Source organism: Paroedura picta, chromosome 2, assembly GCF_049243985.1.
Source record: "Paroedura picta isolate Pp20150507F chromosome 2, Ppicta_v3.0, whole genome shotgun sequence".
In the NCBI taxonomy this organism is placed as follows: Eukaryota; Metazoa; Chordata; class Lepidosauria; order Squamata; family Gekkonidae; genus Paroedura; species Paroedura picta.
Window position 1 is genome coordinate 77,164,857 of NC_135370.1, and position 144,179 is coordinate 77,309,035.

Consider the following 144,179-nt stretch of genomic DNA (forward strand, 5'->3'; position numbering starts at 1 on the left):
AGCAGCTTCCCCTTAAAACACCTGCAATATCAACCAATAGTACCTCCCCAATTAGGAAGGCCGTTTGTAGTTATCGCCCTGCCTCAAAAGGTATCACAGATCTGGGTAAAGTGAAAGTGACGCCTCAAATGATAAAGGGGAGGACGAAGGTGGGGGGCAGCGACAGTTTAGCCTTGGTAGGAATTTAAAAACGCACAAAAACTATGGAAAGCGTGGCTGGAGCTCTTTCCATTTTACTAGTAACACTTTTTAGCAATGTTTATGAGTTAACAGTTAACACATATATAATCCATGTGCAGTATACACTTGACTAGTTTAAGTGTGTTGAGTAATTCTCATCGTAAATTCAAGACATGTACAGTTTAGCAAGTGATTGAACTCTCACATGTATTAGTCCCTGATTTTATTTCTAAAGTGAATATGTGTTGGCCCTAGGGATTCCATTCCCCAGGTGGGACCTGGGGATCCCCTGAGATTATAGTTCATCTCCAGATTTAAAAGATTAGTTCCCCTGAAGAAAATGGCTGCTTTGGAGGGGGGGGAGTCAATAGTATTATGCCCCCTAAAGAGCACTATACTCAACACTAATGAGCTCATGATCCCTGGCCCCAAAGAAACATGTTTTGCCTCAACCAGGGCCAGGTCGTTTTCTGTCCTGACCCCCACCTGGTGGAATGATCTCCTAGAAGATACCGGGGCTGTTGGAACTTCCACTCTTCTGCAAGGCCTGCAAAATGCAGTTCTTCTGCTAGGCATTTGGTCAAGGTCAGTGATATCTGTTGGTCTCCCAGAACCCCCACCCATCCAGATACACTCGATTTACAGGGGTGCAACCATGTCATTAGAGTGATTACATGTGTTGTGAATAAACATGACCTATGTTATGGCTATGTTGACAATACCGCATTAATGATACTGTTATTGTGCTATGATGCATTGTATCACGCAATTTGTGTTCTTCGTAAAACCGCAAAGGAGGCAGTATAAATAAGTATGCAAGTAAATAAATAGCTAGCTCATTTCCAATCCAGCCTAATTGGAAAATACTTGGGTTGTCGGGATGGGGGCAGGACCTCATTATATAATATACTGCACAAGGATTATATATGACCTTAAGGGTGATCACCAGGACCTTACATTTGATTCAGTATTCAACTGGTAATCATTGCAGCAGCTGGAATATGTGCAAGATGTGGGCCCTCCAAGGTGTTCGCATGAGAACCCTAGCTGCTGCGTTGTGGACCGGTTGTAGTTTCTAGATCAGGGGTAAGTTTTTGTGCCCATGTGCAGTAAGTTGCAGAAGTACAGTTCAGAGTTGACCATTGCATGGATCACTGTGGCTAGGTGTTCCAGGACAAAGTAGGGCACTAGTAGTTTGGTTTGGTGCAGATGGAAAAATACCAGCCATGCTGCTTTTGTGACTTATGCCTCCATATAAAGGGAGGAATCTTGGATCATGCCCAAATTTCTGGCAGAATGGGTCACTGGTAGTTGCAGTCCATCCAAGTTGGTTAGTCGCACTTCCTCACTTGGACCCTTTCTACCTAGCCATAGGACCTCTGTCTTCGAAAGGTTCCGCTTCAGACGCCTCAGCTTGAGCCAAATCGTCACAGCTTCCAGAAATCTGGCTAAAGCTTCTGAGAGAGAATCAGGGTGGCCATCCACCAGGAGGAAGAGCTGGGTGTCATCTACATATTGATGTCACCCAAGTTTAAATTTCCACACCAGCTGTATGAGAGTGTGCATAAAGATATCAAAAGAATTGGAGAGGACCGCCCCATGTGGAATTCTGCATGTTAGTTTGCAGTGATTCAGTTGTCTCTCTCCAATTGCCACCCTCTGTCTGTGACCCAAGAGAAAGGAGATCAGCTATTGAAGTGCTGTCCCCTGTATTCCCCCCCCCCTTCAAGGATCGCTGCCTTGTCGTGACAAGGGGGCTTGCGTAGCTCAGTGAAGCTACTATGAGCTATGCCGTGCAGGGCCACCCAAGACAGACAGATCATAGCAGAGAGCTCTGACAAAGGGTGATCCACTGGAGAAGGAAATGCCAAACCACTCCAGGATCTTTGCCATAAAAACTCTATGGACAGTTCCAAAAGGCAAAACTATATGACGCCGGAAGATGAGCCCCTCAAGTCGGAAGGTGTCCAGTATGCTACCAGGGATGAGCTGACGACTAGTACAAGTAGCTCCAGAATGAATGAAGCGACTGGGCCAAAGCCGAAAGGACGCTCAGTTGTGGAAGTAACTGGAGGTGAAAAGACAGTCCGATGCTGTAAAGATTTTTATTCCATAGGAACCTGGAACGTCAGATCCATGAATCAAGGCAAGTTGGATGTGGTTAAACAAGAGATGACAAGACTGAACATCGACATTTTAGGAATCAGTGAACTAAAATGGACAGGAGTGGATGAATTTAATTCAGATGACCATCAGGTATACTACTGTGGACAAGTATCTCGCAGAAGAAATGGAGTAGCCTTCATAATCAATAAGAGAGTAGGAAAAGCAGTCTTGGGATACAATCCCCAAAATGACAGAATTATCTCAGTTCGAATCCAAGGCAAACCGTTCAACATCACAGTAATCCAGGTCTATGCCCCAACCACTGCTGCTGAAGAGGATGAAGTTGACCAGTTCTATGAAGCCCTACAACACCTTCTATATGCAACGCCAAAAAAATAGGCCACTCAGGTATGAACTAAATCATATCCCCAACGAATATACAGTAGAGGTGACAAATAGATTTCAGGAATTAGATGTGATAGAGTGCCTGAAGAACTATGGATGGAGGTTCGCTACATTGTATAAGAGGTAGCAACCAAAACCATCCCAAAGAAAAAGAAATGCAAGAAATCAAAATGGCTGTCTGAGGAAGCTTTACAAATAGCTAAGGAGAGAAGGGAAGTGAAAGGCAAGGGAGAAAGAGAAAGATACACCCAATTGAATGCAGAATTCCAGAGAAAAGCTAGAAGATATAAGAATGCCTTCTTAAATGAACAGTGCAAACAAATAGAAGAAAACAATAGAATGGGGAGGACCAGAGATCTTTTCAAGAAAATTGGAGATATGAAGAGAACGTTTCATGCAAAGATGGGTATGATAAAGGACCAAAATGGTAGGGACCTCAGAGAAGCAGAAGAGATTTTTAAAAGGTGGCAAAATTATACAAAAGAACTATACAAGAGCGAGCTTAACATCCCTGATAACCACGATGGGGTAGTTACTGACCTGGAGCCAGACATCCTGGAATGTGAAGTCAAATGGGCCTTAGGAAGTCTGAGCAACAATAAAGCTAGTGGTGGTGATAGCATTCCAGTTGAACTATTCAAAATCTTAAAAGACGATGCAGTAAAAGTGCTACACACAATATGCCAGCAAATTTGGAAAATTCAACAATGGCCACAGGATTGGAAAAGGTCGGTTTACATTCCAATCCCAAAGAAGGGCAATGCGAAAGAATGTTCAAACTACCGCACCATTGCACTCATTTCTCATGCTAGCAAAGTTATGCTCAAAATCCTACAAGCTAGGCTCCAGCAATATGTGGACCGAGAACTTCCAGAAGTACAGGCAGGATTTCGAAGAGGCAGACGAACTAGAGATCAAATTGCCAACTTACGCTGGATCATGGAGAAAGCTAGGGAGTTCCAGAAGAACATCTACTTCTGCTTCAGTGACTATGCTAAAGCCTTTGATTGTGTGGAGCACAACAAATTGTGGCAAGTTCTTAAAGAGATGGGAATACCAGAGCATCTTATTTGTATCCTGAGAAATCTATATGCAGGTCAAGAAGCAACAGTGAGAACCGGGCATAGAATCACTGATTGGTACAAAATTGAGAAAGGAGTTCAGCAAGGCTGTATACCTTGCCTATTTAACTTGTATGCATAGCATACTAAGCTGGATTTCAAAGATATTACAAAGCAGTGTGAAATAGTTCCATTTGTCATGTATGGGTGTACTTTTCAATTTCCTGGCTTTGGCTTTGTCAGATCTGGGGGAAAGACTTGTAACCAAACTTCAAGTTCCAACACAAACAGCCCTGTAACAATAACAATAAAACTCAGATCTACAGATTAAAAAATAAACTAGACATATGTTTGGTATAAATATTGCTAGATTTCTGAATTAGGTGTCATATTAAGAGCTTTAACTTGTATGCAAAGCACATTATGAGAAAGGCGGGGTTAGATGAGTCACAAATTGGGATCAAGATTGCAGGGAGAAATATCAACAACCTCAGATATGCAGATGATACCACTCTAATGGCAGAAAGTGAAGAGGAACTAAAGAGCCTGTTGATGTGGGTGAAGGAGGAGAGTGCAAAAGTTGGCTTGAAACTCAACATCAAGAAAACGAAGATCATGGCATCCGGCCCTCTCAATTCCTGGCAAATAGATGGGGAAGAAATGGAGATAGTGACAGATTTTATTTTCCTGGGCTCCAAGATCACTGCAGATGGGGACTGCAGCAAAGAAATTAAAAGACGCTTGCTCCTGGGGGAGGAAAGCTATGGCAAATCTAGACGGCATCCTAAAAAGCAGAGACATCACCCTGCTAAAAAAAGTACGTTCAGTCAAGGTTATGGTATTCCCATTTACAATGTATGGCTGTGAAAGTTGGACCATAAGGAAGGCTGAGCGTCAAAGAATTGATGCTTTTGAACTCTGGTGCTGGAGAAGACTCTTGCGAGTCCCTTGGACTGCACGGTGAACAAACCGGTCAGTCCTAGAGGAGATCAGCCCTGCCTGCTCCTTAGAAGGCCAGATCCTGAAGATGAAACTGAAATACTTTGGCCACCTCATGAGAAGGAAGGACTCCCTGGAGAAGAGCCTAATGCTGGGAGCGATTGAGGGCAAAAGAAGAAGGGGACGACAGAGAATGAGGTGGCTGGATGGAGTCATTGAAGTAGTAGGTGCAAACTTAAATGGACTCCGGGGAATGGTAGAGGACAGGAAGGCCTGGAGGATCATTGTCCATGGGGTCGCGATGGGTTGGGCATGACTTCGCACCTAACAACAACAACCACCCCCGTATTCCAGCGTCAGCAAAATGGTGAGTGTTTGTAATTAATCCTGCTGGGTTTTTTTGCTGTACTTTTGTTTGTTTAATGCCCATTCTGGCCTGTTCCAGGGCGTTCTGGAAGCTTTTTGGCCTGATAAGGGTTAATAAATGTGCAGGATTTCCACCTTTTCATTTCTAAAATATTGCTCTCGTGTTTCAGTAATGCATCCCACTAATTTTTTTGGTTCTCTTGTTTGTTTAATGCCCATTCTGGCCCATTGCGGCTTTTCCCCTGTCCCATTGGTTGCACATGTGCTCAGTGTAACTGTGCAGAGTTAGAGTCATACCTGACGTGGAAACAAAGTTCAGGAAGACAATTGATCTCAAACCACAGAGATTGGCAGGCTTATCATGTGATGTCCTTCTTCCTTCTGACTTAGGCTAACTGCAAGTAGCACAACCAGGGACCCTAAGCTGGGTATCATTGTAAACATGGTAACATCAATTGAAATGTTTGTCCTGTGATATGGCGATTTGTCCTGTGATATGGTGATATGACATTATTTAGCAGTGTGTCCTCTAAATGGGCTGTCCTTCCTTTTCTATAAAGTATAAAACCTTTTTCTCAACTCATCTATATTAAGAGAGGGAATTTTCCTTTTTATTTAAATAAGCCAAATAAGGGTAGAATTTCTTCTCTATTGTATAGCTTTAATACTGATTGCTCCTTTGTGCCAGGCAGTTTCAGCTTCTTCCTTATTTAACTACACTTTGGTTAAATCTGAGAATCCAAGTGTCTCTATTTTACTATGAAAGGGACCCTACCATGTTGGTAGACAAATAGCAGAGCACACATTTGACTGCCTTCATTTAAGATGTTCCTTTAAAGATTTTAAAGTCCATTGACAGCTCAGGCAAATGTTAAGCACTTTCTTTTACACCTTTATATTTACCATTAAAATTATGTAGATTATTACAGTAAGTGATGCTTTTCAACCCCAGAACCACTGTGGCATGACAAACTGCACTTGTGGGGGAGGGAGTCTTTTCTCCAAGAGGCTAGTAAAGCAAAACAAAATGGCTGCCAGACCTAAGACACATCCAAGTCATCATCCTTAGTGTCCTCCTGAGGAAACTAAGCTGGACCATAACAGGATGTCCTGGGGATATTTTCAACTTCCCTTTTCCCTCTCCTTGAGCCTCAGGCCCTTTCTTTCCTCTCCACAGTACCACATAGCCCTGTCAGTTAAAGCTGTAACATAATAAAGCTACACTCAAGATGCATCATGGTCAGATGTGCAAAAGCCTTGAGTAAACATGCTAACATTAGCCAGTACAAGGGAGCAGAAGTCTTTAGGATATAATTGATCTTGTGAGTGGGGGAAAACACTGGTATTTTTTATGACTACTACAAAAACTCATAAGGTCCTTAGGCCATCGATTCCACAGGTGAACTACTCTAATTGTGAAAAAATTTTTCCCTGATATCTAAGTAATATTGTTCTCCATGTAGTTTAAAGCCATTACTGCAGATCCTATCCTCTGCTGCCAACAGGAACCTTTCCCTGCCCTCCTCTAATACTTAAAGCCAGCAATCACGTCCCTTCTCAACTTCCTCTTCTCCAGGCTGAACATTTCCAAATCCCTCAAGCCTTTTCTCATAGATCTTGGTCCCTAGGCACTAGATCATTCTCATCACTCTCCTTTAAACCCTCTCAATTTTGACTATGTCCCTTTTGAAGTGAGGTCTCCAGAACAGCACACAATACTCTAGGTGGGGTCTGACCAATGCAGTATACAGTGGGACTATGACATCTTGTGATTTTTTAATTTTAATTTTTTATACTTGGATTTATATCTTGCCTCTCACAACTTTGGTCGCCTCGAGGCGAGTAACAATTAAGACCATAAACAAATAGCCCATAAAACCTCCAGTAAAACAGTAAACAATACATATAGTAACCCACAGATGGTGTAAACAATCTACCCCAGATCAAATCTGCTATGTCCAGCCAAACAAAATCAGCACTAGTTATTATATTACAGGGATGCTCAGCTAGGGTGGGACCCCTGATCAAAACTGCAGTCAATCTCCTCCCTCCCCCCTCCCCAGCCTCAACCAAATGCCTGATGGAAGAGCTTTGTCTTGCAGGCCCTGCAGAACTTAGGTAGCTCCATCAGGGCCCTTACCTCTTCCGGGAGCTCATTCTACCAGGCTGAGGCCAAGGCTAGGCAGATTTCCCGGGGGCCAGGGACAACCAACAGATTCCTACCCGCAGAGCGGAGAGCCCTACGGAGAGCATGAGCAGACAAGCGGTCCCTCAGATAGGTAGGACCCAGGCCGTGTATAGCCTTGAAGGTTAAAACCAGAACCTTGAACTTGATCTGGAAGCAAATTGGTAGCCAGTGCAGTTGTTTCAATACTGGCTGAATGTGAGCCTCCAAGTAGTCCTAGTAAGGACCTTGATTGCTGCATTCTGAACCAGCTAAAGAGACAAGGGTAGGCCTACATAGAGTGAGTTACAGAAGTCCAGTTTGGAAGTGACCATTGCATGGATCACAGTGGCCAGGTGGTCTGAGGACAGGTAGGGCGCTAGTAGCAGATGGAAATATGCTGTACAGGTTACCTTCGTGATCTGAGCCTCTATGGTTCTCATTTGCCCACTTTTCCAGCATATTCTGATCTTGTAGAACTCTATCTTCTGGGATGTTTGCTACTCCTCCCAATTTGGTGTCATCCACAAATTTAATGAGGAATTCCTCTCGTTGATAAAAATGTTGAAAAGTACCAGACCCAGTATTGAGCCCTGTGGCACTCCACTGCTCACCTCCCTCAACTCTGATAAAATACCATTAACAACCACTCTTTGGGTATGGGTTTCTAACCAGTTCCCTATCCACCTAGCCATTTGGAAATCTAGTCTACAGCAGTGGTTCTTAACCACCTTACGGCCGCAATCCCAACTGCCACGGCAATGGTGGGCACACAGGCGCAGAACAATCAAGGCAGCATGGAGACGACCAGTGCTGTGGCGCCACCGCTGGTCGCTGCCACGACCCCCCACAGCTGTCCACCACCTGCCACTACTGCCGCCGCCTCCACGGCAACTAACCTGGTGACCCCGCGGAAGGGGCCAGGCAATCTAACTTGGGGTCAGGACCCCAAGGTTGAGAACCACTGGTCTACAGTCCTCCAGTTTACCCATCAGAAGATCATGGGGAACCTTGTCAAAAGCCTGTAAGTGCATAATCATAGATATCTTAGGGAGGTAGCTCTTAATTGTTGTTGTTGTTGTTGGGTGCGAAGTCGTGTCCAACCCATCACGACCCCATGGACAATGATCCTCCAGGCCTTCCTGTCCTCTACCATTCCCCAGAGTCCATTTAAGTCCACCCCGACTGCTTCAGTGACTCCATCCAGCCACCTCATTCTCTGTCGTCCCCTTCTTCTTTTGCCCTCAATCGCTCACAGCATTGTTCGCCATGCAGTCCAAGGGACTCGCTAGAGTCTTCTCCAGCACCAGAGTTCAAAAGCATCAATTCTTTGACGCTCGGCCTTCCTTATGGTCCCGCTTTCACAGCCATACATCGCAAGTGGGAATACTATAGCCTTGACTAAACGCACTTTTGTTGGCAGGGTGATGTCTCTGCTTTTCAGGATGCTGTCTAGATTTGCCATAGCTTTCCTCCCCAGGAGCAAGCGTCTTTTAATTTCTTTGCTGCAGTCCCCATCTGCAGTGATCTTGGAGCCCAGGAAAATAAAATCTGTCACTATCTCCATTTCTTCCCCATCTATTTGCCAGGAATTGAGAGCACCGGATGCCATGATCTTCGTTTTCTTGATGTTGAGTTTCAAGCCAACTTTTGCACTCTCCTCCTTCATCCGCATCAACAGGCTCTTTAGTTCCTCTTCACTTTCTGCCATTATAGAGTGGTATCATCTGCATATCTGAGGTTGTTGATATTTCTCCCTGCAATCTTGATCCCAATTTGTGACTCAGCTAACCCCGCCTTTCTCATGATGTGCTTCGCATACAAGTTAAAGCTCTTAATATGACACCTAATTCAGAAATTTAGCAATATTTATACCAAACATATGTCTAGTTTATTTTTTAATCTGTAGATCTGAGTTTTATTGTTATTGTTACTGGGCTGTGTTGGAACTTGAAGTTTGGTTACAAGTCTTTCCCCCAGATCTGACAAAGCCAAAGCCAGGAAATTGAAAAGTACACCCATACATGACAAATGGAACTATTTCACACTGCTTTGTAATATCTTTGAAATCCAGTGCTACAGCATGGGCTCGTTGTTTAGATACTTTTAAAGGAGGTCTATCACTAGATAGAATCTCTGTGTTCAAAGTTAGGATGACACTGAGTTACAGGGGGGATGGAGGGAGAGAAACAGCAGGGAAGAAGGTACATGGCTCAGTGGTAGAGTATCTGTGTCCGAGGTTCAGTCCCCAACATCTCCAGTTAAAGGGCCTAGTAATAGGTAACGTGAAAGACCTCTTTTCTGAGATCCTGAAGTGCTTCTGTCAGTCTAAACAGACAATATTGACAATGATGGACCAATGATCTGATTCAGTATAAGACCACTTCATGTGTTTATGTGAAGGTTGTTGCCATGAACTTATTTGTGGGCTAGCCTGAGGCATCTAGCTGTATGTTGTTGGAAAGACTACTCATGCACATGAACTGTGGGCTTAATGCAGTATGCATTTAAATACATTTTTTTTACTGTTGTTTCAGATACTACAGGGCTCAGGCTCAGCTCAAACGGGGGGGAAAAACCCTATGCTGCCATTGGTTGTGATGTTGCTATGTTTCCTTTTAAATAGAACACGTAATCCTTAAGCCCATAAGATTTTAAACATTTCTATTCACTAGGTTGAAATCTCAAGACCATCAGCATCTGAAAGGATGCCCAGAAAGTCCAGAAGTCATTTGTGAAGATGAGTTGGTTTTTATACCCTGCTCTTCTCTACCATAAGGAGTCTCACAGCGATTTACAATCACCTTCCCTTCCTCTCCCCACAACAGGCACATTGTTAGGGTAGATGGGGATGAAAGTTCTGAGAGAACTGTCCAAGGTCGCCCAACAGGCTTCAGAGGGAGGAGTGGGGAATCAAACTCAGTTCTCCAGATTATAGAGTCCACGCTTTTAATTGTTACACCACATTGGCTTTTATTTATATTCATCATGCCTTTCCTAATGAAATTTATTAGGTTAATGACAGCTGCTTGAAATTCCTGTCATAGGCAGCTGCAGGTATTTTAGGATTATGGGTCCCCCCCCCCACATACATGATTTTTCATGTTGCTGCCACATAGATGGTTATGCAGATTGTAGCAGTAGCACACATAAACTCTGTATCTGTATCAAGACAAGCAGGAGTAAGATGACATGCTTGTAAATTATCTGTGCATATGTACCAGCAAACAGAGTCTTGCAGGTTTATATACATACTGAAGTATAATTATGGGACAAGTTTTTTACATTATGAGGTAATGATATGGGGGGCTATTTTATTTTTGGCCACTAGATGGGGACTTAATACGGGCAATAATTATGCTAAGAAATTGGAGGTGGCACTTTCACCACTGTGCCTGCCAATCATTATTCACAGATGTATTTCTGCACAGCTGAGTTGTTAGCCCCATGGGTGTTCAAGGCAAAAGGCATCCAGAAGTGGGTTTCCCCTTGCCTGTCTCTGCTTCCTTGGGGGTCTCCCATCCAAGAATCAGGGCTGACCTTGCTTCCTTTTGGAGATGGGGCTAGAAGCCGTAAGGAGTTTGACAAAGATTTTTTTAAAGACATGTCCTTACAATATTAATTCTGGGCCAGTAGTAGAGCTTTTTGAGGAAGTCTAAAGAGCCTTTTTAGGAGCGTTTTAAGGAAGACTAAAGATGAAGATATTTCAACAGCTATGAGGACAAGATATATACAGGAAAAAGTATGGAGCATTTTCTGTCACCCAGGACAGTGTTTTCCCAAAGCAGAGATTTAACTTCCCTCATGGAAGTATAAACATAAGCTCAATAAACATACCTTATGGAGGCTTGAAAGTTGTTTGCATCTATAAAACTCTCTTACCGGAATACAGAACGAGAATGAGGTGGAGCTAATCAGGCCACCGATCTTTAGAAACTGCCCCAAGTATAAATATAATTATGCTTTCGGATTAAAACCAGACTGGAAGCCTGAGAAGGTCAAGTTGTTATCCAGTGACCTGAAGCAGATGATTTATATGTATAATAGGGGAAAATAATTAGGAGTGAAAAGTCAACTGTGCTCATTTTTATCTTCTGAACCTAATGCAAGCAGCAAAGTCAAATGGGTATCAGTCATGAACAAATCTGACAGCACTCCTCAGAGCAAGTCCCTATGAATTGAGGATGCACTTTTAAATATCCATAGAGCAGGACAGCCACTTTGTTAAACTGGTTTATCAAACACTATTCCTCGGCTCAACTTTAGACTTACCATTGCCTCCATTTCCTTTATTTGCCTGAGAAAGAAAGCAGCAGTTCATGCCAAGACAGGACAGCTCATCTCTAGCCTGTTTTGCCACAGTGCTTCTTTTTCCCTGCACATGGAAATACATGGAAATATTGGAGCACAAAAAGCAATAGTTAATGGGGAGGGCCATCATCATAGCTTTATACAAATAGATGCTGTTTTGCATGTAAGAGATGAAATGTTAGCATTAAATCTTTTTAAGCATAAGAAAAAATATTTATCGTAGTCCTCCATTCCTACATATACTACCTGTCTTGAGGCACATGCACGAATAGAACAGGGATTCAGGTTGTGTAGCCATGTTGGTCTGAAACAGTAGCCAACAACGTTTTATACCACATGTAAGTTTCTGTGTGCATGCTCATTTTTTGGATACAAATGGAATAGGAGTTTGTGTTATAGGACTGTGTTATAGGAGTGCTCAAATCCCCGCCCCGGAGCAGAGAGCTCCATAGGTAGCTTTAAGTTTATCATAATATTTCAGCCTCATCTACCTCCCAGGATTCTTCTGAAGCTACAGTGGGGAGGCAGGGGGCACAGCCACATATGCAACTTTGAAATTCTCTCCCCGTCTTATGATCCAGCAAAAGAATAACCCTCTCCTTCGTTTCATCTGACCACTGTCCCCAATAATCACTTAAAACAGAATTTAGAACAACTTCACAAAGGCAGACCAACAAACAAGGTCACACCCTGTTTGTGTGTAGCAGCAGCAAAATGAAACCCAAGCCCAATGGCACCTTAAAGACTAAAAATTTATTCCAGCATCTGACAGAGCTAGCTCTGATTTATGAAAACTTCACAGGAATAAATTCAGATTTTCCGAATTCTTTTGAAATGCCCCTGGATTCCCCTTTTATCTGATCCAAATAAATTCCTACTGAATTTATAATACTACAGACTATACTACAGATTGATGCATCTTCCATTTATTTTTGGCAACAGCTATGCACATTTCCAGTAAGTGGCTGGTAGAAGCTTGGCTTTAGGAAATATAGGATCCTTGGGAGTTTTACATTTTGTGCTGCTTCCAAATGTGCAAATTGGAATTGCTGGCTCCAGTTGCTAACTTCTTCACAGCCTCTTTGGAGCACTCCAGCAGCACCCAACTCCTTGCCCTACAGAACTGCACAGCAGGAGATTTGCTCAGACCTTGTAGGAAAGAACCAAACAATTCAGTGCTGATTAAATTAGCTCAAGGCAGAGAATGCTCTCTGACTCACAGGTGATTGGGAAGATGGGTCTCAAAGGTTCCCATAGCCACATTAATGGATGGCAGAGGACCAGTAATCCACACTAATTGGATCATGGCTCCATCCCCAGGCTCAAATTAGCTGTCCTAGCAGGAAAGACTTTAGGCTGCTTTAACAGTAATGGGGCTAGATAGAAAACCCACCTTCATACCAATTACCACCAAGCTTTTACATTTGCAAAAGGTGATTAGCGATGAAGCCAAGCAAAGGGGAAAGGACAGAAAAGCATATTTGGTCACTTTGCAGTAAGAAAAGGGATTGATCCCTAGAAAGAGGACCTGTTTAAAGTAGCATATAGTGCTAAATGCAATAGTTCCCTTATAGGAATTGAGTCAACGGAAGGACATCTGATTTCAATAAGGGACTCTCTGGTGAGAGACGCTGAACCTTCCATGTGAGTGTGGTTCTTTTCAAGAGCATTTTGCCCAGTCAAGATCTCTTCCAATACAGGCACTGCCTACTTGAGGGAAAAAGCACTCAGGCACTGTTAAAATCAGAGACAAACACCCTTTTACAGGGATGGAAGTTCTGCATTCACACACAAACATACAGAGCTGCCGCTGTGCAGCCTAATTTGGCCTTGGCTGCAAACCAGGTCAAGAACAACAAATGGGATTATTGGCTAGTAGAACCATGAGTTGGAAGGGGCCATAGAGGCCATCTAGTCCAACCCCCTGCTCAATTCAGGATCAGCCTAAAGCATCCATGCAAGGGAGTGATTTTTCCCCACTGCTAATAAATCATCCTGAATCTGATGTTCAGATATCTAGAAGGATTAAAAGCCAGAGTGCAACATGTTGCAAAAAGCCAACAGTACTATTTAGCTACTGCTAAATCAAAGTGGAATACTAGCCGTGAATCAAACCAACTATGGGTTGTGGTGGATGACATTCTTCAAGCCTGGTATGATTCCACATAACGGTGTCTATACATTCATTTCTGGCTCATGCCAGAAATGTTCAAAACTCAAATATTGTAATGCAGCTCAGGCTGTGTGATAAGCTGAGCTATACTGTAACAATATGAGGTACTTTGGATATACAAGGGCTATACTATGTACTGCATTCAAAATTAAGATTAATAATGCCTTTTTAAAATCTGACATTACAGTAGGCATTAAGGGAATTGATTGTAATAGTATACTAGTCTTTCTTACAGGACTACGGCAAGAATTACTGGAACCACATGGAACACTGAGCACTTACTTTAAAAAAGCATTGTATACCTAGTATTTTCCCTATGTGATTTATGTCTGAAATACACAAATGCAACCTGAAAATGAAATTATTTGAGTGGACTGATCAGGACAAACTGTTGGATGAGTAAGCCTATATAATGAGAGACACTGAAACAGGTCAGAGTGTGAAGAGGTATTTTCAATCTGTCCCAGAATACAAGCAAGCAAGCGCCATACCATCATCATTGGACCTGTTGGTATACAATGAGGATAACTTGCAGTCTTAGCTATTCCAAAAGTAGAACCAACAGCAACAATGATAACGTGAGGTATCAGCTGGGACAATTTAGCCAGGGTAAGACTGCAACTACACAACTGAAAGGGCAGAGGATTGGCACATAAACCATAAGAAATGTCAGGAAAAAATTGGAAGGTTATTTGCTCTGAAACTATAGAAGTAGCATTTTAAAGTAACAGGCTCAAAGAAAAATTAAAAGAATCCTTAAAAGCATATTTAGCCTATGGAACCTATTGCTAGAGAAGGTCACAATGACCAACAGCCTAAATTGCTTTAGAAAATAGAGTAACATTAGACAAAAGCAACCCCAAGATTAATAATGTGGAAAAGACCTAATTTTTTCTACCCCTTTTCACTACTCAAAGGAGTCCCAAAGCAGTTTACAACCCTCTTACCCTTCCTCGCCCCAGAACAGACACCCTGTGAGGTAGAAGCTGAGAGAGCTCTGAGAGACCTGCTGTAAGGACAGCTCTAACAAGACTGTGACTAGCCCAATGTCACCCAGCTGGCTGTATGTGGAGGTGTAGGGAATCAAACCCAGCTCTCCATATTAGAGTCTACTGATTTTACTGCTTGTCTTGAGATTGATATAGTAACCATGTTCAGTTTGGGTGTTCAGTCTGGCCAGTTAGTGGACAAAATGCCAAGAGAGGTGGTCAGGCCTTTGCCTTGCTCTTGCCTTGAAAGTCCTGGAGGGTTGCCGTAAGTCAGCTGTGACTTGATGGCAAAAAAAGCAATTATATTATTCTTTGACAAGGGGTTGGTGAATTCCATAACCTGAGCCATGGCCCAACAAGATATTTTTAGTCCTTTCTATCTATAAAACTATTGACAGCCAACTGTGGAATAGGTCCCTGCCCAAAAAACAAGCTTTCAGCATTTGAAACCTACCAAAGTCATAAAATTCTCTCCACAAGCATATATAGAAATAGATGTAGCTATATTGATAATTGGTAGCTGTTAGGTTACTTACTGTATTAGGTCAGAAAAGAGGAAGGCAGTTGCACATATCTTTCCTCTTTGAAGAATGTGGCCATGGCTCCACAAAGGCAAAGCACAGAAAAAACTCCCCACACTTTTTAGGGTACCAATGGCTGCTATGGGAAAGCTCAGGAACTAGCAGTCCCAAGTGTAGCAGTATTGAAAGAAGCTATTATTGCTGTTGGAGCCTCCTGTGTTGCCAGATTTCATCACTATTGACTGCTTGCCTGCATTAGCCAAGTCCCAGCAGTGCACAACAGTCCTTTAAACACAATTAGTGCAGCTGCTAATGGAAGATAGTACAGTTAAGAAGATATGGCTCCCTTATAAGTTTTCAACCACCAGCTCTTGTCTGGAAGGAGAGGGGGCAAGAAAGGAGGGTCTTTCCCAGCTGCAGAAAAATCGGCCGCTCGCTTTCCTGTGCATCTTGGTGCTAGAAGATGCAAGCTCATTTGCACAGCCAATGTGTCATATCGCTCAAGAATAAATCCCATCCAAAGTCATTTGATTTTTATTAAATCCATTAGCCACAATAAAACAGAAATACAAAGAGAACTTTTTTTTTTTTAGAAAAAGCAAACCCGCAAAGTGAAACTGACTAGGAGGCTGCATAGTGTCCCAGCTTCCAGCTGTTTCAAGGCCACCAACCTGCCCTCAGAAAGGATGCAGCACATGTATGGCAACAGTACCATCTTATCTCTTAAGACGGAATAATCAGTCCGGACTGCAACTTGCAGGAAGGGAACAGCCTGGGTAGGCCTATGAAGCACGGTAGGTACTTGCATATGATGCCAGTACTCCAGTCTTAGTGCCTGGATAGAGGTGTCCAGTCAGCCTCATTTTGACGATACAGCAATCATCACACCATCTATAAAAGGGACAGGGGGTAGGTGCACATGTTTCTTGCTAATCTGAGCCCGATGCAGACTCTGCTGAACTGGGTGGGGTGCTAGCAATCTCCTCCTCCTCAGAATCCTAGAGAACGATAAACAAAACAGATTGTTACAAAGGAGAAACGTGTTCAAGAGGAACTACAAGCCTTAAAGGGTCTACACTAACCAAATCAACTCAGGAAATGGGAGCTAGAAACCACTGGGACCAGATTAATTGAATTCTAGCTAAGAGCTCAATAGGATGTAAACTGCAAAATATGGGAAATCTTGCAATGCTCCGACTGTTTTACTCCACAAGGACTATACCCTATTACTAGGAACAATGTAGCTGAAATCAACATGATCAATCAAGAGAAATTGTGAGTTGTGGGGGCTGTGGTTCAGCGGCAAAGCATCTGCTTGACATGCAGAAGGTCCCAGGTTCAACCTCCAATATCGCCAGTTAAAAGATCTGGCAGTAGAGAATGTGAAAGACCCCTGCTTGAAACCCTGGAGCACTGCTGCCAGTCTTCGTAAACAATACTGGATTTGATGGACCGTTTGATTCCGTCTAAGGCAGCTTCATGTGTTCAAACGAAGGACTCTCTTTAAGAATCTTTGGGAAAGAAACTCTCAAGAAAGATTTTTAGAAAACAATGCCAGAATAGAACAATATCAAACGAAAAAGACAAAAAGAGATACTGGCCTCAGCCTGAACTGTTAAATTTTATTTTGACCTACAGTGAGGGTTGATTTCCATTATTTTCTTTCTTTTATTCTTATATAGTATATATATTTCTGATTTTACCAATAAAAACAAGAGAACTTGGAGAAACAGAATTCATTACTATGATGTACAATTTAAAAGCCAAGATTAAACTCATATGCGTCAGGACTGCCTTCAGTCTAAACATTGATTTTTAACACACCAAGTTTCTAGCCTTCAAAACTGAACAGCACAGCAAGATCATGGGTGTTCAATAATATTTCCACAGGGTCATTAGGCGGGTCTTTCCAGTTGTAAGTGGGAGCCTTCTGCATATTTATAGAATTACTTCCGCAACTCCCTGTCCATCTTTCCTTATCCCAATACTGTCTTCTTGCAATATCATAATTCTCTCGTTAGTCATAATTCTGTGAAGCCCCAGATAATGTAAGTATTCAGCACGCTGGCACATGAAGAAATGGTTTGTCTCCAATGTGCACAGCAACTAAAGAAGAAGGGGAAAGTGCCTTGTAGAACACAAGGCATCCAGAGATTATGCCATTCAGAGATTGCAGAAGGACTATCACATACTTATATGAAACTTATATTCCATGTCAGGGTAACTCCTCTAGAGCAAAGAAAAGAGCTCAAACAATTCTGATCACAATGGAACACACATACACACTTCTCTCCCTTGATTCACAGCCACCAGAACACCCACCTCCTTCTTGTCCTCGCCTGAGGAGCTCTCATCACTAGATACAAATTCCTTGCTTTTGAAGCTTTCACTTAGTTGCTTGGGAATGCTCTTGCTGGCAGAAGATTTTACCGGTGTAGTTTTCTTTTCTGGTTTGCCTTTCCCTGGCTTTTCAGGCTTCTTTTTCTTCTTGGTTTTCTCCCTGGAAATGAGCAAGTACACATGATGCTGAAATGCCAGAGCAGCCAAAAACAATAATGAGGGACACCATGGAGAGGAAAAGTGGTTCCCCATCCCCTCTCTGAAAGAAAGTAGTTTGATGCTTTTCCTTCCCATTTGTGAAAGCTCATTACCCTAGGAAGACCCTAGTACTCACTTTTTGAAGCTATCGGACTTGCCCCCCTCACTGTAGTCCTTCATGGCCTTCTCGTAGTCCCTCTTGGCTTCTTCAGCTTTGCGCTCCCATTCCTACAAACAGTAATGTTCACTCACCATTCAATGTAGCCTACAAAAGATTAACATGAGAGCCATTCCATCTAACACTAGAGCCGGAACCATTTGTATCCAGTTCTCCAGGCATCTATATTTATTTATTTTTTATTTATTCATATTTTTATATGGAGCTTTGGAAAACTCAAGATACACCAAAACAAAATTATTTAGCCCTTATATGCATTGTGAAAAGATTTACATGGATCTGTTATATTTGTTTGTGAGAGGGCAGATTTGGTGGCACACTTAATGTTCACTGGTAGGGCTATTAATCCTTGTGATTGGTGTTGTGTGGCGTTCTAGCGGGGGTTTAAATAAGAGTTTTATGTTAGACCGTTTATGCACTGGAGGTTTCATGCCTGGCTGCAGGCTGGAGTTTTAGTCGTGGCAGGTGGCCCCTCCTCTTCCTGCACCCACATGGGGGAGCATTTGGCCTGGTGCACCTCATCCACCCCCTATCTGTGCTCCTGATAGAGGGGTGAGGCAGTGAAGTTCCCAGTGCATAAACGGTCTTAGTGTTGTTACCCGCCACAAGTCATTTCCAAGAGTGGTGGGATAAAAGGAAGGCAGACTATTAGGGCACACTCATAGAAAAGCCTCTTAGTTTAGTGGGGGGGGGGGAGGGAAGGCAGGCAGACTATCGGGGCATACTCATAGAAAAGCCTCTAGTGAAAACTGTATTGGGACAGGCTAAAGATTCACCTGGTCCAGCATCCTGTTTCCCACAGGGGCCAGCCTGATACTTCCACCCGCTTGGCATTGAATCAATAGCACATGCTACTTGGATAGACTGCTACTGAACCAGAGGATGCCATTTAGCCAACATTGATGAATCTGCATAATTTTAATAGTCACTTAAACTTGACATCATTACATCTCCTGGTGCTGAATTCCACAAGTTATTTGCAGCTAAACTATGTAAAGCACTTTCTCTCTCTGCCATAAATTGGCTGCTACTCAGTTCTACTAGATGACTTCACTAGTGTATATAGAGAAGAAAGGTTTCCCTCAACTTCCTCTTCAAATGTACATTAATACTTTATTGTCCTTTCTCTAAACGAATAGCCTCAAATGCTTTAGCTTTTCTTCTCTCCTTTTGCATTCCTCTTCTATCTGACCCCAGTCCTTAGTAAAACATTTCCTATTCTGCAAGTTTATATAAGTGCACAGAATTTATGCACCAAATCTGGTATTATGGTACAAACGACCCAACACCTTCATCAAAGCACTTCTCAGAAAATATATCTGACCATCAGTTCTACTGCACAGGTGACCACCACCACCTTTCCCCTCACCTACCTCCTTCTTCTCCTTTGACATCCCTTTCCACAGTTCTCCAGCCTTCTTGGATACGTCAGTGACACTCATGCCTGGACATTCTGATCTGATCTTCTCACGGTTGGCGTTAAGCCACAACATGTATGCAGACAGAGGTCTCTTTGGAGCATTGGGGTCTTTCCCTTTCTTGCCCTATTGAGAAGGGGAAGAGAAAAAATTATAAAGGAGCCACTTTTCAATAAAAATTAGATTTATCACCAATATCCCATTGTACTACACAGATTGTTATATGTTGGCCTTGTTTCTAGCATCAGTTCCTCACACTGTTTTGGACTCTACTTTTGGGCCTGTCCCAAATTCTCAGCTGCTTTAAGAGAGGGATGAGGAAGGAAGTTCAGAAGCCTTTCTGGGTACATGGGAGATTGCCACATGGTCTTTTATCCCCAATTCTTAGTGGAAAGGGGGAAGCAATAGAGGGAGGACATGGATGAGCAAATAGAGATGCATGAGTGCAGGTACACACAGCTGTGGCAGGTACAGCCCACTGGCCAACTCAGAACTGGTGCTTAGCTTTCAAAGGAGGGATGTTCTACCCCGATGCCACAGCATCTCTTATTATAATTCTTCACCATCTTGAAGGTTCCGAGGTAGTAGAATACTCCATGCCTCACAACGGGATGCTGCAAAAGTTAATCCATTTTCCAAAAATACAACTTTGCCAAGTTTTACTGGAATAACTCCAGCTCTAATTTCTAACCATTAGTTTTGATTATGGAGCATCTCTCTTCAAAGCAAGAACTGATATAACCTAAAGTCAACAGTTTTTTTTTTAAGTCTATGGAGATCATGCTCTTGCTATACATTATAGGCTCCCAAGGACCAATGAAATCTTAAGTATATGAAGACAGCTGATGATTTGCATGTAAAATATCACTACATTCTATGAGACACATGTGAATGCACTCAGGCTGATAAGGGTGAAATTTTGGACAGTACATCTTATCAGGGGGGATTCAAGAGAGAGATATTTCTATGCATTTTACAAGTGTGGGAGCATCTTCCTTTATATTTTCTACCACCTTATAGTTCACCTTACCTAATTATATGAGTGTATTTAAATATTAGACCACTGAGGAAGAGGGGTTGAAATGCATCGGATTTTTTTGTATCAGGTCATTTATCCACGTGTCAATATGTTCTGAACTAGTGTGAGACTAATGTCGATGTTTTTAAATTTTTAACAGTGCACATGAATGTAATGAATATCTGCCTTTTAATATTTAGCATATTCTTCTGCAGCTCAAATGCTAAGGTTCCTAACCTCATTTAATAAACATACATAACAGCATATTATATTGCCTTCTCGCGGCTACTCCCATTCCTGAGGGCAAGCTCAAGAATTCACTCTTGTGCCCAGAATTGTTAACATGATTGTTAACATTACCCTCATCGAAAGCCACCAAGGCACTTAACTGATTAAAAACACACCTTTAAAAATTATTAAAAACATATTATTAAACTTATAAATTGAACACAGAAAAAAGTCACTAAACTACAAGGAAAAGAAAGAGGGGTTAGGGAGAGAACATTAAACAAAACAAAAAAGTATTCCCCCACTGGTTGATGATGGCAACAGAAGGGGAAAGAGGAGGGAGTTCCAGTTTTAGTGGTATAGCTGAAAAGGGCCTCTTCCCAGGTAGTCAGCCACCTAATCACAGGAAGTGGGGGCACTTGGAGCTGGCTTCAAAGGATGACTGCAGTGGTCAGCTAGGTTTCAAAGGGAGCAGTCAGTCCCTTCCACTATGCTGGTCAACAGCAGCAGCTTGAATGGTGACTGGAAACAGACTGGGAGACAGCATAGAAAGCCAAGGTTGGAGTGATATGGACCCTATGACCCACTCTAGTCAATCACCTGGCTGCAGCATTCTGCACCAATTGAAGTGCACCACGTAGGGTACACTGCACTAATCTATTCAACAAGAATCCTTTTCCTAATCAGAACCAGACAAGCTCCACAGCCTGGCTGTTCTCACCTCAGACGGTTTTTTGCGGGGCTTGCGTTCTTTGACAATTTTGGCTTTTTTGGCAGGTTTCTTCTTCTCATCACTATCTCCTTCATTGCTAGATGAGCTGGCTGAGGCATTGCTGTCAAACCTGTCATAAAGAAAGGTCACACAGAAAAGCTACATTCAAAGTTTGACATGCCCATTAACCAAGTGGTATAAGTAGGAGCATCTGATATGTTCCCTGCATCTGCTCTACAGCTGCCACCAATTCCAAGGTGAATCTTTATACCATAGAATCTTTAATTGAAAACAAAAATCCTGAATGGGTTAACTCATAGGCAGGCCAGAAGGAGTGAAATAACATTACTTCACTAGCATCAGGTAAACAGTCATTATTGTTCAATCGTTTTCAGATTGAAATGTTGCATAAACACACAGAGCAGTGTACGCTGTGATGAACTATTATCAAAATGACAACTTCCAGTATCTCATATGACCATTCAAGCCAGAAACCAGACCACCCCCTCAAACAGGCAAACAATCATATCTATCCTAGGAAGAATAAGTCCACTGTCATTCTTCTCTCCATCCCGCCTCCCCAGCCAGTTATTCTCCAGGTGTTTAAATTTTAAAAAATCTGGGGGTGAAAAGATGCAGTATTTTCCTAACAAAAGTGTGTGGATCCTACCAGTTCAATCCATCAGTGCCAGTGCATTCACCCAATACCTTGTGCTGGAAAAGTGTGGGTACTAAGGGAACAACATGATAGCATCCCACCCTGCATCACTACACAATACTGACCTAATGCAAATGTGTTTTACAGATGAAGACAGCTTACAGATGAAGACAGTTCTTTTCCCATAATCATTTTGTTAGCTGGTGTTCCGAGTTCAGAGTCTCACACTCTTAATTCTCCCAGGATACCTGCCATCAAGGTCAACTCCCTATTATTGTATTTATTCACTATAAAACAAATATACTGGATGCATGGACTTCCCTATTGAGTAGTTTCACAATCACATGATTTGCCTCCTTCCACACTCTATGACCAGTTTCAGATACATTTAAAGCCTCCAGATAATCTGGTCAAAATAAGCAAAAGTAACTGTAAAATTGCTCTTTCCAATGGCATCCCCCAGAACTACCACAAAAACAACCTGACCATTGGAATGAGTGGCACTACTGCATCCATACACAGCCGCCACTATGTTCCCACTCAACAGCAAACTTTTAGAAAAGAATAAGCACCTTAAAGACTATTAAAATTTATGGTAGGGTATGAGCTTCCATGAGTCACTGCTTCCTTGCTCTCTTCTACTGCTACAGACAGAGTAACCCATCTTGATCTAGCAAGATTTTAGGCATCCCAGATCAAACGTCCTACTTACTCTTCTGCCACATCCTCTTCCTCCTCCACAGGATTGAAGGATTCATCTGGAAAAAGAAAATCTTGGTTTCTTAGAATAATGAAAAATACCAGAAACAGAAATGGGAAGTGACCTGCTCACCACTGTAGCCAAGACCAGCTTCTATATCCCCAAGATGGTGGGAAACGGCTCACCTGTCTCTTCTCCAGAATCCTCACTGCTATCATTTGCATTCTCCTCACGGATCTTGCCTTCCTCCTTCATACGCTCCAAGTAGGCATCATGAGAGTCCTCATCAGAGCCAGCATACTCATCATAGTTCTTATTCATGCCCTAGAAACACATACAAGGGATGCCATGGGAGCTGGTGCAAGACTTCTGTTCCACAAGCAGACAATATTTTTCATACCCATAGCATGCCAATATTCTAAAGTTACAACTCCCAGCATGCCCCTGGGCACACATTCTACACAGGGATGTTTCTTCATGTATGTGCATACACACACACACCGAGCATCGATTTTCCAAAATTGTAGCATATCACATGCTGCCTTCATAGTCTACTGGAACAAACCTTGACCCCCCCCCCCCCAAAATGGGGAAGAAACCATGCTTGGTGACTTAAAAGTGGATTAAGGAAAGCCACTCCTTGAGCAAAGCAGGCTACTGCCTCTTCTCGGTGGTTCATGCAAGGTTATACTATGGTGATAAGGAATGTTCACCACCACAGCCATGCAGAGGAGGAGACCTGAACCAAGAGGAGGAGGGAACAATCGCACAGACCTTTTTCTTCTACAAGGAGAGAACAGAAATTGAGAAGGGAGAAAGCTCTGGAGAGAAAGAGAAACCCCATCCCACCCAAGTAGATCAAGAACAGGAATGGACAGCAGCTGCCTCTCCCTGTCCTCTGTTTTGCCCAACCCCCTGAAACAGATACCTCCTTGAGTCCTCGGTTCTTGATGTTCAACTTCTTGGCATTCACAAAGTCAAATAATTTTCCATATTCTTCTCTGCAAGAAAGTAAATGATACCAACATTTGCCAGTCTATGGCAAGCTCACTGGCAGTCTTCAAGAAAAGGTTGGATACACACTTTTCTTGGATGCTTTAGGATGCTTAGGGCTGATCCTGCGTTAAGCAGGGGGTTGGACTAGACGGCCTGTATGGCCCCTTCCAACTCTATGATTCGATGATTCTCCAGAGACCCAGTGACCAGGAGTTGGAAACTGACAGGTCTAGACAACACACAAGGATCTAATGGCTTTACTGCTCTCAGTAAAGACAGATTGCTTGCTCCCAATCCCACAGAAAGGATGTGATATTTTAAGAAGATCAGAACAAGACTTGTATTATATGAAAAATCTAGACATTATGGGTCACAAGTAGCAGACAGGCAGTAAAGAGATGTCTTTTGGAATGAAAGAGACTTAACAGTGGCAAGCAGTTCTTCCTTCTTCACCCATATACGCAATCCAATAAAGTGATTGATAGGAAGAGGCTAGTGTTTACAATTACTTTCATGATTCTGTTGGATTATTCACTTACCTTTCTATGCTGCTGAAAGTGTACTGTGTCCCCTGCTTTGTTTCTATTTCAAAATCAAAGGAGCGTGTAGTAGTGGTCCCACGGGCAAAGTTTACAAAAGAGATCTCATCAAAACGGATGTGAACAGGTGGTTTGTGTACATAGATGAAGCCGCGCTCCAAAGGATACAGGAGCCCTGAACTGGCCTTGTAAGAACAAGTAATGCACTGTGCTCCAGAATGCCTGTACAGGAAAAGAGTGATCATGATAACATCTGGTGTGGACACAAAACAACAATTCTCAATGAAAAATAAATTTTAGACCTTCTCCCTCCTTTCATGTGCTTCCCCCATGCAGATGACAAAAGCAGAAGCCTTTATTAGCTTTTTAAAATTTTTGTTGTTGTTGCATGCAGGGATTCCTCACCCCTGGAAGTTCCCAGGCACTGTGATCTTGCGGTTGACGAGAGCTTTCATTACACGACTAACCATCTCGTACAGTGACCCCGACATATTCTTGGTGAGCCGTCCCTCAAAACGCTTCTCTACTTCATCCCTACGGCAAAGGAAATACAAGACATAGCCAGACTCCACAATGCTAAATATTGCGTCCTTATATGACAAAGATACATAATACAGTGATGGGAACTCACTCATTCATGTTGAGGGTCAAGGAGATGTCCTCATCTTTGGAGAAGAGGAGGATAAGAAAGTGATAGCGAGTTTGCCCTTGCTTTATAGGAGGGTCTAAGCTGATCTGGAAGGAAGCAGAGATCTATAGTTAGCTGATTATATCTACAAAGGTTATTTTCACAGGGCCCAGCCCAGTCACATTATGCAAGTCACAAATGTAAATTCTGATCTTATTTCAGCTTAGTTAACAGCCAGGGGGGACTTGTCTGTGTGTAGCCTGTACCAGACCACTCTGCTTCCTCTCTAACTGGACTTGATGTTTTCTCCTTATCTGACAAGATTATATGAAGAAAGCTGTGAGATCCATCACCCTGACAATACTGAGACAGCAGTTAGAATAATAGAATCAAAGAAACAGATTTGGAAGGCACCTCCAGAGTCAACCCCTGTACACAATGCAAGAAACTCACAATGACACGGTTCAGTTTCCTATATGCCTGTAATGCTTGAATAGAAGGGCTGCAGGAAAATAATAGGAATGGGCCAGGGGGAACCGGGAGGGGGGGGAATGTGTTGAGAACTGCTTCAGCATTCTTCCCCTGCTCTCCTCAGCCACCAAGAATGCTGTATGACATGGTTAAGTCACTATTTCTTTTTTTCAATTTAAATTACATACAACAAAAGCAACTGGCCTTTTTCATAAAGCAAATGGAAAAGGAAGAGGGCCTATGAATGGAATATACTGAGAAAGGGAATGATAGCTATTAACCCTAACAGGAAACTAATTGTCTAAAATTCCACTTCTCACCACAAAGAACATCTGCCGCTGGTCTTTGTGGGGAAGCAGGAAGAGCCGCAGAACTGTGGTATAGGGGATCTTGTAGTCAAATGTCTTGCCATGAAGATGAAGGAAGGTGGGATAGATACGGATATCATAGCGTCCACGGGGCGTCAAGCACTGCAGTTCTCGGAAGATGCAGATGGCATCTCCAGTGGCTTGGATAACATCTGCCTTTGATAGCACATTTTGAGCAAATGCCTAGGGATGGATTGGAATGAGAGATATTATGAGCAAATATCTTTTTTCCTCTCTATCATGTCACTTGTACTCAAGCTGTGCTCACCTCAACAGGGTCCACACCATCCTCCTGAGTAGGTGGCACATAAAAGCGCACCTCCATAAGTGACACCTCAGCATCATCATTCTGATGGAACTCCAATGTCACCTCATTCTTGCCAGTTGTGCACTGTGACACATTGCTCAGTGGGATTTCAAACACTGGTTGCTCTCCAATATCAAAGGAAAGAAGCTGCCCTGCAAAAGAGTAACAGGATTTTTCAAGAAAAAAAATACTCTCACAATTTACTTAATTCTTCCACAAGGTGCATAGAACACTCTTCTCTTAGCTGTGCCCTCCAGACATCAGTTCCACATACTGGCATCCCACAAAATACCAAACATTCAATATTCACTTACCTCCAAACTTTACTGTTCCCCAATTCCACCCTTTCACACACAAATCTTTTTCAGCCAGTTCCAGATGATAGTGGGTCTTGAAGAAATCTGACAGCTTGTCAAATTCCTACAGGGGAGGAGGACTTAATGAAGGAACATGCAGCTAATGTATTTGTGAACCAATAGCACCCAGAACAAGTAAGAAGTAAGTCCCACAAGACAAAGCTAAGAAAAGAATGGCATTATGTTGAGTACAGGAGGTGACTTACTAGATGCTACCTGACACTGACTTAGAAATCTACTTCACAGGATTCTGAAATTAATGAAAGCCAAGAAAGTGCAAGGCCAGAAGAAAAAATCTGTTGTACATGAGAAAACTGGATATGAACCCGTGAAATAGTCACTTCACTGAATAGAGCAAATTTCAAAAAAAGGTATCACCAACAAATTAAGCCACATCAACCAGAAGCTGCTACCACCACCCTTACCAAGTCTAGAAGTCCAACAGACAACTCTTATTATTATTATCCTTTAATTTATAGTTTAATTTATTATAGTTGCTATCCTAAGAATCCACTTTAAGCCCACTAAAAATAAATAAAAACCAAGTGATACCAAAACAGATCTTACCGTCTCTCTGAACCCATCATACTTGTAGACATGGCCATTCTTAGTAAGCAGCTTGAGCCCATGGCCCAAAGCCACTCGTCGCCAGATGCCCTCAGACAACTCTGAGGCCTGAATGTTGTCCACTTTGCCCGTTTTGCTGTTTTTGAAAATCACACCTTGGCGGCTCAGTCGCAGACGACCATCATTCTAATCCCAAAAGAGACAGAGATTGCTAGCAACAAAGCAACAGTCACCCCAGTACTTAGAATCTAGCAATTCTCTTTTTATATCTACATATGCTAATTGCACTCCAGAATCTCTTCCTACACACCTTATCTTACACTACCAGGCTGATACTGCAACACAGGAGCTAGTTTTCCTTCATCGTATCCCCCAGGCCTATCATCTTCACTCTTCCAGCTCCAACATTCTCGACCATCACCAATGCCTCCAACTCCATTAAATAACTCTGCCCTCTTTCCATCCTGCCCCCTATGCCTGCAACTTCCACACAGAGAACCAGTGTAATTGTAGGGAGGAGGTGCCTGTCTTCAAATCCACATTTTTACAAAGAGCCATTGGATTAACCCTTTATTCCTTGCCCCCCTACTCTAAGTCTAAATCTGTGTAACTGAACGTAATACAAGGTTGTCTTGATCCCATCCACTGCGCTGAATTTAAGATTGTGAACTCATGGCAGAGGCACATCATAATTTAGGGTGTTTTATTATATATGACCACAGCAATCTTCAAATACATCTTAAATTTAGCAGAGTTCACCTTCCAAACTAATTAAATGAAAGTAAATACACTCAAGACAACAGAGATCCCAGATAAAATGACAGGAACAAATATGCTAATGTTCGGGGGGGGCATAGTTAGAAGGACAGAATTTGCTACTGGGACATCATATCATATCTTTAAGAGTGGGTTGCTGTTAAATAAAAGGCTAATGCCTATGTGGGCGGAGAGTGGGCAGGCCCTCACCAGGACAGACAAGAGTTCTAGCCAGTTGGGTGAGAACCGATTGGGCCCTCACCAGGACAGTCCAGAAAACAACGGGGAAGCGGCACCACGGCATGAGTACAGAAGGCTTTCCCCCTGGGCCCAGAAGCACACCTGGGGCCTCAATGAGGCCGCGGCCGCGCTTCTAGGTCCGGGGGAGGGGGGAAGACCTCCTTCCCCCCCCCTGGGCCCAGGCGGATCCGAGTGGGCCCGGGGGGGGGGCTGCGCCATGGCCGGGGAGAAGGGGGGGTAGCAGGCCTCCCCCCCGGGCCCAAAAGTACAATGGGCTTAAAATCTAGTCATAGCATAATTCTGTATTACAGAAACACACAATTCCATAATACAAGCCATTCAGCAGAACCTCCAAATGTGGAATAAAATTAAGCAAAGATTGTGTGCCTCGAACAGATAGTTCATCACATGCATATAGGGTTTTTTTAACAGAAAGAATCTCAAGTTAACACACAAGTAGGTTACAAATTGCTTCAGTGACGTGACCAATAATGAATATTGAGGAGTTTTGCATATTTATTGAGCCTGCACTATTAGGGGTTTTAAAGTCTTTAAGGGCAGCAGCAGCAGAGAAGAAAACTACTATTATTTGTATTATCTTTTTAAAAGCGAGGACACAAGAACAGAATGACAGTTCAAAGATCTGTCAAACAAATTCTATATTACACTCACAAAATGGAAAATTTGTATTTCTACCAGGCCAAACTCTCTTCAAGCATACACCACGCACACATATACACACACTTCCCATCCATCCTTGTAAATAACCACTCCACCACTTACCATAGATCCCTTCACCTCTTGGTATATTTCATTGAATTCTAGTGTGTCTGCCATAGTGACCGCTCCCTCCTACCCCCGCCCTCTATGGCAGGGGCTGGAGCCACTCCAATAAACCACCTTCTACTCCGGGAGAAGCTCGTCCTAAGACAAGCAGGCTCTTTAGTCCCTTCTTAAAACTGACGGGATAGAAAGACGACCACGAGTAGCCCCCGGGGCTAGGCGGGAAGCACCTGGGGAGCAAACACAGAAATAATTATCCAGAAAGAGGCTTCAGAAAGCAAGCAGGCGGTGTTCCCCCGCAGCAACCCCAGCTTCGTAATGGCGACAGGAAAATCCTCTCCCCCTCCCATGAACCAGCCAGAGCATCACTCTGAACTGCGGCGCTGCCCGCGGGAGAGAGGCCGACAGATCGCCCGCACGGCCGGGAAGGACTTGGCGCCCTCCATGCTGAAGAAGCCCTCCCGTCCCTGAGCCCCATCAGCCGCTCTGCTCTTACCAGGACAGTTTCCCGCCTGCGCCACACGAGCCTCCGCCGACCCCCTTCCCCACTCTAGCGGAAACGAAACCTCACTTCCGCCTTCCGGAACCACGCTAAAAACCTCGGCTATCGAGTGGTGCTTCCCTAGAGCGTCCCCCCGGGGCGGCCTGGCCGTCGGAGTCGGCTGTTCTGGCGGGAGAGAACGGCGCTGGTGTCCTCCTGTGGCGGATCCGAGTGGGCTCGGCTATCATCACCTGGCATGATAGTCTCCGCGGTTCCAGCATACACTTTAATGATTCAGGGCTCACTAATATAATTTGATGCATCCTGTTAAATCTTTCAGGTGCAATTAGACGGCTTTTTAAAAATCGCTGCTGCGGACTAACACAACTACCCGTCTAGATTTATCACATTTTAGAAAGGAGTGCATGATGAGAATAGATATTTGAGTATTGATATTCATATAAAGGATTTTAGAGCTGCCACGTATTCTGTCGGGAAATTGCGCCGTCGCAGTTGTCCTTTGTAATATTTATTTATTTTCAAAATGCAGACAGAATATTCATGCAAATAACAGAAAGATTTTTTGCTAGCAGTAAAAATATTTAAAAGGTTTTTCTCTCAGTGTGATTAATTGGGGGCTAGGCAAAAGACCCCTAATTAGGCCATTTGGCAATCAGAAAGGTTCCCATACACAGAACAAATTGCAAAGGTAAGTCAATGAAAACTGGGGTCTCCATTCCCCCTGCCCAAGCTCTTATCTTAACCATAGGGCAACATACAGGAGGTAGCAATTAATGCAGGCACTTATATATTTTATCCCATTGTTCCTCCACGTTCAGGGTAGTTTGCATTACCTAGAGTTGTCAGCTGTGGCTTGGAAATTCCTGGATACTTGGGGGAGGGCCTGGAGAAAGGTGGAGTTTGGGGAAGAAAAGGAACTAAGTGGAGTCCATCCTGCTATTTTCTTTAGGAAACTGTAGCCTGGATATCAGTGGGGACCTGTGATGCTCACTGGGGGTTCCCATATCCCCCCCTAGACCCCACTTGGGATGCTCCTGAGTCCAGGAGCATCCACTGCCAAGGCCGGCACAGCTCCTTAGTGCCATGCTAGCACCAGACCCAGCATATTTCCTGGCCTACTGCACCACCACTGGGCCAAACATGGTTCCTGGTCTGCCATGTCACTGAGCCTGAGATAAGTGCAGAGATTGCTTTTTAATATATATATATATATTTGTGGAGGTTTAAGTATCCACCAATGGCCCTAATAGTATATATAGATTCTAGAATTCCAGGCTCCAGCTGGAGGTTAGCAACAAATGTTGCAGTGCTGTGCAGAAGATGCTTTTCCCCTAACAATCATGGATGTCTTTCTACCATTACTACTCCTACAATGATCCTAGGCTGTGACTCCCATCCCTCATCATGTGATATGATTTTGCCATGTTGAGCATGATTTCCCTTGCAAGAGAAGAAATGATCATGCGAGCATTATGCCAGCACATCGACATCACTTCTGACAAAAAACAGGTGTGACATCATGATGAGGATGCACTGTAGGATTTGCAAAAATGCTGTGGTTTTAGTGGTACATCAGCCTGACAGCAGACATCAGCCCGACAACTTACTTATAGGCAAAGTGTGAGAGTAAATTAACATACAGCATAATGGCAATGGTTAACAGATTCCAGAGATAAATAGGAAAAAAAACAGCTTGGATTTGTTTGTATTCACTTGAGATTGAATTGCACGCTGTACAATTGTACCTTTTTCATAGCTCACGGATTGTAACAGGCTTAGGTGGAGTAACTGCATGGACTGAGTCAGTGTAAGGAAGCTCTACCATTCTACATGTCATTGCTATTTCAAACCTGCATCATTTCTCAGTTGTCTACTGCTGCTGAAACACTTTGTTTTTAACTTTAGTTTATACCTGATTGCCAGTTCCTATCTGTCCATCCATTTATCCCTATTGAGTCAATCTCTGCCTGAGTCTTTCTCAGAATCAATGCCCTTGGAGAATGCTGGCTACTCCCAGAGTACACCAGTTGTTAATTTGTAATAATGGGGAAGCAAACTGCTTTATTAGCAGTGTCCTCAAATGGACTGTTCTAATCATACAATTGGTTAATACCAGCTGAAACTGAAGTTGTTGACCAGATGTTGTACTATGACAGTTTAGTAAAATTCCATTGCATCAGGCTTACTGTACATGAACCAATGTACCCTTATAAGTTTGTATGTAACTTTCTTTGAGGGAAATTTATAAGCTAAAGGCTCACCCTATGTCTTAATAATCTGGTCTGAATAAACTTCCTAATCTTTATTCTATTCAAATTATCTTTTTCCACAAAAGAAAACCTCGGGGGGCAAGAGAAAGTGGTGGGTTTTCCGACATCCCAGGGACCAATCTGAAGTAACAGGGAGAATTGCAAGTCTGTTCCTTTATACACTGAATTGCCTTCTGTGTTCCACCAAGAGAGCCAGCTTGGTGTAGTGGTTAAGAACAGAAGCCTCTAGTCTGGAGAACTGAGTTTGATACCCCACAACTCATTCATATGCATTCAGCTGAGTGACCTTGGCCCTGTCACAGTTCTCTCAGAGCTCTCTCAGCCTCAACTACCTCACAGAGTGTGTTCTGGGGAGAGGAAGGGTAGGCAATTGAAAGCCATTTTGCGGGGTGCAAAAAAACCCGCTCTTCTCCTTATATTGAAAAAGAAAATCCTTTAAAAGATAATGAATAGAAAATAGTCATGTTGCTGTCAGTTGATCCACCTAAGACCTGCTGCATTCTGATCCACCACTGATGACAGATGCTTTAGCCAGTCACATGGTTGGCAGTTAGAGTCAGCATTCCCTGCAACCCTTGAAATCTTGCAGAAGACTACGTGGACCATTTATCCTGAAAACAGATCTTCTGGGTCATACCTGAGGAGCCTTGCTGTTTCAGATATACTTGCTAACTCTGGCATTGGCAAGCAAGAAAGGTCTCATCCATTGGACATTTCCCATGTGAATAAAGAACAGCCCACAAGGTCTGTTTGATAGCACAAGAAGCCTCTTGATGAGTAGTCCCTGCTAATGCCTCTGATCTTCCTTAGGTGAACATCTACTTCCTAAATGCTTCAGCAGGAGTTTCTGTTTAATTCTAGCTCTACCAGATTTTGCCCTTTAAGATGGTCAGTGCTGTATACTCTGCACTCTTGTACATCACTGCCTGGAGAAATGGCCCTTATCTAGCTGAAAGAGTTAAATATACTTATGTAGATGAATTTGTATCACATGCCTGGAGACAGATGGTCCACAGGGAGCCTTCATTGTGCTCTGGTTTGCATTATCACTTGTTTGAGGTTATTAGGGAGCTATTGGGGTCATCATGCCATGATTATTTCCTGCTTTCAGGTTTGCCTCCAGAGAAATTCAGCCTTCTTCCCCCCCTTCCTAATCCCCTCCCCCACCATTCCTGATAATGTAAAGACCTCACACTGAGGAAGCAGCATCTGTAAGGCAGAAACACCACTCAGAGAAAATGCAGCAATTGTGGATTCATTATTTAATGTGCTTAGATCTCTTCCATCCACATACTTGCTAGAATCCAATTTGTAATTGATGCACTGGAAAGCCCCACCTTCCCCTGATGGCATCACCATAGTTGAGAGTGCGGCTGAGGGAGAGATCTTATTAAAGGGGTCCCCACTGTTCAAGATTGCTCAGAGTAGCAGCAGAGAAGAGCAGGAAGGCGCCAGTAAGAGAACTTAAAAGGGCAGCTTCTGTATTGTGTATTGGTACGCATGCTGCTGTGCCTGTTCCTAGCATGATCACAACTCCTTGACATTCTCATCTGGACTCCAGAACATCTTGGATTTGTTCTTCTAAGCCCATGCTTTCCTCCAGCATGAACTGCGTGGCAGACTTCTTCACCTACGAAACCACCAAATCAGTGGTGGTGAAAAGTTGGACCATCGGCGTGATTAATCGGGCTGTCCAGTTGCTCATCATTTCCTACTTCATTGGGTGAGAGAAGGCAGGTGAATGGGGGAAGTATATTCCATCTTGGGGCAGGAGGAAATGGGAAGGCCAGGTAAGGGTTTAAATCCCACAAGTCACCTTGTTGTGTAGTAGTGGCTAGGCAAATGAGTTGTGATCTGGGATAACCCTGGGTCAAATCTCACCTTTGCCACAAAACTCAGTAGGTGGCTCTTTCTCCACCCGAGAACTGCAATGGAGGATAATAACTGGTTTCTTGGCAGGGCTGGTGTTAAGGTTATAACTCAGTGAGAGTTATATGTGGAATGCTTTGATTGTTAAAGATTTTGTAGAAATACTAAATGTTTTTAAAATAAAAATGAATTTAAGTTTCTGAGGTGGGACATTTTGAATTCTTAAGCAGAGCTGTTAATAGAGGAGGTAGGATTAGGTGGTGGGAAAGAATGGCCAAGGATAGCCTGATTGTTTGAAGAATCTACCTTATTACTGAAAGGTATGAGAAGCCAGACAAGAATGGCTAACTGAGGGGAAATCAGTTCAGAGGTTTACCCTGGCTGGTCCTGAGAAGCAGGGATGCTTATATTGGAAATGGTCTCTGTAATGATTCCACTGGTAATGGTTGCTAGCTCCCAAAAAGGACCCTGTAGCTACATGGTGCAGGTGGTGATTCAAGGTCTTATGGAACTGCAGTCTTGCTGACTATTTTAGGTAACAGTTAGAAAGAACTTCCCTTCTTTCATAGGTCGGCTGTGGGGGGGGGGGAGTTTGGGGGGGCAGCTCAGTAGAGAGTTTAATGCTATAATAGCCAATTTTTGCTCACCATTAGCCCAGGGGAGGTCTCTTTAGCAGGCAAATGAGAGCTGTCATTCCTGTGGCAACAAAGAGTCTGGTGGTACCTGAAAGCATTATTGTAGCATGGACTAGAGTTCACTTCATCAGATGTATGGAATGAAACCTCAGTTTGCAGAATTATATACACACAGGGATAAGGGGAAATTGTGAACAGATCATGGAAGAGGTAAGATCTGTGACATTTTTCTTAAAAATGGGAAAGTTTACAGGATAAGCACAAAGACTTCACAACTTTTGTAACTGGTGATAAGTATGTAGAATATGTTAAGTTGAGCCATTTAACACCTTTAGTGGCTAAGAAAAGTGTTGCTTCTATTTAAGCTGTGGCCAATACAATTAAGCCTATTAATAAATTCTAATTGAACAATTTCATGCAGGAGTCTCTTTTTGTTGAAGAACTGTGGCTTTCAGGTCAGCAGAGAGTCCCAGTAAATGGAAATATTCTCCCACAGGCTTCTGAAAATTGTTTGTTGTTTTGCTGCAACAAACTAACATAGGTACTTTATGACACTTGTTCTAGTTGTGCATGTACTGTGCGGGTTAGTTATTATGTCATTTAGGACTCTATGTAACTGACTGCCTCTGGTCCAACAAGATAATTTAAGAGTATAGTTATATAAGTGAAATTATTGACACATGTGGTCACATCGTCTTGCAAAGGAAAGTATGAATTTGGAGGGATAATTTGAAACCTTTTGCAAAATGAGCTTGGATTCTAAAATTGCCTCTGCTGGATAACTATAACCACATGGACATCTAATAATCTTTATCATCCAGACATGTGGCAAGGCAATTTTTGTCACAACTCCATTCCAAATTTCTAATACTTCATGGCGATACAGTAAAATTTGCTTCACCACATGTCCCAGTGCTACAGGCTGTCCTCTGAAGCCTACCTTATGCATGACTGTATCGGGTGGATATTGCTGCAAATGTGGGCAAGAGAGGCAGTTCTGCATGCTTAAGCATGTGGGGATGGAAACACTGATGGCTGTTTCCGCTTGGAAATCACCATGGCAGCAGATGACTGCACAGGGGACACCGGGGGAATTGGTCAGATATACGAGGGAAGCCATGACTGTGCAAAGGCAGTTTGGGAAGGATTTGTTTACCAATCCACTTATTGTAGATCAGTCCATTGATAGCTGCAGGATTGCTCCTGAATCTTCAGGGTTATAGTGGGGAGAGAAACTTTTCTTCAGAGGGAGGGAAATCCTCATGTGTGAATTACTGGATGGGTCACTACACTGTGATGAGACACACAAGAGCATGTTGACTAGGTATCAGCGAGCTCACCTGCGGGGTGGGATGTTTGGGAGAATAGTCATGACTGGTGAGATCACATGCATGGAGACAATATCTGTGGATAAGTCAACTTCAGGGCTAGTTGTTGTGAGGTAACGTGTGAAAGCTAACAGCTATTCGTAAGAGGAAAGAGCAGTTAGGAAGGTCACAACAATAAGGAAGCATCTTTTGGGATGCTAGTGTAACATCACTAGACAGTCTCTATCTGGAAAGTATAATCCTGCTTTAGAATACTGTGGTTCCTGAGTGGGGTGCTTTTAAAAAGTTCTTTTGGTCTGGTAAACCAAAGAGATTGTGCAGAGGCAATACCCTTGTATTGGAAGAGTGTGAGATAGCACAACTGTGTGGTCCAGTGGATATTATGTGGGACTTGGAAAAGTTTTATATTTGTAAAATAACAACAAAACAAATCCTTGTCAGAGGAGAATAAATGTATTCATCACAATGCCAGTTTTTGCCAAGAAACTCAATATTTATTACATTGCGCTTGCTGAGGAAAAGCATTAAGCTTTTCCCAACAACAACACTATAACAGTGTAGTCCAATGACTACAAACATGGTTCCAGGTTCAAGTTTGACCTCTACCATGGATTTTATATATGGCTCCAGCTACATTGCCCTTTTCAAGCCGGAATTTCTAATCTGTAAAATGAGATGTCAAGGTTGCTATGAGCATAACCACAGCCAAGATGAGGGGAAATTGACCATTCTGTTTGCATAAATAACACTGGGCAGGTCCTTGAGTTGAGCAAGGCTTTCCCCTCTGAACACTTATGATTAAAATGGGGCAACATTAAGTTCTCACAGTTTTTGTTGCTGTGAGAAGAGGATGTCGTGGTAGCAGTGGTATAATAAATAACTCTGTATCAAGGGATGGTGAATATGGAGCGGAGACTGCGTGAGAACTGCAACCGTGTTGGAACTGTGTGAGATTGTTTGCTGGACCTGGCACAGACTTGCTTCCTGGGCTTCAGGCCAGAGGAATATGGATGGAGGGACTGATGGCAGGAAATGGCTGGTGCCCTGGCATCACCCTCATTACCCTCCCCCAGCTCTGCCTGAGCGCTTGGACTGAGTTCTCCCTTTGCTTTGATATAGTTAACCAGAGCTCCATTAGCATGGATAGCCACTTGCCAGCCATTCTCTCTCCCACCCCCTCCCTTTACCCTTCTGCCTACAGAGTCCCTGCTGGAAACTAGCTTGTGAGCTCTGCCCTCCTAAGGGTCCAAGAGAAGTGATTTATTTTGTGCAGTCATGAATCCAAATAGCCCAACACTGTGATACAATTTCACTTCTAATGAGTTGATTTCATGAGTTTCAGCATCACAGCTAACTTTAGATAGTTTGGGACCGTCATGCTGATCCACAGGATAGATGGAATTCTTGGGGCCTTTCCACACATAGCAAAAAAATAGTGTTATGCTATTGGTGTTATGCGGAATGGCATAACGCTAAATATTATCTCTCCTCCAGCCATTCCTCACCTTCTTGCCATCTCGCTGTAGTCTGCCACCTTTTTGTGCTTCTTACCCTCCACAAGCACTGCTGGAAATGGCGGAAGATTGCAACGTGGTTTATCTGCGACTCTTCTGCCTGTCAATCAAGCCAGGCAGCCAGTCCCTCTTCTCCTTTTTTTAAAGGTCCCAGAATGCCCACCAATTTTTTAAAAATAGTTCTCAGTTTAAATACCTATGCATCTAATCATCATAGATGCATAGTGCTTTTTATAAAGCCACTCCTTATGGCAGTGGTCCCTAACCATTTTCAGGCCAGGGACCAGGGAGGGGAGAGGGAGGCCTGGGGACCAGGGGGGAAGAGGGAGAGTGGTTGCGGGGGGAGGCACGGGCACAAACGCGCAGGTGTGGTAGCTTTGCACCTGCGCGTTTGCGCCTGCTGGCGAGTGCTGCTCTCCCTCTCCCCCCCCCTGCCCTGCGCCTCCCTCTCTCCTAGGCTTGAGTGATTCGGCTGCTGAAGCAGCCAATTGCTCCCCGCCGCAGCTTGGTACTGAGTGCTCCACAGCCGGGGGTTGGGGAACACTGCCTTATGGAATCATGAGTCCTGTATCTTTAAAAAAAATTAATCTCATTACTGTGTTGGGGTGGGGTGGACTTTAGAGAGGCATCCTTTATGTGACAACTTTGGGGGGGGGGGGATTTTGGCTTTGCCTGCACACTTGTATGCCTATTCGTTGTTCTAGGCAGTTCACTTAAAAAAATCCCATTCCTGGGAGAAGGGAGAGGGAGGCAGGTGCACGTTTGGAACACTGGAGGCGGAGATAGTACTTCCTTGCCTCCATACATTTCTTTGACATATAGTGTGCTGCTTGTCTACTGGAGGAAAGCACCTTTTAGGCTGGTGAATCCACTTTTTGGGATTCACTAACTTGCACTTTAAAATGGCGGATTTAGTGTGAAGTTTGCTGGCCAGATGTGGGAGGTTGGTGACATTATGTGGAGTGCCCAGAATATAGCATCTTGGGGGGGCAAGTATCATGCTAATGTTATGGTGTACAGAATCGCCCTTGAGTTCTACCTGGAAACCTTTGGTCAGTAAATAAATATATAATTAAATATAAATGAATGTTTTGTCCTCAAACACAGCACCCAAATAACTTACTGGTGCTTCCTGGTTATTTTGGAGTAACTGGATGGTAATCGGAGTGTCTTGGGATACTGGTAAATGGGTACAGAAAAATCTGGAAATATTTGGGAATATACGGAAACACTTGGAGGCAGCATTATAAGGCTTCCAGGACTGTTTTTTTTTTTTTTTTGGTTTTACATTATATCTGTGTCACTGTCTTGGTTTGGTGGAGGTCAAGTTGCCTTGGTCAAGTGGGTGTGCCTTAGATTCTCTAGTTTGAGACTGATTGTATTGCACTTGCCACATTAGGGGCATCAGTTCTCTGCTACGATTCTCTGGTTTGACATTGGTCCTGTTGGGTTGTTGGTTCTGTTTGCATTGGAAGGCTTCTCACCAGTTGTTCCTTGTTCTTGTGCATTTGACTATTGGCTTATTTGCTGCAGAGAAAACATGCACGCACACACACACACAGACACACACACACACAGACACACCATAGGATGCCTGGGGGTGCCTTGTCCAAGGACCTGTAGAACTGAACCCCGTAATCCAATCTACTTGAAACTTGTGGGCAAGCCAGACTAGGTTTCCTGCAATGTTGGTCTAATTTGTTTGAAAAAGAGCTATTCCATCCCCGTACTCCCCCCAAAGATTCCACTCCAGGTAATAACAGACCCAAATTCCCCCCAAAGAATCCAACCCAAATCCCAATACTGTTGGGGACCCAAATTCCTCACAATACTGGTAATTATAGCCTTCCTGATTCCAAATTCAAGAAATGCTAAGTTTTTTCAAGTGCATATCCCCTCTTGAGACCTCTCAAGTGGAAGGGAGAAAATGTCCCTGCTTCTGCATCATTTTGTGAGCTCTGGGCTAAATGTTAGGCTTTGTTTTTAAACCAATCTCCCCCCCCCCCCCCGCGCCCCCAAACAGATAGTTGAAGGCAATATGAAAGGGGAGTTGTGATTCATATGTTTTCAAATCGATAAAAAGATTCCAAAGGGATTTGCAGTGTTCCTTGTTCTTGATATATCAGTTTAGTGGCCCTACTCCCCCACCTTGTTTGACACGTCTAACTACTCTTATAGTTTGGCTTAGGACCTTTTCACAAAGAAGTTCAGTTATACGTATCATTTTGCTTTCTGAGCCAGAAAATTGGAGAGCATTCCTTGTTTACTGGAAGAGAAAATACATTAGCAGTACAAATCCAAGTTACTGTGCAGAATGGATACTCCCTTGACCACAAGAATAGAGTGCAGTTTGTCATTTGGTAATATAGAACCACTTTGGAATTCTGTTGCATTCTATATGAAATAGAACAGTGGTGGCCCACTGGTCTACTTTACAAGGCTTGGAATAGAATATTTTTGATACCTGAAAATAAGCAAAATACCTTATGCATTGACCTGAATGGCCCAAGCTAGCCTGATCTCATTATGTCTTGGAAGCTAAGCAGGGTTGGCCCTGGTTAGTACTTGGATGGGAGACCATCAAGGAAATCCAGGTAGAGGCAGGCCACTGCAAGCTTGCAGGCCATCTCCTGCCAGTTTGCAATTTGACACAAGCCAGGTTGCAACTTAATGGGACTCTCCACCAATACATCTTATGAGAGCAATATCTGTTGATGCGCATTTGCAGGCTGTACACCTCTCTTCATTGGCTCTGCAGAGCTTGAAAACGTGCAGGTTGAAATGGGGGAGGGGGAAATGCCACTGTGGTGACATAACTCCACAGTGCTCAAGCAATCTCTCCAGTCTCTAAGAAAACACCCCATACCATATGAATTTGTGGAAATTGCTAGAGTGCTGCAGCTATGCATGATGCTGTCTCCAGTTACACAACAGGATAGCCATGATGCTGGCTTTACCAGGCCTAAAGGTCATCCATTTATTACAGTGGAGTGAGACCATTGAGAAGCCTGCCCACAAAATGAGCAAGAAGTATCAAAGTAGTCCAGAAAGTCCCTAGAAAGATCTGTTCTGGTCCATCATCCCAAATACCCGCAACACACATGGAGCACATCTAGACATGTCCTAAAGAGTTCATTCACACATTAAGCTGTCCTAGATCTGATAAAAACTCTGAGACCATGTGCTTAACATTCTGAAAAGAAAGGGGGACCATGTGTTCATTTCAATAATCAAGGCTGTGGCTCCATGGAAGAACGTCTGCTTTGTATGCAGAAGGTCCCAGTTTCAATATGCATCTTCTTCGGTTAGAAGGATCCGATTAAAAGTGATGTGAAAGACACTGGAGGTCTGCTGCCAGTCTGAGGCGGTTGAGAGCGGACATGATTTTGCAGTCTTTAAGTATTTGAAAGATTGTCACTTAGAGGAGGGTAGGAAAAAGGTTCCTGTTGGCAGCAGATGACAGGAGCCACAGAAATGGGTTTAAACTACATGGAAAACTATGTTGGCTAGATATCAAGAAAAGATTTTGCACATTCAAAGTAGTTCTGCAATGAAATCAACTGCCCAAGGAGGTGGTGAGCTCCCACTTACTGGCAGTCTTCAAGCAGTGGCTGGACAGATATTATCCTGGATGCTTTAGGCTGATCCTGCACTGAGTAGGGGGTTGGACTAGATGGCCTGTATGGCCCCTTCCAACTCTATGATTCTGAGGAGACAATCCTGAGTGTGCTAGACCAATGAAGTATGTCAGATGAATGTATGTTCTTTTGTGTCAGTAGAGCTACCATACTCTCTCCTGCAGGTCCTTACCCTGACATACTAATTATATAAATTCAGATTCCGAACATAGAATTTTACAACTGTAACTGCTGTCAGAGGACAGAAAGACTCCTATGCTTGCTCGTTATGGCCCCTGTCTCAGGCCATTATCATGAACTCACTACAAAATAAACATAGAAGAGGGTGCCATTCATTGTTTCTGAGAAAATCAAGGCTAATGTACATTCCAACTCTTTAAGAAAATTAATTATCTATCTGTATCTACCTATAAATGATGAACAAAGGTGCCTTGAAATGACAAGGTGAAAGGGGAAAAACCTTTTCATGTTCACTTTTTTTTTCAACAGAATAAATGACCAGAATAAATGCGTAGTATAACAAGGCAGCTTTTGGCCTCTAAAGCAGTAAAACAAACCCTAGATCATAATCCACCCCAAGAAAGGGTATAAAATGGGGCGAAGGGAGAGAAAATATCTGGGTCTCCCACAGTTCATGATCTTCATGCCCACAAGCCCCTCCCACACAGCCCTCGTGAAGAATCTGCAGGATGGGAGAATAATAGTTTTTTGGTTTGCCTGTCTGCCAAAATGGAACAGTTCAGGTGCTGAGGAAACAAAACCTGGTTGCACAGAAGCTTCTCAGGGGGAAGTCTTCTGGGTTCTGTTCAACCCTTATTATGCATTGGACAGCTGTACTTCAGAGGTCCAAAGCGAGAAGCCACAGCTCCTTCCATTAACCAAACAGAGGACACAGCTGGGCCACCCAGGAGAAGCAGCTGCTTCACTGCACTGTGACAGTGCTCAGTCTTGTTAACATATGTTACGTGCCAAGTGAATTTGGACAAAACTGTAATTTGATTTGATCCATTAGTGGCTTCCATCCTTGAATAGCAGCATCTGATCCCCCATAAGGGTTTTTCCTCCTCTTGTTAGGTTCAGAGGGAATCTTTGACTATAAAGCTGGTGGCGTTGGCTGTGCTTGTGCGTTCTTCCTAAGCATCTACCTGAACCAGGGAAGTGATGTGTCATAGTGTAGAATGGGTATTCAAACAGAATGAGATCCAGCAGAGGGAGTGAAGCTCTGACACTGTAAATTGGGTGCAAATATTCAAGAGGAAAGATAATTGGCAGTTGAAACAGTTTGCCAAAGGATGTGATTGATTGGGGACTAGATGTCTGTTATGCTAAGAATAATTGGAGAGATGACATACATAAACCTGTGGTATTCAGGAAATAATGATGAGAAAGGCCCTTTAATCTATGATGATTCACTGAAACTCACAGGAGACATTTACCCTAGACGTTGCACTCTTGCGCACATGCTAATAATTGGGAGCAGGCTTAATTGAAATCAGTGGGACTTCCGTCAGAATAAATGTGCTCAGGACTGAAGTGACCCTTTCATATTTGGCAAACGAGGGATGCATGCTTGGTGAAATTGGTGGTGCCAGAGCCTTCTGTTACAGAGGAATGCTTTTTTTATCTGCAATAAGCCAAGAGGAAACTGGGCAGAAGGGGGCAGCACACAACAAGAAGTGAAACAGGAATGGCCTCGCTTTGATCTGGAGAAAAAGTTGCTACCTGTCTGCCAAGGATGCCCTGATAGATAACCCTGCGGGGAAGCAGTTTTGGCTATAGCAAGGCCTAGTAGAGATTCTTCTGTCTCGGCTCTTGCTTGCATCAGCAGTAGATGTGTCTGGTGTAGCACGGTGACTAAGTTATTGACCTACAACTTGGATTGTCTTTAGTGTGTATCCATCCTTGCCACTCACAGGGTTGCCATTCTCCAGGCGGGCCAAACAAATGCCAAAAGTTCCTTGTGCACTCGGCTACCTAACTCAGTAATGTTAGACATACAGTGTGTTTTCAACAAGAATATTATAACTGACAATGCAATTACTACATAGTCCAGTATGGACCAACTGCGTGGATCTCTCAAGCAAATGAAAATGTATACAACAGGTCATACAGTAATAAACAATCAAGAGGAAAATAGCTGAATGTTTATACAGTGACCAAAGCCAGCCAAATACAACACAAAGTGTCTTTCTCATCTTATCATAACAAAATAGTGTTCAAGGAGAATTCACACCCAACATGCGTTTTGCTCCACATCAGCATGGACTCTTTGGCATTATAGTCTGCTGAGGTCCTTCCCCTCCCCAAAAATATCCAGGTATTTCCCAGGTATTTCCCAGAGTTGGCAAGCCCAATGCCTTTGCAAAGGGTTCAACGGCTGGTCTCAGCTGTCTTGTCCACTCATACACTCAGCCATACCATAGATCAGGGGTAGTCAACCTGTGGTCCTCCAGATGTCCATGGACTATAATTCCCATGAGCCCCTGCCAGCAAACGCTGGGAATTGTAGTCCATGAACATCTGGAGGACCACAGGTTTGACTACCCCTGCCATAAATGAAATCAGGGACACATGAGTGGGGGGGGGGACCTGGGAAGAAGAGCACATGGTCAGGCAGACAAAGGTGGAGCCTATGCAATTCAAACTCAGGTATGCTACAAGCAGAATGTAGGAACCAAAGTATGTAAAGTAAAGTACAAATGCATGTAAAGTAGGTGGTTCCAAATGACAAACAAGGTAAAACAGATCAGATACCATGTATGTAGCCATCTAGAAGGCACTGGTTCCATTTTATAGAACACCAAGGTGTGAAGAATAGCCTAAAGATAGTCAAGAGTAATAATAAAATGCCTCTGAACATATGCAGTCTTTTCTCCTTCCCAAGGACAACTGCAGTCTGTCCTCCCTACACACACCTAGCCTTAAAAACAGGGCTTACAGGTACACTCACCAAGCATGTCTTCCACACAAATGAAAGCCCAGCACTTTCCTTGCCACTGACTCTACAACCATGGCCAGCGACCTGCTAACCTTCAGCTTGGGTTTGGAGATCTCCTGGAAGTGTAACTGGCCTGCAGACTATGGCCATCAGCTCCCCAGGCAGAAAGAGCTGCTTTAGAAGGTCCCACTAAGATCTCTCCCCATCCCTTCCTTCCTCGTATGGCATCCGCAAAAATCCAGAATATCCCTCATCACAAGAGTCAGGATGTCAGCTCTAGCTTGGGAAATCCCTGGGGGCTTGGGGACAGAGCCTGAGGTGGGCGGAGTCTGGGAAGGAGAGGGAGCTCAGTGGGTATCTTATTCCCTAGCTGCCTCCCAAGCTGTCATTTTTTCCAGGGAAACTGATCTGAAAATCAGATGTAATTTTGGGAAAACTCCAAGTCCCGCCTGGAGGATGTAACCCTGCCAGCAACTCATGAAAGAACCTGATAAGTGTTCTCCTCTATACAGCAATCCTGTAATCTCTTTTCATTTCACCTTCATCTCGGCAGCACTGTGTTAAAGGGGTCTTTTTGTTCTCTCACCTCCCCTTCCAGTTACAGGTATGCCCTCCTTGCCTCTTCTGCTCTAGATAATTTTGTGCTGAGGCATGGAGTATAAGTCACTAATCCGTTTTCAGTACCAAGGCTCAGTTCCGTCCTCACTGAATAAGCACAGTGTTCTGGTGCCCAACACCCTTAGAGATCAGGGGCAGGTGGTCTCAGAGCATAAGCATTGGCAGGGGTTTCAAGAACATGGACAGATTCTATAATACCTTCCCTCCACTAATTTTTCTGTCCCCCTCTGTTTCCAGACACTTCACAAAACCAAGGCGAGTTTAAATGCACATCTGTTTTACCAGCAGAGTAGAAGGCAGTTTGGATGCTCTGCCTACGCATTGTTGTTTGACTGCACTAGGGGGTGGATTATTATAAATATAAAGAAAGTCCTTCCCTTGCCCAAATTCCTTGATCCCCTACTCCTACAGAGCTCTGTTGCAGCTCCAGCTGGCTTTTCCAATCTGAGTGAGCTGGGTGAAGGAAGTGGCCAATAGTAAAAACAGCTCATTGACATTTAACATTTAGACTTTGGAGAGGAAATTTAACAGACTGGAAAGATCAGCAAATTCATTTGAAGAATGTATTTTAATGCCAGGGGGAGTTTGTTTGTTTTGCATGCTTCTTGAGAATAATATAATCATGGGATCATACACATCTATTAAACATCATAGCTCAGAGATATTTCCATCACTTTAGGATGTAGTTTATTTATGAGGACTGCTCTGGGTTTCAGCTGTCACAGGCGATTATACTACAGGTGATTAAATGAAATGGTTTGGCCACCGAGAAAGCTGTGATTTAGCTATGACCAAAATGGCTTCTCACGGGCAAAGAACCCTCCAGTCTTACTAAGCCCATGAGGACTGTTGCTGTTTTCCAAAGGGTAACACACTCCGCCCAATGCTGGCTGCCAAGGCATGGGGCCAGTCACAAAATAGCTGCCATGGGGGTGGATCAAAGTACCGAATTTTGAAAGGTCCCAAGCCAAACATCCTCCTACCAGAGGCAGCTGCTCCTGAATGGGCATGCCTTGCAGAGGTAAAGGTAAAGAGCTTCCTGGGATCTTCTGATGGACCCCCTGCATGGAGGAGGTGGAAGAACACTAAGGCTAGCTCTCAGCTTTTGCAACGAGGTGTGGTTTGGTTTCTGTTTCCAAAGAAAGGGGAGGGTTTGTGTCCTGTGTAGCCACAGACAGAGGCTGCCAGGCTCAGAAGCATTCTCACTGGCAATGGAGCATTCCTGTGATAGTCTCTCCCACATTTCCCTTGCCTTTCCTCACCACCACCACAAAAGGACTTTCCTTGAAATGGGAAAAGCAAGCCAGCTGTCACGTCCTCTGAATCTTTCTTTCTTTCTTTCTTTCTTTCTTTCTTTCTTTCTTTCTTTCTTTCTTTCTTTCTTTCTTTCTTTCTTTCTTTCTTTCTTTCTTTCTTTCTTTCTTTCTTTCTTTCTTTCTTTCTTTCTTTCTTGTGCACCTTCCTCTCCACGCTGCACACAAACACCGATCAGCCCAGTGCACATGACAGACCCATGCATTCAATGACTATGGGAGGCAGGCATGAGCCTGTTGGTCCTGCTTCCATGAGATTGTCTGTTCATCTGCTGGGTACAGCTTTGTGGAGGATGTGGCTGAGCATATGCCTCTCCCCATGTTCATCAATGCTACCTTCAGAAGATCTCTGTTCCCAGGTAGGGAGAGTTCTTGTGGGGGCTTCCTTTGCAGATGATCAAGTGATCACATGGAGGAGGGGCCCTCCCCCTCCCCACACATTTAGACAAGACGTGTCGCTGTCATTTGTGGCCAGCTTTTGACTGCAGTCTTCCAAAAAGATCATAACCAAAGTATGTTTGCAGCAAATGGAGAGAATACAGTGAAAATAGATTATTAGAGGTTGACATGCATGTTTTTGCAAACCCAGTCTGGGTTGGAATGTAAACCCGAGCAGAACGTCTGTGTAGAAATAGCCCTAATTTTTTTTCTGGATTTAGAGAGTCTAATATTACCGAGTGAAGGGGCAAACTATGCCGTGGCAAAAAGCACTAGCATTCTGTAGCAGCAGACGCCATGTGATGGGTTCGCAGCCAATAATGAGGAATGAATGGATGAAAAGAAAGTCACTCTTGAGAATCTAATGACTCGTTCAATGAGGGTTTTTATACCCAGCCAGAAATAGTGCCCGTAGCCTGGATATCTGTTGCAATTCCAGGGAAATTTCAGGCCACCCTTAGAAGTGGCAATCCCAATATCAAATTGGGAAAATAGCTGAATCCCTCTTTCTGCATGCACCATGGTGCTGATCCGACACAGGTCCCTGTATGTACAGGATTAAGTACCTAGCATAGAACTTGCGAAATATGCTTGATTGCAAGGGTTAAGAGTGTTTAGTTAGACCCTTATGAGGAACCAAAAATGCTGAAGACTGAAGCTGTGCTCAGTTACTATAAAATACTGAGTTTGGTTTATGTAATTCCAGAATTATTTTTATGTCTCTTCCCATTTTGTGTGAGGGTTATCTCCTGCCTAGCCCCAGAAGAGGTGCTAATAGGTCTCTGTTTCCCAGGTGGGTGTTCCTGCATGAGAAGGCCTATCAGATGAGGGACACCTCCATTGAGTCATCTGTGGTAACAAAAGTGAAGGGCTTCGGCAAGTACAGCAACCATGTCATGGACACAGCTGATTATGTCACACCTCCACAGGTATTCCTCATTAAGTTCTTAGGGACGGGTTTTGTGAAGGAATTAATGTCTTATAAGCCTGCATAATAGATCACTGGCTTTGTTTCAAGATGCAAACAATATAATATGGCTAACAATAACCTGGGGCTCTGTGCTTGGCACTGCATACTAGATATGTCCTGTTGAACTGATACCACATTTGTAAACATATGTATTTGGACGAAAGTCTTAATGAGTTATATATACTTTCAAGTTAGAATGCTTGGGAATACTGTTTAAAGCCATGAATGGGCCAAGGAATTCCTTCATGCACAGGAATTAGTAATTCCAGATGAAGACATGTACCAACATTAAAAGATCATAGCCTATTCAATGGTACCAGTGCATGCACCTCAGATGCAAACACCTATTTTGATGCCCTTGTACATCCACTTTGACTTAGAGCCAGACATTCATAGGTTCTAGAATTTCTACCTGCAGATCATGATTTCCCTGGCAGCTGAAAATGCCCACTGAAGTCATGTTCTTGGAAATCCTTAGAAAGGATTTGGGGAAATATTTTTGGCTACTGTAAAGAGACGAAATCACTCAGTTTGCTGAGCTGCAAGGATTACAACTGATCTCCAGGTGACAGGAGCTTTGGAAGGTGAACTCTAAGGCATTATACCCCATTGATGTTGCTACCTTCCCTAAACTCAGTCTTCCGCAGGTATTTCAAGGAGCTTGCAACCCTAGAAATCACACTCCATAGTGGGTAGCAGTAGAAAAGAGCAGGAGTCAATTTGTGGCAGAATATAAGCTTTTGTGAGTCACTGCTTGAGAAATCCATGACATTTCTATCCTATTTTTCTCTGAGGAGCTCTGAGCAGGGTATGGTCCCATTCCCCTTTTATCCTCGTAACAGTCTGTGTGAAAGGTTAGGCAAAGAGAAAATGATTAGCCCACGGTCCCCCAGGGAGTGTCATGGTTCAGTGGGGACTTGAACCTGGTGTCCTGGCCCTTATCTGTAGCACGTAGGCACTACTGACTGGGTAGCTGCATATTGCTGGATGGGGTCAGGTAACACTCTCGTTGTTCTTTTTGTGTGTGTCTTACAATTTTGTCAGGTTCCCCAAATTGTATGGCACTTCAACAACTAAATGACAATGTGAAACATGACTGCTGGTGCTGCAGTGCAAATGTGTATGTTTTTATGTGCCTGTCTTGGGCACCTCGTGTGCTCTCACATCCAGAGTTCTTTTGAAATTGGGGGAGTGGTTACTCTATTGCTCTCTAAGCGCATAGTTATCCTTGTGAACACTCATATAGCAAATAAAAAGGAGTCAAGCATAGCTGAAGGCTTCTCTCCCCAATAGGAATGCCACACCATTTCAGGGGGGGAGGGGAATTAAAGCACATTTTTCTTTGGACATCGCATGCTTCCCCACTCCAACTCTAGGGGAAAAGATCCTGGCTTTCCTATTGTCCTGCTGCTGCTTCAAGAACAAATGATTTCCCCTCTGAAGCAAGGTTCCCCTCTGCTCCTTCATTAGGCTTATAACACACAGTTATAAAGGCAGTGAAGCAGGCTGAGCTAGCGCCACCATAACTGTGATGGTGAAGATATCCCATACAATCTGATGCTGTAATAATGCTTGCACTGTAAACCACAGGAACGCTGGAGTGCAGCTTTAAACCAGCCTTTCTGCATGGCCATCCATCAATTCAGAAACCAAAGACAAGCACAGACTAAGCACACTGAAAGGGCCTGTTATGTTTTTCACACACCCGCAGCCTGCCTCTCATGCACTTAGAACTGCCTTTCTGTTTTTCCACATGTGCTGAAAAGTGTTTTGTGTGTGAATTTAGTCCAAGATCAAGGATATTCCTCAAGCTGAGAAAATCGAAACACAGGGAGATGAAATGACTGCTCAGTATTACACGGGAACAGAAAATTGAATCTAAACCCCACTGAGTCCTAATTCTGCTAGAAAGACTTGTGCTGCCTACAATATATTAAAGAGAGGCCATGCATAGCCTTGACTCATGTTTATACAGGCCATGTATAACTGACACATCAGTACCATAACCTTTAATAGATTCCTTTTGCACAGGGAATTCTCAGAATGGTAATTCTTTGAGGAGGAATTAGGACAGCACTTATACTGTGGAACAGTGGTCCCCAACCCCTGGTCCGGAGACTGGTACCGGTCCGTGGATCAGTCAGTACTGGGCTGCGGCTCCTCCTCGTCCTCCTCCCCGGCTGCTGCCTCGGGGGCTGCCCTGCCACTCTGCCACCGGCTCACCTTTGGTGCTCTCCGGCAGCCGCCATGGCTGAGGCTCCCCCTCGGCGTGGCACTGCGCAGCTGCTGCTGGCAGTGCCCCCAGCAGGCATCGGGAAGTCAGGGATGCTGGCGGGAAAACAAGCTGAGCAGGGGCTCAGGCAGTGGCAGCGATGTCCCTCGACAAAAGACTGCCCCCCTCCCCGGGCCTCAGTAAAATTGTCAAGCAAGTAAATAAAAAGTCAAGCAATGACCAGTCCCCGGTGATAAAAAGGTTGGGGACCACTGCTTTAGAAAGAGACCGATCTTGGAATTCTTTAGAAGTCATGACAGTTTAGAGGTATAAAATTGCTACGCATTTGCTTTGTGGGTATGCTATTAGAATTCCAAGAATCTTGGTTTTTTTCCTTTTCTAAAAAAGTGAAGATTAAGTTTTCATGATGGGCAACCTATGTTTGAAGAGATAGTAGCAGTATTTTTATCTTTTTTTAAAGTCCCACCTCTCCTCTCTGTATTAAAAAGGAAACATGCAAAAGTATAATCACAACAAAATCAGCTATAAGCTGTTGAACAAGATGACAAAAGCAGCATTCAGACACATCAGATTAAAACAGAATAAGATCTTAATTAATCTGAAACACAGCCTAAACATACAACCTAAAAAAATAATGGTGACAAGAACTGGATAAGTGCAAGTACACCAACAAGAGGGTCCAAGAGAAAGTAAATAAAAAGTCTTCAGTGACAAAGACAAGAAATGTGGTAAGAAGCAAGAGTCCATGTGAAGGAAGTTCCAAAGTCCGGACACCACCTCTATTTAAAAACTGTTTTCTAGTGTGAAAGGTCCTGAACATTAAAATTAAAAATTATATTACCTTTCAGTGTCATTATTTTTAGGCATGCATTTCATATTTGGCTATGGAATGCTAGAATAATTCCATCTGCTGTGGTGCTCATCCTATGACTGATTGTTTAAAACATTTATATTCAACTTTACTTGTGGTTCAAGTTGGCTTGCAATAACAATCAAAACATTTTCAGTTAAAACCAAAATAAAATAGCAAACTTCAAAACTCTCCCCCTTCCCTCCTTAAAACTGCCTGCTGTCAAATCCTCAAATGTCTTGGCAAACGAACAGGCTCCTGGAGATGTCTGGGGTGGTGGCATCCGTCACCTCTTCAGGGAGCCCCATTCCACAGAGCCACAATGGAAAAGGACTAGGCTGAGGTCAGTGCCAAACAGGCCACACTAAGCAGTGGGACAGCCAACAGCTTTGTTTGTTTGTTTATTCGTTTTATTACCCTTCCTAAAAGGTTGGGGCAGTTTACATCATGATAAAACAATACAGTTACATAGTCATCAGTTTGACACAAAAGTCTAAGTGCATTAATATTTACAATAGATTTAAGGTAGATGTAAACAATTTCCTAGAATCTTACCCCTCATGGCCCAGGAGTGTCCTATACTCTTCAACATGTGGGGGAGGGGAGGAAGTGTTAAACCAGATGTTTTGGTAGTGGTTATGGCATTGCATGGTGTTTCTGTTTGCCTTTCTACATGTGTACATTAATGCATGGGGAGTCCAGGTTTGGACCTCAACCATAGGCTCAACAGAACAACTCTGTCTTGAATGCCCTGTGGAACTGTTTTAGGTCCCTCAGGACCATGATCTCATCTTGGAGAATGTTCCACCAAGCTGGTGCCAGGGCCAAAAAGGTCCTGGCTCTGGTTGAGGCCAATTTCACTTCTCTGGGGCCAGGGACCTTTAGCAGATTGTGTATGCTGGAACATAAGCTTCTCTGAGGGACACAGGGAAGAAGGTGGCCCCACAGATACAAAGCTCCCAGACTGTTTAGGGCCTTGAAGATTAGTATCAATACCTTGAACCTGATTTGGTCTTCAACTTGGAGCCAAAGCAATTGGGAAAGAACTGATCAAATGTGTTCTTTCCACTTGGTTCTGGTGTGGTTTGGGACTAGTTGAAGCTTCCGGATCAGGTACAAGGGTAGCCCTGCGTAGAGTGAGTTGCAGTAGTCTGATTTGGAGGTGACCATTACATGGATCACAGTGGACAGGTCAATTGCTGATAGATAGGGTACTAATTGCTGGGATTAGTGTAGGTGGTAAAACACCTGGTGGGCAGTATTCATGGCCTGGGCCTCCATGCATAAAGAAGAACTTTATGAAGATGAAGAAGAAGAGTTGGTTCTTAGATGCCGCTTTTCTCTACCTGAAGGAGGCTCAAAGTGCCTTACAGTTGCCTTCCCTTTCCTCTCCCCACAACAGACACCCTATGAGACTGAGAGAGCCCTGATATGCTTGCTGGATGTCATGTGCATATGATGACACCGGACCCCAACGCTCCAGACAATCTCATTCAGTGGCCTCATATATAGACAGAAAACAGTCAAACCACTGACGGGGTACATCCATAATGCAACTCTGTATTGAAGCTGGTAAATAAGAATGGAGTGGTCAGCTGCATCAAAGGCTGCTGAGAGGTCCAACAGTATCAACAGGGGAGACTGTCCTCTGCCCAACTTTAAATGAAGATCATCCACAAGGGCAACCCAAATCAACTGTGTGGATTCGCAGGACAATTGTAAGAACATTTTCCTGGAAGTAAGCTCGTTTCAATAGACCTGAATAGGAGTCTGAATAGACCTGTTAGGATTGTAGTTCCTGACTAACGAACAGAAGTTCAAAGCCCTTGTGCAGCCAGCTCATGGTACTGAACATACTATTCATTTCAAATGCAGATTTGGCACAAAAGCAGCACAGCAGTAGTTTACATCTATGCAATCTTGCTGGGCGATTTTCAAATCAGGCTGATGTGTTTTTACAAACAGCTAAGCAAGTTCATCACATTCTCCATTCTCCAGGACGCATATAATCATATCTGTTTGCAAAACATTTTAATGTATTTTTCACTGTATCCCAAATATGGATATTATACACTTCTGTTGTACCATAAGAAAGACAGATCTAAAAATATACAGCTAACTACCTAATGTATATCCCTATCTATTAAAGTCTTGTTTAAGCAGACTTTTTTGGGTACAAATATCAAATAAATCCTAGTTTAATTGCTTGTAAGTATAACTGTCACTACTTGCCACTTTAAAATACTCACAATGGGGGGGGGCAGTCCTCCCTAATCCCAATTTGGAAGCCGGAGCAGTCTATCCAATAGGCAGGTCCAGGGGATTCTTTAGGGGTGCCAGCGGTGGAGGGGCATCATCTTTCTCTGTTGCCCCTACTGGCTGCAAATGAGGAGAGGATGGACTATTTGGGCACCCAATGGGTAACCAGAATGCTGGAGTTGGCCCTGCTTGTGTGTATTTTAACAGACCTTGCTGCTAAAAATACATATGTGCACAGTTATGCATGCAGAAAGAATATATATTTTATCCGTAGGGCCTAGTTCAAACATGCAAGTACAGGACTTGATTTCTCTATTCGTAACAGTGGCAGTTGAATATGTAAATCCATATCATATTTCATATGACATGGCAAGAAAGTTCACACCTGCAAGTCATCACCTAATATTGAATAGACTTGTATGAACTAGGACCTGGGAATGCATAATATTCGAACAGTGCATTCCTACAGTTTGATTTTATTTATTTAAAAAACTTATGTTCTGCACTCAGCTAAAAGCCCAGCTACTTGTAGTTTACAAAGCAAGCAAGCAGCAATTAGGAAAGAATCAAGGTATGGAGGCGGTATTATTTTAATGGAATATGCAGCTATAAGAATGCACATGAACAGTTCAGAGGGAGACATGAAGAGCCTACCATGTGAATCAAAGGCAGCAAATATATAGTGGCATCAGCAGAAATACAGATGCAAGTTATTGGACTCTTAAGTCAGACAGTTATCTGAATATGAATTCAGGTTTATTGTCCCTTCAGCATCAAATTCGGGACAGGTTAATGATCCCAGGCACTTTCTGTTCTAAATATGCAATGTAGTTCTTAGGACTGCAATAACCCTTTCCTCCTTCCCCATTACAACTGTGAGAGAATTCTAATGCTTCTCTCACATGGTCTACCTGAGCTAGAAATTCCTCAAATAACTGCAGGTTCATTAGGAATCCAAAACATGCAGAAGGGAAAAGTTACGTAACTGTAAAAACATTGTGAGCAAGGCATTAGCTATTAACAGCCATTGATCTTGCTTTTCTCTGTCCTTCCTCTAAGGATTCAAGGAAGCGTGCATAATTCCTCCCTTTCCCGTTTTATCCTTGCCTGACCCTGTGGCATGGGTTAGGCTGTGAGAGAGAGACTGCCCCAAGGCTACCCAATAAGCTTTGTGGCAGAAGGTGGATTTGAATCTGGTCATCCTGGGTCCATTCCACACACTTTGGATAATGCACTTCCAATGCATTTTAGAAGTGAATTTTCCTGTTTTACACAGGAAGATCCACATTAGCCAATGTGCACTAACCAATGTGTGCAGAATGGGCCTAGTCTTATTTCACAAATGATGACAACACAAGGAAATGAAAATGTAAGTTGCCACCTGCACAGTGATATTTTTGGCTTCCCAGAGTATTTCACAATAATTGACCAGGGCCAAAGAGTAGAGGGTTGTTTGGTAACATTTTGATTTCCAACCCTATGCGAGTGGACAATCAGGGTCTCAACAACAAATGCATGTTAATATTTCTTAATGAGTAGATATTTCCTGGGATGGGAAATTTACTTGTGGAGTCTGAGATGTGCACAGCATATGCGTGTGCATGAGAACCCCAAGTTGTAACGGGAATTGGCAACCCATACAGACAGGGGCAGAAAATGTTTCTAGTTGGAGTTTGTTGGAATTGAAAGTGGAGCTGGGATGTATCCTGCTTTCTGGGGAGATACTAGTTGTTGAAGGTGTGTCTGTTTGTTTCCTCAATGCTCTTCTTGTATATTTGTCAAGAAACCAAATATTAAAAACATACCACTAGTCAGTTCTCTCACTGAAAGGGTACTATACCTTGGGAGCACAGCTCCTGGAACATCTCACAACTCAGAGAAGTACATAACTACACTAACCTGCCCTCAATCTCTTCTAGGGGCACATTTGCCCTGCTCAGACATGCACATCTCTCCGACTCACACACCCACATTCTGCATGTGATAACCTGGGCAATTCAATGTCCTCAAAATTGGATGATCTTTTTAACAGAAGAGGAGCAAAAGGGATTCTGTGGGAAATTTGTGGTCCAAGAATAGGGTATGGTTTTTCTTGAAGATTTTACCTTCAAGTACTGAAATTCATGTAATGTCAAGCCCAGAAGTGTAGGGGAATTAATCTGCTTTTATTCAGTAAATCAGCTATAAGCTTCACCAAAACCATTGCTACTATAAAAGCATGTATCAGTTACCTTTCAGGAAAAACACTGAACAATCATGTTGTTGTGAGCCATGTTGAGGCCCCTGGGGAAGAAAATATACATATATACATGCATGCATGCATAAATGATGGAAATGCATTGTGGAAACTTTCATTGTGGAACTGATGGGGAAATTGTAGCCCAGAGATGGAGGAGTTTCCTCAGAGTCATCTGCGGTCTGGACCAAGCGTACCTGAGAGACTGCCTCTCTGCCTATGCCCCACAAAGAGCTATACACTCAGCCAACTCCAACCAGCAAGTGATCACTGACTCCAAGGCCTCAACTAGGTTGTTCTCTGTCCTAGCTCCCACCTGATAGAATGAACTCCCAGAGGAGATCTGGGCCATGTCAGAGCTAGCACAGTTTCACAAGGCCTGCAAAATGGGGCTCTTCCCCCAAGCATTCAGTTGAAAGTGGCAACATCTATTGGATCCCCAGAACCCCCTCCCATTCTGGTATACTCACTAGTGTCATTGTAAGCAATCCCGATCTAACTTCTCTGTGGGGTCATGATCAAAAAGTTAGAGTTACAGATTGTTATTGTTGTCGGTGTTGAGGATGTAATTACCAAAATCATATTGTTAGTCACACAGTTTCATGTTCTCTGTAAACCACCCGGAACCACATGGGAAGGTGGTATATAAATGTAATAAATAAATAAATCTTAAGCAATAAGGGATGAATCAGAATGATTCCTAGGAAAGAACAGAAATCTGTTCTTAATATATCTCCTGGCCCCAAATGGTGCTAGTACTTTCCAGAATTTGACTTTCAGGAACTGTAGCCTAGAAATGGCCCAGACATTTGGGAAAACACTCATTTAATGAAAGTTGTGGTTAGGCTCATTATTGTTTCCAGACTCTGCTTTTCAGAACAAAAGGGATGTTTTATGCTTTGCTGATTTTGATTCTGCTTCACACACAATGCATGTTTGCTCCTACATGGAAATATGAGGAACCATAAGCAATCCAGTTCCTGGAACATGTGTCCATAGGATACATACAATTGAAAACATGTATTTATCGCAACATTAGAGTTTAGAGTTTATGTGTAAATGTTAACATTATATGTATTCTTAAAAACATGTGTGAAAATGGCCCCAGTTTGCTTTAGGTATAGCCAGGTATACCTTAAAGGTCCCACAAAAGCACTACATGTGGCCTATATTGACCTAGCAGCAGCTTTTGACTCACTGGACAAGGAAAGGCTCTGGGTGAAACTCCTGAACCTTGGGGTTGAGGCACCCCTAGTATATATGATAAGACACCACCATAAGAGTCAAGGCAGGCACTTCTGGCTCACTGACAAATGAAATACCAGTCCAAAAAGGGGGTGAAACAAGGGTTTGTGTTGGCACATTTGTTTAATTTGTACATCAATGACTTAGCAACCAAGTTGGAGAGACCTGAATTTTCCCCCTCATCAGTTGATCAAACACAAGTGTCAATTCTGCTTTATGCAGACGACATGGTGCTGATCTCCTTGACCAGAGTTGGTCTGAAGAGATGACTTGATAAACTTGGATTATGCTCTAAGGAGGATGGGTTAAATATAAACTATGAGAAAACCAAGGTGATGTTTAGGAAGTGACCCCCCCCCAAAAAAACAACCTGGAGTATCCTGGGCACACCAATTGAACAATCTAGTACCTATAAATATTTTGGCATAACATTCAGTGAGACGTTCTTACTGTTATTAACGGAATAAGATAAAGCCTACTCCAAGTACCTTAGCATAACTCGATCGCGATACTCTGTCCCTGATGACCTAGTAAGAACTGATGGATCAGGAAATGACCTAAGGGACTCGATCTATCATACAGACACAGTAATTGATATTGGGGCAATTGCTCCATCTAAAGTAGCAGCCTTCTTCAAAATATTTAAAAGGGACCACCTCAGATCTGCTTATCTAGTCAGTATACCAACTCTAACCTTAAGGATGGCATTCACCTGTCTGAGGTTCCAAGCAATGCTGATAGTAGTCCGCATGGGCAGATTTCTTTACTTTCCTGTTTTAGACTGGCTTTGTATTTGTGGCAATATGGTAACCGAGGACCCCATACATTATGTCCTGAACTGCCCTCACAATGATGACGTGAGAAACAAATTTATTTGGAAACAACTGCCTTGGAGCATTGCAAAAACTGAAAACCTGACCTTTCTGTTGTCAGACAAAGATCCTTATCTCTCCACTAGAGAGGCACTTTTTGCGCTGGCTGCTAGGAAAACTAGGGCCAATTTATGCAAACAGTACTTCTAATGTCCAATGGTCTTCTCTTAAAATGCTAATCTTATTTCTGTCTTGTATTGATAACACTATTTTAGATTTGATCATTTTATGCATATTGTTACGTACCATTTGTTTGGTTATATCATTTCTGCACAATACTGTTTTCATATGATTGTGATGGCCAATGGCCAATAAAATAAAAATTTAACTACTATTACTATAAAGGTATACCAGCAAATGTTAGAAGTGGCTTCCACTTTCAGCTTCTGGTACTTTTCAGGAACATCTGCAGAGGCTCTTACACAAGGAAAATGTAGGGCGAACTGGCTGTTTAACTTACAAGGAAATCTCCCAGTTAACCTCTACTCTAGAGGTTGCTGATAGCCAGGAGAAAGCAAAGCCATGCCTCAGCAATTCTGCCACTGCCTCATGGGCCACATGTCTCAAACCCATCATCAGCAATGCCTCTTGGTGCTATTGGTATAGGGAGGGAAAGATACAGGTTACCCACATCTCCCCCCCCCCACAGGAGCATTAAGGGTGTTTTATTTGGAACAAACAAAAGAATGAATGAAAGTGGTTAATGGAACAAAATAAGATGCTTATTTTGATTTTTAAAAATGGTGGGAAATAGTATATGGAACTGTAGATCATTCTTAGTTTGAGTCTTAAAATAGCTCTTATTTTCAAAATTTGAATCCAGGTTTATAAATATCACAGCCCTGATAGCCTGGGGCAAGTAAGAACTGTCTCTGGAGATCAGCAGAGGAGATTTTGTAAGGTTCTTCTCCCCCCCCCCCCCCAGTATTCATTCTATAATACCATCAATGTGCCATCAATGACTAACACACTGGGTAGGCGAGCACAATAGTTTTTTTTAATGGTGTCCAGTGACTTTTCTGGACTAGATTGCTACATCCAACGGCCCTCCTGTGTTTTCTGATTCTTTCTGTTTCACTCTGTGCCTTTTCTTTTTTTGAGTGTCCCTCATTCAACAACTTGACCTTTTTTCTCCTTTTCCATCTTTCCTATATCCTTCTTCTGGCCCTCAGGGAACATCTGTCTTTGTCATCATCACCAAACTCATTGTCACGGAAAACCAGGTACAAGGGATCTGCCCTGAGGTAAGGAGGAGAGGCAACAAGAGGGGAAGAAGTGGAATGAACTAGAGATTTAGGTTTTCCTGCCTCACATAGATTCTCATGGTTTAAGCCATGTGTCCTTAACTTTTTGGAACCTGCAGGCATTTTTGCTTTGGAATTCTGACACAAGTTAGCGGGCACAATTCCAGAATGGAACTCTCAGAAGCCTGAGCTAACAATGGCTGCCACAGGAGGCAGAGCCAATCACAAAATGTCAGGGAGTAAAGTTATGCAGAATTCTTCTAGTAACTCTTCAACATTTTAGGCAGAAGCTCTGCTTAACATGATTCTTTTTAAAATGACACATTGTTTTAAAATATTTTATCGCTTGCAAACAGTTTACCTTGTGAAGATCTCTGTGTTGTGGGGGCAGCTGCTGCTGAAAACAATGTTGTTCTTTGTTTTAATCTGCTTGGCCAATCAGATCTCCAGTGGCCAATCAGAAGCTCTGTTGGCCAAAAGCCCCATCTATCCCAACCCACTTTCTAAACCCACTTAATGGGCACCAGGATAGCTATCAGCAAGCTATCAGGAATCACGCCGAGGACTCCTGGTTTACATATGCTCAGCGTTTTAGGGTTGAGACGTAGCATGATCTATGCTGGGATTCCTTCCAAGTGTTTATTAAAGATCAATTTCAGATTTGGATGAGGGCCTATTGGGAAGGGGGTGAGTAATATTTAACCCTTTCACCTTCATGTAGTTTTGCCTATTGAAGCCATTCAGTGTTCGTGACCGTGGCAAGGGGATAATATGAGTACAACTGTTTGTGTGTATGCTTTCTTCTCCTTTTAGCACTGGCAGAAAGGTTAGTTTCAATAAGGAGAGGATAGAAGGATTAAACCCAGGCTCCACTCTGCATATGACCATGGTCAAATCAGAGCTCCATGTGGATGAAATATAGCTTCAGGAAACACAGGGGATACATAATGCTCAGACATGCTGTTCCTCAGGAGACAGAGCATCTTGGAGCAAATAGGGTCTGGGTTATGGGATCTGGTTCATGGAAATAGCATAAAGGCCTTTATGCTAATTTTATTATTATGTCCCTGGCTTGTTTTTGAATGGCCTTTTAGTTTTTTTATATTGATAATTTCATAATGATTTTTTCTGCTTGCAAGCTACCTTAAGCGGGACTCTGGATAAATTTATCAGCATCTGCGGTTAATTCTCTCTTCCTTCTTCTTCTCTTCTCTATTCCAGAATGAGAAGAGTTACGTGTGTGAATCGGACAATGAATGCAAGAGGCCTGTCCCCACTACAGGAGGAGGTAAGCAAATAAAGTCACTTCAGGAAGAAAGACTGACTAGGGAGGGAAGGTTTTTCTCATAATCACCACTGTGCAAGGCTAATTTCCATAATCATTTATTCACAGCTGGCAGAATTGCCTCATAAGAAATAGCCTGAAGACATACTGACATGGAACTGTTATTAAAGCCCAGCAGCTCTCAGCCTGATCAACATTTGGGTTGGATGCTGCCTGGGAGATCCTGAACAGGTTTAGTGAGAAGTGAGGGTGGCAGACCCCTGTTTGTCACTGTATATGGGTATAAAATGGGAGGGGTGATTTTATTCACTCAGAAAGCCCTTTCCCCACTTCTGGTTTCCCTAGACAGGTTGTAGAACTACAAGTAATCCCCATCTGGAGATAACTAGCAATTTTGGATATCATGGACGTAGAGGGAGCCACTGCAAGTGAAGAAGCCAGAGTCTTCTGCCCATCCATCCACCCCTAGTTTTCTTTATATCATTCTGCACTTCTTTCCTACTTTGCACCTGTACTCGAATTGGAGAGGTGAATAAAATTTATGACCCCACCATTTCAAATTGAAAATTCCAATTTCATTTCTTCCTTGTGCAAATTGAATCAATTAGTTTTTTATTCTCAGGCCACTTTCTTATTCCTCTCACTGATTTTTTTTTCTGTCAGATGTCTATGATTTTAATGTTATTTGCATCAATTACACATAAATGGTATATAACATATAAATGGCATTAAAAACCTTTGCAAAGGAACAAAATGAATGAAGAACACAATCATGAAAATTGGTTAAATGAAAAGACTCACGGTGACAATTTATGCAATTCAAAAAGAAATGGGAAATTACTTCTTTATATTCCTGTAGTTTCAACTCACAGCTAGTTAGTCCCTGAGCTTCTTGAAAGAAGTAGTTAAGCAGAAATATAATAAATACTTATAGGAAATAAGGAGGATCAGGCCTTTGCTTGTGGATATATTTCCTTTAGTTCTAATATGGCTGTTCTCAAAACATCCAAAGGATTATCATCAGAGACTTTGGTTTATGCAGACTATACTCAGCTGTTTTTGAAAACCTTCAAACATACAGTACATTAAGAAAATCTGTCTGTTTGGGCTCATTTTGTGTGATGTTCTACTGCTAGTTATATGGTAGGATGAGCGACTGGGACATTGAGGGTGTTTCCGCACAAGGACCAATGTTGCCAATTGGTTCCACAAAGTGGAAATGCTATTTTAAAAAGTGCAATCTCGGCGTTATCCATACCTGCTTTTTTAGTGGAATCCAGTAGCTTTACATTCGTTTCCCACAGATTTCCAGTCTCGCAAAAATCGCTAGAAAGGAAGAGATTTTTTCTGTGCTTGGTCCCGCCCCTGGCCGTCAATCAAACAAACAGCAAATGGGCGGTTGTTATCATGCTCCGGGAAAGCCCCTTTCCCTTTAAGCACAGGGTTTAAAAAAAAAAGAAAAAAACACGTTGCAACAAATATGCCTTGATTCCTCCTAACGTAGAGACCCACCTAGCTGGCGTGTGAGCTGGCAAGTAATCGTTACCAAGCTCCCCGAGTGAAAAAAAATCCCCCCCCCCCGCACATGCAGAAAATAAAGGGAACTTGCAAATGGGGCTATGTTGTGCTTGGGGAGCTTTAAAGCACTTCTGTGGAGGGATTGTAGCCAGAGAAGCTTCGCTGGGTGAATGAGGCCTCGCTGGTTCGTTGCTTTCTTCTTGCTCCAAGGAAAAAAAATGGTGATCGCTTCGCCAGAAGTTCAGAGGAGAGAGCCAGGGGGAGGGACTTTGTTGGAACCGCAACAATGGGAATGCACAGGTCTTTTTTGCTAGTGTTGCAGATTGTTTGCAAGAGTGTAGCGCTATTCGGAGGGTGAATCCATTTTTCCCAATTTTCCTATAAGCGCTACAACTAAGCCCTTTTCGCGGAACTGTTGCAGGAGTGTTGCAGATTGTGTGCGACGTCTTGTGGAACTGCAAATTAGTAGCGTTTACAATTTGCAAGCCTTCTGCTACATTAAAGTTGTGCAGAATGGACCTCAATCTTTGCCCTAGCTAATAGAAGTCCTTGGGAAATTTGAAAGCCAGCTTCGTGTAGTTGTTAAAAGTGGCAGCCTCTAATCTGGATTAATTCCCCATTCCTTTAAATGCAGCCATCTGGGAGACCTTGGGCCAGTCACAGTCCTGTTAGAACTGTTCTCACAGAGCAGTCTCAGCCCCACCTACCTCACTGGGTGTCTGTTGTAGGGGGAAGAAGGGAAGGCGATTGTAAGCCTTTCTGAAGCTTCTTTGGTTTGTGAAATGCAGTGTATAAAAAACAACTCTTTGGGCCATGCACTCTGTCTCACCTCACATCCGTATCTAATTCAAGGCGTTGATGTACTTGTGTGATCTCAGAAATAGCTGTTTATACATTCTTCATAGCTGTTTATACATAGCTGTATATACATTCTTCAAAGTTCAGCAGCTAAAAATCTTTATTTACCAGGTATACAGCTTGCCAGATTTAATCAAGGTAGTTTTGTATAGAAATGTTATCCTTGGAAATAACATATGTGATAGTGGGAAGTACAAGTATCCCCTCCCCACACACACGTGCCCCTTCAACTGAGGTGCGATAAAGTTAGGTGATAGTTTTAAAAGTTTATTTTTCAGGGCTTTAAAACTATATAACCTGTTCTGTCTTGCTGGAGTAAGCTGAGATAAAAAAAATCAGGTGTGGGTCAGTGCTGGACCTTGATATGACTCCTATCTTTATTTTGAATTCAGCATCTGGCCTTGTAGTATTGTTATAACTCCACCATTTCAAATTGGCTCCTTACGCATGTTGTTGTTATGTGCGAAGTCGTGTCCGACCCATCGCGACCCCATGGACAATGATCCTCCAGGCCTTCCTGTCCTCTACCATTCCCCGGAGTCCATTTAAGTTTGCACCTACTGCTTCACTGACTCCATCCAGCCACCTCATTCTCTGTCGTCCCCTTCTTCTTTTGCCCTCGATCGCTCCCAGCATTAGGCTCTTCTCCAGGGAGTCCTTCCTTCTCATGAGGTGGCCAAAGTATTTGAGTTTCATCTTCAGGATCTGGCCTTCTAAAGAGCAGTCAGGGCTGATCTCCTCTAGGACTGACCGGTTTGTTCGCCTTGCAGTCCAAGGGACTCGCAAGAGTCTTCTCCAGCACCAGAGTTCAAAAGCCTCAATTCTTTGACGCTCGGCCTTCCTTATGGTCCAACTTTCGCAGCCATACATTGCAACTGGGAAGACCATAGCCTTGACTAAACGCACTTTTGTTGGCAGGGTGATGTCTCTGCTTTTTAGGATGCTGTCTAGATTTGCCATAGCTTTCCTCCCCAGGAGCAAGCGTCTTTTAATTTCTTTGCTGCAGTCCCCATCTGCAGTGATCTTGGAGCCCAGGAAAATAAAATCTGTCACTATCTCCATTTCTTCCCCTTCTATTTGCCAGGAATTGAGAGGGCCGGATGCCATGATCTTTGTTTTCTTGATGTTGAGTTTCAAGCCAACTTTGGCACTCTCCTCCTTCACCCGCATCAACAGGCTCTTTAGTTCCTCTTCACTTTCTGCCATTAGAGTGGTATCATCTGCATATCTGAGGTTGTTGATATTTCTCCCTGAAATCTTGATCCCAATTTGTGACTCCTCTAATCCCGCATTTCTCATGATGTGCTCTGCATACAAGTTAAATAGGCAAGGCGACAGTATACAGCCTTGCCGAACTCCTTTCTCAATTTTGAACCAGTCAGTGATTCCATGTTCAGTTCTCACTGTTGCTTCTTGACCTGCATATAAATTTCTCAAGAGACAAATAAGATGCTCTGGTATTCCCATCTCTTTAAGAACTTGCCACAATTTGTTGTGCTCCACACAATCAAAGGCTTTAGCATAGTCAATGAAGCAGAAGTAGACGTTCTTCTGGTACTCCCTAGCTTTCTCCATGATCCAGCGTATGTTGGCAATTTGATCTCTAGTTCCTCTGCCTCTTCGAAATCCTGCCTGTACTTCTGGAAGTTCTCGGTCCACATATTGCTGGAGCCTAGCTTGTAGGATTTTGAGCATAACTTTGCTAGCATGAGAAATTAGTGCAATGGTGCGGTAGTTTGAACATTCTTTGGCATTGCCCTTCTTTGGGATTGGAATGTAAACTGACCTTTTCCAATCCTGTGGCCATTGTTGAGTTTTCCAAATTTGCTGGCATATTGAGTGTAGCACTTTTACTGCATCGTCCTTTAAGATTTTGAATAGTTCAACTGGAATGCTGTCACTACCACTAGCTTTATTGTTGCTCAGACTTCCTAAGGCCCATTTGACTTCACATTCCAGGATGTCTGGCTCCAGGTCAGTAACTACCCCATTGTGGTCATCAGGGATGTTAAGCTCGCTCTTGTATAGTTCTTCTGTATAATTTTGCCACCTTTGTTTAATCTCTTCTGCTTCTGTGAGGTCCCTACCATTTTGGTCCCTTATCATACCCATCTTTGCATGAAACGTTCTCTTCATATCTCCAATTTTCTTGAAAAGATCTCTGGTCCTCCCCATTCTATTGTTTTCTTCTATTTGTTTGCACTGTTCATTTAAGAAGGCATTCTTATCTCTTCTAGCTTTTCTCTGGAATTCTGCATTCAATTGGGTGTATCTTTCTCTTTCTCCCTTGCCTTTCACTTCCCTTCTCTCCTTAGCTATTTGTAAAGCTTCCTCAGACAGCCATTTTGATTTCTTGCATTTCTTTTTCTTTGGGATGGTTTTAGTTGCTACCTCTTGTACAATGTTGCGAACCTCCGTCCATAGTTCTTCAGGCACTCTGTCTATCAGATCTAATTCCTTAAATCTATTTGTCACCTCCACTGTGTATTCGTCGGGGATATGATTTAGTTCATACCTGAGTGGCCTAGTGCTTTTCCCTACTTTCTTCAATTTAAGCCTAAATTTTGCAACAAGAAGCTCATGATCTGAACCACAATCAGCTCCTGGTCTTGTTTTTATTGACTGGATAGAACTTTTCCATCTTTGGCTGCAGAGCACATAGTCAATCTGATTTCTGTGTTGACCGTCTGGTGATGTCCATGTGTAGAGTCGTCTCTTGGGTTGCTGGAAAAGAGTGTTTGCTATGACCATTGTATTCTCTTGACAAAATTCTACCAGCCTGTGTCCTGCTTCATTTTGTACTCCAAGGCCAAACTTGCCTGTTATCCCGGTTATCTTTTGGCTTCCTACTTTAGCATTCCAATCCCCCATGATGATAAGCACATCATTTTTGGGCGTTGCTTCTAGAAGGTGTTGTAGGGCTTCATAGAACTGATCAACTTCATCCTCTTCAGCAGCAGTGGTTGGGGCGTAGACCTGGATCACTGTGATGTTGAATGGTTTGCCTTGGATTCGAACTGAGATCATTCTGTCATTTTGGGGATTGTATCCCAAGACTGCTTTTCCTACTCTCTTATTGATTATGAAGGCTACTCCATTTCTTCTGTGAGATTCTTGTCCACAGTAGTGTACCTGATGGTCATCTGAATTAAATTCACCCATTCCTGTCCATTTTAGTTCACTGATTCCTAAAATGTCGATGTTCAGTCTTCTCATTTCTTGTTTAACCACGTCCAGCTTGCCTTGCCTTACGCATAATATGGTGGAAATAGTGACCTGACTCAGAGGATTTTATGTGGGGATATATTATAAAGATTTTAAAGAATTCTGCAAATAATGAAAACTATGTAATGCATAAGTAATATATTGATGAGCTTCCTCAGAACAGCAAATTTAAACATGGCTGACCCCCCCCCCCAAAAAAAAATACCCAACAAAACTTGAAGATCTCAAAAATAGTTGTGTGTCTGGTTAAAATTTGGGGTGAACAAATTCACTCTGCAGTCTGCACCAAAAGTCTGTCTGGAGCACATTATAAAAGTGGGGAGATGCAAATAGTTTTTATTTTTAGATTCCATAATAGAATTTGAGAGGAGAAATGGCTTTGTGTCAATCAGTGCTTTTGCTTTACATTTTCTTTACATGATGGTATGTTTTTTTTCCTGCAGGGATCCTGACAGGCTTATGCGTTAATTACAATACCACCATCCGAACCTGTCAGATTCAGGGTTGGTGTCCAGCAGAAGTAGATACCAAACAAGTGTAAGTACTCAGAGAGCCCAGTATTTTCTTGTACTTTCTTGTGCTTTCAAAGTAGGGAAATATTGCCCACACTGTAAGCCTTCAGTTAGAGTTGGAAAGCTGGTCAACTGAAATGTCAAATAATGGTAACTTGACCATAGACAAATTTTCCTTGAAACGAGCTTATCTTTTAATTTTATTTTGGTGTAATCTAACAACAAAAGGAGTACAACAAAACAAAATCAGAGTCCAGTAGCACCTTTAAGACGAACAAGGATTTATTCAAGGTGTGAGCTTTCGAGTGAAAGCACTCTTCGTCAGACTATGAACTGACCATTATGACAGTGGGAATATATCAATATGTCATGATGGTCAGTTCATAGTCTGAGGAAGAGTGCTTGCACTCAAAAGTTCACACCTTGAATAAATCTTTGTTGATCTTAAAGGTGCTACTGGACTCTGATTTTGTTTTGTTGTGCTGCTTCAAACACGGCTATCCACTTGAAACAAAAGGAGGAAAAATGAGTGTTCCATTAACCAACTGTCTATTTGCTAAATCCAATTCCTTTCCTTCTGTTCTCATGGTGATGTTGCACTAAGCTATGGAAACCAAACAGCATAGCCCAGCTGGCTGAAGCTTCCCAAATCTTAGAACTACAGAAATATCTGTATGTTTCTTCTAATGGAAGCTCTCTGAGTGGAATTTTGGGAGGGCTTCAGAGATGTCCTCTTGTATCTCTCTTCTAATGTCATTTTTAATTAGTACCCCAGTCCACAGAACTGTGCATGGACATCTCCATAAGGTCAATCATGGAGAAATTATCCAAGATGTGCTGGGAGGGGAAATAAAGAAAATAAAGAAGGGAAAGATTCAAAATATTTGAGAAAATTTGGACTGGAGACCTTATTTTGTTCTGAGCTACACTTATAACAAGAGCCTCTTGTGGCGCAGAGTGGTAAGGCAGCCGTCTGAAAGCTTTGCCCATGAGGCTGGGAGTTCGATCCCAGCAGCCGGCTCAAGGTCGACTCAGCCTTCCATCCTTCCGAGGTCGGTAAAATGAGTACCCAGCTTGCTGGGGGGTAAACGGTAATGACTGGGGAAGGCACTGGCAAACCACCCCGTATTGAGTCTGCCATGAAAACGCTGGAGGGCGTCACCCCAAGGGTCAGACATGACTCAGTGCTTGCACAGGGGATACCTTTACCTTTACCTTTACACTTATAACGGATGATCTGTTCCAAGAGGCTGATTTCAATTATCTTTCTCCCTTCAGACCTGTCATGCTGGAAGCAGAGAATTTCACTCTCTTCATTAAGAACAGTGTCCGCTTCCCACTCTTCAATTTTGAGAAGTGAGTAATGACTCTAACCCATAAACCAGAGTTCACATTGCATTCTGGAATTTGACTTTCAGTAAATCTTTGGTAAATGAGGACTGAAAATAACAGAAACTTTCTCCAATAAAGAATTTTTCCATGATTAGTACATCAATTCCTTGGGGCTGGCAGAAGCCTCTTAACAGAGACAGGTAAATGGTGTTACAAACTGTAACTGTGCTCCAACATACACGTAAGATGGGTCATAAGGTCAGTATATAATACAGGATGTAACAGAGCTTGTGTGTTTGACTGCAGAAAGAGATCCAGTCCCCATGGCCCACACTATAGCAATCTTCAGACTTCATATTTGCATATTCATGGGATTTGGAAACACAATTTGCAAAACCAACACCATGAATTCAGACTGCATACTGGCAAGTCTATTGTTTTCACACACAGGTCTGCCAACAGGGAAAGACAGGAGAGGAAGGACAAATTCCAGGGGTCTATGAGTATATGGTTCTCTGAGACTTCAGCTTTCATTTATGTTGTTTTTTAAAGTTAGTCTCTAACTTTTTTCCATTGCAGAGATATGCATTTTCCCTTGTATTTCTACAACAAAAGGCTTTAGAGACTTTTATTTAATTATAGTAAAAGGCCTCATGACCTTTGGGCCTCAGAACTCAAGGGCCAAAGGATGGTCCTGCCTTGGGCCTCAAAATTTAAGGGCCAAAGAAATGCTCCTCCCTGTGTCATCCTGCTATCTGAGTGGCCAGCCAACCACTGGCCAGCCACCCAGTCAGGCTGCGTCTCCTGCCCCTAACCGTCATGTCCAACATCTTCCCTGGTGAGTGAGCTGCTAGGGTTGCATGGGGGCCTTTCAGGTTGGGTTGGTCTAATCTAGTCTCCTCTCTCCCCCATGTGGATTAGAGCAGGGGGACATTTCAGTGTCTGTGGTCTAATTCACACAAGAAGGGAAATGATGCAGAACTGGGAGGAATTGGTTGCCATGCAATCTTCCCCTAAGAAGACTCTCCAGTCTGATTTTCCCTTCACATAGCTGAAGACATGGCTCTTGAAAGCTCATCTGTAACCATCTGTAACCACTATGCCACAATTCCCAAAGGTCAGTCATCTCCCACACTCAACGGACATTCCAAACCACACCTTCTTGACACCCATTTCTCCACTCCCATTCCCTCATTTGCCACCACACCAACACACACACACAAAATACACACATTCAACCCTTACAGACTGGACAACCCCTCCCCATTGTATTCCTTGTTACAACGGGCTTTGCCCCTAGTCTATATACATAAAGAGTGATTCATACTTCTGGCAACATACTGAAGGTTCCAAAGATTCCTATTGGTGGAATCTCCCCTCCCCCAGGGCCCATTGCTGCTCTTGTTCAGGATTCTGCACCTCCCTCCTCCCTTCAGGCCTGTTGTGAAGGGAGCCTCTAATAGCCCCTGACTGGGGGGAGGGAGGTGTTTATGAGAGCAATGCAGGGGAGTCTGAGGATGTGTGTGTGCATTCATTTGGAGAGGGGAAAGATTTCCCCTTCTGCCTAACAGTTGGCTGACAGGGAGGCCACAGAAAAGCCGCTTCTCACTGAAAATACTGTTGTGGCTGGCCTCGCTGCTGGAGGGAAGATGCAGACAAGCCATGCGTGCTTCTTCTCCACCACTCTCTGGACATTCGAGGACTACCGTGCAAGGTTGTTGTGCAGATGAAACTGGATGCTGTTGTGGAGGTTCTTTTGCCTCCTGTTTCATCTGCACAACCTGGGTGGTAAGCCTTAAATGTTTCTTCTGCACGACAACCTTGTCCACCCTCTAAAGCAGCCATTTCTGCCTGGGGAGTTAATCTTTATAGTCTGGAGATTAGCTGTAATTCCAGAAGCTGTCCAGGCCCCACCAGGAGGTTGGCTACCCCTGGGTTGAAAATATTCCTGGAAATTTGGAAGAGGGCCTTAAAATGGTACGATGCCTCAGAATCCAAACTCCAAAGTAGCCATTTTTGCCTGCAAAGGTGATCATTATCTAGAGATTCTTTATCTAAATAAAGAATACCCACAGCCTGAAACTGTAAACAGTGAACAAGTTAATGTCTAGTGAGTCATAGTAACTGAAGTTGCTTTTCTCAAGCTTGGCCTGGTAAATAAAAATCAGTATTTGCCAGGAAGGTCCTATGAAATCAAAGGTATAATTGGCCCAGAATTTCAAATTCTGGCCGGGACGCAACTTAAGATCACCTCTCAGGACAGAAATTTGGGGGTGACTATTGATGCCTCACTAACACTCGAGGCACAGGTCAAGCAGGTAGCTGGCCAGGCATTTTTCCATCTTCGCCAGGCTTGGCTACTAGCGCCCTATCTGTCCCCCGAACCCTTGGCCACAGTGATCCATGCTAAACCAAAAAAGGAACAAAACCCAACCTTTACAGGTAGGAATTCAAAATTTGAGCTGAACAATAAAAATAATGTAAAACTTGTTAATTATTTATTATAATGCACAATTAAAAACAGAATAAAAACTTCTTAAAAACTATACCGAACTAACAGCACATAGAACCAAGGATCAAACGTGTTTCGACCCTTCCGGGTCTTCCTCAGTGGTCAAGATTATGATAGTACACTCTATATATAAATATACCTATATAGAACTCTCTATAATGTGTAGCTGAATGGTTCAGTGGGATCTGTAATGTGTAAATTTTATCCTTTTTGGAGACCAATTCCTATGTTATGTCCCTAAAATCACCACTCTGCTATCATTAAGTTCTGTACTCAGAGTGTAATCTCATGTGCGTCAGAAAAATCCATGCGACGGTCACCTCCAGATTAGATTTCTGTAACTCGCTCTACACTGGCCTGCCTTTGGGCTTGACCCGGAAACTGCAACTGGTCCAAAATGCAGCTGCTAGGGTCCTCACAGCTACACCTTGGAGGGCCCATATCCAGCCAGTACTGAGGCATCTGCACTGGTTACCAGTTATATTCCGGATCAGGTTCAAGATTTTGGTTTTGACCTTCAAGGCCATCCGTGGTCTGGGCCCAGCGTATATGAGGGACCGCCTATTGCCCTTATACCCCCTGCAGGGCTTTACGCTCTGTGGGGGCTAACCTATTGGTCATTCCTGGCCCCAAGGAAGCTAGGGCCAGGGCCTTTTCAGTCCTGGCCCCAACCTGGTGGAGTGAGCTCCCGGAAGAGCTGCGGGCCCTGCGGGAACTTTCAACGTTCCGCAGGGCCTGCAAGATGGAGCTCTTCCACCAGGCTTTTGGTTGAGGCCGGGCAGCAAGAGAGATCGCCCCCCCCCCCACAAATGTGGCGGTTGCGTGTGCCATCAGCCGCCCCTTTTTTTTCTTCCTTTTAGTGGGGTTATGGAAATTGGGTTAGTTGCATGAACTGGCCGCCATTCTTGTCTTGCCTTGTTGTGATTTGTGTTTTATTGTTCTTGTTACTGTTTTTAGGGGATTGATTTTATGTGACCCGCCTTGAGCCTCCAGGAGGAGGCGGGATATAAATTAAAGGATAATAATAATAATAATAATAATAATAATAATAATAATAATAATAATAATAATAATAATAATAATAATAATAATAATAATATGAAGTTAGCTTTACAGGAAAGTAGACAGTGAAACTTTGGGGGGAACTAGGTGATCGACTTTTATTAGGCAATGACTTGGCCTTGCAGACAACAACAGGAATTGCAGTTGCCAGCAGTAAGCCTCAGGCTTCAGAAGGGCAGACATCACCAGCCCACCAACAGACTGTGCTAGCCAAGGGGTATCTGTGGCCATGTGTATTCCTTTTGAAGAGGTGCATGTGAGGGGGAAGAGCTTTCCCTTCAACATAAATTGCCTGGAGATGAGCTGTACTTCCAGGGGATCCTCAGACCCCACCTGGAGGCTGGCATCCCTAAATATCAATGCGGTACAATGCTGTGCTCCTTTCTCCAGAACCAGACACAGAGGGTGGCTGTGGGGGTAGAGTTATCACATCCCTATCAGCTCCCATGCAGGATGCCACAGGTACTTTCCTCCGCATTGTTTAACAACTTTATGCACCCTCTTGCCCAACTGGTCCAGACCTATGGGCTGTCACCAATACATGGATGACACCCAGCTCTATCTCCTCCTGGTCAGCCACCTGGACTCTCCCCTGGACACATTTGCCAGATATTTGGAAGCAGTTTCCTGAAACTCAACCCCTCCAAGACAGAGGTCCTGTGGATGGGCAGAAAAGAGGTTGGACAGGGAGCGCACCTACCCATTTGGGCTGGCGTGCAGCTTAATATCACTCCCTCAGCCAGAAATCTTGGTGTGATTCTGGATGCCTCCCTTTCAGTGGAGGACAAGATCACAGGTGTAGCCCACATGACATTTTTCCATCTTCGCCAGGCAAGGCTACTAACACCCTTACTGCCCTCAGACTGCCTAGCTACGGTGGTCCATGCAGCAGTCACCTCCAGATTAGACTTCTGTAACTCTTGAATTCTGTCTCTATCTTCTGGACTATTTGCCAGTCCTCGCAATTTGGTGTCATCTGCAAACTTGATGAGTAGTCCTTCCACCCCCTCATCTAGATCATTAATAAATATGTTAAAAAGTACCAGACCGAGCACTGAGCCCTGAGGTACCCCGCTACTCACCTCCCTCCAGTCTGATGAAACACTATTGACAACAGCTCTTTGAGTGCAGTTCTCTAACCAATTCCCTATCCACCTATCTGAAAATCCAGATTGCAGTCCTTCAATTTATCCATCAGAACATCATGGGGGACCTTATCAAAAGGTTTACTAAAATCCAAATAAACAACACCAACCGCATTTCCACGATCCAGCAAACCTGTCACTTGGTCAAAAAAGGAAACCAGGTTGGTCTGACAGGACCTGTTGGAGACAAATCCATGCTTGACTTCCTTGGATCACCAAATTGTCCTCCAGATGTTTGCAGATTGCTTCCTTTAATATCTGCTCCATTATCTTCTCCACAACAGAGGTCAGACTCACTGGTCTGTAGTTTACGTTTGCTCTCTTCCAGTCCTCCGGGACATCTCCAGTCCTTAAAGAGGTCCCGAAGATGATGGACAAGGGTTCTGCAAGTTCTCTGGAAAGTTCTTTGAGCACTCTCGGGTGCATTTCATCCGGCCCAGGGGATTTGAACTCATCCAGTGCAGCTAAATTCCTCTCAACAACCTCTCTGTCCATGTCAACCTGCCACCCAGACACTATCTCTTGGCTACTGCCATCTCTAGATGCGCCTAAACCCTTTGACCTGTGGGAAAAAACAGATGTAAAATAGGCGCTGAGGCTTTCTGCTTTCTCCGCATCCTCCGTTACAGTTTGTCCATCTGCACCCAACAGTGGGCCTATTGCCTCCTTTACTTTACATTTGCTCCTCACATAACTGAAAAATCTTTTCTTGTTACAGTGGGCTTTCCTGGCCAATCTTAGCTCAATTTCAGCTTTGGCCTTTCTGATGATTGATCTACAGTGCCTAGTAACATGTAGGTACTCTTCTTTAGAGCTCTGTCCATTTCCTGAACATTTCCCTTTTCTTTCTTAGTTCCTCTTGAAGTTCTCTGTTCATCCAAATAGGCTTCTTAGAGCTCCTGCAGTGTTTTCGTCTTTCTGGGATAGTCATTGATTGAGCATGCAATAGCTCTTGTTTGAGTAGCGCCCACCCTTTCACATGCTCCCTTCCCTTCCAGCATTCTCGTCTATGGTATGACACTCATCATGTCTCTGAGTTTATTAAAGTTTGCCCTACGAAAATCCAACATCCACGTCTGGCTACAAGCTTCCTTGGCTCCCCATCTCAAAAGGAATTCTATGAGGACATGGTCACTTCCCCCTAGGGTCCCCACCTCCTTCACCTCATCCACCAACTCTTGCCTGTTGGTCAGTATTAAGTCCAGTATGGCTGAATCTCTTGTGAACCTCTCATCTACCATTTGATAAATGAAACTGTCAGCCAGGCAGGTCAGAAAGATGCATGACTGAGGATGCTTCGCAGAGTTTGTTTCCCAGCACACATCTGGGAAATTGAAGTCACCCATGATGACAAGGTCCTGCCGCTTGGATATTTTCTCAAGCTGCTCACAAAGTGCAGCATCCACATCCTCTCATTGGTCAGGCGGTCGGTAGCAGACACCAACCACCACACTGTTTGTTTTCCCCTCGCTTATTTTCACCCAGATGCTTTCCACTGTAGATATACTCTCCTTCACTAGAATTTCCTGACAGGTAAGCCCTTTCCTCACATACAGTGCCACTCCTCCACCTCTTCCATCTATTCTGTTTTTCTGAACAGTTCATATCCATCCATTATTACATTCCAGTCATGAGAATCATTCCACCAAGTTTCTGTGATGCCCACTAGATCATATCTTTCCATCAGCATGAGAAGTTCCAGCATGAGAAGTGATGATTGTGCTTAGGGGAGGAATGGGATTATGCAGGTTCTTGTGTTTTATGTTGTTTGGGGGGGGGGGGTATTGGTTTTATTGGAGAGCTTATTCTGTTTTATATGACCCGCCACGAGTCCATGGAGAGTGGCAGGATATAAAGTGAAATAATAAATAATACATAAATACAGGGTCACCCCTCCAAAGTTTTTGCCTGGAGAGCTGATCTTTATAGTCTGGGGGTGAGCAACAATTCCAGGAGATCTCCAGGCCCCAGATGGAAGCTAGCTGTCCCTGGACTGGAAATATTCCTTGAAGTTTGGAAACGGGGCCTCAAAAGTGTGTAATGCCTCCGCAGCAACCCAACCAGCCACATAGAGGAGGTAAGGTTGCCAGACTGGTGTAGATTCATGTTCTGGAATTCCACACTACCTAGGTGTGCATAAACCTAACTAGGGTCAAGACTGCCGTGCACAGAGAGACCTCCTCTTAGGGTTGCCAGCTTCCAAGTGAGGCATTAAACCCACATCAAACCATGAGTTATTGCCCATTGCATTACAAAGTGCAACAGGCTTTACTACTAGTTTTCTTAATGAAAGTTGAGAATTTTAAAAACTTGGTGCACATATTTGTGATAACATTACATCACCATAATGATATTCTAGTGCAAATTAAAAATTTAAAGCCTCCTTTGGAAAGGGGGGGGGTTGAATGATCCAAGCAAAGACAATCCTATGGGAAATGGTTGCTGTGTGGGTGACAGATTCAATGAGTAGCCGTGTTGGTCTGAAGTAGCACAATAAAATACGAGTCCAGTAGCACCTTTATGACCAACAAAGACCCTCCCCCCTCACGCCTTGAATAAATCTTTGTTGGTTTTAAAGGTGCTACTGGACTCTTATTTTATTGTGTGGGTGACAGACATCTGAATCTTCCCATCCACAGAACAGCTATCCAGGCTTTACAACATTTTTTTCCAAATGTTTTCCAAAATTTCAGAGCACATCAGATTTGTGAAAGTTTCGACAAAAGCTAGTGAAACCCCAGGAGGTACGCACACATGCATGGCAATACTTTCAGGAAATAGCAAAAACAATTTGCTTCTCGACACCACTGAAACTGAGGAAGATAACCCTTGAGGTAGCCATCAGAGGCTAGAAGGATGAGGTGTTTGTGAGATGCTGTTAAGCCCATCAATCACCATGAGACATAACCTCCCCACATACACACATCCTTATTTTCAAGTTTTGGTTCCATTTCTTCTCATCTTTACCCTGGCCTGGGAAGTGAAAACAGCAGTGAAAACAGCAAAACTCTGTTACTATTATGAGCAGTCAGGTTAATATTTCCCAACTATCTACCAAACTAGTTAAAGGGTGAATTTCCCTCCTCCCATGTATGGTGATATATATTCAATCTGTTGTTTGTGTGTATGTGTGTGCAAAATGCCATCAAGTCACAGCCAATTGATGGCAACCTCAGCAAGGGACATTCAAGGCCAGTGAGAAGCAGTTTGCCAGTGCCTTCTGCTGCAGAGTCTTCCTTGGTGGTCTTCCTTCCCAGTACCAACTCTATTTAGCTTCCAAAAGCTGGCAAAATTGGGCTATAGCATGCTGGCTTCCCTCCCATTAGCCTGTATTAGTGGTTACAAATGTGGAATAATGAACAGTGTAGCTTAAGTATGACTGTAGTTTGCGTTTGTGTTTTAAATGGATCTTGCCTTAAATTTAGTTAAAAGTATATGAAGCTTGAGATTAGTAATTAAAATTACTCACCCAAGTACTTAGAAGTGATTTGATTACATGAATTCAAGCAGTTGTATTTTATTTGTTATTGTATTGGTGGAACATCTGATGCTTGGCTTTTTGTAAAAGCGAACATTTTTTGTACTGCAGGCATTAAGTTTCTTGTTTATATAGCAAACAACTTGATCTTTTAAAAAGATATGTCCGTAAAATCAGTCTCAGTGATCCCAGTGCTTCTGATTCATCAGCACTATATAAGCAGCAGCCTATATTGCTCTTGGTTTTGTACTAGAAGATAAAGGTACAGGGGTAAACTGAGACAAATTTCTTAAGATTTACTTACTAAAGATGGCACAACTGTTTGTGAATGATAGCCTTCTCACACACATGTAAGGTACGTCTCCTAAAATCTGTTCTTCAATAATACAGTCCCTTTCTTCTTACTTAATGAAAAGTTATTGTTTTATTCATCATATCTGGAAGCTAAGACATTTGTTATGATATTATGTTTGAATCAGGGTTATGGGGGGGGGGAACTAGATGGAATCTTTGTTTGGGGGCCCTTGGTGGCTTTCAGCAGCTCTGCCCACACACCATGTTATTCCCTGCCATAGAAGCTCAGCTTCTTGCATTCACTGGGGATGTGGAAAGTGCCAGTGCACATCACGAAGAGCCAGAGCCAGAAGCCAAAGTTTCCCTAAATAGCGCGAAGCAATCCATATAAGCTCTAAATTCCCACTGGACATTTGGGAGGGTAGCTGGTCGATATCCTGTCCCCAGGCCCATTCAAACCACACAATAAAACCAAGTTTAGGAGGTCAAAGAGCAGCCCATGGACCTCCTAGCAAACTGCACCTGACACTGTTTTACACCATGACAGCTGTGGGCCCAGCATCCTTTCTGCTAGATGAAGAAGTGGGATGTGAAACTGAGTTGATTGTGCTGAACTCAGGACTACCCTTCCCATTCTTTCCCTTGGGCTTATGTCTCATCTCAGTATGGCTTCCTGTGCCTTGTTACTAGGGGAAACCTCCTACCCAATCTCACAACTGAGGACATTCGGAATTGCCGCTTTGACCCAGAAAAGCAACCCTTCTGCCCTATTCTGCGCCTAGGGGACATCGTAAAATTTGCCAAACAAGACTTTGCCAAGTTGGCTGCAACGGTAAGGATTTTGGCTGCCAAACTGTGAAATCAGCATGAGAGCTCTTGAGGCCACTATAAGCAAGAATAAACTGTGTGTGGCTATGAAAATAATTACACTGATCTTATTAACAACTGCCAGGTAGTATTCTGTTACTTGTGTGTTTGATGAGAATGATGGAAGAATCTCAACATTCAATAAATATAACATGTTTCATTCACCATCAGACCTTCATCAGATTTCCATTGCATGACAAAACATTTAACAAAATTTATCTTAATACAGAGACCTCATATCTCCACAACCTAAAATTACAATTTTTCATGGGATGAACTCGCCATCAAGTTCTCCTACAACACTCCTATATTCTGGCTACAAACAACTTCTCAAATTCCTGGGAAACAATTTACACACTCCTGAGGTTCTAAGGAATATCCCCATTGCTTTACAGCAGTGGTTCTCAACCTACCTGATGGCACAACTCCCTTTGGGTCGCTGAGGCCACCACCATGGTAGTGGCGGCGCGGTGGCGGCAGCCTCGGTGACCCAAAGGGGTTTGTAGGGTTGCATGCTCCAGCCACTTTGGCGATCACAGAAGCCTGAGGTGGCCATGGAGGAGAGGGGTGGCGCTGGCATGCCAGCCAGCACCCGCATGCAGGCGCAGAGTTCTGCATCTGTGCATGGGTACTGGCTGGCGCATTGCTGGCACCGGCGCCCCTTCTCTCCGTGCCACTGCCTGCCTTGGGCTTCTGTAATCACCGAAGCGGCCGGAGCACGCAACCCTACAGCCCCCTTTGGGTCACTGAGGCCACTGCCACGCCACCAGCAGCCTCGGCAACCCCCCTGAAAGGGTCAATCAACCCCCCAAGGGGTTATGACCCCCACATTGAGAACCACTGTTTTACAGGTGTTTGGGGAGGTTTCCCTTTTTCTTTTTTTGGCCTATACTTTAGTTGCCATGGCTGTGTATACAATCAAACACTTAAAAGCAAACAATTGGTAATTAATCTGCATTGAGTTTTGTCTGTTTCAAAGGACCAGGTGCATATGAAGTTTTATGCCCTTGCTTAGTGGCAAGAGACTGCCTGCTCTGTAAAGATGCCTGTCCTGATGTTTTGCTTCTCTGTCCAGGGGGGGATAATAGGGATCAAGATTGGATGGGTATGTGACTTGGACCATTCTTGGGATCACTGTGTCCCCAAATATTCTTTTACCCGACTTGACAGCGTCTCTGAAAAGAACAGCGTCTCCACTGGATACAATTTCAGGCAAGTCCAGAGCATCAGTCCTAAATTATTCACATACACACCCCAGAAATTTCTCCCTTCCACTGTGATATTCTGTGAAATTGCTTTCCTCCCCACATTACCTCACTCTGACTTGCACATATAATGTCTCTCCTATCGTGTCTCTCACAGTACTTGCAGAGCATTGCCTTCTACGCAGACTGCCCAGAGGCATATTAGATGCACAGCTCTCCTTCTAGGCAATTTGTCGTGCATGTGGGCACATCTGATATTTTCCCATACGCTAACACCCAAATACAGAGAGCGATGACAGTAAGGATCTTTGAGAGCTGTTTATTTAGTGCTCCCCAAGCTTCTGGCACATGAAGTATATTGTGTCTGGATTAGAAGTGGAATTGTACCTCGTATTTACTCACTGTGAAAGCAAACCTTCTGGGGCGAAGGACAGGAATGATCTTCCCTCCAACAAGTCCCTTCCCAGGAATCTACAATCTCAACCAGCCTGCTGATTGGAACTAGTGAACCTAGAGCAGTGATTCATGCAGAGAGGCAACAGCCTTCTTTGTTGTGTTGTGTGATTGGGGTGGCTCAGACACCCATCCCTAGCAGAGGCTGATTGAAAGAAGGTAAGGCCAAAGAAGCAAATAATGCAGAGGTGCAGTATCTTCCTCTGAAGAATGGGTATTCTGGATTCACAGTAGTCCTTAGCTATTGAGCGTAACTCTCAGGACACACTAGCAGGTTTCTCACAGCATGACTGTGCCTTAGCCAGAGGTGGTATCAGTGTTTCTGAGGCTTCAGGCAAAAGTCCAGAATGGATGGAGAGATGGGATGGTTGCTTCCCAATTCCTTAAGAGGAGGCACACACATGTAAAGAGTTGCCAGCAGCTTCTTTCTTCCTCTGTGCATGGGGGGTGGGGGCAGGGGCTTTCCTAGTCCAGGGCAGCCATCCCAGATGTCACATGGCTAAGACTGCTTCTGGTTCTAACACAGATTGAAAGACTGGTGCCTTGTAGCTACAAGCTGCTATGCCACAAGACACCTGCTTACAATGCACTCACAGTTTGCAATCCACTCTCCTCTTCCTGTATTTATTTACTACATTCACATTCTGCTTTTCTCACTGACCCTCAAGGAGGAGTCTAGGATGATAATGCAATAAAAGCAATGAAATATATAAAATGAAATACATGACTACATTGTTACAATTGCATTGTTAACACCCCTAATACACACTGTTGTAAAACCTTATGTTTACATGCCATGTATGTGCACATTGAAACATATTTTTCTTGTCCAAATAAACAAGGCATGTGCGTTTTATGTGCATACCTTCCCTTCCCCCCAGGTATGCCAAGTATTACAAGCATGAAAACGGAACAGAGTACCGTACACTGATGAAGGCATATGGCATTCGCTTTGATGTTCTGGTTTATGGGAATGTAAGTATGGCAGGACAGTCATGCGAGCAAGAGAGAACAAGGATCGTGTGGATTTGATCTGGTGGAAGTGTTACTGGATTGTAGCTGTATGAGGCCTACAACAAATGACATCCTTCAAAAGCCATCCAATCCCATTTACAGCCCAGAGTTGTTGAACTATCATACTCAGAGATCATTCCACCCCTTGCAATGATCCTGACTTTATTTGATACAACTATTGCCATTTTAAGCCAGTTATAGGATAAAAACAAACAAACATAATCCTGATTGGCTGTAGGTTCTCTATGCCTTAGACCTTCTTACTGGAAATTTGTTACAAATAGACTCTATCTTGGTTGTTCTCTCTGATCCCATTTGTGGGAAGGAAGCAACTGTTATAGTTGCTACAATGGGGAGCCATCTAGGAAATACATTCACATGAATGGCAAGATAAATCATTTTGTAAGGAAAGGATGGAGAGTTGGTTTACTTCTTGAATATCTTGTGCATCCCTGTGGAAGACTCAATCCCATCAAAGAGAAAATCTTTATACATTCTAATTCTGCCTTTTGCTCCCTTAGGCTGGGAAGTTCAACATCATCCCAACTCTCATCAATACTGTGGCAGCCTTCACATCTGTTGGGGTGGTAAGTATTTTGATTCACCCAAGGCTTGGGTTGTACCTTCTTCTTTCACAGTTTATTCCACATAAACCAGTACAGTTTGGAAGAGAATCACCTACTATATATTCCAGCATCCAGGCAGTTTGTTTAGTTGTCAGAATGTAGCACAATTTGTCCTGATAAGGATACAAGAGGTTCACTAGGGGAAAATCTAGTATTAAAGTCCATCAGATGTATTCTTTACCGGGAACTGCACTAAAAGTCCAAGAGTTTTTCCAAATGAAAAATTCACAATGACACCCCCTCTGACAGAACTGTGGAGGTTTAAAAATTTTCATATGGAGGTGGATCCCATGGAGTGTTTTCCACAGATAGGATTTCTGCCTATAGATCATGATTTTCTTGCCTCCCTCTTCCTACTGTAGCCCAAAATGCCACCTGAAATGTTACTACTGGTGGGGAGGGAACCCTGAGGCTACAGTGAGAATGAGAGGTGAAAATGTTATACTCTGAAAGTGGACATTTTCTGCTTGCACAGAAAACACTCATGGACTGATTCTGGCTGTCTCATATGTGTGCATAAGTTGAATGTTAATTTAGCTATAGAATGTTTAAATATAACATCAACCTATTGATTTAAATCAAACATCTAATAGACAAGTCTGGTAAATCTGAGAATGCTTAAATCCAGAAACTGGATCCATGAACAGATAAGATTAATCTTTCTACAAACCAAAAGAAAAATGTCAGAAAAGTCTGAAACCTAAAAATGTAAAAAATTAAGATTAAGACCCACCAAGATTTAAAAGTGCCTGTAGCTTTAATAAATGGGTGCCCTTAGAAGCTATTGCTAAGCAACCACAACAGGCTTGGTTTCTGTCAGTAAGGGCTTGGGGAGGGGAATGGTCTCTGCCAGGGCTGTTTTGGCTTTTGAGGAAGGACTCATTGAGACCATGCCTGAAAGAATGCACCAGGTAACTTGATACCATACAACCTGCATAATTCTTCTACATCTGGCTGCTTGCTAAGGTTCAACAGTAGCTAGCCCATGAAAGCCAGTGTGGTATATGGGAGTTTAAATCATGATTCTGGTGTGGAAATTCACTGGGTGAACTTGGGCCAGTTACACGTTTTCTGCTAACTCAAGAGATTGACCATTAAGAACACCGGGGTGTCTTCCAGAGAGCTGATGACCTCCCACCCACACCTGGGCTGGCCAAGCCTCTGACAGAAGGACTGAGCCTGACCGACCCAAGACAGGAGAGGCAGCACCCAGATAGTTTGAGATGAAGCAGGGGAGACAGAGCCTAGCCTGCTGTGTGAGAGGTGAGATGGGGAGGTGATGGTGCTTGGTTCAGCCCATTATATGTAAACCGCCCAGAGTCATATGGAAGGGCGGTATAAAAATCTAAAATAAATATATAAATAAATTTGAATGAGGCAGACACTGGCTGTTAGCTGAGCCAAGCCCCACAGAAGGTAAAGCAGATGGAAGATCATGGCCCAAGCCCCGAATGATGTGAACTGAGGCAGAGAGTGGCACATGGCCCAGTTGAGCCATGTGCAAGGGTAGGCAGGCAATTGCACCTGGCCCAGTTGAGCTCTGCACAGAAGAAGAGAAGAAGAAGAAGAGTTGGTTCTTATATGCCGCCTTTCCCTACCCGAAGGAGGCTCAAAGCGGTTTACAGTCGCCTTCCCATTCCTCTCCCCACAACAGACACCCTGTGGGGTGGGTGAGGCTGAGAGAGCCCTGATATCACTGCCCGGTCAGAACAGCTTTATCAGTGCTGTGGCGAGCCCAAGGTCACCCAGCTGGTTGCATGTGGGGGAGCGCAGAATCGAACCTGGCATGCCAGATTAGAAGTCCGCACTCCTAACCACTACACCAAACTGGCTCTCAGAACAGAACAAGGCAATGCAGACAGTGGTGCTCCACCCAGACCTGTCAAGCCCCAGGTTGGTAGATGGGAAGAAATAAGGAGGGTAATGCAGGGTTTGCAGGAGAAAGGAAACAGGAAATTACATTTGAAAAGCAACAGAGGAAAATATGAGGTGATCTCTGAAAGTCCTTATAGGTTTCCCACTGTGCGCCAGGTCTGGCAGTCAAAATCAGGCTAGTGGGCCATATGTTTCCCAGGCACTTACTGGTCCTTTTTCTATGGATAGCTTTAGCTTGTGTCCCTTTAATGTTAGCAGGATTCTGGACGTTTTGAAAGCCATCACCTTTAATTTAGATCGCTGTCCCTTTGGGCTCTTGAAGATCTTTAATGCTTTATTATGTGAAACCCAGGGGTTTCCCATGAGTCACTTGAGTATTAACTGCACATATGTACCTATTATGTATGTGCCTGCTGAGGTCTCTCCAAGGCCTCTGAAAGAGGTTGTAATTTGTCCACTGTTTGAAAACTCCAAGGGGTTCTGGCCAATATCAGACCTGCCCCCAATTCCTAATTCCATGAGACATCCCTAAAGGATAAAATGATTGATGGTTTCAAAAACTCCTGAAAGATCCTAAAGATTCAGTGAGATCTCATTCTCAGACTATATTCTTCCACAATGTGTGTGTGTGTGTGTGTGTGTGTGTGTGTTTGTGTGTACTTGAGCTGTACCATAGTTTTTTCTTGGCAAAATTGTTTTACAAGGTAGGTTGCCAGGTATATCCTTAACCCTCCCCATTTACCCAAGCTTGGAACCGGCATGCTCAGGCATGCGCTATACAAAGATGTACTGAATAGCAACATGGAATGTTCGAAGACTGACTCAAGGAAAATTGGAAATTGTCAAAAGAGAAATGGTCAGGTTGTACATTGACCTCCTTGGAATCAGTGAATTACATTGGACAGATCATTGTTTCTTTCAATAGGAGAATATTACCATCTACTGTTCAGGACATAACTCTGTAAGAAGGAACTGCATGGCTTTCATTGCAAACAAACAAACAAAAATTCTCAGGCAGTGGAAAGTTTTTTGATGATCAATGATCAAATCATGAGAATTCAAATTTGTGCCAAGCCAATAAATATCACAGCTATCCAAGTATTTGTTATTGTTGTTAGGTGCGAAGTCGTGTCCGACCCATCGCGACCCCATGGACAATGATCCTCCAGGCCTTCCTGTCCTCTACCATTCCCCGGTGTCCATTTAAGTTTGCACCTACTGCTTCAGTGACTCCATCCAGCCACCTCATTCTCTGTCGTCCCCTTCTTCTTTTGCCCTTGATCACTCTCAGCATTAGGCTCTTCTCCAGGGAGTCCTTCCTTCTCATGAGGTGGCCAAAGTATTTGAGTTTCATCTTCAGGATCTGACCTTCTAAGGAGCAGTCAGGGCTGATCTCCTCTAAGACTGACCGGCTTGTTCACCTTGCAGTCCAAGGGACGCGCAAGAGTCTTCTCCAGCACCAGAGTTCAAAAGCATCAATTCTTTGACGCTCGGCCTTCCTTGTGGTCCAACTTTCATAGCCCTACATTGCCACTGGGAATACTATAGCCTTGACTAAATGCACTTTTGTTGGCAGGGTGATGTCTCTGCTTTTTAGGATGCTGCTTAGATTTGCCATAGCTTCCCTCCCCAGGAGCAAGCGTCTTTTAATTTCTTTGCTGCATTCCCCATCTGCAGTGATCTTGGAGCCCAGGAAAATAAAATATGTCACTATCTCCATTTCTTCCCCATCTATTTGCCAGGAATTGAGAGGGCCGGATGCCATGATCTTTGTTTTCTTGATGTTGAGTTTCAAGCCAACTTTTGCACTCTCCTCCTTCACCCGCATCAACAGGCTCTTTGGTTCCTCTTCACTTTCTGCCATTAGAGTGATATCATCTGCATATCTGAGGTTGTTGATATTTCTCCCTGCAATCTTGATCCCAATTTGTGACTCCTCTAATCCCGCCTTTCTCATGATGTGCTCCGCATACAAGTTAAATAGGCAAGGTGACAGTATACAGCCTTGCCAAACTCCTTTTTCAATTTTGAACCAATCAATGATTCCATGTTCAGTTCTCACTGTTGCTTCTTGACCTGAATATAAGTTTCTCAAGAGACAAATAAGATGCTGTGGTATTCCCATCTCTTTAAGAACTTGCCACAATTTGTTGTGCTCCACACAATCAAAGGCTTTAGCATAGTCAATGAAGCAGAAGTAGATGTTCTTCTGGAACTCCCTAGCTTTCTCCACGATCCAGCGAATGTTGGCAATTTGATCTCTAATTCCTCTGCCTCTTCAAAATCCTGCATGTACTTCTGGAATTTCTTGGTCCACATATTGCTGGAGCCTAGCTTGTAGGATTTTGAACATAACTTTGCTAGCATAACTTTGCTATCCAAGTATACACTCCAACAACTGGTGGAACAGGGGCAGAAATTGGGGACTTCTATATCACCGTTCAAGACACTTAAAACAAGGACCCAAGAAGGATGTCATTGACATAATGGGTGACTTTAATGCAGAAGTTGGCAAACAAGCAGAGAGAGAATGTATGCCAATAAAGGTTTTCTGAGCTGAGAGAGACATTACTGGCAACTTTGGACTTGGAGAAAGGAATGATGCAGGTGATCACCTGGCACAATTCTGTCATGAAAACTGGTTTTGCATCATGAACACTTGGTTCAAACAGCATAAACATTATCTATACAATTGGATATCACAAAATGGACTACACAAGAACCAAACTGACTATACCTTATGGTCCAAAACTCTACAACATCAAGAGAACAACATAGTTAAGGAAGTTTGATGTAAATAAAATTCCAGTTACATATGCAGTGAAGGTAAAAAAAAATTATTTCAGCTATTGAATGCAACAGAGAAGATGCCTGATGAACTGTGGTGGGAAATTCAATCAACTCTTGTTGAAACAGCAGTTAAACACATATCACACAAGAAGTCAGAAAAAGGTCAAAATGGCTCTCAGATGAAACTGTAAGAATAGCTGAATATAGAACAGCAGCAAAAACTGCAGGCAAAAGGGAGGAAGCAAGAAAATTAAATGCAGATTTTCAAAGGGCAGCAAAAATCAACAGTAAAGCTTACTGGAATCAGAAAAACAATTAGCTAGAAGAAGATTACAAAAAAAAACACAAGAAATGCTTTCACACAAGTAAAGAGGTTCCAAATGTGATTTGCTGCTCTCAAAATCATTATCAAAGATAAGCAAGGGAAGGAACTGACTGACCAACAGACCATCAAGAACAGGTGGCAGGAATACACAGAAGAACTGTATGCATGAAGAACAGAAGTTTGCTCTCTTCAAAGTGAAAAAGAAATAGAAATAGAGATTGAACTGGCCATTTTTGAGGAGGAAGTTGAACAAGCTTTGCGTCACATAGCAAACCTGCGCTGGATTTTGGAAAAGTCAAGGGAATATCAGAAGGATGTCTCCATCTGTTTTATTGACTACAAGAAAGCTTTTGATTGTATGAATCACAAAAAATTATGGAAATCCCTGAAAAATTTGGGGGTGCCAGTACATTTGATCAAACTGATGCAGTCACTCTACGCAAACCAATCAGCCACTGTAAATACATCATTTGGTGACACTGACTTGTTCAAAATAGTGGTAAAGGAGAGCACCAAGATTGTATTCTTTCCTCCTTCCTGTTTAACTTCTATGATGAGATCATTATGAGAGACATTGAACTCAAAGAGTCAAACACTGGAATCAGGTCTGGGGGAATCTTCAGTATGTTAATGACACTACCCTCCTGTCAGAAACTAAGGAAGGCCTAGAACAGCTGATTACAGAAGTCAATGAAGTAAGTAAGAAATTTGGCCTTTTCTTAAACACTAACAAGACAAAAATAATGACCACTACAAAAGACAGGCATGTCACAATAACAATTAGAATCATAGAGTAATAGAGTTGGAAGGGATCTCGTGGGTCATCTAGTCCAACCCCTTGCACTATGCAGGATACTCACAACCCTATCACTCATTCACTGTAACCTGCCACCCCTTTGCCTTCACAGAATCAGCCTCTCTGTCAGGTGGCTATCCAGCCTCTTTTAAAAATTTCCAAAGATGGAGAACCCACCACCTCCTGAGAAAGCCTGTTCCACTGAGAAACCGCTCTAACTGTCAAGAACTTCTACTGGATGTTGAGACAGAATTTCTTTTGAATTAATTTTATCCCATTGGTTCTGGTTTGTCCTTCCAGGGCAAGAGAGAACAACTCTGCTCCATCCTCGATATGGCAGCCTTGATAGTAAAGAAATCAAATGCATTCAATAATTCATTGTTCTTGGATCACAAGTAGATGTGAGTGGTGATTGCAGTATGGAAATAAAACATTGAATTGCTCTAGGTTGCTCAGCAATAATGAGCTTGAACTCAACATGGAAATGCAAGGACTTAAGCCTGACTACCAAATGTAAATTAGTTAGGTCTCAAATATTTCCAGTAGCTTCTTATGGCTGTGAAAGTTGGAAGATGAAAAAAATCAGACAACAGAAGATCTATTGATTTGAACTCTGCTATTGGAGAAGGCTTCTGCAGATTACATAGATAGTAAAAGTCACAAACAAGGAAATACTACAGGGCATGAAGTCTGATATATCATTGGTAGACAAAATCACAAAACTCCAGCTCACTTACTTTGGCCATATCATGTGATCCAACTCAATGGAGAAAGCAATTATGCTAGGATTGGTCAGTGGAAAAAGAAAACCAGGCCAACAAAGAGCACGGTGGTTGGATGTGATCAAAATGGATACAGACCAGAACATTGCACAGCTGAGAGGTGGTGCAGGATTGGGGATCATGGCGACAGCTATACCATGGGATTGCCAAGATTCAGATTCGACTGAATGGTTGACAGCAAATACACAGTCATACAATATACATCTATATATCTCCACAGTGACTATGTTTTACCAGTGCTGTTTGAGTATAGGAGACTTTAGTTCAAATTTCTACTCAACCCATTTGTGTTATCTGCTATTTCTCAGCTTGAATATTTCACAGTGTTGTTTTGAAGACAAAATGGGAGTGGGTTGTGTAGCCTTCCTGGAGCACCTTGGAGGAGCAACATATAATATGTACAATTTTTGTGATAATGGGAGGAGATTCAAAAAGCACGCTGTCCAGCCATTTCTAGAGTCTTTTGTTTTTATAATTTCCCGGTTGTGTTATCCTGCCTCTCATCTCTTGTGGGGAACAGGTCCTTTTAGCCTTACAAAGAACTCTTCCCAAATTAAAAAGAAAATCCTGTAATTTGTCATAGGATGCAGCCCAGGCATCCATTTTCAGTGCTAGGACTGAGGCCTGAAATATTTGCGGGGAAATGCTGTGTATCTGCATAATATATTTTTTCACCAGTGAGCAGCCTCATCTTAACCTCTTCCCCTCACCCAGGGAATGCACAGCAGAGCAGTGCTGTCCATTGAGACATCTGGTCAGCCACTGTTGGAAGCAATAAACTGGGCATGACCAAGTACCCGGGCTAAGGTGACCTCATTACTGAAATTTTTACTGGTGCTCTGCTCAGTGCCACACACCATACCCCCTTACTTTCACCATTGTCTCTCTGTTAACTCAGGACTCTTCCCTGCTGGTAAGTTTGCTAGGTGAACTTGAGCCAGTCTTTCTCTCTCAGCCTAACCTACCTCACAGGATTATCGTGATTATAAAATGGAGGGAGGGTAATTACGTATGCTGCTCTAAACACAGGAGCAGTGCACTGCCAAGAAGATGTAGTTGGGGAAAATGATATTTGAATGAGCAGATGCCAGTTTACCAAATCTGAATTTCTGCAGAAGATTCATTGTAAAGGTAAAGGTAAAGGTATCCCCTGTGCAAGCACCGAGTCATGTCTGACCCTTGGGGTGACGCCCTCTAGCGTTTTCATGGCAGACTCAATACGGGGTGGTTTGCCAGTGCCTTCCCCAGTCATTACCGTTTACCCCTCAGCAAGCTGGGTACTCATTTTACCGACCTCGGAAGGATGGAAGGCTGAGTCAACCTTGAGCCGGCTGCTGGGATTGAACTCCCAGCCTTATGGGCAAAGCTTTCAGACGGCTGCCTTACCACTCTGCGCCACAAGAGGCTCTTAAGATTCATTGAGCTGGAGCTATAAAGATCATTATGTATTTTATTCTCAATTGAGAAGATATATTCTACCCACATTCTTAGAAGAGGCCAGGAGTCACTGGCTGACGACAGGACAGGAGAAGACTAAAGGCAAAGGTAGAAAAGCACTGCTGTATACATTTATATAAGTATTTATCACATATGCATCATCACATTAATTTGAGAATGCCGACTGGTGTTATATCAGCTGTTATGCCAAGTGTTTCCCCACCCACCCACCCCCTGCTACACCATTTTTCTTCTCATCATCTGAAGAAGTTGGATCTCTCAGTTGCTCTCTTTTCTCTTCAGGGGACAGTCCTATGTGATATCATTCTCCTTAACTTCCTCAAGGGAGCAGATCAGTACAAAGCCAAAAAATTTGAAGAGGTGAGTTTGTGTGCATGCAGTACATAGCAACACTAATTGTCCTACCTCTGAGGGCGAGAGGAACTTGCAAGTTATGTAGTATGTGTCTCCCTTCTGTGAAAGCATTCGCATCTGTTCCCCTCCCAGTATGCCCAACCTCTCCAATCCCCATGGCAGACAGTGTTATATACCTTTCCTTTCAACTTTTACCCACTTTTTTGGGGGGGGTTTATTTTGTTTTTGTTTTGTTTGGGTCGAATTCTGACCATGGATCTGGTTCTGCTTGCCATATTTCAGCTTAGATTCAGTAATGTGAAATCTGCTTGCCATCATCAGCAGATACATTATTTCAAATATTTATATCCGACCTTTCCTAGGGATTCAAGGCAGCTAACTTGAAATCAAACTGCAAACATACAATAAAATCACAGGGAACAGAATATCCAACTTTTAAACCACTAGCACACGACTTGACTCAAATATACAATTTTTCAGTCTCACTGATGTCTTTGTAGAATCATAGAGCCCTATACGTGAAATCCTCCAGAAATAAAAAGGCCTCATGTACCTGCCTAGACAATGGGGAGCCTTCTGGATTTCTTCAAGCAAGCTGTTCCCCAAGGCTTTTCCAACAACCAAAAAAGGTTTTGCACTGCAGGGAGGAAAACAATTATATATGTGTTCATGAATTAGTTAGCCCCAGTTAGAAAGCTTTAGTGTCCAGGAATGGTATCCCTATATAGCTCTCCTATGGTTTCCAAACATATCCTTGAAGCATGTGTTCTCTTAAAGTGTTCACACTTTACTTCCCCATATAGCTGAATTTCTTTTCCTTCCACAACTACTCCTATTGCAAACTGTAGACAGATCTGGCCAGAGCAGCCATGTTCCTCTTAGGCAGGGCTGGTTTTGCCAGTTGCAAGGTCAAACCAACCTCCACAAAAGCCTTTCCATGGTTTTTAGACATAGACAGAACACCTGAAAGGACTGTCCTTTAAATGAAAATATTTATTGTAAGTTGCAACAAACTTTGAAGATGTTGTTGGCAGAATTTGAATATGCAAAGGAGGTCCAAAGCACCAGCTGCTGAATTGAAAAGAGAAACAACTATGTAAAGAGAGAGGATAGTCCTAATAATCTAACTGACTGCAGTTGCTTTCTGGAGTATAAACAGAAAAAAAGTATACACAGACCTTTTCTGCACCCAGAATTTGCTCCAACTCACCACTTCTCCAGTGGTGGGACAAATTCCTGGCAATGTTGTTGCCAGGCTGGGGCTACCCCAGCCTTGGCCCATCTCAAGCCCTCATTTGCCCCCATTTATTTATTTTTTGCCTCAGACAGCAATAGGGCCTTTGTCGGGCCTGGGCCATCAAGAACAAGAGAGTTGGGCCATCCTGGCCCGGCTCCTCCCTGTCTGCAACTGTGAGTACAGTGTCCAGAAAGGACAGCATAGCAAGGCAGAGCTATCAGGGGCATTTTTGATGTGAAACACACTTCTGGTGCACCACCTCAAATCAGTTTGACCATAGTTCTGCCTCAGGGAGTGCACCGACAGAGGCAGAAGAGACTGAGGCAGCCGAGGCAGTGCCATCACCAGCAGGCCAGGCAACAGCCACAACACCCCCAGGGTCCCAGCCAGTGGCATGCCAGAGCCGGAGACCAAGGCAGTGGTCACGCTGCCCCTGGGGGTCCAGCAAGTGGCTGTGCCACAACGGGTGGTGATGGCAGAGGCCCGAGGGAAATGGGAAGGGGGGAAGGGAGTCTCTTTCTCTGTTTGTGTGCATGAGAGGGAGGGGGGAGGAACCAAGGAGGAAGTTGGAAAACCAACAGGTATGGGGGGAGGGAGAAGGGAAGGAGCCCCAGAGCAGGTATGTGTTCCACATACCCGCAGAAAGTCAGACTGTTTTAAAGGAACGTGGTATTCCATCTCAATGCAATACTGCATTCATAAACAAAAAGGAGGGACTCTGGGGTACAGCCCAGTCTTGGCACCTTCTCCCTCTACCTTTTTATATTTTCTGCTTCAGTGTAGCAAAGCAATCTAGCAGTTAGGCAAACAACACAGCAGAACCCTTACATTCCTAGCAAAAAAGGTGTTTACTAAAATATAGTTTCTCCTATACCAATAACTTTTAAAACCAATACGTCTCAGGTATATCAACACACTTGGATGTATTCATGCACAATTAAGACATAAAACCCAGTTTGTAAAGGAACTAACAAGAAAGACATTTCCACGAGTGAGACTTCAGCCAGTTCTTCCTTGCCCTAGATTCCCAACATCAGATGTTTCCCCTTCTTTAACCGTTTAAAAGTACTTCCAGGAAGTAGGCATAAACAAAGAATTAACCAAGAGCTGGGAATGTGCAATTTCTCTTGGCAAAGTTACAAATGACAAAGAAAGAAAATATTTAGAAGGGAGGAACAGACTTGTTCATTATATAATCAGAGTTATCCATTTGTTCTGGAAACTAATTTCTTAGGCTGTCTTTTGGAATACCAAGGCACCAAAATTGTGGGCTCTCACAGAAAATGCAATTTGCATATAAAGATTTCTGTGGAAAACAAGGCCCTCCTTTTAGATGCAACTTAGGTCGAGCATGTTGGCTTACCTCATAGGGAGGTTCTTGAAACAGTTCAGAATAACTTTGTCTATAACACATTCTAAAGCTAGTTTATGGCCATACTGACTCCCCAAAGAATTTCAGATGCCCCACATAGCTGAAAGTTTGTTTTTGAATATACCACAGAATACCTATTTGGTCATCTTTATTCCTTAAATTACTTCAGAAAATACTATATATTTGTGTAACTGGTGTTCTTGTTGAGTTTTCTTGGCTTCAGCATGTAAATTGAACAGAAGGCAAAGCACAGGGGAAGGAAAATTCTTTGGAGCATCAGCTTCCAAAAATCTACATACTTTTGTCTAAGCATAATGCAAACATTAGCTCAGAGTGGTCTAATTCTATAGGATTCCACCACTCAGTTAAGACACTATGTACTTTTTCCCCTCTTTTGCCCAGGTAACTGACACGGTGTTGCATCCTGGAAGCTCCAGCAACCCTATGTACCGGAGCAGCCAGACTTTGGGAGGCCGCTGTGAGGAGAAGCAGTCAACTGATTCAGGGGCCTACTCAATTGGGCTCTAGTAAATAAGGAGCCTTGAAGAGGACATAGATTCATTCCCTACTTTGCTCTGTTATCACAGGCCCTACTCCCCCAACCCACCCTTACCCTTCAGCATGGACCCTCTTATCACCCCTTACTGTTGAGGGAAACCGTTGGGGTTTTGTTTTCCTTCTCTATTTTGCCTTTTCATCAGAAATGCATCATGTTTCACTTCTCCAGGGGAAGCTCACATCAAGACAGAAAACCAAATTTCCCCTTCTAACTTAGGAAAATGTCAAAAATGTTTTAAAAATTGTTCTCTGGAAGAAAATGTCTGAACTCCTCCAGAACCAAACAGTACATCCTATGTATTAATAAGGGAAAGACACGTGTAACAACTAATAAAATGGGGAAATGTATGGACTGAAAACAGACCTGGAAAGGGGATGGTCAGAATCTGGACTATACAAGATGTGCCTAGAATGTCCCTCTAAGAGTGTTCCACAGTGAGTTAGCTACAGAACAGGTCTTCAGTTGCCTGGACAATCCTGGATTACTAGTTGAAGCAAATAAAGGGGAGACTTTTTCTTCCATTGTTCACTCTATATGGCAGTCGTGATGGTGGTAACCCCACGGCAGTGAATGTTTTAGCTAATGCTGGCGTAGTTCCATGCAGCAGAGTGATGGATCTTCTATCCCCCCGCCACCAGACAGGATGAACAAAGTTTCTTCTGCACAGGCATCATTTGGCAACAGCACTCTAGCTGTCTCAATGAAAGCGAAAGGCTGTTGTTGGGCTGGGTCCTTGAGCGCTCAAATGCCTGTCAAATTGGCAGACCTCACGCAAATTTGGTTTCTGAAGAAAAAATAAGAGCATGCATAAACTATTGGACTACAAAATATAGAACTATTTTAAAGACCAGGATCCATTGGATCACGAAGTTCAGAAGAATGCCATGATCTCTTTTTATTCCCCAACACATGCCACAAACCTCCATTTGAGAAGGGGCATGGCCCATCCTCTTTGCAGAGCAAAAAAGGAGGCAGACCTCTGTAGGAAGCCACAAAAGGTACTGCAGACCAGAGGCCACACAAAAGGGAAATGGCGTGGGGGGGGGGGGGGGAATCTAAGGCAGCTTCATGAGTTCACTTTTCCATCATGCTGTGCCTGAGGTCCTAAGCCCAGGAACAACGTTTCAGGGAGGAGGGATGTTCTGTGGGCTGCTTCAGAAGTGAGATTGAGAACTGGTGATACAATTTTCAGACAATAGTGTTGAACATTGTACAGAGTGTAATGCTGCAGGTTTTAGCTTCCTTTGAATGACAGAGCATGGGTCTCTTGCTAATGCGTGCTTTAATATATATGGAGAGCCTACAGAAAGCAAACAGACACCTGAAGCAGGCAACAGAATGCTCTGTTTTGTCTCCCTGACCTGTCTACTTTGCAGGTAGCAAAAATATCCACCCATCAACTGCCATTAAATAATTGTCCATGGATTATGTCTATAGCACGCAATCGGCTTGATGATCACTAAGCTATTATAGCGCCATTAATTTTTGATCTAAAGACTTTGGAAGGAGGACAGTATGGATTCTGAAATGCACACTCTCTAATAGATTGTCATCACTGGGCACATACATATTTGTTTTGGGGTTGAACATGTAACCTCACAGAGATAGTTCGCAGTTATGCATCATTTACCTACATCAACATCCGTGTAATTAATGATATATTTCCCTTTTGAATTATTTGTAAACATTTTCTTGAATGTACTCTGTGAAAGTGTGTGTGTCTCCTGCCCGTCAGATTTATAACTGCAATCATGAAATGGTCATCATGAAAAATAAAACAGAAACATTAATAAGCAGTTGCTTTAATGGACAGTGGCGGGACTCTTCACTTTCCTCTTCCTCCCAAATAGGAACCAATTAAGTTGTAAACAATTCAGGAATGCCACAGCCATTGTGAGTGGATATAAAGTACGGTAATTAGTTAATCCAAAATGCAGGCACTGCTTTAAAAGGGGGACCAGGAATGTTTAAAGAGCTTTTTCTTTATTAGGGCTGGGCACAAACCTGCTCACAAACTGAAGATCAGGATGAATTTGGGCCAGTTCATGGTTTTGGAACAAGTTTGTGGCAAGTCAGCTAGCCTGAACTTTCCACAAAGGGGGGGGGGCACTTCTACTGGCTCACAAATCATCCAGTTTGGTGTAGTGGTTAGGAGTGCGAACTTCTAATCTGGCATGCCGGGTTCGATTCTGCACTCCCCCACATACAGCCAGCCGGGCGATCTTGGGCTTCGCCACAGCACTGATAAAACTGTTCTGACCGGGCAGTGATATCAGGGCTCTCTCAGCCTCACCCACCTCACAGGGTGGGGAAAGGGAAGGCAACTGTAAGCTGTTTTGAGCCTCCTTCGGGTAGAGAAAAGCAGCATATAAGAACCAACTTTTCTTCTTCTTCTTCTGATGGCTAAAAGCTCCTGATGGTTCATGGTTTGTGAATTCAGCCTATCACAAACAATGAGCAAAACTGCATTTTCCCAGGTTCCAGTTCTTATAGAACTTACCTTCCGCTGTTTCTGTCAGTCATAGCTAGGGTTGTCGGTCCCCAGGCAGGACCTGAGGATCCCACAGTTTTACAGCTCACCTCCAGGTGACAGAGATCAGTTCCCCTGTTTGGAGGGTGGACTTAATAGCATTATACTCCCTCCCCGCACCAAATCCCACCTGTTCCCAGAGTCTTCAGGTATTTCCTAACCCAGAGCTGGCACCCACAGTTAACTGACTTAAGGCTTTCTTGATTTTACATAAGCAGCATTCCCCATCATACATCCACCAAAGTCAACAGCAACTCTGTGAATGAACTAGTCCTCTTTTAAACTGAGCATATTTTTCAAAGTCTTTCTTGTGCTTTGTAAATTGCTGTGTGAGATTTGCTGGGGTGAAAGGGAGTATTGCTGTTTACCAAGTGTTAATGCTTCCCTGGCTTCCTTTTGTGTTATGAGTTATAGTGTAAGCCTTTCATTTCTCTCCTTTGCCTCTAAGTGAGTTACAACACAATCTTGAGCAGAGTTGCGCCTCTCTAAACCCATTGACCTCACTGGACCTCTAAGGGTGCAACTCTGCTTAAGACTGCATTATTAGGGGGGTCAGTTATTGGGAACACAAAAAAATGGTTCTTGTGTTGCTCAGGTTAAGTGCATGCAAATTAATAGTCACATCTATTAATGTGTGTGCACATCATTGTGACTGCATACTTAAAGGTGATTTCCAACAAACACTCTTATTTGTTAGTTTTCCACCGAGTTCTGTCTAAACAAGCCTCTGTGCCCACCCTGCCCATTCCACCTGCCTTCCCTGAGGTATTAAATGCCTCATTGACCCTACTTTGTTTTTGAAATGTCATTTACAAGCCACTGCCTACCATTGTAAAGCTGCCTGTCTTCCTTTGTAATGCTAATTCCTGCTGCTCTATCCTCCCTGTTACTGCAGCCTGTTTTTCCCCCTGTGCCAAAGGGCACCCTCTTGCTCCTTTACATTGGGCATGCTTTCTTAAGTTGCCAAATGTAAACTTTGCTTTTCTTGCAGAGTTGACACCTGCCTTGTTTGTACTGTAAGCAAGAATTTTAATATCTTTCAAAACTAGACCCTTTTCTTGTCTCTGCCTGAAATTTGGCAGGGAGACTTCACTGGGCGGAACTTTCAGAGATGTTACTGGAAGTTGCACTGTGTTTTTCTCTTGAAATCCATGGAAAACAAAAATGAACAAGTTGGGCATTAACAATAGGAAATTAAAATAAGATGTTTAAAAGTACAAATGAAAAACTGAGAAGCCCTAATGTTATGCAATGTCCAGTGAAACTTATTCTCCCTCTGCAAGATAACATGGAATTACAGCCTTAAGCAGCATCCAGGCATCATTTAACCAGAAAGTATGTGAGCCTGGCAAGTTGAGCTCAGAGGCTATACATGGCAATTACAGGTGTCAGTTTCCTTTTAAAAACACAAAGTGTTCCAGCTGCAGAACAGGAAAACAAATGTTTGGAAAATGGCTAAAGGCTGACAGCAATAAATTGGTGCTGGTGTGGACTTGGACCATTGCAGGACAGGAAAATGTACCACATTCCTTCCAGATAACACACCAATGTTCTTGGGCTACATTATTTCCAAGCAGAGTGCAAGAAGAGAGGCTTGGTGAAGAACGTATTTACTTATCCACTTCATTTATACCCCACCACCACCTTTCTCTCCAACGGGGAAGCAAAGCTGTTTACGTCACTTCTCCGTTTTATCCTGACAAAAGCCCTATGAGGTGCATTAGGGCAAATGCTGAGGACAGGGAAACATGGAAAGAGGACAGTTGCAAGACAACGCGTGGATGTTCCAAGCAAAACCCGTTCCATTTTGGCAGCCAAGACTCAGTGGGGAGGCAGCCGGGATTAGTATTCTGGGACTTTTTGAAGGGGGTGGGGAAAGAATAACTCCAACTCATCCATGCAGCTACATTTATATCTCATAAATAGAATTAGATTTGTTGTCTGATTGAATTGTTTTTCATATTTTGTAATTCATCTTGACAAACAAAGGAAACATTATTTTAAATTATAAATGATTTGGATGAGGGATTAGAGGGGGTACTTATTTGCAGGCAATACTAAACTGGGAGGGGTAGCAAACACAACCAAAGACAGTATCAGAATACAGGATGAATACAGAATACAGGCTTGAGAAGTGGGCTAAACTGAATAAAGTTAAATTCAATAGGGATAAATGTAAAGTTCTGTATTTAGGTAGGAAAAACCAAATCCGCCAATATAAGATGGATTTGCCTTGGCAGTAGTATGTGCGAAAAGGATCTAGGAATCCTAGCAGACCAAACATTGAACATGAGTCAGTATCGTGACTCAGTGGCTAAAAAGGGATTTTGGGCTGTATCATGTCCAGATCATGGGAGGTGATGGTACCACTTTCCTCTGCTCTGGTTCAGCCTCACTTGGAGTACTGTGTTCAGTTTTGGGCACCCCAGTTGAAGAGGGATGTGGAGAAACAGGAGAGTGTCCAGAGGAGGGCAACAAAGCTGGTGAGGGGTTTGGAGACCAAAGCGTATGAGGAAAGGTTGGGGGAGCTTGGTCTGTTTAGCCTGGAGAGAAGACGGCTGAGAGGGGATCTGATAACCGTCTTCAAGTATCCCCTTCAAGAACCATTTTGGTGTAGTGGTTAGGAGTGCGGATTTCTAATCTGGCACGCCAGGTTCGATTCTCCGTTCCCCCACATGCAACCAGCTGGGTGACCTTGGGCTCGCCACGGCACTGATAAAATTGTTCTGACCAAGCAGTGATATCAGTGTTCTCTCAGCCTCACCCACCCCACAGGGTGTCTGTTGTGGGGAGAAGAAAGGAAAGGCGACTGTAAGCCGCTTTGAGCCTCCTTTAGGTAGGGAAAAGCGGCATATAAGAACCAACTCTTCTTCTTAAAGGCTGCCATATAGAGGATGGAGCAGAGCTGTTCTCTCTTGCCCCAGAGGGACAGACAAGAACCAATGGGATGAAATGAATGCAAAAGCAATTCTGTCTAAGCATCCGGAAGAAGTTCCTGACAGATCGGTTTCTCAGTGGAACGGGCTTCCTCGGGAGGTGGTGGGTTCTCCATCTTTGGAAATTTTTAAACAGAGGCTGCCTAGCCATCTGATGGACAGGCTGATTCGGTGAAGATTCAAGGGGGTGGCAGGTTACAGTGGATGAGTGATAGCGTTGTGAGTGTCCTGCATAATACAGGGGGTTGGACTAGATGACCTAGGAGGTCCCTTCCAACTCTGATTCTATTGCAATACCTCTCTAGGCCATTTATACAAATTCTATTACACAGGCATGTACACATACACAAAAATCATATAGTTTTGGATTTAGCCCAAAACTATTTGAGCTGAATCCATGTCACACTAATAACCCTTCATTTTCCAGATTTGGCTGAATCTGAAAAGTTTCAGCAGAGGGGGGTTGGGCACATGCTTCCCCATCTTCCAGGCTGAGCCAAAGGCCCCCCTTTGCCTCCCACCCACCTGGAGTTAAAAGCAACAAAAGACCCATCAACTAACCCCAAGAGGGCTCACCTGACTGGACTCCAACCACCACCAAGAGGTCAACCATGTGAGAGGAGCCTCAGCCAGCAAAGGTTTGTATGGCTGGGGCCCCTCCCCTTCCTATCCCTTCCATGTATAGCATTGGCCATTTTGGAGGGGAGTCGGCTTGTCCAAATAAAGAAATACCCACCTCAGGTAAACGTAAATTTGATTTAAAAAAAAAAAATTAAATCCTCCCCTCCACACACACACTAGCAGTATAACTCCTCCAATGCTCTGCCACAACCCCATTTGGGAATAATAATAGAGTAACAGATTCCAAACTAAAATACTGCTTAAAAAAATCTGTGTATATGTGGAAATTCATCTGTGGAGGACCTGCCCCACTATGTTTTGGCTTGTCCCCTGTACTCTGAACCCAGGGGCAAATTCCTTGCCAAGTTACTACCAAACTCACACCCCACTCCTGATTTTGATAAAGTCGCCTATCTGTTATCAGATGTCGACCCCTATATTTCATATAGGGTGGCACTTTTCGCTCTGGCCGCTAGGAAGTTCCAAGCCAAAGCTTTTTTACAGGTGTCCCCACCTTGATACACTGTGTTTCTTTTAAATTGTAACTCAGTAGCCCTCATCTACAATTTTATGTATGCAGTATTGGAGAAATATTGTTTTATCCGTATTTGTACCATACTGTTTTTAATTGTGTTTTGTAATGGCCTTTGGCTAAACACAATAAATGTTATCGTATCGTATGCTTAAAAAAATCAGCTCCATAATTAAAACCCTGGCAGAACAAACATTTTGGCCTGGTACCCAAAAGGCAGCCATACAGGTGGCCAGGCAAGCCACAAGGCAAAGGGCGTTCCATACATAAGGTGCCATACTGAAGCAACCCTTTCTCTGCTTGCCACCCACTTCACTTGTGAAGGCAGAGGCACAGAGAGCACAGCTTAGCTGGCAGGATGGATAGTATGAGGGAAGGCGACTGCCTTCAAGTACACTGGCTAGACTTGCCAGCTTTGTGTTAGGAGATACCTGGAGATTTAGGAAGTAGAGCCTGAAGAAGTGAGGTTTGTGGACAGGGCAGACTTCACTGGGGTATAATACCATAGAGTCCACCTTCCAAAGTGGCCATGCTCTCCAGATTAACTGTGGCCTGGAGATCAGTTGTAATACCAGGAGATCTCCAGGCACTACCTGGAGATTGGCAACCCTAGCCCCAAGCCATTTAAATACTCCAAATTGTGTCCTAAACAGATAACAGCATGGGTGTGATACAGTCCCTGGATCCTGCCCTTGCCAATATCCTGGCTAGCTGCATTTTGTACAAGCTGAAGTTTCCTGGCCCTTTTCAAAGGCAGCTCCTTGTAAAGCACATTACAGTACTCAAGCCTGGATCACTGCGACCAGATCGTGCTTTCATTGCAATGGTTGCAGCTGCCATACCAGGCAAAGCTGATTAAAGGCACTACATACCACTGAGGAAATCTGAGCCTCCAACTATAGGCCAGGACCCAGCAGCATCCCCAAGCTACTAACCTATTCCTTCAGTGGGAAAGCAACCCCACCTCCAGGAGAAAATGACTCATCAGTCCTCAAGTAGCCATCCATGGCATCAGTGTGAAATGCCGAAGTCCCAATCTAAATCAGGCCCCACATACCTGTGAATTAAATTGTGTGTAAGGAGCTCCCAGAACACATGTGTCAGCAATTTATGTGGGGGGACACAGAGTCTGTAATGTCTGATATTGCCTTGAGAATACTGAGACCCAGCATCGGGTACCTGTCACAGTAGCTATCTATTTCTCTTTGATCTCCTCTTCCTTTGGATGACTTCCAAGTGCTGTCATGCCACCCACTTTCATGTAGGGTGGAATTCACACCATCAGGTTGTGTGCATGTGATCATCACATATAAGTGATAGTGTTCTAGAACTCTGTATTCCAGTTGGGGCAATTTTCATTAACAAAACCAAAACTTATCTCCAAAGGGATTAAAATAACACAATTGTATTACAAAATAGTTTTTATTATTCCAAATGTTTTCCCTTCAAGCTCTGCCACACACTTTGGTTTTTAGAAACCAAAATTAACACACCTTTTGAAAAAAAAAATCAAAAGCCAATGTAAGATGTTTTCTTCAATTAAAAAACGTTGAGACAAAAATATTAAGACCTTTATTTCAAGAACATTGCTTCTTTCTGACCCATTAAAAATTCTAATAGGAAAATCTGAACTAGCTTTTGCTCTGCTATTTCTATACAGTTCACAGATACAGCTCTATTAAAGAGCAAAATTAAGGTACTGATAATACACCTCAAAAGTCCACATTGGGGGAATATAATATGGGTTTAATTCTAGAAAAATAATGCTATACAAAAAGGGAGCAATAGAAATTCTATTTTTGACCTACTGAGTCTGTTGTCCAACAGGGAGTTATGTGTGCTTAAGCACATTCCTTCCAGTTGTGGCCTGGGTTGTGGGGAGCGAGGCTTGGAAAATGAGGAGTTTTCTTCCGCCTGGCTCTTCTATTCCCATTCAGGTCTTCTCAAAGTTCCCTTTTGTTAATATAATTTCCTGAAATCTGTATTCTAAAGAGCTCAGATGGAAGATTCCAGGCCTGACTTCCCTGCAGTCAAGGCTGGAGAGCCTGAATTGTGCGGCGTAGCCTCTTCCTTCTGCCGTCGCTTGCACTCCAAATACACCACCAAAGGGCTGACAAAAGCCAGAAGCATTAACACTATGAAACCAATATTCACCTGAAAGAAAAGAAGCAGACAAAATAAAACCAGGTCTGCAGCTTCTACCTACTTTCCCTTATACAGGGCTCTATTAGCTGTTACTATTAAAAGACTCTGGAGTTTCAACCAGAAACTTCAGGATCTGAGACAATGGCAAAGCCTGTTGTGGGAAGTCAATATGTCTTGGGCCTTAGAACCTTCTTTGATCGCAGAAAGGAGCAGGGCAGTGAAACAATATGCAATGTGAAAGCTTTGGGACTGGTAGAAACATGGATTCGACCTTTGCCCTGATCAACAAAGCAGTCCTTGCTTTCTGCTTGCTATGTTCCAGATGCCGGGTTCTAGCTCCTGTCACTGGCCTCAGGAACTCTGAGGGGCTTTTCGCACACCTTCAAAATCGCACAATGGTTGCCAATTGAAAACGCTACTGATTTGCCGTTATGCACAACGTCGTTGACAATCTGCCACACACCTGAAACCAATCTGCAAAAAGCGCTTCCTTGTAGCGCTTTCAGGGAAATCCCCAAAAGTGGATTCACCCTCCGGAAAGCGATACACTCCTGCAACCAATCTGCAACACTAGCGAAAAAGACCTGTGCGTTAACATTGTTGTGGTTTCTACAAAGTCCCTCCCCCTGGTTCTCTCCTCTGATCTTCCGGCGAAGCGATCGCCATTTTTTTTTCTCCGAGCGAGCGGGGATAAACGCACCAGCGAGCCTCTGTTTAGAGGCTTCCCCGGCTTCAGTCCCTCCCCTTCAGTCACTAAGCACAAACAAGAGAAGCCCGTTTGCTGATGTATTTTCCCTTTATTTTTTACACATTCATTCAGCCGAAAATCGGGCCCGTGAGAGGGGGGGGGTTTCACTCGGAGGGAGCGTGGCAACGAATAAATGACAGCTCAAACACACCAGGCAGCTGGATGGGTCTCTCCATTGCAACGAATCAGCACAGATTCGTTGCAATGGGTCTGGTTTTTTTTTTAAAAAAAACTTTCTAAAAGGGAAAGGGGCTGTTTGGGAGCATGCTAATGGCTGCCCATTGGCTGCTTGACGGCCTGGGGCGGGACGAGCTTGGCAAGAGCGCTTCCTTTCTAGCGATTTTTGCCAAGACCGGAAGCCTGTGGGAAATGCTACAAAACGCAACTGGATTCCACTACAAATGCAGGTATGCATAACGACGAATTCCACTATTTTAAATGGCGATTTTTCATTCAGCAACCAATTTGCTACAAAGATCCCGGTGCGAAAAGCCCCTGAAGCTTAGTCTGAGGATCTGGTATGGCCATTTGCCAACAGAGTTAACCCAGTGGAGCTGGGGACCATTAGTCTGCTGGGAGCTGGGGATCATTAGTAAGTGGTTATATATTACCTTCAGTGTGTACTATTCTTTGCAGATTTAATTCGACTTATTGTCTCAAGATCTGCCTGGAAGGCTGACCACGACTGACATCCATTAATAGACAAAATAAGACTTGAGAGATTGTGAATTGCCCATGGGAGTGCCTGCATGGAATTGGCTCTATTTTTATGCCAAAAATCCTAAAAATTAAGTTGATATGGCTGTGGAGACTTGCCCCCCCCCCTGACAATTCATGCAGCACCAACACCACAGTTCATGTTGGCCCTATTTTCTGGTCATGCAGACTAAAAAGGGAGAGTAGTGTTCTTGTCAGAGTCAGTGGAATGGGACTTCTCCCGCTGAGCCTTGTGTGGCAAGATGACACAGGAAGGTCTTTACTAAGGCCATCACAAGACATGGGCTTGGATCCACCAGAGTGTTTCTACAGCAGAAGGATTTCCACCCACAAAGTATACCTTTCTTGATTCCCTCCTCCCACTGCAGCCCAAAAAGCCCCCTTAAAGATTTCTTTTCCCCAAGAGCAGCACTGAAGGTGGCCACTGGGGGCTGCAGCAGGAGAGGGGAAGCAAGAAAGTCATAGTCAAAAAAACCTTCTGTCTACAGTGGACCAAGACACTGCCTCTCCAAGAGCACTTCCCTCATACAACATGACTCTGAGCACACCATTCAGTGCCTTACAGTGAAGCAAAATCCATGGGGTTCAGAAACTCACATAAAAGGAATCTCCTCTCAAAGGGCCTTTGATGAGGGTGAAGCAGGGGTACTGCAGAAGAGCCACCAAAGCTGAGAGTCCCATCACAAGACCATAGAGCTTCCCAAAATGTTCCAGAGGAAAGCTGCCAAGGAAAAGAAAAAAAGGTGAAAGTGAAATGACTTCTCTAAATTACCTCTTCCCCATGTTGAGACCTGCCACTGTTCTGCCCCTTCTCTACCTCCCATTCTGCCCTTTTTCCTTCTGAATTCTTTTCCTCAAGAGGAGAAAGGAGAGCAGATGCTGCTGTGACAAACTGCACCTTTAAAAGGTTACAAGGACTGTGTAAACAGATAAAGGACTGGGGAAGGTTAATTCTTCAGAGCCAGAAAGTGTTGAGTGTCCAGCTGTTCTAAGAGATCTGATTGGTTAGCATCAGCTGAGCAGAGAGCTATTTCTGAACAGTCATAGCTGATAAGCGTTTCGTACTTACACTTTTGGAATTCAGCCCTGATTGAGAGCAGTTTAACACAGACAGGAGAACTGGGGGAAAGCTGGGTGAAGGAAAGGAAAGAAAGAAAAGATCTAGAGAGAGAAGAAAATACCCTACCCAGTCAAACAGGGAGTTAGCTCTGAAGAGTGCAGAAATCTCAGGTCTGATGTGGTTAGAAACTATGGAAACCTTAAGAGTCAGTTAAAAACTTAATATAAGTACTTGTATCTCAAGAGAAGGGGTTCAGGTACTGCAAGGAGTATGCCAGCCTTCTGGGAACCAAAAGGGTCAGGGAACACTAAAAAAGGTGTGCTGGAGTGTTTGGAAAACCCTGGAACAAAAGCCTCTCAAGCAGAAAGATAACTCTGAACATGTTAAGAAACTCTGACTAGCCTGAAATATAACTGATTTTACCAGAGTTATCTCTATTCAGTAACCTCAGGAATTTTATCTCTGATTTCCCCTTTATGTTGGATAAAATATTTGGAATACCAAAACTTCAAGTGCTATTTAAGTCACATAAGTTAAAGGGGGCTCCCATTCCTTCCCTCAGGTTCCTGGCCTAAGCAAGCAGCCAAAATATTACACTGTGACAGGGTGGGAAAAACAAAATTCTTCAGGAAAAGAGAAAAGAAATCACTAAGGCCACACAGTCACAGGAGGGAATGAAAAATGGAGGGGAAATCTTGCCTTTGAGGAAGGGAATTGGAAAGGGGCTGTCATAGCTGCATGTTTAGCAGGGTCAAGAAACAGGGCAGAACATTGTTTTGCAGCATCTGCATCAATATTTCATGGCAACCACACTTCAACATCAACAGAGGCCGCAGATTTGGGGGCATTCAACAGATTCAATTCAGTAAACTATTTCAGGAAAAAAGCAGTATTTTAATGCAACTGAACCAGGAAAGAGATGCTCATCTACCCTCTCATATACCACAAGAATGAAAGGGCCAAATTTTGCACTCATAGAAGATTGATCTGCTTTCTATAGTTTGTTTGACTGAGTATAGCAGTCACTTCTCCCCAGTGCTGTCAGCTTAAAATAACTGCAAAAGGACAAAATTCAGGGCATTACAGCACCTTTAAAATGTAGCTGGAGAGCCCCCTCATGTAGGCAGCATATTCCAGCCCCTCCACATGGCGTCACCCACATTCAGAGTCTGCCCAGCTGCTGGCTCGCTATTTCCTCCATTTTAACTAGCGACTCAGGGAATCACCAAAAGTGGATTTCACCACCCTAAAAAGTGCTAGCGACCAAAGAGCAACCAGCCTTCAACAAGCCAAAAGAAAGTATGGAGGGTGAAACGCGCTATAGTCTGCACGGCTTTGTCCTGCCCTAGCACCCACCTCCCTTTCTCGTGCTCCTGTGCGCAGGACTAATTTTTTCTTTTTAAAAATGGCACCACACGCAGATCAATGCGTAGGCAGACATACTTGTAGGCAAGTCTATAGAATCAAACAAGCATCTCACATTCAAGGCCGTTACAGAAGCATGACTTCTCAAATGTAATGGCACCCCAAAAATTGAAAAGATAAACATGTGACTTCTCGAAGTGACTTCTTGCCAAAACTTGAAAATGCATTATTTTTGGAGTGTGTTTAAAAGACACATGCATATATGATACATTATAGCAATGAATAATTCATTTTAAAAAATCCGGTTTTAAACACCATCCGGATTTGCTGGGATGTGATTGGTCGCTTAGAGTGATTGACAGGCTGATGAGAGGACTGTAAAAGACACATTGCTCTCTCTTCTGCCTTTTCAAGCCACAGCTGAAGAGGGGAAGACGTGCGATATAGCAGCTATAAAAGGCACGACAGCATTGAGGTGAGGAGGGGACAGAAGCTGCAATATATGATTGCGCAATTGGAATCATAATATGTGTCACTATTTTGGTGGAAATTACCTCATTCTCCTGTCTTTCATAGTTAGCTCCAACATATTATTTTATTTTACAAAATTTATATCCCAACTTTCTTCCTTTGCAGGAGTTTAGCAGCTAACAAATTAAAACATTAAAACATGTCTAATAAAAGCTATTAAAACCACCCCCCTCAAATAAACCCCCCACAGATCAATTAAAACCAAAGGCAAAATACAAAGGAATTAGAACAATTAAGACATTGGCCATGAAGGAGGGATTACTGAGGGAATACCTAACAAATTCTTGAGAAATTTATATGCAGGTCAAGAAGGAACAGTGAGAACTGAACATGGAATCACTGACTGGTTCAAAATTGAGAAAGGAGTTCGGCAAGGCTGTATACTATCGCCTTGCCTATTTAACTTGTATGCAGAGCACATCATGAGAAATGCGGGATTAGAGGAGTCACAAATTGGGATCAAGATTGCAGGGAGAAATATCAACAACCTCAGATATGCAGATGATACCACTCTAATGGCAGAAAGTGAAGAGGAACTAAAGAGCCTGTTGATGCGGGTGAAGGAGGAGAGTGCAAAAGTTGGCTTGAAACTCAACATCAAGAAAACAAAGATCATGGCATCCGGCCCTCTCAATTCCTGGCAAATAGAAGGGGAAGAAATGGAGATAGTGACAGATTTTATTTTCCTGGGCTCCAAGATCACTGCAGATGGGGACTGCAGCAAAGAAATTAAAAGACGCTTGCTCCTGGGGAGGAAAGCTATGGCAAATCTAGACAGCATCCTAAAAAGCAGAGACATCACCCTGCCAACAAAAGTGCGTTTAGTCAAGGCTATGGTCTTCCCAGTTGCAATGTATGGCTGCGAAAGTTGGACCATAAGGAAGGCCGAGCGTCAAAGAATTGAGGCTTTTGAACTCTGGTGCTGGAGAAGACTCTTGCGAGTCCCTTGGACTGCAAGGCGAACAAACCAGTCAGTCCTGGAGGAGATCAGCCCTGACTGCTCTTTAGAAGGCCAGATCCTGAAGATGAAACTCAAATATTTTGGCCACCTCATGAGAAGGAAGGACTCCCTGGAGAAGAGCCTAATGCTGGGAGAGATCGAGGGCAAAAGAAGAAGGGGACGACAGAGAATGAGGTGGATGGATGGAGTCACTGAAGCAGTAGGTGCAAACTTAAATGGACTCCGGGGAATGGTAGAGGACAGGAAGGCCTGGAGGATCATTGTCCATGGGGTCGCGATGGGTCGGACACGACTTCGCACATAACAACAATAACAACCTAACAAAACAAAAAAGTCTTCAGTCTAGCAGAAGGCAAGAAATACGGAAATTTGCATTTGGGCCAGGAAGTGTCCTCTGGATTCTGAGAAAACATTGTTGCACTTACCAGTAAATGATATTCATTAAGTGTTTTTCTGTGCAAGCACACATGGAAACTGCCCATGCATGAGCCATCTAAAGACAGCAGGAGTGCTATCAGTTCTAAAGTGTTTCCCAATTCTGGGATCAAATCATTTTTGTTGGAAATAACTGTGAGTCAAGAACTGCCATCACTTATGGCACATGGGAATTAGATCCCAATTTGGGGGTATTGGTTTCACCCCCTAGAGATACGTTCGTGTGGCCTCCATATACACCTTGAATAGATTGTCAATTATGATAATTTTTTTCCTATGGAAATCAGTTGCCTTCACAATACTTGTAAACAAGACAGCACGAAATCCATGTTTCCCTTATTGATAAATGTTGCTGACAAACAGCATACAGAGCATGCCAACACATTCCTTTCCAAGAGCAATCCAACAGATGGCAGTAAACACCAACTTAATCTACTGTTGGCCATGCCTTGGAAACATGGGCAAGTCCATGTACATTTCATTTTTTCTGTATTCAAGGATATCAACCAGATGGGTTTGGGTTGATAATTCTCCTAGACATGATGATTCTCCAGTAGTTACTTTAGAAACTAGAGGAATACCTGTCTACAAGGTCAACATACGTTCACTCACGTTGTTTGCTTTTATAAAGAAAATGGAACAGCACCATGGTTACGATATATACCATCAGAATATTGCCAAAATATTCTGGCCTATATGGAAGGCAAATAACACTACCAGAGTATATTGTATCAGTGGTTTTAGACTAACCACTCAAGGGAATGGAAAGATTCAGGAAATATTCAGTATTCAGTATTATTTATTTGTATTTAGCCATTGGCCATTACAAGATATAAAAGACAAGTTTATAAGAAATAAAGGAGAATAAAACCCCAGAAGACATAAAATCTAAAACCATAATACTGTAAAACAACATAAAGGTAAAGGTAAAGGTATCCCCTGTGCAAGTAATGGGTCATGTCTGACCCTTGGGGTGATGGCCTCTAGCGTTTTCATGGCAAACTCAATACAGGGTGGTTTTCCAGTGCCTTCCCGAGTCATTACCGTTTACCCCCCAGCAAGCTGGGTACTCATTTTACCGATCTCGGAAGGATGGAAGGCTAAGTCAACCTTGAGCCGGCTGCTGGGGTTGAACTCCCAGACTCATGGGCAAAGCTTTCAGACTGCATGTCTGCTGCCTTACCACTCTGGGCCACAAGAGGCTCTGTAAAACAACATAAAAGAGTACAAAATACAAAGGTGTTAAGAGCCTGCCTTAAGAATGGCAGCACTGGCCCTTATTTTTCTTGCAGCCAAAACAAATAGTGAGGTTTTATATGTAACACTGTCAACACAGTCAGATAAGAAGAAAATTGGTGGTTAGAAATGCATAAAATCTCATCAAGGAATTTGGCCCTGGGATGAGCATAAAGCAAGCAATCAAATAAGTTGTGGGGTAGATACTCCAGGGCTTGTGCCCCACAGATACAAAAACATTGATTTTTTTTAGCATACAGCTATAATGGCCGGCCAAGACTTCTGTGGGCATCAATTCAAAGCAAAGTGATGTGAAAGCTGCTCTACGATTATTGTTGGGAATCTTACAAAGATAAGAGGATCTATGATGGTCATGTTTAAACAATTTGAACCAGGATGATGACTTTGTTTGCAGGATTTGAGGTGTTTAAGAGGTCGTCAGGGATGGAGTACCATGTGAAAAGGCTATTAATAAGGCTATGCTGTGCCAAATCCTTAGATAGCATGATATTAAATAATTGATTGCTAAATTTGAGTTAGCTGACTTATAGTTTTTCAACCATTTTAAGATTGCAAAATGAATTTGGGCAGTAAGAGAAGGCAGTTCCTGCTCTTATCAGAGCAGCTGGAGTTCCCCTAAGTAAAACTAGGATTCACCTCAAGAATACGTTTTGAACAATTTCTAGCCTAGATATGATGTTCTCCTTCCATCCCTAGATTCAGGAAATATATTTCAATACACATAGGGAGGGATTAACACAGAAAGCAGGTAAAAGAGTGAAAACACATGGGACACATGGGAGTCAGAAGGACTTATAGACAGAATAATGCAAAATAGGACACAATTGGGTATGTCTTTATTGTTCTGGAAACCAGACATGTATTAGATTTTTGCAGAGACGCCATATAAAGCAATGCCCCCACACTTTAAAGGAGGATGTATCTTCATAGATCTTGTTCCACCACTGATAAAACTCCAAACTTTAAATAGCTCACAACCCTTAAACCTGGGAAGTTTCATGTACAGACTCACCCAGGAGAGAAGAAATACTACCCCATTGATAGAATGAAATAGAGGATTACATGCTTTTGCCAGGGCTTATTTTCCTACTAGGCTGGGAATTAGTGAGTTAGAAAAAGAAATAATAAATATATCAAAAGAATTAGAAAAGTGGTTCAGTTATATGGTTGATATTATGATAAAGCCTCATTATTTTAAGCGGTATTACAAAACTGGAGAGTGCTGGATGCCCTAGTAGCACAGCAAGGAGGAGCATGTGCAGCGATACGAGGAAAAAGTTGTTTCTATGTAAATAATGCAGGGAAACATAAGCAATGTCATAGAAGAGATTGAGAAGAATGTCAAAGTTTGTAATTATATTGGACAAGAGAAAGGTTGGGAGTCCTTTGGATATGACTTATATTGAGGGAGGATGAAGAAGACTCTTACAAGTTGGCATAACAATGATTGCATTCTTAATCACGCTTTGCTATTTTAGTCAATGTACTCCAAATTTAACATAAACATATGTTTATGTCTTGGTTTCAAAAGAAAAGGCCTGATGCACACCATTTTTATGAAGCTTTGCAAACGCATGCTAAGGTCAAAAATGGCTCTTGTGCCATTGCATAGACATAACACTGAAGGCCAAGCTAGCAAAGCTAACACCATCCTTATCTTAACACCGCCCGTGGCGCCACGGGCGCCACGGACTAAATAAAGCTCTAAGACGTTCTGAGGTGGGATGTGTCCGGGATGAGGAAGGGTCCAGATTGGACCCTTCCTCTGCACAGACAATCGGAGGGACCAATCGGCAGGCGCAAAGCGCCTGCCGATTGGTCCCTCCGATTCCCAGCCCCATGCAACTGCGAGCCGCGCGAAGCGCGGATCGCAGTTGTTCCTAGCACCTCCGACGCGTCAGGCTGCCCGATCGCCTTCCCCGGGGCCTGGTGAGGTTTTCCTCAGATCGGAGGGGGGGGGAGGAAAAAAGCTCCCCAAGCACCGGGGACGGCGATCTGCGGCTCGCAGAGCCGTGGATCGCCTTCCCCGGTGCTTGGGGAGCTTTTTCCGAGAGGGGGGGGGGAAGAAAATAGCTCCCCAGGCACCGGGGATGGCGATCCGCGGCTCGCAGAGCCGTGGATCGCCTTCCCCGGTGCTTGGGGAGCTTTTTCCGAGAGGGGGGGGGAGGAAAAAAGCTCCCCAGCCACCGGGGACGGCGATCCTGTGTCTGTCCCTGTCACATGAATTTGACTATCTGCAAAGGGAGAAGCCCTTGGCTTTTAAATACTGTGATTCAGAAGTGGCAGCCGTGTTGCAAAAAAAACACACCCAAAAAATGACCCAGAGCATAACCTATTTAGGGAGAATGTCACACTTCAAGTTACTCGCAGAGCCGTCGATCGCCTTCCCCGGTGCTTGGGGAGCTTTTTCCGAGAGGGGGGGGGAGGAAAAAAGCTCCCCAGGCACCGTGGAAGGCGATCCGTGGCTCGCAGAGCCGTCGATCGCCTTCCCCGGTGCTTGGGGAGCTTTTTCCGAGAGGGGGGGGAGGAAAAAAGCTCCCCAGCCACCGGGGACAGCGATCCGCGGCTCGCAGAGCCGTCAATCGCCTTCCCCGGTGCTTGGGGAGCTTTTTCCGAGAGGGGGGGGGAGGAAAAAAGCTCCCCAGCCACCGGGGACGGCGATCCTGTGTCTGTCCCTGTCACATGAATTTGACTATCTGCAAAGGGAGAAGCTCTTGGCTTTTAAATACTGTGATTCAGAAGTGGCAGCCGTGTTGCAAAAAAAACACACCCAAAAAATGACCCAGAGCATAACCTATTTAGGGAGAATGTCACACTTCAAGTTACTCGCAGAGCCGTCGATCGCCTTCCCCGGTGCTTGGGGAGCTTTTTCCGAGAGGGGGGGGGAGGAAAAAAGCTCCCCAGGCACCGTGGAAGGCGATCCGTGGCTCGCAGAGCCGTCGATCGCCTTCCCCGGTGCTTGGGGAGCTTTTTCCGAGAGGGGGGGGAGGAAAAAAGCTCCCCAGCCACCGGGGACAGCGATCCGCGGCTCGCAGAGCCGTCAATCGCCTTCCCCGGTGCTTGGGGAGCTTTTTCCGAGAGGGGGGGGGGAGGAAAAAAGCTCCCCAGGCACCGTGGAAGGCGATCCGTGGCTCGCAGAGCCGTCGATCGCCTTCCCCGGTGCTTGGGGAGCTTTTTCCGAGAGGGGGGGGAGGAAAAAAGCTCCCCAGGCACCGTGGAAGGCGATCCGTGGCTCGCAGAGCCGTCGATCGCCTTCCCCGGTGCTTGGGGAGCTTTTTCCGAGAGGGGGGGGGAGGAAAAAAGCTCCCCAGGCACCGTGGAAGGCGATCCGTGGCTCGCAGAGCCGTCGATCGCCTTCCCCGGTGCTTGGGGAGCTTTTTCCGAGAGGGGGGGGAGGAAAAAAGCTCCCCAGGCACCGGGGACAGCGATCCGCGGCTCGCAGAGCCGTCGATCGCCTTCCCCGGTGCTTGGGGAGCTTTTTCCGAGAGGGGGGGGGAGGAAAAAAGCTCCCCAGGCACCGTGGAAGGCGATCCGTGGCTCGCAGAGCCGTCAATCGCCTTCCCCGGTGCTTGGGGAGCTTTTTCCGAGAGGGGGGGGAGGAAAAAAGCTCCCCAGGCACCGGGGACAGCGATCCGCGGCTCGCAGAGCCGTCGATCGCCTTCCCCGGTGCTTGGGGAGCTTTTTCCGAGAGGGGGGGAGGAAAAAAGCTCCCCAGGCACCGGGGACAGCGATCCGCGGCTCGCAGAGCCGTCGATCGCCTTCCCCGGTGCTTGGGGAGCTTTTTCCGAGAGGGGGGGGAGGAAAAAAGCTCCCCAGGCACCGGGGACAGCGATCCGCGGCTCGCAGAGCCGTCGATCGCCTTCCCCGGTGCTTGGGGAGCTTTTTCCGAGAGGGGGGGGGAGGAAAAAAGCTCCCCAGGCACCGGGGAAGCCGATCCGTGGATCGCCTTCCCCGGTGCTTGGGGAGCTTTTTTCCTCCCCCCCCCTCTCGGAAAAAGCTCCCCAAGCAACGGGGAAGCATTTTTATGGAAACCAAAATGTCTTTTCTTGAACTTTCTAAAAGACTCTTTAGCTTTCCAATTTTTAACCTACAGTTCCAAAGCAGGGTTGCCAAAAGATTGGGAAAAAGAGAGTCCAGTTTTCTCTTCTGCCTTTAACAGCACCTTGATCTGAAGAAATCAGCAGGTGATGCTTCAGATGGCAAAGGAAGAAACTTAAAACTGTATTGCCCATAAATGTCTAAACCTCAAGTTGCTGTTACACAGAAGCAGGATAAGGATCTATTTGCATGCAGTGAAGGAGTCACCTGCCGATTAAAATCAACAGAGAGGTGGTGTGCTTAACCTTGGGGCTAGGTCAGTCTTACTGAGGCTGTAATCTAAGAACCTGAGATTAAGCTCCACTGAATAAAATGGGATTTGCTTCCAAGTAGAACTTAAACTATGCATCTTTGGCAACCCAGCCTCTCTTTACCTGCATTATAGTATGACTGCACAGGATTGCTTCTCTCTAAGACGGGCAACTCTTCGTTTTTTAAAAAAATTACAAACCAATTAGGATATAAATAGAAAATGAGCTGAAATCAACCACTGTCACCAATAATCAGGCTGCATTCCACAACCCGCCTAGGCTGTGTGCAGAACTCCTTCCCCAAAGACAGGAGGGAAGGGCCCTCAGTCCTTGCTGGAATTGTGCATTTGAACTTCAGCCGGACAGAATGCCATTCCCAGGATGAGCTAAGAAAATGGCAGGAGTTTGCAGTAAACTACTTTGTCACTGGCTGTGACATCTTTATGTAGTGGCTGCTGGAGGCGAAGAGCAGTGAGCGGGTGTTTCCATCTGGGAGAGCTTGCTGTCTGGCATGCAGCACCCAGGGCAGGCTGGTCCTGAGGCATGCAAGTGGCTGGCTCAATTGTTTGGACAAGCCCTTTGGCTCACCTGTCTGTTGTTTGGCTGCTGCCATTGCCTTCAGCAGTGCCAGGCAGATCATTCTGCCCTTGGTACAACATATGAGGTGACCTCTTTCAAAGCTGTTTGATGGGGCAGGGCCATTGCCTTTGTCGCCCCCCCCCCAAGGCTATGGCCCTAATGCCTGCACACTTGCAGTCTAGCACAGTCCCTGCTTTCAGAGCTGTTAACAAGGGCAAGACATTTGCCTCAGGCACACAAAATTGAAGGGCACAAAAAAAGTATATCATGCCTAAATAAACGTTGTGTTATTAATATTGTTATTTATGCATTTGCCTCTTTAGCGAAATAACTATATTTTCATTGTAGAGGGTGCAATTTATATTCTTTATATTATTCTGGGCACAAAATTAACAAGATATGGCTCTGCCTGCTTCTGTCATCAGATATTTACTGAGCAGAGCCCGGTAGATCCTTCAGAACATAGATTTTCTGAAGGTTTCCTTCCATTTCTTTCAACAATCATGTTGGTTAATGCACAACAGTGTGCGTCTTTCATATGCAAAAGTGGCAATCACTTTTCAAATACTGACTAGAAGATGTCCCTCAATACAAACTAACCCAAGCATCAGCCACAGCATCCTAGCTTAATGATGACTATGCGGTCTCTGATTTTTTTTCCAGGTCCTTAGGACAAAGCAATGAGAGTTGAATTGGCTTAGGGTTCATAGGGTTGATAGAACCGCAGTAAACTCAGAGAAGCCAACAAATCAGTCTATATCATGCCCACAACATAGGGTTGCACCAGTTTTGTTTGACATCTATACATTCGTTAATGATGCAGCTGCACACTCCTTAGCAGCTATGATTTCCATGTAGCCTCCAAGTTGACTGGTAGTAAACAGCTGTGTAACACATCTCGGAGCTGCCAGATCAAACAATGACACATTAACAGCCTCATCCTATGCCTTTGGAGTCAGAAGTAATTCTCAATGAGTTCAGTGGGATCCATTTGCCAGTAAGCACTCATAGGATTCCTGCCTGTATAACTTTTCTTTCATTTACCATTAATGATTGCTTCACATTTTTATAGGCAGCAAGTGCCTGATAATTCTCAAGAGGATTAGACTGAAAGCTTTATGACAGAGACTTAAATTGACACCACCCATTTTCAAGCCCAACATTTTACCCACTGAAACAAATTGCCCTTTATCCCTTTATTATGCTTGGGGAGCTTTTTCCGAGAGGGGGGGGGGAGGAAAAAAGCTCCCCAAGCACCGGGGAAGGCGATACGCAGCTCGCAGAGCCTGCTAGCGCCCATTGTATTTCGGATACAATGGGCTTTTTTACTAGTATAACAATAAAAGAGCAGAATATTTAATCATACATTCCAAGAGTAACATGTATTATCACAGCAAGTTATTTTGGTCAATGTAAAGACAGGGAAGTGCTAAAAACTACTGGGACAAGAAGTCTTTGACCAAGCAAAAGGTCTGGTGATGTAATTTTTGTATGCCAAAGGAGTATGTTAGAAAGTTAATTTTGCAGAACTAACACCTTAAAAAGCTTGAATGTCTGATAAAGATGGGTATGTGTGACACATGAAGGGTGTGCATGACCCACGAGAGATTACCATATGCCTACTTCCCTATGCCTGCATGCTGAGATAGGTCTGTGTGACGTCATGGGGGACAGCCAAGCATGTCTAAAAGTTGTTTCTATCTGGTTATTTAAAAAATCATATAACTTTACTTGGTCTTCAGAATCCAGGCTTTTGAGGCTTGGCTTCCCTTCTTTCTTTTTTTTGCACAAAGTTCTATCTGCCTGTTGTGTTCTTCATTAGGTGTTGGCATACTTGGGCAAAGATGACCATTTAGGTAACCATTTAGACCATTTAGTCTGAAGCCAGCTTCAAATTTTTTTAAACATCCTATGCAGCTACATCATGAGCAGTACATCCCGCCTCTTCATTTCTGACCTTCCCTTTCTCTATTCCCCATGTCTAATTCCCTCACCACTTTTAATTAAGCAACCCATTACTCACGCGACAGCTAAAAAGGCAGCATTGCCTCCATAGAGAAAGGAGCGGCTCAAAACCTGCAGAATGAAGGTGGCATATTGCACAGGCAGCACTGGAATGGAGGCACAAATGGAGAAAGCCATACACTGCAGCACAGTGATGGCCAGCGAGAGCACACAGGAGCGCAGGTCTGCGAGAGAGTCCAGCACCCCTGAGATGAAGACACAAACACAGCCAATGAAAGACCAAGGCACCCAGGGGAGGGATGAAAACCACCCACAACCCACAAAGGACATACCATGAGAACTTCCTTCTTGTTTCTGTCCACGCTTGTGACGATCAAGGATAAGCCCATTCCAGGGAGCACAAAGGACTCCACAGAGCTGAGTGAAGGCAAAGGCATTCGTGTAGCTGCTCACTGTGAACCAAAAGAGAACATGACAATGAAATCCTGCCAAAAAGGCCTCCCTAGTCAGAACAAACATCTGCCAAAATATCCATACTTGCAACCCACATTCGGTTTTAAAACAAGATTGTTGTTGTTGTCATGTGTGAAGTCGTGTCCGACCCATCGCGACCCCATGGACAATGATCCTCCAGGCCTTCCTGTCCTCTACCATTCCCCGGAGTCCATTTAAGTTTGCACCTACTGCTTCAGTGACTCCATCCAGCCACCTCATTCTCTGTCGTCCCCTTCTTTTGCCCTCGATAGCTCCCAGCATTAAGCTCTTCTCCAGGGAGTCCTTCCTTCTCATGAGGTGGCCAAAGTATTTGAGTTTCATCTTCAGGATCTGGCCTTCTAAAGAGCAGTCAGGGCTGATCTCCTCTAGGACTGACCGGTTTGTTCGCCTTGCAGTCCAAGGGACTCGCAAGAGTCTTCTCCAGCACCAGAGTTCAAAAGCCTCAATTCTTTGACGCTCGGCCTTCCTTATGGTCCAACTTTCGCAGCCATACATTGCAACTGGGAAGACCATAGCCTTGACTAAACGCACTTTTGTTGGCAGGGTGATGTCTCTACTTTTTAGGATGCTGTCTAGATTTGCCATAGCTTTCCTCCCCATGAGCAAGCGTCTTTTAATTTCTTTGCTGCAGTCCCCATCTGCAGTGATCTTGGAGCCCAGGAAAATAAAATCTGTCACTATCTCCATTTCTTCCCCATCTATTTGCCAGGAATTGAGAGGGCCGGATGCCATGATCTTTGTTTTCTTGATGTTGAGTTTCAAGCCAACTTTTGCACTCTCCTCCTTCACCCGCATCAACAGGCTCTTTAGTTCAAAACAAGATTAGGAGAGCTCAAAGTTATGGGCCTGAGATATTTCTGTATTCTTCCCAGACACTCCTAGTCCAGTGCCCCAACCTTTTCCCTCATCAACCATATTTACATGTACAATCCTTTTTATGCTAGGTTGTCTTAAACCTACTAGTCTCTGTGTCTACACTGGATTCTACTAGATCATAGAATTTAAAAGGGGCCAAAAGACCATTTAAACAATTCGTTTAAACATCTCCAAGGACATCCCTGGACAACCAATTCCACTACTAAATTACCCTTAGTGAAAAGTTGTTCCTAATATCCCACTAATATATCCCAACCTATGATTTAAACCATATTACAAGTCCCATCCTCCACCAGCAGATGAAAAAGCTACCTACTCTTCTCTAAATGGCAGGCCTTCAAAGATAAACAGCCATAAGCATATCCCACCCAACTGTTCCCCCCCATTCTATCAGTACCAAGTGCAGTGTCTTGACCAGCCAACAGCTCCAGCATGGGGTTTAGGGTACCAATGAAAAGATAATGACGTAGCTGCATCACAGACAGCCAAACCAGATGCCAGAAAAATAACTTGGAGCAGACACAGCTCCAGAAGGAAATAACAGCTGGCTTCTTGCTGTTTGAAGCAGCCTCAGGATCCCCTAGAGAAAAGAGAGGACAGTGAGGGTTACAGATGAATTGATCATTCTTTTATTAACTGTATCAGCATAGATGTCACACACAAAAATAACTAAAAAAAAACCTTTCAGGCAGCAGAAATGATTTCATATGTATCATTATGAAAAGTAACAAAGTAAAAGTAAACAGTCGAGAGTGTCTTACTGCTAAGAATTTTGACTATTATGTTTCTTTAAGGATACTCATTTTGCACTAGGGATCCTTTACCATTACATACATAAATACACTTCCATATGTATAAAGGCAAAGTCTGGATTTTGTAATGAAACAGAAGTCAGGTAGCTGTTCCATAAGCAATGGGAAAGCTGAATGGATGAAGAGGATATAGTAGGGGAGGAACACAAAGGAGGGGCAGAAACCAGACAGGAAAGTTTTCAGGTCACGGCAATACTGAAGGTCTTTTCTTTTCTTTCTTTTCTTTTCTTTTTTTTGCGGGGGGGGGGGGAAGCTTGCAAAGATTGCCTGAAATGTTGAAGTAAAGGAGGAAAGTGTCATAGTTTCAAAGCTGAGGAAATAGTCAAGGAGGTATGGAGCTAAGGCTCCATAAGGTTTTCATATAGGGTGGCTGTGCACATAATACCCCCATTGAATGCTGGTTCATAAGATATACCGTCATGAACATCCCCTTTTGTGTACATTTCCCTAAACATATTTCTAAATGCTTCCGCCTACATGCACCATCTCCATGCATGTGTGAAAGGGCAACTGTTAATGCCAGGGGCAGAAAGAAGGAAAGTCCTGCTTACCAGTCAAACCTTCAAGTCATCATCAGGACTAATAATAAGCACTCCTACAGGCCACTGAAAGAGAGAAACTGCAAGGACAAAGCCCCTACCAGCCCAATCTTCTACCTTGGGCAAAGGGCTTCTTTACAAATTTATTCCAGAGACAAAGAAAGATTAGAGAATGTGGCAAGATGCCATGGGGAAAAGGGAGGGTGGAGCCTCGGGGCTGCCATCTAGTTACGTTATTTCTGAAGATAAAAGCTTAGGGAATGCAATCAAATGTCTGAAAGGATATATGGAAAATGAAGCCTATGGGCACAACTTGCTGGGGTTGCAAAAAAAAAACACATAACAGTTAAAACAATCCATTTTATCCTGACATCTCAATGCAGCTCAACCAATGTTGATAGGTAGGTTTCGCATAGACCGTTTATGCACTGGAGGTTTCATGCCGGGCTGCAGGCTGGAGTTTTAGTCATGGCAGGTTGCCCCACCTCTTCCTGTACCCACACGGGGGAGCATTTGGACTGGTGCACCTCATCTGCCCCCAATTTGTGCTCCTGCACAGGAGCTGGGGCAGTGAAGTTCCCAGTGCATAAATGGTCATAAAGAGAGGATTAAATAGGAATGGATTTCCTTTCTTCTTTCCTAGTACCTTGTATTGTCCTTGTGCCTTCCACTTCCCAAAGGTAAAGGAAGCTATTCTGGCTTCTTTGAGGAATCACCCCTCCTGCACTGCTCCATGTTCCTCACAGCTCACTTGAGATGATGAAGAACTAACATGACACTTGAAGCAGTAGTAATGAATCTTCTGTCTAGATAGCAAGAAAGCCGACCTTGCTAAACCCACTCATACTGCTTGAAAGGCAATGCTGGAGCCAAGGGTGACACATCATGAACAAAACCTTTATGCAACTGTACATGCAACTGTGCACATTCACAGGTACGTGCACACACAGAAATGCTATTTATAGAACATGCAAATTCCCAAAGATGTTAAGAAAAAAATCAGCCATGTCAAAAACCAGGAAAGGGGAAGAGAAGGTACTAAGCCATAAACCAAACAGGTGGTATTTCTCAGGGCTCAATCAATTTCCCAACCATAAGAAGTCCCCTAAAACTACAAATGCCAGAAGATGCACTTGAAAGCTCACACCTTGAATAAATCTTTCTTGGTCTTAAAGGTGCCACTGGACTCTGATTTTGTTTTGAAATGCCAGAAGGTTGTCTTACAAGAAATACTTCTAAATATGACCAAGATGGGCCATAATAGATGAGATGCTAGGAGTTGCAGGGGGCAATTTTTTGTTTTTAAAAACCAGATGCACAGGACCACAGCACAGGTGAAGGGTGAGCTGAAGCCTTCCTTTCCTGAAACAATCCTGTAGAGTCACAGTTTGCCTCTTTGAGGAAAACATATATGTTCTGATCAAGGCCCATGAAAGGACCAATAACTTTATCCCAAAGGGGTAGCTCCACAAGGCCATTTCAGGTTGGAGAAACAGTGTGAGAGCAAGGCTTAAGCCAGCCTTCACCTCATATAACAGTCCCAATCAAAATCAGGTCCTTCCATATCTGCCTTTTAAAATGGAAGCAAACACTTAAGTCCTTCATACAACTCCCTGCATGTCATCTACTTTGGGCCTCAATCTCTACGTCTTGAAAATGATTTGTACCTTTGCCTGCAATCACTTTGGTGGTGAGATGTTCCTCTCCAAGTATTGAGTCAGCATGCAGTATATCTGAGTCATGCATTTCATCCTCATCTGAGCTCTTAGGGCAACGTTGTTCCTCATAAGTGCGATATGAACGGGACTTCCTCTGACAACTCACTCTGTAGACACAGGGAATTTAACTGACATCTTTCCCTACTGACTCAAGGGACTTATTTCCCCACATACGAACAGTTTAAAGCCGATTTACAAACATATACAGATGGACAAAAAGCAATGGTGATCACAGAACCAAATTAATAGAAATTTCCACAGAATACATAGAGATCAGATAAACAGAAAGAAAGAAGTTTGAAAAACAATGTTCCTTAACTGCAAACTACATATATAGTAATGTCTGAACTAACACCCCCCCTCTGTATGCTGTACTCTTTCATTCCTAAAGAAAAATCCTTCAACTTACATTTTGGTTGTGCAAGTACTTTTCAAATAAGGCGATGATTTAAAAACCAAGTTGGGGTTCAACTTTCTGCACATTTATTTGGAAGAATGATTCCTTGTTCATAATAGCTGCCTAAACTGCAGGCTGGTTAGAACAATGGGCCTACTGCAGGATGGCAGAAGAGGCTATTTTTCCCAAATCAGTTCAGTGAATGCCATGAGGGCTTCTCTTATATTTAGGTGTTTTTGAAGATACCACAAAATGGCCCCTTAGCCACCTCAGATTAGAGCTCTTAAATTAGCCTTGAAATGAATCACAGAATCATAGAGTTGGAAGGGACCTCCAGATGACTATCTAGCCTCTGCTTAAAAACTTCCAAAGAAGGAGAACTCACCATCTCCTGAGGAAGCCTGTTCCACTTAAGAACCACAGGAACTTCTTCTGTATCTTTAGCCAACAATTCTTTTGAATTAATTTTAACCCATGGGTTCTGGTCCAACCCGCTGGGGCAACAGAAAATAACTCTGCTCCATCTTCTTTATGACAGCCCTTCAAATATTTGAAGATGGTTATCATATCACAGACCAAGCTCCCTCAACCTTTCCTCATACAACTTGGTCTCCAAACCCCTCAACATTTTCGTAGCCCTCCTCTGGACACACTCCAGTTTCTCTACATCTTTCTTCAATGGAGATGAGGGAAGGTGCCCTTCGGAAAATATTTTTCATGTGTAAAAAAACGGTGTGAAATGATGATTGCCAACTGACCACAAAAATGGCTTGGCCATTCTTGCATTTTTAAAAATGACCCGTTTATGTTTTTCACAACATGAAGATAAACGTCAGCTGTTAATGGCTGCACATCTCACCGCAGATAAAGCCAAGTAACAGTGGCCAATTGAAAATTTAGTAACCCTCTGTCAATCTCACGCCTAGCATTTACAGATCCCACTTGAAGAAGCATTTTAAAAAATTAGGCTTATTTTAAAACACCGTAACCATTTGAGGGTTTTATCCAGACTACTGAGCTCCAAAGCGGCAATACAGTAGCCCCCAAAAGGAGGGAAATTGACAGGAGGATATTAGAGAAGAGACAGCTGAATATGAGACACAGGGACAAACAAATGCCACTTACCCGTATGTATATCCTGGAGGAAGAGGGTAAGGAATATGGCGGCGTGGCATCAGGAAGAAAGTGCGGGCCAAATGCCAGGCACTGCAGGCAGAGATGAAGAGGAACATGGCATTCAGTTTAAGGCCCTGTTCATACAGCAGCTGTGGGTAAACAACACAGATCTGAGGTACTGTGGTTGCACTGTGATTCTGTTATCAGTATGCCCCAATCAGAAAAGCAGCTTGACCATAAGACATAGTGAGGGAGTTGCCTCAAAGTGTGAATTTTATCTGTCATTTGTTTATTAATTTTTTATGACAACCCCTCTCGGCATAGCTGTCTTGGTGGTTAACAACAATTCAATAACAGTAAAACATTAAAAACAAAGTAATAACATTTAAAACCATTAACATGATCTTTACTCACTCTAACTGCCAAACTTTGCTGTTCAAATTGTCTCTGCACCCTTCTTTCCAGGGTGGGAATTCTGCGGAGGAGGGTCTATTTACTCATTGGTCCAATTAAACACCTGGAGGAAGGGCTCTGTTTTGCAGTCTTTTCAGAACTGTGGAAGCTCCTGTAGGGCCCACAGCTCTTCCAGGAGCTCATTCCACCAGGCAGGGGCCAGGACCAAAACAGCCATGACCCTGGCTGAGGCTAGGCATATGTCTCTCGAGCCAGGGATCACCAGCCTCTTTGTGTTGGCAGAGTAAAGCACTCTTCCAGGGATATAGTCAGTTAGGTGGTCAGTACCAAAACCTTGTATCAGATCTGTAATTCACCCGGCAGCCAGTGCAGTTACCTGAGTACAGGCCAGATGTGGGCTCTCCAGCATGCACTGCTGCATTCTGGATTAGTTGCAGTTTTGGAGTCAGGATCAAGGGCAGGCCTACATAAATGAGTTACAGTAATCTAACCAGTAATATAATTAAAAGCAGCAGCAAATAGCTCTGACCAACAGGGAGCAGATGGGCACAGTTCATGAGAAGACACCTTGTAACTGTGCACTTACGCACATTGTACTGTGCCTTAGCTTAGACTAGAACATTTGTGGCTTGGTGTCAAGTGTTTAACCGCAACTTCCACACTAGTGGGCTGCATTCACTTCCTGATTCCACTACATCATGCTTTTCCCTCTCACATGGATGGAACTTCCTCAAATACCAGCAGAGAACTCTGCCTGCTTGTTTCTACTTATAGGACTGTCAGATAGTTTCAGCAAAAAATACTGGACACGATAAACAGTGTTGACCACACACACACACACACACACATGATATGGGGAAACCTCAGTGGGGTACCAAAGCACCCATTTTCTCCAGAGGAACTGTTCTCTGTAGTCTGGAGATGAGCTGTAATTCTGAGGGATCCCTAGGTCCCCCCCTGGAAGCTGGCATCCCTAAGAAGACAGTTTTCTCAACAGACTCAAAAAGATTTCAAGGATGCTATTTAAGGTCAGGCCTTCCTCTTCATTTAATCACATCATCTCAGTGACTCTTCTGAACTGAAGAAGATATAGCAAGAATGGCACCGCACACAGCTATGTATATCTGATGAAACCTCAATCCTAAAGGCTTTTTTTGTTGTTATTTTTTCAAATTAATTTATTTGAAACATTTCCAGTCTACCTCTCCAGGAAACCTTCCTGGAGCAGCTTACAACATGATTAAAACACAGAACAGATATAACAAAAATTAAACTAACACAGCAATAAAAGAAACAGGAAAAAAAATCCTGCTAGAGTGTAACCACAGCACAAAATCTTTAAAAGTATCTCTTAGAACAGACTGTAAAAACAGCATAATTACCAATCCATTACCAATGGATAAAAAGGAGGTCTTCAGCTTGGTAGTACGGTGACCAGATTGTCCCACTTTTGGAGGGACATCTGGGGGCACCTGGCAACTTGTACTTACGTTGCAAGTAAATATATATATATTACAATACTATTTTTGTGTTCTATGCGTTCTATGAAAAAATTTGTTGCTCCATATAGACCAAATTTTTAATCAAGTACCCCCCCCCCCCCCCGGTCAATGGTGTCCCACTTTACCAATGTTAAAATCTGGTCACCATAGACAAGGCAAGCCTTATGGGGAAGAGTATTCCACAGACAAGGTGCCACCTAACAGCCCTGACTGAGTTTACACCAGTCACACACTTTGAGCCTAAACTACCTCGCATAGTTGTTGTGAGGATAAAAATAGAGGACAGAGAAGAAAAGTGGGGTATAATTTTTTTAAATCCTAACATTTTACTGGGAATACAATGGAATTTACTTCTGAAATCGAGTTCTAAAATTTTTTGGTACAGTTTCACTCTTGGCCCCATATCCAAAACTTTTTTGTTTCTTCTTTTCAGTTTTAAACTTCCTCACCAGGAATAGAATTTCCTGTGCCCTGGAGAAAAATGTCAGTCTGCAACCAAAGGACACATTCCTCAGAGTAAGCCCCCTGGGTAACATGAGATTTACTTCTAAGCAGACCTGTTCAAGATTGCTCCCTCCATTTATCCCCTGCCCCCATGGGTATGCATTTCTTCTCATAAAGGATACCAAATAATCATGTGGCATTTTAAACATTTATTTTTGGCTTAATGCCTTTGACGGATTAAAAGCCACTGTCAAATTCATGAAGTGTTCTCCACAGATGGCAGGCTCTGTATATATTTATTGCACATGAAAACAGAAAGGAAAAATACCAACCAATTTCTAAGGCCAAAGGTAAGGATGCCAACGTCCAGGTGATGCATGGAGATCTGCTATTACAATTAATCTCCAGATAAAAGAGATCAATTCTCCGGGGTGGGGGAGAGATGCCTGCTTTGGAGGGTAGGCTGTATGCGGCTGAGGTCTCTTCTCTTCCCAAACCCTGCCCTCCTTAAGCTCCACCCCAAAAACCTCTAGGTATTTTCCCATCCAGAACTATCAATCTTAGCCAAGGCTATAATATCTAAGAGATATATAGGAGATTTGTAACATTTTAAGCAAAGCAACACCCCTGTGACTTGCAGGAAATACTTTGTTTTTTCCCCTTGCAGTTTTGGGTGGAAGCCAGTTTCCACAGGAATGGTAACATTCTCTCTAGGATGTGTAGTTAATGGGCAAATGCCCAGATGAATATGATTTTAAAAGAACCATGCTTTTGGCTCACACACATTTCATCCATATTAACATTTGATAGCTCATGCTGCTACAGTACTTTTTTTTGCATTTTTCTAGTGTGTACCTGCACACACTTTGTTGCTTAGGGCCACATTCCACAGTATTCACAATGCCATCCTAGGCAGAGTTGTACCACTCATTCCATGGGTTTAGACTAGAGTATATCTGCATAGGGTTGCACCACCCACACAGATACCACATCCACACATTACTCCATATTGCCCTGTCACAGGATGACAACAACCCTGTTACAAAACTTGGCTTTGGCAAGCTAATCAACTGTAGTTATGAACAACTGCTACTATGCCACAGTGGCAGTGCTCAAGCATACAATCACTCAATAATGTTTTTCATTTCAAAACCAAGATGTCAGGAAGAGACAGGAAACTGCCAGAAGGCGGGCTTCTTCCTCATTTTGGCTAAAAGCCTTCCTCAATGGTAAAATTCAAACTGAACTCTCCATACAATAAACATAAACAAAGATATATATATATGATCTATGCAAAACGGTCAGCAGCGCTATTTTGAGTAATGAGAAGACTTCTGTCTGCATAAGAAGAAGAAGAAGAAGAAGAAGAAGAAGAAGAAGAAGAAGAAGAAGAGTTGGTTCTTATATGCCACTTTTTCCTACCCGAAGGAGGCTCAAAGCGGCTTACAGTCACCTTCCCATTCCTCTCCCCACAACAGACACCCTGTGGGGTGGGTGAGGCTGAGAGAGCGCTAATATCACTGCCTGGTCAGAACAGTTTTATCAGTGCCGTGGCGAGCCCAAGATCACCCAGCTGGCTGCATGTGGGGGAGCGCAGAATCTAACCCGGCATGCCAGATTAGAAGTCAGCACTCCAAACACCACACCAAACTGACAACATAGAGATGTCTGGGGAAGCAAAAGCCTTTTCCAAGGGCACTTCATGCAATCCCAACTGAATACCATATTGGGAAAGAGGACAGGACAATATCCTAACAGAGGAATAGTGCAAGTATGTCTTCCAGTAAAGGAACCTTCCTGTTGAATATGAGAGAGGTCCAGTCGTTGACTATTTTACAAGTATAAAATGAGCCATAAAAGCCATAAAAGTAAAGACTGGACAAACTATATATCAGAGTCATAGCTGTTAACATGAAGAAGAAGAAGAAGAAGAAGAAGAAGAAGAAGAAGAAGAAGAAGAAGAAGAAGAAGAAGAAGAAGAAGAAGAAGAAGAAGAAGAAGAAGAAGAGTTGGTTCTTATATGCCGCTTTTCCCTACTCGAAGGAGGCTCAAAGTGGCTTACAGTCGCCTTCCCATTCCTCTCCCCACAACAGACACCCTGTGGGGTGGGTGAGGCTGAGAAAGCCCTGATATCACTGCCCGGTCAGAACAGCTTTATCAGTGCCATGGCGAGCCCAAGGTCACCCAGCTGGTTGCATGTGGGGGAGCGCAGAATCGAACCTAGCATGCCAGATTAGAAGTCCGCACTCCTAACCACTACACCAAACTGGCTCTCTGAGACCAGTAAGACTTCTGTTAAGCATTTTGTAGATAAATTTACTTTTCTGTGGTACCATTCTTACAGCAGATCAACTTCAGGATGTTATCACAGAGCAGTTTTATCAGTTGCCTGCAGATTAATTTCAGTTAGGGCACTTCTGCACATCGCAAAAAATAGTGTTACGCGAGCTAAATGTCACGGTGCTAAATATAATCGCCTTCTCGCTGTCTCGCTGTAGTTTGGTGCCTTTTCATGCTTCTCACCCTCCACAACCACTGCTGGAAATGGCGGAAGAGAGCAATGTGGTTTATATGCGACTCTTTCCCCCCTGACAGTCAAGCCAGGCAGCCAATCCCCTTTCTCCTTATTTTAAAGGTGCCACAATGCTCGCCATTTTTTAAAAATTAATAGTTCTCCATTTAAACACCTATGCACCTAATCATAGATGCATAGTGCTTTTTAAATGCCACCCCCTATGGACTCACGAGTCTTGAGTCTTTTAAAAATTAATCTGGTTCCTGATTTTTGGGGGGGGGGGACTTTAGAGAGGCATGCTTTGTGTTTTAATTTTTGAAAAAAATATTTTTGGCTTTGCCTGCATGCTTGTACACCTATTTGTTGCTCCAGGCAGTTCGTCTTTTTAAAAAAGTCCCATCCCCAAGAGAGAGGGAGGCGGGTGCAAAGGTGGGACACTGGAGGCTGAGATAGCACTTCTTCACCTCCATACATTTCTTTTGTGTGTAATTTGCTGGTTGTCCGCTGGGGGAAAGTGCTTTTTAGGTGAATCCACTTTTTGGGATTCACCAACTTGCATTTTAAAATGGCAGATATCGTGAGTAGTTTGCTGGCCGGATGCAGGAGGTTGTCGACATCATGCAGAGCACCCAGAATAAGGGGGGGGGGGTGAGCATGATGCTAAATTTATGGCATGCACAATGGCCCTTAATACAGCCCAATGATACAACAAGTTGCTTGACAAAAGGTGTCCTCCCACATCTATGTTTGACCTTTGTCCATCCTGATTTATAGCTAGCTAGAGGGGAGAACATGGAAGGGTCTCAGGAGTTATGAATGCTTGGGAGGATGCAATTCTAGGCAGTAGTGAAACTCTCCCTCAAGAAATCTCCTTGTACTTTCCATGAGCTGTTAGTTTGAATTTCATTCAGAGCTCATACTGCATACTTCACCTGAACATTCCATTTGAGCTTTAAGTATTGTGGATTGAGCCTAAGCAGATCCTGGACTTCCAAGATCTGTCTAGCCTGGAATATTCAGGTCAGGGCAGAGGAGATATACAGAGTTTAAATATGTAAATATAGCTAGTTTGGCCTTTCACATCAGTTCAGACAGAACTAAGGTCCATTCCGCACAACTTCAATGTTGCAAAAGGCTTCCAAATTGTAAACGCTACTAATTTGCAGTTATGCACTACGTTGCACACAATCTGCCACACTCCTGAAACAGTCCCGCAAAAAGCGATTCGTTGTAGCACTTAAAGGGAAATCCAGAAAAGTGGATTCACCCTCCGAAAAGCGCTACACTCTTGCAAACAATCTGCAACAGTAGCGAAAAAGACCTGTGTGTTCCCATTGTTGCGGTTCCAGCCAAGTCCCTCCCCCTGGCTCTCTCCTCTGAACTTCCGGCGAAGCGATAGCCATTTTTTTTTTCTCGGAGTGAGCAGAAAGCAACAAACTGGCGAGCCTTCATTCACCCAGCGAGGCTTCTCCGGCTACAGTCCTCCACAGAACTGCTTTAAAGCTTCCCTATGTCACAGCCCCGTTTGCAATTTCCCTTTATTTTCGGCCGAAAATCGCGCCCGTGCACGGGGGGGAGATTTTTTTTTTCACTCGGGGGAGCGTGGCAACAATGAATCGCCACCTCACACGCCAACTGCCAGCTAGATGGGTCTCTACGTTAGGAGGAATCAAGGAATCAAGGCATATTCGTTGCAACGTGTGTTTTTCTTTTCTTTTTTTTAACCTGTTCTTAAAGGGAAAGGGGTTTTTTGGGAGCATGATAACGGCCACCCATTGGCTGTTCGTTTGATTGACGGCCAGGGTCGGGACAAAGCACAGAAAAAATCACTTCCTTTCTAGCAATTTTTGGCAAGACCGGAAACCTGTGGGAAACAATTGAAACGCTACTGGGTTCCACTACAAAGGCAGGTATGCGTAACTCAGAACTGCACTATTAAAAATAGTGTTTCCGCTATCAGGAACCAATTGGCAACATTGGTCCTTGTGCGGAATGGGCCTAAGAATCAGCTGAAGGGTAAGAGATGGCCCTAAACAGTTAATTAAAGCACTAATCAGATTAATGGTCTTAATATGTCCTGGGTTCACTTCAAGATGCAGTTTTAATTCTCTAGTGTCCTGTTGCAAAGTAGCTGCTAGTTTGCTAAGCCAAAGCTTTTCATAGGGCACGTGTGAGCTAACTTGTCTGTTACATGTTGTTGTTGTTATGTGCGAAGTCGTGTCCGACCCATCGCGACCCCATGGACAATGATCCTCCAGGCCTTCCTGTCCTCTACCATTCCCCGGAGTCCATTTAAGTTTGCACCTACTGCTTCAGTGACTCCATCCAGCCACCTCATTCTCTGTCGTCCCCTTCTTCTTTTGCCCTCGATCGCTCCCAGCATTAGTCTCTTCTCCAGGGAGTCCTTCCTTCTCATGAGGTGGCCAAAGTATTTGAGTTTCATCTTCAGGATCTGGCCTTCTAAAGAGCAGTCTGGGTTGATCTCCTCTAGGACTGACCGGTTTGTTCGCCTTGCAGTCCAAGGGACTCGCAAGAGTCTTCTCCAGCACCAGAGTTCAAAAGCCTCAATTCTTTGACGCTCGGCCTTCCTTATGGTCCAACTTTCGCAGCCATACATTGCAACTGGGAATACCATTGCCTTGACTAAACGCACTTTTGTTGGCAGGGTGATGTCTCTGCTTTTTAGGATGCTGTCTAGATTTGCCATAGCTTTCCTCCCCAGGAGCAAGCGTCTTTTAATTTCTTTGCTGCAGTCCCCATCTGCAGTGATCTTGGAGCCCAGGAAAATAAAATCTGTCACTATCTCCATTTCTTCCCCATCTATTTGCCAGGAATTGAGAGGGCCGGATGCCATGATCTTTGTTTTCTTGATGTTGAGTTTCAAGCCAACTTTTGCACTCTCCTCCTTCACCCGCATCAACAGGCTCTTTAGTTCCTCTTCACTTTCTGCCATTAGAGTGGTATCATCTGCGTCTGTTACATAAACATAACTAAAGACAGATTCCTGTTTGTGTATAGTAACTGGAAAGTTAACCTGAATTTGATTGTGGAGAGAGACAAATGTGAGAACATGTTCTCAGTTTTAAATGTAGGCTGTTAATGCAGGTTAAATCCCTCGAAATAAAATAATCCACCAAACAGTCCTGTTCTTCCTTGCAAGTGTCTAGTTGGTCAACAGGAAGAGAGTAGCAAATAGGACATTAAATGGTTGTAACATTTTCTAATGTTTCTAAAAGATTTTTGGACAGCTTCTGAAATTTCAAAACTCAGCACCCCCACACCATTTCCCCTTCTCCCTGCACCCATGTATGTCCATATCATAATCCCTTTCCCCTCCTACCACTTCAGTTCCTTCTTCCACCCACTCTTACATTTTGTCCACCTTAATTTTACAACCTGGCTAGTTTGTGCTAGCGCCTAAACCAGCTGACAATTCAAATAATTAAAAGCCAGGTATTGACTGAATCAGGAATGAAACAGGGAACAGAAGGGATTAACTGGATCCAGATACCCCTTTCCCAGTACGAAAGATCGAGGCTGGGATTACTACTACTACTACTACTACTACTACTACTACTACTACTACTACTACTAATTTGATTTGTATGACCTCCGCTCTCGGAAACCGGCTCACAGCAGTTCACAATGTTTCAATACAAATACAAATTCCAGGGTCCTGGGATCATCAGCAGATTCTTACCAGCAGAGAGAAGTGTCCTGCAGGGGGCATAAGCAGACTTCTAGTGTCTATGCCTGACCTCAACACTCAGCACCTAGAGGTGACTATCAAGGTATTCATCACCTCTGAAATGGCTGGGTAAGAAGGGACCACGTGAGGAAGTGCGCCTGCCCACCCTAGATGGCATAGAGCTCACTACGGCTCACTCCGCTAGGAACCTGGGCGTGATCCTGGATGCTTCCCTCACAGTGGAAGCCCAGGTCATGAAGGTAGCTCGACTGGCATTTTACCATCTCCGCCAAGCCAAGCTACTAGCGCCCTACCTGGCCCCGGAACACCTAGCTACAGTGATCCATGCGATGGTCACTTTCAGAATGGATTTCTGTAACTCGCTCTACGCAGGCCTGCCCTTATCCTTGACCCGGAAACTACAACTGGTCCAAAATGCAGCGGCCGGGATCCTCACAGCAACACCATGGAGATCCCACATACAGCCCACCCTCCACCAACTGCAATGGTTACCAGTTGAATTCCAGATCAAGCTAAAGGTTCTGGTAATTACCTTCAAGGTCATACATGTCTCCCTGCCTATGCCCCCAAAAGAGCTCTATGCTCCGCTGCCACCAACTGGCTGATGATCCCTGGCCCTGAAGAAGTCTGCCAGGCCTTGACCAGGGCCGAGGCCTTCTCTGTTCTGGCCCCCACTTGGTGGAATGAGTTCCCAGATGAGATCAGGGCCCAGGCGGAGCTTAAGCAGTTCTGCAGGGCCTGCAAAAGGGAGCTCCTCCACCAGGCATTTGGCTGAGGTCAGACACAATCAATCGATCAACAACATCAACAGGGCCCCTGCCCCCCCTCCTCCCCCCAGAAATCCACCAAGATCCCTGGATCTGTTGTATTATTGGGTTTTTTATTATTGTTAGAGTTAATTGTTATTAGAATAATATTAATGTTATAATTAGTTATATGTAATGTTTTCTGTATAGTTTCTTCAGTTCCATGTAAACCGCCCTGAGCCTTCAAGGGAGGGTGGTATATAAACGTGAAAAATAAAATAAATAAATAAATAATAAAAATAAAGTTTCAAGCAGATTCTAGTTAGTATTTAGAAATAGCCGCATACCTTGATAATGAGGAAAACAGCAGAGGAAGAATCAAAAGCCCCATTATAGAGCGTGATAATGGTTGAACGATGTTTCCCAAATAGGTTCCCAACCTGAAGAAACAGATGAAAGACCACATGAAACTGATCTCTCTTCCAGGTTCCCAGGGTGGTCATAGCAAAGGGAGTTCCTCATAAAAGAATGGTTGTGGTGGGGAGGGAATTGTTACAAAGTCAAAATATGAACCCACTTTTCCATTCTCAAGCAGCATCCTACTATTCCTCTTCCCACTCAATATTGCTTTCCAGCCTTAAACAGGTTTGCATTGGAGGTGAAAAGTCAACCAATTCACAAAAGGGAAGCTGGAATCAAGAAAATGGCACCCACTCTGGAATTCAGTATCCTCAGTTTTATGGTGAGGATGGCTCTAGTTAGCCCCAAAGGCTCTCAATGCACCCAGGAGCCCCTCCTACCGTTCTCCCCCCCCCCCCCCCCGCCCAGGATGCACAGGGAAGGGAGTCAGACCTGCATGTTGGTGAGGATAAGGAGGATTCCACCGACAGAGAGCAAGGACATTGCTGGGAATAAGATCATGGCAGTGGCTGCAAGAAAGAATAAAAATCATTGCAACAGCAGGACCCATCAGAGCCACAGGCCTATCTTGTTCACAGCCCAGACACAGATAGACTTCACATCATCCTAATCCACATCCCCCCCCCATTCCAGTGTGACAAATGGTGCTCATACACTTTGCAACTCTCTCTCTCCACTAAAGGAAGCAAGGAATCCAGCACAAAATGGTGGTGTAAATTTTCATGCCTTTGGTCTGTTTTACAAACTTCAGCATTACAGGTCCGAGGAAAGGGGCAGGGACAATAGGATGGTAAAGTCATAAACTTAGTACAGGTAAAGATTTTAATTAAAAGCCTACTTCATCTGATCCTCCCTTAGCGGAACTTTAACAATGGCTAAAAGCTCTAGCACCATCTTGGCAGACCTGCACCAGTCATTCCTGACAACTGGGCTGACAGGCATCCAGTAACATCCAGGAAAGGAGTAAATGCTCTCCTTAACCAGTACTTTTTTAGCCATTGGATTCCTGTGTGATTTTCCCAGCAGAGGCAGCCCTCACTACAGATGAAGCTGCAAGTGTTCAAACCTACTATCTCATCCTGCTTTGAGTGTGCAGTTTCCCAACACATCTGACATCCCTGATCCTCCACATACACAGATGAACCTAGCAGTGACCTCACACATTATTTATATTTAAATTTTTATACTGCCCCTCAAGACAAATTTTCTCGGGGTAGTTCACAGTATAAAACCAATAAAATACAATATAACACCCATAAACCCCCTTAATTATTATACAATAAAATAGAAATAAAAGCCAAAAAAACAGGTAGCAGCATAATCTCTCCAAAACCAATAACTGTTCCAGCCAGGGCAGCATAGATGATCCTATAATGCTGTCCATCCAGGGGGCAGATCATACACATGAGATGGGACCCACAGATGCCATCTCCGGTCACCACCCTGGCCTCAACCAAACACCTGGTGGAAGAGCTCTGTCTTGCAGGCCCTGCAGAACCCAGCGAGCTCCGTCATGACCCTTAGCTCTTCCGGGAGCTCATTCCATCAGGCTGGCTTGGCCTACAGCATAAAATGCTAAACAATGAAAAGTCATTTCCACAGAGATCCTGTAGTGAATTAGCACAGTATTTTGCTGGGTGTGGGCTAACCTGGTCCAACTGCTACTGGGAACAAGCTGTGACAAATCTCTATGTCCAACGCCTAAAAGGTAAATGCATTATTTTGCAGCTCGAGACAACTTGACTTCTGTGGATCAGGGCTTATATTCCTTTGCCACATATTGATTCGATGTTTAACATTAAAGGTCCAAGATCACCTATCTTCAGTCTGGCTTGGATGCTGGAGTTTTCTGTCAAGCCCGCAATGACTATTGCCTGCTCTAACCAAAGATTAGAGATTGCATTAGTGAGACTGTATCTTGCTGTTTGCTGAACAGAGATGACTATCCTATCTAGAGAACAAAAACTGTGGTTAAGAATCTTGGATATTTCCCCACAAACTACTGAACTCAAAAGTTGTTAATTGATTTAAGATTAGACTCTTAAGAAAGTTGCTTCCCTTTACTTATTAGTTGGAATTTAATTCAAACATGGTTTAGTCACTTGGAATGTACATGTTTCTTGCTCTATAAAATGCTGACAAATCAAGAACAGTTTCAAATAATTGCTTTGGAAGTCAATTGCTGTTTCCTCCAAACTCACGTACTTTTAATACATAATCTGAAAACTGGCTTCAAACTAAGATATACTTGTGCCAAAAACACCAGGAAGGGCACATTTGCAATAAAGCCCTCTGAATAAAGTTAAATTCCTCCCTCTATACAAAATACAGGATCCTTGTCTTTTGCATTTGGTCTCCCACACTTTAAGAGGGTATGAACTGAAAATTGTCTGCAGGTGAGGAAACTTTTAGTCATGTAATTTGATCCTAAAAAGCAGCCACAAGGGAAGCTGACTTTAGTTAAACACATACATAGTGGGGCAGGGAGAAGATGACAAAGTAGACACCTCTTCCCTTACTGAATCTTCTCCTCCTTCCCTAGTGCCACAGCCTTAATCTACCTCCGACACCACTGCTTTATAGGGCCAAACTACATGCAGAGTTCTGTGCTTGGAACTCCAAGATCCTGTGCAATTCAGTCCTAACCTGATGTAGTGGGGTGCCCCTGGAAATCAATTGTTTATTTTATATGAGTTCTACAAAGGGAAGAGAGGGCTCAATTTGGCCAAGTTTATGGAAAGTGAGCACATATATTCTAAGATGATTGAAACAGCCTTAATGTGCTTTCATAACAAAAGCAAACTGCAAAGGCCTAGTGTTGCTAAATGCCCTGAAACAAAGGCAGGAATAGAACTCAGTCCCTAGATACTCTCGGGTGCAAATCTGCCCTGGAGCTATTCTGCTTAAGTTTTAATGTCCTATAAATATTCAGCCCTTCCACCAGGAGTAGGAGTACTCACCTTCTGACGAAAATGCAATAAGAAGGGTGCCTGTAGTGTAGAAAGATCTGGAAGACAAAGAGATGTCCTAAGCTATCAGCTGGACACTATGCTGAGGACATGTGGGTAGCCAGGTGAACTACTGTCTCCCTTGATTCCTCATTTGACAAAGTGAACATTCACCAGATGCCCATCCTTTGGCAGACAGCTGTGAGAACCAGGGGCAGTGGAGGAAAAGAAACAAGTCAGTTAAGAACAGAGGGAATAAGTGAAACCAGGAAACAAATGGGGAAAGATGACAGTAACCTTGCTGAAGAAAAGAGTAGAAGGGTAAATTTGGAAAAACAAAAAGATTCAGACAGAAGAACTGTGTGCAGGGAACTGAAGTGTTAAAAAAAATCTGTAAATTCTGGTTCAGTCATTTGTGGGTTCCCCCTATTTGTTTGTTTGTTTATTTATTTATGCTTATAGTCCTCCTTTCTCACAGGGATTCAAGACAGATTACACAGAGTGAGGCAATACAAATGGGACATTCAATAACCAATGCATTAGGGTTTTAGAAGTCTGGAACCACCAAAAAGAACTGAAGTATTTACATGGCACATTTAGTAGTAGAGCGGGCCGCAGCGGACCAGCTCCTAGGTTTCTTGGAGGAAACTTCGGCCCTTGACCCATACCAGTCTGGTTTCCGTCCTGGCCATGGGGTGGAGACCGCGCTGGTCGCCTTGAACGATGATATCCGGCGCCAGCTGGAAGGAGGCAGTTCTGCCGGTCTCATGCTATTAAGCTTGTCGGCCACATTTAATGTGGTCGACCATGAGTTATTGGTTCACCACCTTGCTAGGACCAGGATTAAGGGAACTGCGCTGCAATGGCTGGCCTACTGGGCCCCTGGGATGTTCATCTGGCCTCGACCCGGGCCAGGGCCTTTTCAGTCCTGGCCCCAACCTGGTGGAATGAGCTCCCGGAGGAGCTAAGGGCCCTTCTGGAATTACCAGCTTTCCGCAGGGCCTGCAAGATGGAGCTCTTCCACCAGGTGTACAGTTGAGGCCAGGGCAGAGCCCGGGTTCCATCTTGGATCCCTTAGATCCATCGGCCAGCTCCTTCTCTCGGGAGACCAACATTATGACCTCTGACTGAACAGGCAGGGGGTATAGGATTAGAATGCCATCGTTGTTGTTATTGTGTAACGTATAATGGAAACCTATGGGGGTTTTATTGTGATTTTAATGTTTTATTGTGAACCGCCGTGAGACCCTTTGGTATACAAGTTTAAATAAATAAACAAACAAACAAACAGTGGTACAGAAATTACATAAATAGGATCCTATGTACAAAGATCATAGTCTGAGGAAGAGTGCTTGCACTCGAAAGCTCATGCCCTGAATAAATCTTTGTTGGTCTTAATGGTGCTCCTGGACTCTGATTTTATTGTACTACTTCAGACCAACATGGCTACCCATTTGAATCTATCCATAATGCAGCAGTATTTCTAATCATTTGTTCAGGAAAGTTAGTAAAAATGTGTGTCAGAAACTTGTTTCACCACATTGGACCAGTTTTCACTGGTTCAAATTTGTTTCATGTTATTAACATCAAAAACTCTTACATTTGCATTTAACTTGAAAAGTATGTATATATTAAACATGCCAATGTTTATGCATTTATGCCACATCCTTCAGGAGTCAGCAATATTTGTCCACTGAGAGGACAGAATGATTTCAATCATCAAATATTATTTTTATATTGATTAACATATCAGCAACATTTAAAAAAAATAGTCTTCTGGCACCCAAATCAAATATAGTGCCATTATATAACTCTCTGGTGTGGTCACATTTAGAATACCATGTATATTTCCAGTTACCTCATTTCAACATCTACACAAAGACAACATATTGTGGGGGATGCAGAAACTAAAATGATCAAGAAAAATCAAAACAGCACCAAACACACACCTTTTTAGTTGAGGCAACTAATGAGGAAACACAGCGTAGAAGGGGTACATTGGGAAATCCCACCCTACCCTGCGCGATTTCCTCCTCCAGGATTGTCTAAGCTTTTGGGAGAGGGGACTCACTCTCAACTACCCTCGACATTATGCCATGACCAGGCATTTTGAGGGGGTTTCCTCTTACAATTTTGAGGGGGTTTCCTCTTACAATTCCTTTATCAAGCCATCTTTTTCTGTAAGCTGAAGTATGTCAAGGCCCTTAGCTTGCCTGTGGGTGGTCCAGCTTTGTTGATTCTGTCCTCCACATAAGGATAAGCAAGTTAATAATTAGGTACACTGATCACTAAAGACCATGTGACAGAAGTTTATATAATTAGGAATAGCTGAAGTCAACAGATAGGGAGAGAACCTTTTCTCTCTCCTGCTATATAATTGAGCTTCGAAATGCATCCAATGCATCCCTCAACTACAGATTTCTAATCTGAACAGTTATAATAAAAACAAAGCAAATTATACATCAGTTTCCTAGTCGAAATACTTCAGGAATTCCAAATTAACCCACCCTATAGCTTTGCATTGCCTCATTTGAAAGAAGGTTGAGTCACAAGCAGGAGGACTGAAAAATTAACAGAAGCTGTTTTGCATTCCTCTCAGTCCTTCACTTTTCTTGTGGTTTATGGAGAAACAGCGCCTTTCCCACAGATGCGGAATAAGGAAGCTGACATTCAGTTGGGAAATAAAAAGGACCAGGTTAATGTAATTATTGAGCTACATTGATCAAAGGGTGCCTGCAAGCCAAACCCCACTCCAAACCCATTTGCATTGCAGGTGATTGGTGGGATACAAAAGAGCCAGGCCTCCTCTTCTTTGCACATCCTTGAATTTATGGGCAAGGCCTCTCCAACTCTGAGGGACATTCCGCACAACTTAAATGTAGCAGAAGTCTTACCTTTGGTAAACGCTACTAATTCAAGGTTCCACATGATGTCACACACAATCTGCAACACTCCTGCAACACTCCCGCAAAAAGCGCTTCGTTGTAGCGCTTTTCGGGAAATCGGGAAAAGTGGATTCCCCCTGAGAAAACCACTACACTTCTGCACACAAGCTGCAACACATCAGCAAAAGGCATGTGCGTTCTCAATGTAGCAGTAGAAAGAAAGTCCCTCCCCTGCTCTTGCTGCCAAACTTCTGGCGAAGCGATCGACATTTCTTTTTCCTTAGACGGGGAAATCAACGAACGAGCGAGGCTTCTCAGAGGCTTCTCTGGCTAAAGTCCCTCCACAAAAGTGATTAAAAGTTAAACATAGCTCCCTACTGCAAGTGTCTTTAAAGTTCCCAAGCACAATACAGCCCCTTGTTCAACACTGCCCATAATTTTGGCCACAAATCTCGCCCATGGGTTTTTGTTTTTTTTTAACTTGAGGAGCCTGTACATGATTAAGCACCAGCTCCTACGCCTGCGGAAAAGGTCTTTCTGATTTGATTGAAGGAACGAATATCCGTTGCTACAGGTGTTTTCGGGTTTTTTAAAAAGAGTTCTTAAAGGGAAACACAAACACAACAGTTAACTGGCTGTTAAGGGGTGGGAGGAAGTGTGGAAAAATACTGCCTCCCCCATTGCGATTTCAGCGAGACTGGAAATTTGGGCGTTACGAGAACAGTGCTAGTGGAAGAGCCTTTTTTCGCTAGAAACGTCTGTGTGCATTACTGCGATCTGTTGCTTTTGCCTGCAGTGCTTTTCAATGGCGCACAGATTTAGCCACACTGCCCTTTGTGCGGAATGGCCCTGAACCTTGAGTTGTCACATACATATGGTTCAGGCTTCTCCTTGCCAAGCCATGATGCCTGAGGTAAGTGTAACACTTCCTGTCCCCCTCGCCACAGTTTGCCCACCCCTGCTATAGAGAAAATGGCTGCTTTGGTGGTCTCTATGGCAGTGTACCCCACTGAGGTCCCTGCACTCCCCAGGCTCCATCCCCCAATCTTCAGGAGTTTCCCAGCCTGGATCTGCTTGGGCACCAGGGGTTGGTTACATCAGGAACATTACATTAAAATTGGAATGCATCTCCCCATACTCAAATCACTTGTGAAATTCTCACTTGAGAGACATATTACCTACTCCCAGGTATTTGATTTATATCAGGCATGTACAACTTATGATCCAACAAGCTGAATACAGCTCACCAGTCATGTATGATACCTTATGATACCTATTTTTGTATGCCTGGAGTTGCAAAAACTAGAGTTCTCAAGGATCTATAAAGTGGATTCACAAAGATCATCTCCATCTCCCACAGATAGTCAAAAATGTCTGCAAAAGACTGCCCCAAATTCCCCCTTACCCAGGAAGTGAGGTAAATAAAATAACTGCCTCCTTTTTCCATAATGGATCATAATGGACCATGTGCAGCTCCCACAATCTGGAGAGCCTGTGGCTTCTGGATTCTTTTCATGATAGAATCATAGAAGGGGCCATACAGGCCGTCTAGTCCAACTCCCTGCTCAATGCAAGATCAGCCTAAAGCATGCATCCATCTGTCCAGCTGCTGCTCTCCAGTAAGGGGGAGCTCACTACCTTCCTTAGGCAGTCAGTTCCACTGCTGAAATACTGACTAAAAAAATTTCTCCTGATATCTAGCTGATACCATTCTACACGTAGTTTAAACCAGGGGTCCTCAACCCCCGGTCCGCGGCCCGGTACCGGGCCGCCAGTGGCCACGTCTGCCTCCCCCCCCCCCCGCAGCGAGAGGGGGGGAAGCAGGCATGGCCGCCGGCACACCAGCAATGCAAACACGCGTGGAGCTGCCGCGCATGCGTGTTTGCACCCCCTGCTGGGGGCGAAACACGCACGCGCGACAACTGCGCGTGCGCGTTTGCGAGCGGCGGCGGCGACCGGGCCGCCGGCTCTCTCCCACCCTCGGAGGCGGTCCCCGACTACAAGAAGGTTGGGGACCGCTAGTTTAAACCCATTACTGCAGGTCCTATCCTCCACTGCCAACAGGAACCTTGCCCTGCCCTCCTCTAAGTAACAAGCTTTCAAATACTTAAAGAGAGCAATCATGCCTCCTCTCAACCTCCTTTTCTCCAGGCTGAACCTCCTTTTCCCAAGCCCCTCAGCCTTTCCTCATACGGCTTGGTCCCCAGGCCCCTGGTCATTCTTGTTGCTCTCCTCTGAACCCTCTCAATTTTGTCCAGATCCTTTTTGACATCAGGACAATGGCCACTTTACACATGAATACTGACTTTCAGTCTCAGGATGTTGAATTCTTTCAGCTAATACAATTTTCTATAACTAACACTGTAAACATACAGTCACATTTCACACACAGACTTGGACATGGCAAGATATCATTGCAGCGCAGGGCCTCGTGATACCAGGGGTATTATGAAAACAACTCAAACATAGGCTTGTATACATAGATTTAGAGTGCCAAAGGCCTTCTCACTTAGGAGTAGACGGGCACTGAGCAATGGCCCTTGATCCCTTTATGTCTTGAGATGGGCATTTCTGGGAGAAAACACTTGCACAGCTCCACTGAGCTGACCTCATACCCTGAGAGAATGGGAGAAGGGGGTGGACAATCAAATACAGCTACCTCAGCATTACTTTTCCTCACATGGTTAATTAGTCCACTCACAAGAGCTGCATGACTTTGCCCATTCCATTAATATACTCAGCCAATTAAGGAACTTAAACTGCTGCCACAGCAAGTATCACTTTCCTGGGCTATGATCACTGGAACCTTTGAGCTTCCATCCCTGTAGACAGAGCAATGCATCCATCAGAAATGCCTTTCACAAAACAGAGATCAGATGTCTTGCTGGTACAAAGCATGGCTCCCCTACAGACAATGCACCCAATTATCCCCTGTCTCCCCAGAAGCAATACTGGGGGGAAGCATGTCAGGTGCAGGCTGTTGTGGGAGGCAGGGAGAGTCACATTCTATGGGAAGCAGTGAAAATGCTAATGTGGATAGAAACCCATGAGGGGATACACATGTGGCTACCATGGGTTCTGAAACAGTGACAACCTTTTTAGAGCTATTAACACATATATGCAACCTCATAGGGAGGCTGGTCATATAAACAGCACAGCAACAAAGGATCAACAAACCTAGGGCCATTCCGCACCAGGATCTATGTGGCAAATTGGTTGCGGGACGAAAAAACGCAATTTTAAATAGTGGAATTCGTCGTTATACATACCTGCCTTTGTAGTGGAATCCAGTTGCATTTCTATCGTTTCCCACAGCTTTCCAGTCTCGGCAAAAAATCGCTAACCAGGAAGCGATATTGCCGAGCTCATCCCGCCCCTGGCCATCAAGCAGCCAATGGGCGGACGTTATCATGATCCCAAAAAGCCCCTTTCCCTTTAAGGAAGGTTTAAAAAAAATACACACACATATACGTTGCAACGAATCTGCGTTGATTCGTTGCAACAGAGAGACCCATCTAGGTAGCAGGTGGTGTTTGAGCTGCCGTTTCATCGTTGCCATGCTCCCCCTGAGTGGAAAAAAAAATTAACCCCCCCCCCCGGCACAGGCACAATTTTCAGCCGAAAATACAGTGAAAAATAAAGGGAAAATAACCCAGCAAATGGGGTTGTGTGTTGTTTCGTGCTTGGTGACTTAAAACAGCTCTGCAGCCAGGGAAGCCACGCTGGGTAAACGAAGGCTCGCCGGTGTGCTGATCTCCGCTCGCTCGGAGAAAAAAAAATGGCGATCGCTTCGCCGGAAGATCAGAGGAGATAGCTAGCGGGAGGGACTTTGCAGAAACCACAACAATGGTAACGCACAGAACTTTCCCGCTAATGCTGCAGATTGGTTGCAAGAGTGTAGCGCTTTCCAGAGGGTGAATCCACTTTTTGGGATTTCCCTGAAAGCGCTACAACGAAGCGCTTTTTGTGGATCGGTTTCAGGAGTGTTGCAGATTGTCGACGACGTTGTGCATAACAGCAAAACAGTAGCGATTTCAATTTGTAACCATTGTGCTATTTTGGACGAGTGCGGAATGGCCCCTAGTGTTGACTTTGCACTCTCCCAGAAGGGTGTATGCACTGCTTATGTGTCATGAACCATAACTCTAAGTAGTGATAAGGAACGAGGATAAGGGTAGAGTCCAGTACCATCACTACAAGTTGAGCTATGAAGATATCGGCTGAAATGGGAAATGGACACCCACACCTATTTTTGTAATTTCCCCCAATGCCACAGAATTCCTAGCCAGAGGGAGGGATGGCATAGTGATAGAACATCTGATTTGCATGTAGAAGGTCCCAGGTTCCATCTCCAGCATCTCCAATTCAAAGGATCAGGTAGGCAATACAAAAGACCTGTATCTGAGATCCTAGAGAACTGTTGTCAGTCATTATATACTGACACTGGCAGATCACAGCCGCATGATGTGAAGCCAAGCAGTGGAATCAGTACATAGGGGGTAATGTGAAAAGACTGGCGAATTTGGACCCAGGGCCTTCAGTCTGCATCCTAGTTGAAGCCTGGAACTTACAGGATGATCCTCAGCAGCTCACATATTTTCTCAGCTTCTGTTCTTCACCCAGAATGTGTGGACAATTATCCACCAGGAGCATAATTAAGAAGAGGAAATGCCTCAGGATGGCAATAAATCAAATCACAACAACGTCATCTGTGCTGATGGCAGTCTTTCAGTCCCTTTGTTTATTTTTCTGACTACCACCAAAGCCAGAATAGCCACTCCCTATGAGAGTTCCCAATAATCTTAATCCATTTCTTTCTTTGAGGTGCCAGTTTAGGAGAATGATTATGAAGAGTAGGCTGTGTGCATATCAGATTCAACATAAAAATATAGTCTTGATAACTAACCCTGAACAGGGCATCTTAGAGTTTATTTTGGATTATGAAATAGCCTGTTTCTACTGCTGCCTCCACTCTATCTGCTCCAATGTAGAGAACAACTTAGAAAGATAAGAGATGGGAATCTTGGTCAATGGATGTCTTTGGGGCATCACTATTACGGCTGAAATGGAATTCTGCACAAAACCAAATGGAACCAGATTTAAGTTTGGAATGAAAAACCATTAAATTTTGAAATATCATCTTCAGGTAGTCATTTGACTAAATGCCAAATGCCTCCGTGAGTCCAATACATGCCATAGATAGTCTCCAGCTAGCAGCACCAGCAAGTGAAAACCTGCAACATAGCTCCAGAAAGTCAGGTGAACAAGCTTTCAATATCCTGTACAATTCCGGATCATCTTCCTTGGATCCCACAATTTTTACAGATCTTGCTGTCACCAATTTTGCTGATCTGTCCTCCCAACATTTTCTTTTGCTCCTCCAGCCCTTACTAAAAAATTTAATTGGGCTTGTAGGTTGTTCTTTAGAAAAACATTAATGCAAAGCAAGTACATGTATTCAAGTACATATCTGGAATAAAGAAGCCTTACAAGACACTTGTGTTTTAAACACAGCCCAAAGACTTCATGAAAAAACTGGCAGCTGTTTCTGTTCTACATCCTTTGGGTACAGTGTTTCCTGTCGGGGTAGCACACCGCACAAAGATATGTGTGAAGTTTAGTATTAAGTCAAGAGAAAGTTCTCAGTAACCTGGGGCATATAAGAAGGCTTTGGAAGCTGTCTGGGTCTTCAAAGATAACAGGCATTTATTATTCCTACTGTCTAGAAGCCAAGATAGATTGAGGGGAGGACTGAAAGGAAGGGGGGGTATGGAAGATAATTTATGACCTATTCTTTGGGGGGCCACTGGATTCAAACTTAGTTCTCACATCTGTTTAACTCTTGTATTTGTATGCTAATTTAGTAATTTATTGACATTCACAGATCTTATCTACCACTGTGACCCAATTCCAGTTATAATTGCCAAGTTACTGATGCATCTTGACTCTTACTAGCCCTTCTTGGCAACTATCACTCCCCCTTCCTGGTTGAGGAAATTCTGTTTCACTGTATCTGGAGAAGTGTGCATGCACACAAAAACTTGAATAAAACTGCGTTGGTCTTAAACGTGCTACTGGACTCAACCTTTTTTCTGCTGCTTCAGAACAACATGGCTAACCACCTGAATCTATTACCTATTCTGTTCTCTGTATGCCAAGTGAATGGGACTTCATCTGCTCCTCCCAAATGAAGGGAACTTTATAATAAGGAAACTGAACTTGAAAGAAAAATCCAACCAGGACCTGGCTTCCAGTAGTCTCAGAACCAGGGTACAAAAAATGATCACCTTTTCATCTCAAGTTACCAGTTCTTAGTCCAAAGCACTTATTTTATGTGTTATGTCAGGATGGAGACCAACTGGTTCAGCTTTTCTCTTCCTAGAACTGTAGTGATGGAATTCACTACTGTCAAATTTCTCCCCTTTGAGATCAGTTTCTGGCAATCCTGTTTGTTTCCATGGGGCAGAGATCTCTGAGAATGTAAACAGGGAACCGGTTTGGACTCAGAACTTACATGGCAATCAGACGGGCTACTGTGGTGCCAAAGCGGTCAAAGATGTAGCCTGTGGGGAAGGTCATAAAGTTGTTCATGAAGGAGCCAATAGTGAAGATGAGGGAGAATTGTTCATCCTGGGCACGGCAGTCTGCAATGAAAGGGAATTTAGATACAGTTCCTCAAGCCCATACTTACTCTCAGTAAGCCTCCATTTCTAGCTTTGGTCTTTTCACATCCTCTCATTGGATTTATCTCCAACAACTCTACAGTTAAACGCAAAAATTTACTTTCTAATTGGTTCCCGGTTGAATTCCAGATCAGGTTCAAGGTTTTGGTTTTAACCTTTAAGGTCACCTATGGTCTGGGCCCCACATATCTGAGGAACCGGCTGACTATACCTCCAAAGGCACTTTGCTCTCCCGATACAAACCAGCTGATGATGCCTGACCCCCAAGACATACACCTTGCCTCACCCAGGCATCAGGGCCTTTTTGGTCCTGGCCCCTGCCTGGTGGAATGAGCTCCAGGAAGAGCTGCAGGCCCTTCAAGAGCTTGCTCAGTTCTAAAGGAGCTCTTCTGCTGGGCATTTGATTGGAGCCAATTAAGAGTTAAACATTGTTGAGTTTGACTCCCTCCTGCAAGAGCCCTCCCCTGGAAGGAGGGAAGCATCTGAAGGCAATGGCTCACAAACAGCGGTGTTGTAACGGAATTGAACGGAATTGCACTTTAACTATTTTTAATTATTTTATTGTGTTTTAATGTTTTATATGTTTTATGTAATGTTATAAACTGCCCCAAGCCAGCCCACCAGGAGGGGGAGTCATATAAATCCAATCATAAATATAAATTATAGATTGTCCATACTAAGCTACTCCTTTCTAACCTTCTGTCCACAACAAAGCAGGGCTAACTATCCTTCCATATTCCAAAACATTCCTGTGTTCTTTGCAATTTTGCAGTCTACAAACACAAAAAACAGCACAGGAATTAATATATGAATGAATTAATACGTGAATTAATGAACATGAATTAATGAATTTATTAATGAACCTGTCATGAAAATACACATACTAAGATGCTTACTAGAGAGTACATATGAGAAAAGAATGGGCTCCAGCTTGCCGTTGGACAAGGAAGCCAGGATTCCTTCAAGTAGCTTTCCCTGTCAAGGGAATCTACCTTGCTGGTCATTTACAGCAGCAAGATTGGGGGGGGGGGGCAGGGTTTATGAATCCCAGCTCATTCAGGATATCTGTACATACTGATTAAACCCAGAGCTATTAAGAACCAGCTTTTAGAGATATTGGAAATCAGATAACATGATGTGGATAGGAGAATAGATTACAAAATGGGAAGCAACATTTTTATAATCAAATCGGCATTCTAAAAGGAGGGAAGGACATATCTCAACTGAATATAGTTTGGCATTCTTTTCAACAGTCACTCAGCTGATGTAATTAGGTGGAGTACAAAGATTTCAGTGGAATGTTGTTTCCAATATTTCCATTTATTAGGCAATCTAAATCAAGACCAAACTTTAATAAATAATTTAAAAATTAAGAAATAAGCCAACCCACCTCCATTCTACTTCCCCGACCATACCTTCATCCATTGTGGAATTTGCTGTCTGATTGGCAAATGGCACACACAGATCCTTGAAGTAGTTCAAATCCTTGAGGACAAAGACCAGAGATGCCCATCCAAAAATGACTCCTGCAAAGAACATGCATTCCACCAGACCAGAGAGCAAAGTAGCCAAACGTTTGGCCTTCCCTGAGCTTAAATTCTCCATGGCTTTGAAGTCACTTCCCTGCTGATCTGGAGGGGATTCTTTTTCTGACCCTGCAATTACAGAGAAAATGCAGAAGCAATAAAGGTATTTTAGAAATCTGTGTTAGATATATCATAGTCACACTCTTGGCCAGCAGTTCATAAATCTCTAAGTTATTGCCAGAGGAAACTCTCATCTACCACCTAGGTATTGTCTTTGGGCTGGAATGTATAACAGCTTCCCTTCAACAGCCTACAAGAATCTGGAAAGCAAAACAGGAAAACTTTAAAGAGATACTATGGTCTAGTAGAAGCAAAGGAAACAACTTAATGTTAACTGCACGAGATCATGAGCGGAAACAAAGCAAGATCTCTGGATATGTATCAAAAAGGCTGAGTCATAAGAAGAGGTCAGATATTGCAGGCAAAAATGAAACCAGCTTCCAACTATCTAACTTGCCAGTAGGCAGGGCAATCAGTAATCTAGCAGTTTTGAGGACATCTAGGCTGAACTGCTAAAGCACTTAGAGTGGATAAACTGTTGTAGTTTTAAAAGTGGGATGAGGATGCTAAATAATAAAGTATGTTTTAAAATCAAGTCTGTTACTATTAGGAAGTTCAAATTAGGATGGCTGTCTTCTGAACAGATACCTCTAACTTAACCCTGCTGATCCCCATTCATCTATTGTGAGCACAGTAATGAGTCTGGGATGGGGTGATATCTGTGTCCCCTAGATTTCCTCCACCGTTTCCCTTAGGTGTTCTGGGTGTTCCATGCTTGGAACTTAATTTCTTGGTACATGTCACCCCAAACTGGATTAGGAATGCAGCAAGAAGGGAGAGTATTGTTTTCCAAACTCAGGGCCGTTCCGCATTTGTCCAAAATAGCACAATGGTTACTAATTGAATTCGCTACAGTTTTGCCGTTATGCACAACGTCGTTGACAATCTGCAACACTCCTGAAACCGATCCGCAAAAAGCGCTTAGTTGTAGCACTTAAAGGGAAATCCCAAAAAGTGGATTCACCCTCCGGAAAGTGCTACACTCCTGCAACCAATCTGCA

The 144,179-nt window shown here is 43.7% G+C and overlaps 3 protein-coding genes across 12 annotated transcripts in view; 1 reads left to right on the plus strand and 2 right to left on the minus strand.

Moving 5' to 3' along the window:
- Positions 1 to 15,733: 15,733 nt before the first annotated feature.
- SSRP1 (structure specific recognition protein 1) lies at positions 15,734 to 29,308 on the minus strand. The gene is made up of 17 exons (XM_077320950.1): positions 29,173 to 29,308; positions 28,677 to 28,906; positions 26,898 to 27,083; positions 26,289 to 26,394; positions 25,936 to 26,126; positions 25,620 to 25,850; positions 24,832 to 24,935; positions 24,606 to 24,734; positions 24,201 to 24,422; positions 23,594 to 23,666; positions 22,851 to 22,989; positions 22,678 to 22,723; positions 21,317 to 21,437; positions 19,305 to 19,475; positions 17,890 to 17,981; positions 17,538 to 17,715; positions 15,734 to 16,213 (listed from the first exon to the last, which is right to left on the minus strand). Exons 2-17 carry the CDS (start codon positions 28,728 to 28,730, stop codon positions 16,145 to 16,147), a joined length of 2,112 nt encoding a protein of 703 aa, XP_077177065.1. The 5' UTR covers positions 28,731 to 28,906; positions 29,173 to 29,308; the 3' UTR covers positions 15,734 to 16,144.
- Positions 29,309 to 32,623: 3,315 nt separating this feature from the next.
- On the plus strand, positions 32,624 to 92,306 carry P2RX3 (purinergic receptor P2X 3). 3 transcript variants are annotated; one of them, XM_077320960.1, is made up of 12 exons: positions 32,626 to 33,171; positions 46,533 to 46,668; positions 57,577 to 57,648; positions 58,870 to 58,936; positions 64,978 to 65,071; positions 66,325 to 66,402; positions 75,560 to 75,701; positions 76,812 to 76,948; positions 78,276 to 78,369; positions 78,930 to 78,995; positions 87,343 to 87,420; positions 90,426 to 92,306. In XM_077320960.1, exons 1-12 carry the CDS (start codon positions 33,038 to 33,040, stop codon positions 90,549 to 90,551), a joined length of 1,224 nt encoding a protein of 407 aa, XP_077177075.1. In that variant the 5' UTR covers positions 32,626 to 33,037; the 3' UTR covers positions 90,552 to 92,306. The 3 variants fall into 3 exon arrangements, with proteins under 3 accessions (XP_077177077.1, XP_077177075.1, XP_077177076.1); XM_077320962.1 differs by lacking the exon at positions 87,343 to 87,420 and having other exon boundaries at positions 32,624 to 33,171; XM_077320961.1 differs by lacking the exon at positions 57,577 to 57,648 and having other exon boundaries at positions 32,628 to 33,171.
- Positions 92,307 to 98,604: 6,298 nt separating this feature from the next.
- Positions 98,605 to 144,179, minus strand: part of SLC43A3 (solute carrier family 43 member 3) — a 77,096-nt gene continuing 31,521 nt past the window's right edge. For 7 of the 8 annotated variants that reach the window (XM_077320958.1, XM_077320952.1, XM_077320955.1 and 4 more), the window contains 12 exons: positions 142,948 to 143,187; positions 141,364 to 141,493; positions 131,977 to 132,023; positions 129,449 to 129,525; positions 128,944 to 129,036; positions 119,276 to 119,415; positions 117,703 to 117,860; positions 115,082 to 115,264; positions 113,646 to 113,765; positions 113,372 to 113,558; positions 101,409 to 101,532; positions 98,605 to 99,355 (listed from right to left, as the gene is read on the minus strand). In XM_077320958.1, coding sequence (XP_077177073.1) covers positions 99,197 to 99,355; positions 101,409 to 101,532; positions 113,372 to 113,558; positions 113,646 to 113,765; positions 115,082 to 115,264; positions 117,703 to 117,860; positions 119,276 to 119,415; positions 128,944 to 129,036; positions 129,449 to 129,525; positions 131,977 to 132,023; positions 141,364 to 141,493; positions 142,948 to 143,137 — 1,608 coding nt within the window. In that variant the 5' untranslated portion in view covers positions 143,138 to 143,187 and the 3' untranslated portion in view covers positions 98,605 to 99,196. Of the gene's footprint in view, positions 99,356 to 101,408; positions 101,533 to 113,371; positions 113,559 to 113,645; positions 113,766 to 115,081; positions 115,265 to 117,702; positions 117,861 to 119,275; positions 119,416 to 128,943; positions 129,037 to 129,448; positions 129,526 to 131,976; positions 132,024 to 141,363; positions 141,494 to 142,922; positions 143,188 to 144,179 lie in introns of those variants that run through there. The other variant, XM_077320959.1, reaches the window with a different exon arrangement.

What these genes read in the sequence shown, in the direction of transcription:
- SSRP1 (XM_077320950.1), bottom strand. Translation starts at nt 28,730, where the DNA reads ATGGCAGACACACTAGAATTCAATGAAATATACCAAGAGGTGAAGGGA. An exon ending in ATGATGGGTTCAGAGAGACG is followed by an intron (nt 26,395 to 26,897) that starts GTAAGATCTGTT and finishes CCTCCCCTGTAG; the next exon opens with GAATTTGACAAGCTGTCAGA. An exon ending in GGGAACAGTAAAGTTTGGAG is followed by an intron (nt 26,127 to 26,288) that starts GTAAGTGAATAT and finishes ACTCTTTTGCAG; the next exon opens with GGCAGCTTCTTTCCTTTGAT.
- P2RX3 (XM_077320960.1), top strand. Translation starts at nt 33,038, where the DNA reads ATGCTTTCCTCCAGCATGAACTGCGTGGCAGACTTCTTCACCTACGAA. An exon ending in ATCATTTCCTACTTCATTGG is followed by an intron (nt 33,172 to 46,532) that starts GTGAGAGAAGGC and finishes TCTGTTTCCCAG; the next exon opens with GTGGGTGTTCCTGCATGAGA. An exon ending in TTGCCAAGTTGGCTGCAACG is followed by an intron (nt 75,702 to 76,811) that starts GTAAGGATTTTG and finishes TTCTCTGTCCAG; the next exon opens with GGGGGGATAATAGGGATCAA.